This window comes from Trichosurus vulpecula, chromosome 8 (assembly GCF_011100635.1).
Source record: "Trichosurus vulpecula isolate mTriVul1 chromosome 8, mTriVul1.pri, whole genome shotgun sequence".
Taxonomy (NCBI): Eukaryota; Metazoa; Chordata; class Mammalia; order Diprotodontia; family Phalangeridae; genus Trichosurus; species Trichosurus vulpecula.
The window spans coordinates 123,902,565-124,024,543 of NC_050580.1; the positions used below are offsets into that span (position 1 = coordinate 123,902,565).

The following is a 121,979-nucleotide window of genomic DNA, read 5'->3' on the forward strand; positions in this document are numbered from 1 at the left end:
TGGACCACCTGAAAGCCATAATCAAAATAAGGACCTGGACAGCATCTTTCAGGAAATTATCAGGGAAAACTGCCCTGATATCCTGGAACCAGAGGGCAAAATAGACATTGAAAGAATCCACCAAACACCTCAGGAAAGAGATCCCAAAATAAAGACTCCAGGGAAAATTATAGCCAAATTTCAAAACAATCAGATCAAGGGAAAAATACTGCAAGTGCCCAGAAAGAAACAATTTAAATATTGGGGAGCCACAGTCAGGATTACATGGAACTTAGCAGCTTCAACATTAAAAGATCAAAGGTTATAAAACATGATATTCTGGAAGGCAAAGGAGCTAAAACTACAATAAAGAATCACTTACCCATTGAAATTAAACATAGTGCATCAAGGAAAAATGGTCATTCAGTGAAATAGAAGGATTTCAAGTTGTCATAAGAAGACCTGAAGCAAACCAAAAATCTGTTCTCCAATATCAAGACCCAAAAGAAGCATAAACAGGTAAAAAGGGAAAAGAAAACATAAGGGATTCAATAGAGCTAAAATTTTGACCCATAATTTCCCATTACATGGGAAGATAATACTTGTAATTCTTAAAAATTGTATCACTAATAGTAAAGCTAGAAGAATATACACAGAGGGTACATGTATAAGGTGAATTTGAAGAAATGACAAAAAATAGTGAAAGGCTGAGAAAGAGGAGTACACTGAGTGCAGAAGGAAGGGAGAGGTAGAATGGGGTGAATTATTTCACATGAAGAGGTGCAAAATACCTATTACAGTGGAGGAGAAGATAAGAGGGTGGGCGATGGGCATTGCTTGAGCCTGACTCTCATCACTATTGACTCAAAAAGGGAACACTGTACACCATCAAGAGAATATAGAAATCTATCTTACCCAACAGGGAAGTAGGAGGGGAAGAGATTCAATAAAGAAGGAAGGGGAAACTGGTGGGAGGGCATTTTGGGGGAGGTTGTAGACAGAAGGGAAACACTGGTGAGGAGGGAAAGGGAGAAAGGACAAAAGAGGACAAACAGGAGGAAAAATAGATGGAGGGAAATACATGGTTAGTAATCATAACTGTGAATGTGAATGGGGTGAACTCTCCCATAAAATGGAAGCAAATAGTAGAGTGGATCAAAAACAAGATGCACGTGAAGCAGAGAGACACACACAGAGTAATGGTAAGGGGCTGGAGTAGAATTTATTATGCTTCAGCTGAAGTAAAAAAAAACAAAAACAAAAACCAGGGGTAGCAATCTTGATCTCAGACAAAGTAAAAGCAAAAATAGATCCAATTAAAAGAGATAAGGAAGGAAACTACAACTTGCTAAAAAATACCATAGACAATGAAGCAATATCATTGCTAAACATATATGTACCAAGTGGTATAACATCCAAATTCTTGAAGGAGAAGTTACAGGCATTATGAAATATAAAATAGATAATTTTGATGATTTAATTTTTTTTTTTTACAAACTAATGCAACCAAGATTAAAAGGAAAGCAGAAAGCTGGGAAACAATCTTTACAGTAAGTATCTCTGATAAAGGCCACATCTCTTAAATATATAGAGAACTGAGTCAAATTTACAAGAATATAAGCCATCCCGCAATTGATAAATGGTCAAAGGATATGAACAGGCAGTTTTCAGATGAAGAAATCAAAGCTGTCTATAGGCATATGAAGAAATGCTCCAAATCACTTTTGATTAGACAAATGCACATTAAAACAACTCTGAGATACCACCTCACACCCATCAAGTTGGCTAACATGACAAAGAAAGGAAAGTGATAAATGTGGGAGAGGATGTAGAAAAATTGGGACAATGATGGATTGTTGGTGGAGTTGTGAACTGATGCAACCATTCTGGAGAGCAATTTGGAACAATGCCCAAAAAGCAACTAAACTGTGCATACTCTCCGATCCAGCAATACCATTACCAAAGAGATCATAAAAAGAGGGAAAGGACCTATACGTGTAAAAAAAAAGCAGCCTTTTTTCTGTGGTGGCAACATATTGGAAATTGAGGGGATGCCCATGAGTTGGGGAATGGCTGAAGAAGCTGTGGTATATGAATATAATGGAATACTCTTGCACAATAAGAAATGATGAATAGGCAGATTTCAGAAAATCCTGGAAAGACTTGTATGAACTGATGCAAAGTGAAATGAGCAGAACCAGCAAAACATTGTACACAGTATAAGAAAAATTGATGCATTATGGGACACTGAGTTAAAAGTAGGGATTTAAAGACAAAATCCATTTTAGGTTGTCCTTAAGTTTTTCCTAGAATATTTCCTGCTGAGAAGTCTGTGAGTAAATATATCTCTGAATGGGACCTGGGTTCTGAGCTCTAGTTTGATTGGGCAGTCTTTTGGCTGATATGGGAGAAATGGTTTTTGTTTCTTTATTCTGAAAATAATGATATTTGAGGAAAAAATTAATATCTTAGTGGATTAAGGGTTGCCAGGTTTATATCCATAATGTACAATCCAGATCTCCATCAACATAAGTGAGGGCATGTTGCCTCTAATAGCTGGTTCTTGTTGCCCCAGAGAGCCAATGAAAGATTGATGATATGGTGATATTCCAGCAACTAGAGATCTCCATCCATAGATATCTGGAATGCTGACAATGATGAGACAGTTGGAAGTCTATATAAAATTGAATCAGAATTTTATAGTGTTTGTGAAAATGTCAGCATTTGGTCACTCCAGAAGCAGGAGATCGCTAGCCCAACAATATACGCTGGCATGAATTGTCTTAGAGGCAGAGAGGTTCCATCAATAGCAGAGCTTAGTAGAACATCTATCTGCTTACCTGATAATGGGTACTATAAGGATCAATAAAATAGATTCCATTCTTTTCAAGTTATCATCAGCACATGCCTTGTCACTGAAGCTGGACCAAATATGCAGTATAATTTGGTTGCCAAGACTACAGAGTATGAAGAACACCCAGCAGCTAGCTATGGGTGACCTGTTGCTCATTGTGTGAGCACTGCACATCCAACTCAGAGTGACAATTTTCAGCTAATGGCTAAAGATAGAGTTGTCTTGTGCGTGCCTCCTGGAGAGAAGGGGGTGTTGTGAGTTGTGAATAATAATAATAATATCTCATATTCTTATTAATAATACTTAGCACTTATACGATACTTTAAGGTTTGCAAAGCACTTTATAAATGTTATCTCATTTGACTGTCACAATAACCCTATAGGGTAGGTACTGTTATTAGCGAGACTGAGAAAAGTTAGTGACTTGCCAAGGGTCATTCAGTTAGTGAGTATCTGAGTCAGAATTTGAACTCAGTTTTTCCTCACTCCCAGTATAGTGTACTATCCATTCTGCTGAGATGCTTCTATTTCAATTCAAGCCAACAAGCATTTATTATGTGCTTACTAAATGGCAGGCATTGTGCTAATTGATGGGGATGCAAAGAAAGACAAAAACTCAAGAAACTCACAATCTAATGGGGCAGACAACATTCCATCAACTATATAAAAGCAAAATACGTACAGAATAATCACAGAGGGAAGGCACTAGTATTAATGGTAACTAGGAAAGGCTTCTTGCAGAAGGTGAAATGTTAGTTAAGACTTGAAGGAAGCTAGGAAGCCAGGAAGCAGAGAATGATAGGAAAGCATTCCAGCCACGGAGAAAACCAACAAAAATGCCTGGAGTCAGGAGATGGAGTGTCTTGTTCCTCAAACAGTAAGGAGACCAGTGTCACAAGACCATAGAATGTTTTGCATTCTAATCTGTTTTACAGGGTGCTGAATGGTTTATAATGTTTTTAAGTTTATTTTTTTATGTTTCACAAACCTTCTCATGACAACCTTGTATTACTGTCCCTATTTTACAGATGAGGAAACTGAGGTTCAAATCAACTAAATGATTTGCCTCATCAGTGAGATAGAAAATATCATAGAAATAGAAAATATCAGATGTTTACATGTAGGTCTTCCATCTCCGTATCCAGTGTTTCTTCTGCTATACTATAGTATATTTGTGAAAGTGTCAGGAATATTTTCCACCACTGAAACTAAAATCTGCTCTTTGAGAAGGTTATTTCCCTTCTCCTTTCCTATGGCTGCCAAGCACAACTTTATTTTTGAAGAAATTTGCTTGTTTGTTGTGAGTCTGAGTTGAATGCTGCTGATCCTTTCTCCCCTTAGTTCATCTGAATCAAGATTAGGGTTTAAAACACACACACACACACACACACACACACACACACACACACACTACTTTTACTGGTACATTAAAGGAAAAAAAAACACCAAAAAGAAGCAAAACAAATGACAAGAGTTTAGAATTTCCAAATTACAAAGATATACCGATATTTTTCAGTTTAATCTGTCTCTAGGGTTCTGTTCTTCTGCTGATGTGCCTCTCGGTGTAGGCCAGCACTCTCTCAGAGTAGATAAGGAGCATTCTTCCCCATAAGATGAGGCTCAGCTCTGCAGCTTTTTAAATGGCATCTTAATGTAATCTAGGCCTACTTTTTTGCGTGTCTAAATGGCTGTGCCATCTTTAAGGTCCTTTTAGGGGCCTGTTTCCTTTTTTAAAATGGGTGTTCCTCTATTACCTCCTACCAAGTGACAGCTGTAGGGAGCTTCTGGTAGAACTTTGTGCTGATAAGACTGACACCAAATGAATCCAATTAAGATTTCAGGTCTGTCTTTGGTATAGTTGCTAGCACGCCATCTATTTCATTATGCTATCAGTTGATAATTCATTTTTGAGTTGGCTCTTAAACCCTCTCCACAAGTGAACCAAACCATCCGAGAATTTCATTTTACTTTGTTATACTCATCCAATACTTTACGTAGCTGTTAGCCTGGAGCCCCATATTCTGAGTTTACTCAGACCTGGTTCAACCTTGGGCGCCTTCTTCACTTCCAGTTACCTTGTTGATTTGTTTCTCTATCATTCAAAGTTTCCTCTGGCAACTTCAAATTATGCATCTTGTATAGGTCTATACTCATGTGAGTAAAAGGGTCCCAGCTCCCATGTAAGTAAACACCCACGGGAGCAGTATATCTATAAGATACGGGGCAGCTTTTATTTCACTCCACTGATGTAATGCATAAAGGACTTACAATAGCCCCTAAATAATTGATACAATTCTCCCCTTTCCAGTGAGTCCTATTTTGATCCCCAGGACGTACAGACCTCTCCCTAATCTTACAATGCTACTCTAAGGGATTGGACTCCCCCAAGAAAGTAAATGAACATGGAGTTGCTAGAAACAGCCAGGCAACCTGAGAGAGAGAGACAGAAAGTGGCATGCAAAACCATGCCACCATCTCAACCAATATCTCTCCTAAGATCCCAGCGGAGAGCACAAAGTCCTTGGGAATGGCAGTTCTGTCCTCCTGCCCCAGGACACCAACTCTGCTTCCAGCTTAGTTCCCAAAGCCATCACTGAGGAGATCAATCCGTGTTGTGAAGCCCCCGGGTCTGCCTTCTTTGTCATCCTTACCACCAATCACTGACCACCTGCTACCTTAGGCAAGTAAGCCCCAAAGCCCCAGGAATACCAGTGCTTTCCCCTCTTCCACCCTGCTGGACACTGGTTCTGCTTTCAGCCCGGCCCCCAAACCCATCATCTTGGGAAGCAGCCCCGATGGAGATCTGACCCGGCAGCTGTTTTCTACAGGTACTGAAGCCTTCACCTCCTTAACAATCATAGCTACTGGAAACCCAGGAGAGAAAGTCATTGGCAAAATCAAATAGTTCAAAACTAGAAACAGACATTATTTTATTAGTGGAAACAACATTAAAGAAGATGCATTACCAAGTGACTCGCTGCTGCACCCTGAGAAGCATAAGACCTTTTAATCTGACTTGCGGCTGAAACTTCCTATATGTTTTGTCTTGTTGGTTAGAATGTGAGCACCTTAAGAAGAGACTGTCTCTGCTTTTCTACTCTCTCCAACACTTAGTAAGGTACTTTACACATAGTGAATGCTTAATAAATGCTTTTTCATTCATTTATTTAATGGGCCTGTACCATATAACTAATGGGAGTAGTAGAAGGCAAAACCTATGTTTTTTGCTCCTCCATGTTGTGGCTCCATTATCTTGTGGCTCCAGAGCCACATACTGGTCCCTCATTCTAGGAACTTTTGGCGTTCCTTCAGAAGGCTGGGATTTAGCTTCCATCACTCAGAACATGATTCCATTCCTTAGAGGGTGGTAGGTGGCACAGTGGGTAGAGCACTAGGCCCAGAGTCAGCAAGACCTGTGCTCTGTTAATACGGTCTCCGCAGTGACTACTATATGTTAGATCTCCTCTCCTTCACAGGGGAGCAGGACAATGGAATTACACAACAACCAGCCAATTAGAAGGACTTCTGAGGCTCAGAACTGCTTGACATACCAATGATCCTTTGCAAGTGAATTCTAGTCCAATTTTGATGCCTGTAGCTGCCAACAACCACAGAACCAGGCTTGATCAGTTCAAGGGCAATCTTGAGCAGAAGCTGCAGACTGAGGACTTTGCTCAGAACTTTCTAGACATTCTGCTACCTGACTTATTGTGTCTACAGATGTCCTCTCTCAACCCCAAAACCTCTAGAAACTCTAATATCTCCCCCTTTCCCCATGCTTCTTTGGGCAGCTGAGAACTCTCTCCCCTCTGCTCTCTCATAGGATTCTCTCTCCTTTACAAGCCTCTTCTTAGACAATAAATACTTTTAATTGGCATGTTGGACTCTGTTTCACTTCCACTCCTTTTGTAGGCCTGGGGAGTCTTTAGTTAACAGTTCAGTTTCAGCCCCCAATACTTACCAGCTGTGTGATGTAGGCAAGTAACTTAACCTCCATCTGACTCAGTTATTTCAACTGTAAAATAGTCATAATAATGCACCTACCTCCCTGAGTTGCTGTGAAGATTAAATGAGATATGTATGAAGTACTTAGCACAGTGCCTGGCACATAGTAGGTGCTTAATAAATGCTTGTTTCCTTCCTTCCTATTCCTCCTTCTCCATGGCAGCCTCTCAGAGTGAAAAGTTACATAATTTCTGGGTATTCTTCACACCTGGGTCTAAGAACTTGGAGTCCACAAACATAGCCTCCTCTATGCAGGAGGCTGAATCATGTGCCTTCACCCTTTCCTGGAACCATGTTGCTAAGAGACTCTACCACTACCTCTCATTGCCCCTACTCTGACTCTGTGGGTAAAGACACATGCCACAGCTCTGACATGACTTTCTAAGGAGGGCATTAGTGACCCCAAAGGGAGGCTGTGCGGATGCGTAGTCTCCCTCTTTATCTCCTGGGATTCAGGTCTGCTCTTAGTTGTGCTGTAATTGTCCTTTCTGTGCTCAGCTCTTCGAGAACCTCACCAAGGCTAATTCTTCTCCCAAGACTCCCGTTTATAAGCCCAGTACAAAGGGGGTGGTGCCAGTCCATAATAGATGAAATTATCCACAATCACTGAGACTTACTTAATCACTCATCCTTAATGAGTTATGAATAGGTTGACAAGCACCCAAGCCCAGGAGATGTCTTCAACCATCTCAACAAGGTTTTAATGGGCATGCCCACACTCTTCATAGGGAAATGCAATCAACGTCCCAAACAAAGGCTCACCCCCAGGAAACCACATCAAGTTGATGAGTATCCCCTGCTCAAACCCCTACAATTATGCATGCTGCAGTAACACAGACAATTTACATTTCAACCAGAAAAGGACTGCTTCATCACATGGTGTCTTGTGGGTCCACCTGTGCTGTCAGGGGTAAGCATTTCCAGAGCAGAGATGAGATATAGCAATTTGTGCTTCTTAGACAGGGTTTTTTTCCCCTTTCTTTTAAAAATGTTTAATTTCTTTTTACAAGCATTTATTTTCTCTCTCTCTCCTACTGCCCCACCCCCAACAAAAATTTTATAAAATAAAATCCTCATAACAAACATGCCTAGTCCAGAAAAATCACCACATTGGCCATGTGCAAAAATGTTTGCCTCATTCTGCCTTTTAAATTCACTACCTCTTCGGCAGGAGGTGGGTGGCATATTTCATTTTCAGTCCTATGAACATTGCAGTGTTCAAAGCTCTAAAGTCTTTCAAAGTTGTTGTTTTTTATGATATTGTTGTCATTGTATAAATTATTGTCCTACTTCTGATCACTTCACTCTATATCACTTCATAGAGGTTTTCCCATTTTCCTCTGAAAATATTCATTTCATCATTTCTTATGGCATAATTATTATCCATAGGAAATATTTTAATAACTTTGTTCTAGTCAATCAGAGCTTTTGATCTTTTTATTGTAAGAAGTACAATTTTACTTAGTGCAAAATAAATACCAATAAATGAATGAAAAAATAATTTATTAAGCTATAGCTATGTGCCCAGCACTGTGCTGACTGCGAGGGATATAAACGCAAAAATGAAGCAGCCTCTTTTCTCAAGAAACTTACTTTCTAATAGGTGAAGAAAATAAATATAGGGAAGTGGTAGCCAGCAATTGGAGTTTAGTCTGGGAAGTCATGTCTTGTGCTTCTCCATTGCTCTTTGTGTGATCCTCAAATTCAGTTCTTTGGAGACTATGGCATTGTGTGACTTGGAGTCATTCAACATCATATGAAGAATATTGGCATAAAAAAAGATGAATCTCTGTTTTGGGAAGAAATTATTTGGTTGTTATTTAGTCATGTCTAATTCTTCATGATCCAATTCGAGGTTTTCCACTCCATTGAGTGGTTTTCCATTTTCTTCTCCAGCTCATTTTACAGATGAGAAACTGAGGCAAATGGGGTTAAGTGACTTGCCCAGGGTCACATAGCTAGTAAGTGTCTGAGGCCAGATTTGAACTGGGGGGAACTGTTCTTCCTGACTCCAGGTGCAGCACTCTATCAACTGTGTTACATAACCTCCCAGAAGAAACTTAGGGGTCATCAAAAGAAGTGGGCAATTTTCCAAAGGTAATCTGACCTGTTGTCCTCTCCCCTATCAAGCCTAGGTCTAATTCATCTTGTATTTGCACAGTGTCTGTACCAAGTGAGGGCACTCTATAGGTTGTACATCCAAATGCAAAATCATTATCTGGACAACAATTATTCATCCACTTGATTTTTCTGGTGTGTATAGTTAGGCAGAATTCTTTTGAGCATCTCTGGATCTCATTTAGGAAATTCTGAACGTCTCTAAGACTTGGTCAGCACAAGATTATTCATAAACAGGAGGACCTACAGGGACCTCACTAAGCAAAGGGATTTTTCAGTTTGGATTCTACTCTGAACCTCCTCCATGATGATGGAGAATATTTTTGGCAAGCATACTTCTCTCTGCTTTATGCCTTGATTGATATTAAATATCGAAATGTTGAACCAGATTATCTTTGTTGTTACAATTTAAAAATGAAATCAATTTATCCTTTGTATTATACCTGATGAATTCAATGCAAAAGGAGAGGGCAACAAAAAAGTATTTTGGAAATATGCTTCAGGAGCAAGGAATAAAAGAAACCAAAGGCTTATAGAATACATAGAAGCCTTATACCTATAAAGCATGATTACTTTCTTTAGAAAACTCAATCAGTCAGCATGTAGTTCTTAAGTGTTGGGTGCTGGGGAAACAAAAACAAAAATGAAGCACTTTCTGCCCTCCAGGAGCTAACATTCTCTCCAGGGGAAACCATATACATATATATGTGTGTATACATATATATGTGTATATATATGTATATGTATATACATGTGTGTGTATTTAAGTATATACACACATACACACATAATGCATATATACACATATACACATATGTATATACATACACATACATACATAGATATATAGCTATATATTTATATATTATACATATAGTTATATGTATGTATACATGTAGTTATATAGAGAATTATATAGGTATGTATATGTATACTTATATATAGTTACATATGTGTCTATATGTATAGTTATATATGTGTATATATACATATATATAAACTAGATGCAAATTGACACAAGATAATTTAGAGGAAGGAAGGCACAGCTAGAGAGAATCAGTACAGACCTCATGTAGGAGGTTGCCTTTAAGCTGAACTTTGATGCAGGACATGCAAAGGATACTGAGAAGGAGCTATCAGAGAGATAGGAGGAAACCAAGAGAGAGTACAGTTATCTTTCCACATCTCAGGGGTCAGGGGTGAGGGAAATCTGCATAAAATTTTTTGGCCCTCCCTTACCAGAGAAGAAGTCTAAATTATTATGGTATTAAAAGATAAAATATGTTGAAATTATGCAATACTATATATATATATATTTTATACATTTCTGAGTTTCTAAACCTTTTTCTGTGTTGTCCGCTAGCCTTTGAGTGTCGTCTGTGGCTTCTGCAAAACTCCCAAACAATTTCTATTTAATTTCTTTTGTTGACCGGTGAAACCTTGATGGGGAAGTTGTAATGTGGAAGGCATAACTGTTGTATCATGAAAACCCAGAAAGGAGACAGTGTTGAACAATGTAAAATGCTACAGAGAAGTCAAGAAGAATCAGGAATGAGAAGACCATAGGATTCGACGATTAAGAGATCACTGGCAACTTTGGAGAGAACAGTTTCAGTTGAGTGATGAGGTTAGAAGGCAGGCAACAAACATTTAAGAAGTAAACAAAAGAAGAGGGATTGGAGGCATTGAGGTTTTTTTCCCCTTAAGGATGATAGAGATGTGGATACGTTTATAGGCAGCAAGGAAGAAGTCAAAGATAGGGAAAGACTGAAGATTAGAAAAAAAGGGATAATTAAGGGAGCAATCTACTTGGGAAGCTAGAATGGGATGGGATCAAGGGTGAAAGTAGAGGGACTGGATTTGACAAAGGTAAAAGTCACTTCTTTATCAGGAGAGAATAAGTGATAATGTTAAAGGGTTTTGAGATTAATAAAAAGGAAAAAGAACTCACTATTTGACAAAAACTGCTGGGAAAACTGGAAAACAATAAGACACAAACTAGGTATAGACCAACACCTCACTCTGTATAATAAGATAAGGTCAAAATGGGTGCATGATTTAGACATAAAGGGTGACACCATAAGCAATTAGAAGAGCAAGGAATAGTCTACTTGTCAGATTTATGGGGAGGGGAAGGAATCATGACCAAATAAGAGATAGCATTACAAAATGTAATAGATAATTTTGGTTATATTAAATTAAAAAGCTTTTATACAAACAAAACTAATGCAACCAAGATTAAAAGGAAAACAGAAAGCTAGGAAACAATCTTTACAGCAAGTATCTCTGAAAAGGCCTCATTTCTCAAATATATAGAGAACTGAGTCAAATTTATAAGAATACACGCCATTGATAAATTGATAAATTTGATTGATAAATGGTGGAAGGATATGAATAGGTAGTTTTCAAATGAAGAAATCAAAGCTGTCTATAGGCATATGAAGAAATGCTCCAAATTACTTTTGATTAGACAAATGCACATTAAAACAACTCTGAAATACCACCTCACACATATCAAATTGGCTAATATGACAAAAAAGGGAAATGATAAATGTTGGAGAGAATGTGGGAAAGTTAGGACACTGCTGCATTGTTGGTAGAATTGTGGATTGATGCAACCATTCTGGAGAGCAGTTTGGAACTATACCCAAAGGACAACCAAATTGTGCATACCCTCTGATCCAGCACTGCCACTACTAGGTCTCCATCCCAAAGAAATCACAAAAAGGGGGAAAGTACCTACATGTACAAAAAATATTTATAGCATCCCTTTCCATGGTGGCAACATATTGGAAACTGAGGGGATGCCCATGAGTTGGGGAATGGCTGAAGAAGCTGTGGTATATAAATATAATGGATCACTCTTGTGCAATAAGAAATGATGAACAGGCAGATTTCAGAAAATCCTGGAAAGACTTGTATGAACTGATGCAAAGTGAAATGAGCAGAACCAAGAAAACACTATTTGATGATCAACTGTGAATGACTCAACTCTTCTCAACAACACAATGATCCAAGATAAGTTCAAAGGACTCATGAAGGAAAATGCTAACCATATCCAGATAAAGAATTGATGGACTCTGAATGCAGATCAAAGCATGTTTTTTCACTTACCTTATTCTTTCTCATGTTTTTTCCCTTTTGATCTGTTTCTTCTTTCATGACTGTGACTAATATGGAAATATTTTTTACATGATAGCATATGTATAAACTATATCAAACTGCGTACCATTTTCAGAAGAGGAGAGGGGAAGGAGGGAGGGAGAAAAATTTGCAACACAAAATCTTGTAAAAATGAATGCTAAAAATTTTCTGGACAAGTAATTGGAGGGGGGAAATAAAATACTATTAAACTTTTAAAAATAATGTTAAAAATAAAAAGGGAAAAGAAGGCATTTATGGTAAATAACTGCTATTTTCTCAGCAAAGCATGTAAGCATGAAGCCTTATACTGAAAGGAAGGAGTATGCATTCATATCCTAGATTGGGAATCCCTGGTATAGGTCATAGAAAGTGAGGAGGCCTATAAGCTGGGAGGTCCCAGGGCATTTGAGATGTAAATGGGGTAGAGGAGGCTAATTAATACAACTGTTCACATGGAAAAGTTTTGGGGAACCTGCTTCTGGAAAGGTATGATGCTGTCATGGAAGTGCTTTGCTTCTCTAGTTGAAGAATGTACAGACGTTCTGTAAAATGTTCCAGACCATTCACCACATGGTAAAAAAAAAAAATGCCATTTTTAATGGCTGTAGAGCTGGACCTAGGGTGCATGCAAAAGGCTTTAGCTAGCGAGAGCCAATCACTTGGTCTGACCCCTCCTGACTGTTATGCTGAAAGAAGAGAAAAAAAACACTGTAAAGGGAGAGTCCTCATGCTCTCTCCATCCAAGGCTGACATGTGGCTTTGTTCTTTGCCTCTGAATTTACTTCCTGTTTTAGGTGAAGGAAAGTGGAAATTACTATGACCCTGTGACCTTAGCAACGTTAGGAGAGTAAGCCTTCAGGAGGTCTTCATGCCAGGTTTAGTGGCAAAGCAGTTTAGCACCAATAGCCCGAAGAATGACTTTTGGGATCAAGGCCCAGACATAGCTGAGAAGTGAACCTTCCTAGCAGTGATGCTGCATTTGGAAATGAACTTTGTGGGACCAATTCCATTTAGTAACTGTTCAACTCTAGCCTACTATCTCCAAAGAAGGAAGTCATGGAGAGGACAGTATGCCTCTCAGGTTTTACGCCTGGAAATGTTTGTAGTTCTGTTCTTTCTTTATTGCAAATTAAACATCCCTTTCTAAAAGCTAATCAGGATAATTGGTGGGTGGAGCCAAGATGGCAGCCGGAAAGCAGGGACTTGCATGAGCTCCCTGCCAGGTCTCTCCAAAAACCTATAAAAAATGGCTCTGAACAAATTCTAGAACTGCAGAACCCACAAAATAGCAGAGGGAAGCAGGAATACAGCCCAGGACAGCCTGGATGGTTGCTGGGTGAGGTCTATTGCACACAGAGCGGAGGGGAGTGGAGCTCAGCATGGGCAGCAGCAGGACCACCAGACCAGGAGCTGGGCGGAACAGGCCCTAGTGCCCTGAATCAGTGAGCTGTGGCAGTTACCAGACTTCTCAACCCACAAACACCAAAGACAACAGAAAAGGTTAATGGGAAAAGCTGCAGGGGACAGAGTGAAAAGAGTTCTTGGTTCGGCCACCTCCCCCGGGGGCAGTGGGGGTGGTGCAGCTTCAGACCTACAGCTGCAGTTGCTTCTGGCCCAAGGCCCACCTGGTGGGAGGAATTAAGTGGCGGATCAGAGCAGGAGTGCAGAGCTTGCTTAAGATTTGTGTCAGGTCTGAGTTGTCGGTTCTTGGGAAAGGAGGAGTGCTGGTGTGGCAGAGCTGACTGTATAGAAATAGCTCTGAAATCAACAGTGCATCCCCTCAAGCTTGGAACAAAGTACTCTTTACTCTACAAGCAGTCATACTCCGCTGAAAAACTCAAGGGTCAAGTAAGTCGGCTGGGAACATGGCCAGGAGTGAAAATGCACCCACATTCAGTCTCAGACTTTGGAATCTTTCTTTGGTGACAAGACCAAAACATACAGCCAGAAGAAGTCAACAAAGTCAAAGAGCCTACATCAAAAGCCTCCAAGAAAAACATGAACTGGTCTCAGGCCATGGAAGAGCTCAAAAAGGATTTGGAAAAGCAAGTTAGAGAAGTAGAGGAAAAACTGGGAAGAGAAATGAGAATGATGTGAGAAAACCATGAAAAACAAGTCAATGACTTGCTAAAGGAGACCCAAAAAAATACTGAAAAAAATATCGAAGAAAACAACTCCTTAAAAAATAGACTAACTCAAAAGGCAAAAGACCTCCAAAAAGCCAATGAGGAGAAGAATGCCTTGAAAGGCAGAATTACCCAAATGGAAAAGGAGGTTCAAAAGACCACTGAAGAAAATACTACCTTAAAAATTAGATTGGAGCAAGTGGAAGCTAGTGACTTTATGAGAAATCAAGATATTATAAAACAGAACCAAAGGAATGAAAAAGTGGAAGACAATGTGAAATATCTCATTGGAAAAACCACTGACCTGGAAAATAGATCCAGGAGAGATAATTTAAAAATTATTGGACTACCTGAAAGCCGTGATCCAAAAAAGAGCCTAGATATCATCTTTCAAGAAATTATCAAGGAGAACTGCCCTGATAGTCTAGAGCCAGAGGGTAAAATAGAAATTGAAGAAATCTACAGATCGCCTACTGAAAAAGATCCCAAAAAGAAAACTCCCAGGAATATTGTTGCCAAATTCCAGAGCTCCCAGGTCAAGGAGAAAATACTGCAAGCAGCCAGAAAGAAACAGTTTGAGTATTGTGGAAAAACAATCAGGATAATACAGGATCTAGCAGCTTCCACATTAAGGGACTGAAGGGCTTGGAATACGATATTCCGGAGGTCAATGGAGCTAGGATTAAAACCAAGAATCACCTACCCAGCAAAACTGAGTATCATGCTCCAAGGCAAAGTATGGATTTTCAATAAAATAGAGGACTTTCAAGCTTTCTCAGTGAAAAGACCAGAGCTGAATAGAAAATTTGACTTTCAAACACAAGAATCAAGAGAAGCATGAAAAGGTAAACAAGAAAGAGAAATCATAAGGGACTTACTAAAGTTGAACTGTTTTGTTTACATTCCTACATGGAAAGATGATGTGTATGATTCATGAGTCCTCAGTATCATTGTAGCTGAAAGGAATATGCATATATATATATATATATATATGTGTGTGTGTGTGTGTATGTGTGTATATATATGTGTGATATACATATGTGTGTGTCTATGTGTTTATATATGTGTTTATGTATATATGTGTATGTATGTATATATATGTATGTGTATATATATGTGTGTGTGTATATATATGTGTGTATATATATGTGTGTGTGTATATATATATATATATATATATATATGGAGAGAGAGAGAGAGAGAGAGAGCGCACAGGGTGAGTTGAAGATGAAGGGAAGATATCTAAAAGAAATAAAATCAAATTAAGGGATGAGAGAGGAATATATTGAGAGAGAGAGATACGGAGAGATAGAATGGGGTAAATTATCTTGCATAAAAGTGGCAAGAAAAAGCAGTTCTGTAGGAAGGGAAGAGAAGGCAGGTGAGGGGGAATGAGTGAATCTTGCTCTCATCAGATTTGACCTGAGGAGGGAATACCATACACACTCAATTGGGTATCTTACCCCACAGGAAAGAAGAAGGAAGAAGATAAAAAAGGGGGGATGATAGAAGGGAGGGCAGACAGGGGGAGGAGGTAATAAAAAACAAACAACTTTCGAAAAGGGACAGGGTCAAGGGAGAAAATTCAATAAAGGGGGATAGGTTAGGAAGGAGCAAAACATAGTTTACCTTTCACAACATGAGTATTGTGGAAGGGTTTTACATAATGATATTCACGTGGCCTATGTTGAATTGCTTGCTTTCTTAGGGAGGGTGGGCAGGGAGGGAAGAGGGGAGAGAATTTGGAACTCAAAGTTTTAAAAACAGATGTTCAAAAATAAAAAAAAATGTTTTTGTATGCAACTAGGAAATAAGATACACAGGCAATGGGGCGTAGAAATTCATCTTGCCCTACAAGAGAAGAAGGGAAAGGGGGATGGGAGGGGAGTGGGGTGACAAAAGGGAGGGTTGACTGGGGAATGGGGCAACCAGAATATATGCCATCTTGGAGTGGGCAGGAGGGCAGAAATAGGGAGAAAATTCATAATTCAAACTCTTATGAAAATCAATGCTGAAAACTAAATGTATTAAATAAATTAAATTAAATGAAAAAAAAGATAATTGGCGAGTGGGCCAAGAGGTACTCAGTAAGCTAGATAAGCTTTTTGTTTTCATGATGGCCTCTTATTGAGACCCAGTCTTCCTTGGACTTCCAGCGAGGAGGGAAGGGATTTCTCTTCTTTAGTGGTAGGTAGGTTTTGCAGTGGTTAGAGTGCTGGACCTGAAGCCAGGAAGATCTGAGTTCTAATCCTGCTTCAAACACTAGCTATCTGGATGCCTACCTGCCTCAGTTTCCTCATCTGTAGAATAGGGATAATAATAGCACCTATCTCCCAAGGACGATGAAATAATGTAATATTTATAATGTATTTTGCAAACCTTTAAGCACTATATAAATGCTGACTTCTGTTCTTATCATTAAATTGTTATTGTTGGTAATGGTATTCTTTCCGTCCCTCTCCACAAGCAGCTATGGAAGTTAACACATATGTGTGCCACATGAGATTGAAGCTGGATCTGAAGTCCTCAGCTGCCTCCTCTGCTTTGTGTTTCTTTTCCTGAGAGCAGGAATCTTGAAAGATGAATGTTTACTTCATGAGGCTGAGAGGTTGGGGTCACTGAATGGGGTGCTAGCTACCCAAGGGGAGATGCTTCTTACAACTACACCCTTCCCAGAGAAGTAGTTGACTGCTGCCAGGAGAATGAGTAATGCATGCCTGACTGGCCAGATGGTACAGACTTTGAGCTGCTGCTCAGACAGTACATATCTGGGGTGAACATAAAATATCTCTCAGAATTACCCCAAGTCTCCTAAGTTCATCCTTTCCAGAAGAGTATAATAGGAGTGATAGGCTACTGTTTCTTATTTTAAGAATCCGTCGAATAATGTTTATGAGTCATGTGTTTTAAGGATTATTTTGTGATGGAGGAAATAAATAGTTTTCCTATGCCTGAAAAAAAAAGCTAATCAGGGCAGCTTGGTAGTACAGTGGATAGACTGTCTGGCCTAGAGTGCTAATCACTGAAGATTAACAGGGACATACTGGAATGAGGATTTGGGAAGATAGCATTAGAGAAAGCCATCTCATAATCCCACCAAGAAGATGCCCCGAGAACTCTGTGAGACCAGAGAGCTACAGAAGGAACATCAACATGTAAGTTGAAGGCCACTAGTATTAGGGCAGAAGATGAGTTAGAGAAGATTGTGAACCAGGTTCTCTTTGTGAAAGGAGGGAGCATGACCTGGTCACTGATAAATAACTGTCATGAGGTTCTGGATAGAGTGAAATATCTGAATAGAGCGAATCTTAGGAGAGGTTCTTGAGTGATGGCAGCATGTAGAAGGTCTGGAAGAGGCTATGGGGAACAAGGATTATGCCCCCTCTCCTCCTGGTCCGGTGTGCCAAGGAGCATGAAAATAGATGCATTCAGTACTAAAAAGATGGATAATGATGCAGTACCTTCAAAGGGAAAGTCAGGTTTCCATGACTGCAGACATATGGATGGAATATGAAGAAAGAGATTTAAGCCAAAGGAAAGTTCGTTAATAGAATGGCCATCTCAAAAGATACAACAGAAGACACAGTCTCAGTTGGATTGGGACTTGGAATGCGTAGAGATGAATTGGATGGACGTGAAAAAATAGAGGTGGTGGCTAGAGATAAGATGGCTCGTGCTTGGGAAACACTGGTGTTTCCCAAGCAACACTGTAATTGTGAGAGTATGAGGTAGGTATGCTAGCCATAGGAGAGGTATAGTGTGCTTTTTATTTTTTCTTGGAGGGAACTGGGGTCAAGTGACTTGCCCAGGGTCACACAGCTAGTAAGTATCTGAAGTTGGATTTGAACTCAGTTCTTCCTGACTCCATGCCCCATGGATATTGAACTTTTTAAATGTAACATTTACCCTCAAAGACCCTCTGAAAGACAGAGGCCAGCATAAATTGTCTTTCATGCACCAAGAAAGAAGAAAGATTGGGTATGATATTAATGGTCCTTTCTGTAGATGAGGTCCTGGCAACAAGAGGTCTGGTACTTGAATCTGTTATTTATCTAGAACTAGGCTTATAAAGCTTAGTATTGAAAGCTCTGGAACTAGGAGAGGAAATGGGAGACATCAGACATGGCAAGTATCAAAATAACACCACAAAAAATAACACCATGTACATTTTTTCAAAAAGGAAATGACTGATTACTGATTTGGGAATCATTCCTGAATCAGGTATCTGTAGAGTCAAATTGTTGACTTGTTAGAGCAAAAAATAAAATCGGGGCAGCTAGGTGTTGAAGTGAGTAGAGCACCGGCCCTGGAGTGCGGAGGACCTGAGTTCAAATCCGGCCTCAGACACTTGACACACTTATTAGCTGTGTGACTTTGGGCAAGTCATTTAACCCCAATTGCCCTGCCTTCCCCCCTCAAAAAAAATTAAATCAATACAAAACTAGAGGAATGAAAACAAGAAAAGAGATATGGAATGAAATTTTAAATAACTTCTACCCCTTTTTATTAATACAATTATTGACACTAAGGAAAGGGAAATGGATAAAGGGAAGGGATCACAACATTGATTATAACCACTTCCTCAAGCAGTTTAACCAATATAAATCAATTGTCAAAATTATTGTCAAAAGAGCCTAGAAACTACCATGGTCAATAAATACATACTCTGTTTCATTGCCAAACACAGAGTCGGGACAGCCAGAGATAATACTGGTTTAGAATATAAACTTTTTTTAAAAAAAACAGGAATGGTAGAAGCTTATAGGAAGCATCATCTCATAAAACAAGACGCAGAGGCAGAGGGGGGAAAAACCAAATTAAAAAAAAGCTTGGCAAGATACCCTACTAAGAGCATACAAGAGAAAACTAAGGATGAACTTGACTGGAGGACAACAAATAGATGAAAAATGGTAAATACCTGTCAAGATTTTTACATAACAAATGACTTTTCGCCATCAATGACAATGAAGCCACCCCATTTGGTGGTTTCCACAGGCTATACAAGACACACCAAAGAAAACAAAGGTGGGAAATGCACCCATACTGGAAGAGTGGGTGAAGACACAGGGGCTGACCTCTTTAAAATATTGCTCTGCCTGCCATATGTTTTGATAATAAACAGCTGCAGAGAGACCAGGAACTGTGCTCACTGAAATAGAAATATGTCCACATTCCAGTGACTCTGACATCTAGCTGTGGCAGAAATTCTTGGGACCGATAACCTAATTCACAGCTTTCTCAGGGAGATCTGATACATATTACAAAGATCTGATGAGGCAGTTAATGCTTTGGTTAAAAAACACACTATACCACTCATTACTATATCTTCCTGCCTTGTTTTCCCTGGGATCCCACTGGGAAAAGAAGGAATAAGAAGTCTCTTGAAAGATGTTCTTAATAACTTTTGACAGTTGTTGGGCAGTATAACTATGACATTAGAAGTCATACCACTAAGCAATTCCATCCCTTACCCCACCCCACCTTACCCTGCCCCCACCCCAAACAGTATTTCAAGCAAGCAGGTGTTCATTTAAATCCCAATTCAGAGGGTAATTGGAGACAGATCTTTGATATAACCATTTAATTCAATGCAACAAGTACTTACTAAGCATCTACCTTGTGCAATGTTGGTCACTGAAGGAGATATAAAGATGAGATGATACGTAGTTTCTGCTTCAAGGAGCTTATAATCCAATAGCAGAGCTAATACAAGCATGTGTATAACAATGGCACAAGTTCTAATATGATATATGCATAGAACATGTCTAAACATTGTGGAATGAGGGGTTTGAGGAGGGAGCAATCATTTGGTTCTTTTAAATTAAATTATTAATTTTTAAAATTCTGAATTTAACAAATACCAAAGTGAGCCTTTCCATATACAAAGTAAAACACAAAAGAGGATGATATGTGAAACCATGAATTTCTATTCCATGAGATTTGCTTTTTTTTTTTAAACAAAAGCATACAATAAATTCAAAATGTTACTTTGAAAGCTGTTGGTGTTTCCTTCTGACCTTCCCTTCTATTCTCTTCTGTGAAAAATATTTCAATAGCCCCTCTTTCTTTCTTTTTTTCTTTTGACACCACTACTGTGAACTCCACTGTCACTCTCCCTAAGTCCACCCTCCCTCATTAAAAACAGAATAAAAAAACCCTAGTTACAAAATAAACGTAGTCAAGCAAAACATAACAATCATTTTTTCCTTTTTTTAACGTTCTTTTAAAAACTTGTAGTTCTAAATTCTTTTCTTCCCTCCAGCACCTCCCTCACTCATTAAGAAGCAAGTAATATGATACTTGTTATACATATGGAGTCTTGCAAAATATATTTCCATATTAGCAATGTTGCAAAAAAGCAAGAAACAATTTTTAAAATATGCTTCAATCTGTATTCAGAGTTCACCAGTTCTCTCTTGGAGGTGGATGGTATTTTTTTTTACCTTTAGTCCTTTGGAATTGTCCTAGATCATTGATCGGAAAAAAATAAGCCATTGACGATCATTATTACAATGTTGCTGTTATTGTACACAATGTTCTTCTGGTTATGCTCACTTCACTGTGCATTAATTCATATAAGTCTTCCCAGGTTTTTCTGACACAGTGATCATTCCTGAAAATATACCTTTCTGCACCTTGAATCTATCACCTCTGTTGGGAGATGGGTGACTTCATTGCTGGTTCCCTGGAAATGGCTTTGGTTATTGCTTTGATCAGAGTTCTTAAATCTCTCAAAGTTGTTTTTCTTTACAATGTTTGTTAATGTTATATAAATTATTCTTCTGGTTCTTTTCCTTTTATTCTGTATCAGTTCATAGAATTCTTGGGATTTTTTGAAGTCACCTCTTTTATCATTTTTTATGCTGTAATAATATTACATTATATTCATGTACTGTTACACAATTTGTTCAGCCATTTCCCACTTGATGGACACTCCCTTAGTTGATTGTTTAGGTTTGAAGATTCTTTTCTAAGATATTTATTCTTTTTTAATTCTTTCCTCTGGAACTTTTATTCCATCTTAAAATCTCTTTCTTCATTTTTTTTAGGTCTTCATATGATCCTTGTCAGAAAAAGTCATTTTTTTGTGTGTGTCTTTTTACAGTTGTCATGGAATTGCTCTCTTCTTTTAGCATAGATTTTGAGGTATCTTTGGATCTATAATTGTTACGGGCTGAGTTAGAGCTGAGCCCTGTCCTCCTTGGACCTCCAGGCCCAGGGGCCCGCTGAGATAGACTCAGGGCTTTGGGATGTGGGTGGAGCCAGGAGGAGGGGTCTCGCCTTTGTTGCCTCCCTGGCAATTCCAGGTCGGACCTGCCTGACCACGTGGAACTTCCGGCTCTCTGGCAGAGCATGTGGAACTTGGACCACGTGGAGTTTCCGGTCTTTGCCTGGACTGCCTGCCCACAGGGAGCTTTGGGTAGTGTGGGAGGAGAGTAGGCGGAGTCAGGGCGGTCCTAGGACCCAGGTGTATTAGCTTTACCTGTCTTTCACCCACGTAACCAAAGAGTGTACCTACGTCACTAAAGGTATAAATGTGCTGCTTGCTGAAATAATAAACGGAGTCATTCACCATCTTGTTCGGCTCCCGCCCCGTACATTGTCCGCGAGATCAGGCCCTTTGCTTAGGCAGAGGCCTGGGGCTTGGGGGGAACCCCGAGCGTAGTCACGAGGCTTTGGAAGTCCGTGACAAGTGGCGCCCAAACGCGGGGCGGAGATACAGATTTGGCCACGTCTGTATGTTCCCGCGGCAACCAAGGTGCATCCTTCGGGGAACAAGAAGGAGACGATCAGGAGGGAAGACTACGCGTGCACGCACAGCCTTGGTCCAGGTTCAACTCAGCGAGAAATGCTTTATCTTCTCGTCTCCGCGGACAACTCAGCTTCAACAAAGCTGATGAGGTAGGAGGTCTATCTTCTTATCATGGGGCAGTGTGCATCCTTTACAGACTCTAAGGACTTAGAGACATTCCATAGAATACTTCACAAGCTTAGCAAGAAGCAAGGATGCATGATTTATTTGAGAAAAGTTAGGGGCATCACCACAGCAGCAGCTGCAGACACTGAAGTTCCTCAAAACAAAAGTTTTACAGACTTTTGGGGCTATTGGAACAGAGCAAGAGGAGGGACTTGCAAACTTGGCAGATTTAAAGGACAAGATACCAGAAAAAGGCAACTTAGACTGTGATCCGGAGGAAAGAATGAAGTCTCCTTCGGCCCCTCCCCCAACTCCTCTACACATATTCAATCAGCGCATTTGGGAACTTAAAATACATTACAGGAAAGTTCGGAAGAAGCTAGCAAAGGAAAAATATCTCCTAAACAACTTGAAGAGACCAAGGGGCGATTTGCCCCAGATTATCTTAACAGCAGGGTCTCCATGACCCCAATGAAGTATGGCACCTGGCCTCTGTTACATCAGAGGGCCAAGCACTTTTGTGTATAGGATTCAAAAAATCCTCTGTGTCTCTGTCTCTGTGTCTCTGTCTGCGTCTCTGTGTGAGTGTAATCAGCCACCCTGTAATCTTCCTTATCTCTTTCTCTCCCTTCCTGACCCCAGGCTCTTCGGAGGAGCGGGAGGGGCGGGGGAGAGAGAAAGAGAGAGAAAAAAGTAGTTTTGGAAAAGTGCTGGAAAATAATGCTCTTTCTTTTTCACTTCATTCCTTCAAATGTGGCCAGTTTGAAGGATCTGAAGAGAGAAAAGAAAGAAAGCAGGAACTTTTCCCTTAAAATTTAAGTGCAAATGTGTTCTAATTTGGCTTAAGATAAAATCAGAATTTCTTATACCATTTGGCACTAAGGAAAATTCGAAAAATGCTTGAATCTCTAATAAAGAGACACTCTGAGTCTTCCAGTAAAAGGAGAGGGGACAAGGTACCACTGGATTCTCTTTTTTCCAGAGTCCTACTCACCTTTGACTGGCAAATTCCAAGTTCTCTCTTTCAAAAAGTTTTAAGCTGTTGCTCATTTTAATCTTTAAGTTTTAAGGTGAAAAGTAAGCCAGCTGGGGAAAGGGAAAGCTGGGTGAGTGTGTAATTTATTTGCTTGAAATGTTCAAGGTAGTTTGGAAAGAAAGATTGTAATTGGAGATACAGAGGGTAAAAAGCAAAAAGAAAACAAAAAAAAAAGGTAAAAGTTTGGGAAGGTGAGAGAGACTGGTATGGAGTTTGATTGTGGGGGTAGAAGCTGTAGTTCAGTCCACGTGGCCTCAGGGTCCATGTGGCTTGGGGGCCATCCCCTCCCCCCACTCCACCTTAGGAGTTGAAACTAAAAGAAACTTGTAACCTGTAATTAATGATGAAAGGTTTTATTGTATCTCTGGGTATTTACTATCAGAAAGATTTTGATTCATTAAGCTCTATGTAAGGTATGACTGTGTTAAAAATGTTAAAAATTTTACTGTTTGTCAAGGAAGCTCCCGCCTGGGAAATTAACATAAGCAGGCTCTTTTCTTTTCCAATGGGACTTCCTGGCCCAAGGTAATTTACCTGTGGCTGAGATTTTTATCATGGTTTATCATGAGTTCTTTTTTAACTCACCTTTGTCAGTTCTGCTCAGAAACTTAAATTGTTTTAGCTTGCTCCTTTTGCTTAAAAGGAAGTGGCTCACCTCTTTCAAATTCCTTAGGTTTTTTGTTAATTCAAACCCTTTTTTGTAAAAGCGGAAGAATTAGAGTCAGGGATTGGAATGCATAAGATGAAGCTTGGAGAAAGCTAGGTGCAAATAAAGTTTTTTCTTTTTCTCTTATAAGTTCATTCGTGGCCAGGCAAATATTCCTAATAATGTGTATTTAAGATATTAATGTATTAATATATGTTATGCATGTATTTATATATTAATATCGAAATACCAGAAGTCACAGGATCAACAATTCAAGCCTTTATCATCATCTAAAGCTGTATTTATGTTAATCTGGAGGTTTATGGTCTAATTTGTGAATGAATCCAAATGTTTAAAGGTTATTTTGCTTTAAGTAGGGGACACATCTCATTTTAAAGCTCTCCAAATAATTTTTCTTCATGAAAGTTTAGTGACCATCCCTGTTTATATCACGATAAATTTTAAATTGTTTTTAAAATGCTCTGTAAACTCTTTTTGTATGATTTTCAGAAGGCCTGCTGAATTTCCACCTGTAAGCTAATTGGTTGCAGTTTTCTGTGAGTTATCCAAGTCCTGGGTGAGATGATATGATGCTTTTTAGTGACAAAAGAGAAGTTGTAGAATATTTCTGTATTAATGGGAAAAAGTTAAATGTGGATTTGAATTCATTCCATCATCTAAAACATAAAGATAAAATTATATGACTCAGTTCTTTCAGATCAGGCATAATTAGAGAAGAATAGGAAGATTGAAGAGAAACTGATGCAAATGTGTTACAGCAGTAATTCATGATCTTTAGGGGAACATTTTATGAACAAGGGAGAAAATGCATACAAGCTATTTAGAGTTAGTTTTAAGGATGTTCCTGAAGCAATGTGAGATTATATTCATTCAATCTTGCCATTCACAGACTTTATGGGACTGTTAACTGACTGTCTTTCTGAGTCTAACTCCAGGTGTGAGTATCAAGGAAGGCTGACCCAAGATGCCAGCACCCCTGTGAGAGGGCAAGCACGAGCTGCAGGTATGATTTCTTGGCAGGGTTGAGAGGGCAACTGTTCAGCATGTGCTGAGGTGGGACCGTTTTGACCTGATGCCTTAATTGAAGCCTGGCAGATTAGGCCTGGCTCAATGCAGCTTGTAGTTTAACATGGCCTCTGCCTGGAGTTGACAGGAAGCTGGGGAAAATATGGTCCCCTTAATTTAAGCCCCTACTCTCTTGGTGGCAAAAATTTCTATTAATCAGAAGGTTTTGTAAGCACAGGAAAATCTATTAATATTAACTGTGGAACATCTCAGATTACTATAGGATTGGGTTCAGTGTTTTTGTGTAGGCATAAGTTAGGTTTTCTCTCAGTAATGGTATAGAGACAATTAGGTCAAGGGCTTGTGAGAATATTATTTTGCTATTTGGTTAATATCAAGCTTGTCTAACGCTTTGTTACAATTAGTAATGTTAAAAGAAGAAAGGTTTGTGTATTATCCTGTAAAGGCCATCAAAGAAATATGGCATGACAAAAGTTTATGACATTATATGTACTGTGTTGAAAAATGGGTTATTTAATGTATTTATGCATGTACTGGTGTCTCATCCCTCTGGTGAGGAAAATTAATGATGAGTAATGCAAAGTATAAGAATTTGGGTTCTGATGTGAATTTCTTAAATAGAACAATTGGTCAAGGTTCCAATTTTGAATTTGTAAAATGATCAGGGTTATAAGGATTAGAAATGGTAACTTAAAATTCTGCTAAGATTACTCTTGTAGGGGAATGGACAGAAAGCTGGTTCCTGCAAGAAGAGAAGAAGAAGAAGCCTCTGCTGGAGATGTCTGCAGCAGATGCCAAGGATCAGAAGACTTGATGCTTCCTGCTTGCTGGACAGCTATACAGGAAAAGACTCTTTGAATCTTAAAGGGACAATTACATCATTGCTTTTCCTTTTGGGTCTATGTATTTGTATTTACAAAGGGGACTGCCCCCTTTGATTTATCAATGTGTCATTCAATCTTTCCAATGTTTATTAGGGGATAGTTAAAGGAAAAAATTGGGATGTACCTGTAGTGGTGAGGTGTCAGCAAAGACAAAAAAGGGGAGTACAAGTAATTGAGTGGAATATTGAAATAGCAGAACAATAGTTTCAAAAAATTATTAGTATTTTCAAAACATTTACCCATTTTCTAATGTATTCTTGACTATTTTCCATACAGTACCTTATATTTTTTTTTTGTTAGGTCAAAATAAGTTTTTGTCTACCTTGTGTCCTTAGGATAATGAATGTTATGTTTAAGCCTTATTTCATAGAACATTACAGCAGAAATTACCCAGGTGTTACAATTGGCCACTGAGGAAGGAGGGGTAGTACTTGAGAATTTACAACCTGACAGTGTTATAGACAACTTTGAGTCATATTAAGATCTTTTTAACCCTCAATTGGCTTAATCATGTCTTAGAGATTGTGGCCATTGTGGGGGCTTTGCCTTTTTTGCTATGTTGTACTGATTTAGTGACAAATATGTTTTTTGGGGGCCCTGTATACAGCCATTGAGTCAGTACCCCTTGACTCTTGTTGCTAAACAGAAAAGGGGGAGATGTTACGGGCTGAGTTAGAGCTGAGCCCTGTCCTCCTTGGACCTCCAGGCCCAGGGGCCCGCTGAGATAGACTCAGGGCTTTGGGATGTGGGTGGAGCCAGGAGGAGGGGTCTCGCCTTTGTTGCCTCCCTGGCAATTCCAGGTCGGACCTGCCTGACCACGTGGAACTTCCGGCTCTCTGGCAGAGCATGTGGAACTTGGACCACGTGGAGTTTCCGGTCTTTGCCTGGACTGCCTGCCCACAGGGAGCTTTGGGTAGTGTGGGAGGAGAGTAGGCGGAGTCAGGGCGGTCCTAGGACCCAGGTGTATTAGCTTTACCTGTCTTTCACCCACGTAACCAAAGAGTGTACCTACGTCACTAAAGGTATAAATGTGCTGCTTGCTGAAATAATAAACGGAGTCATTCACCATCTTGTTCGGCTCCCGCCCCGTACATTGTCCGCGAGATCAGGTCCTTTGCTTAGGCAGAGGCCTGGGGCTTGGGGGGAACCCCGAGCGTAGTCACGAGGCTTCGGAAGTCCGTGACATATAATAATTCCATATAGCGGCCACCATCTTCTTTTTGCTTCTATCTCTAGCTTTAGTTCCTGAATTGGGTCTTTGTGCCACGACCAGGCTCCACCTTTTGCTTCACTTTTGAGTGGAGTGGTTGTCCCAGCTAATTCTTGACCTTCTGACCTCAACCTCCAAGGGCACTGGTAGGATTTAGGCCCCCTTAGATCTTTGAGGTTCAATGGGCTGGATCTTTAGGACCTCCTATGGCATCTCAAGATAGAGTTCTAGGACCATTAGAGGCCCTAGGCTTAGGGTCTCCTGGTTGGAGTGCTATTACACCTAATCACTCCCAGTTTCTTCTAAGGTCCATGCTATTCATTTTTTACTACCCTGGGACTTTCTTGTAGGAATTCTCTCCTCTTGCTGACTTTAGATTAGCCTTGAAGGCTATAGGTATATATAGGTCCATTTTAATCATATTAGGAGGCCTTCATCTTTCAGTTGGGACCACTTTCCTATTGTTTGTGGGCTTCTGTCTGATTTTGTATAGCTCTGGGGTTGGATTAAGTTACATGCTATAGTTTCTTATTGTGTTATTTGGTCATCATTAAGTTTGGTGTTATTTTTAGGTTTTTTGCTGAAGTAGGCATGTGAGACCCGGGCTGCCTGTCTTTGTTCAAGTGCTTATCTTGGCCAGAGGTTTCTGGGAGCAATCACTTGTAGGTAGGGACAAGCAGGGCACTGAAAAAGGAATCAGGAAAGACTTTGTGGAGGAAGTAGTACTTGAGTTCAGATTTGAAGGAAGGGAAACATTTTAGTACTCACATTCCTACCTCTAAGGGTTAGTTTGTGGGGATGTCACTAGGAAATTATACATTGAAATGGAAAAAAAAGAGCTTAAGTATTTTCCCCCATAATGGAAAACACTCCACAAAAATCCTCCTTTGATGTCCACTGTGGAATAAAGGTAACTCTGAGTTGTCTAAGGCTATGCCAACAGAACCTAAACTTAGGAAGGTTTATCAAGCTAGAAAGGCGACACACTGTCCAAAGACCAGCCTAGCTTAGTACAAAGCAATTCATCACCTGCAGGTTGTACACAAGGTGATGAACTCTTTGGTCCTGGCAACCCATGAAATAGAGAAAAATGCAAATGGCTCTCACTCCTGCGTTACCCATCCCTACCCTTTGCTTCAGCAGTGATGGTAGTAGACTGGCAGAATAGGTGGGAAGAAGGTGCTAAGTAAGAATTACACAATTTCAAGAGTATATATAAACAATTAGATTGACTGCTGGTATTTTAAATGAGTTGCTTGTCTACGAGCAAAGTTCCCAATATTCTACTGGAGGAAATGAACCAAATCCATATGGACATTCTTATTATAAATGATGGTTCACAGGTGTTCCTCAAAGAGATAAATACAGTGCTCTGGATGAGCATAAGGAAAAAAAAGATCACTAAGAAGATAATTGCAGATTATGTAAAAAATATCTCCTGTAAAACATTAAGAGGAGAGTAATTCCCCCAAGAATTTGGTGAGATTCTCCAAACCAAGTCAGTATTGTCTCTCTTGTCAAGGTTTTTACTGGTTTCTATTTCAGCAACATTTCTCTTTGTGGGTTAGAATAAGATGAAGATTTTCAGTTTTCTTCATCATTTCATTTTTCTTTGGAAAGATAAAATTATCAGTAAAATGAGGTGTGAAAGTATTAATTTTCTGTTTTGGGGAGAGAGACAGAGAAAGAGAACTCCTATAGATGCCAGATAATTTAAATCCTCTCAACCTCAAATCTCCAGGTTTGTGATCTGTTTCCTAAATTCTTCCTCTATTTTCTCCTTCTATCCATAGGTCTATATAATCCACTCCCATGACAATATCAGTTCTCCTTCTGTTAATCTTCATCCAATGTTCCCCATCATGTTTCCTTCCTCTGGCACCTAGATTTCTTCGCACGAGTATGTATTCTTAATATACAGTGGTCCTCCAGTATTCCCTTCCTCTCCCTTTATATAGTCTAGTGTTTTTAATAGCATATATACCCTTCTAGAATCATACACTAATTATGGTTCCCATCCCAATAAGATATACCTGTAAAGTCAAAGTTAATTTTTAGTGTTAGGGTCTTTATTTCACCTTGCATGTGAAAATCGGCTATTCATATCCTTTGACAAGTTATCAATTGGGGAATGACTCATTCTTATAAATTTGGCTCAGTTCACTATACATTTGAGAAATGAGGCCTTTATATAAAAAAAACCACTTGATATAAACATTTTTTCTCAGTTTCCTGTTTTCCTTCTAATCTTTGCTACATTGGTTTTGTCTGTACAAAACCTCTTTAATTTAATGCAATCAAAATTATCCATTTTATATCCCATAATGCTCTATCTCTTGTTTGGTCATAAATTTATCTTCTGTTATCCATAGTTCTGATAGGCAAAATTTCCATGGCCCCCTAATTTGCATATGATGATGATATTTTTCTTCTTTACCATACTGTGGTAGAAGCAATGGCTGCCATGTAGGGTAGGCAAGTTTTTTCTTAACAAGTATCAAAACAACTTTTAATTGACTTGGGGGATTAGGGCTCAGGTCACTGACATGGCTTCTTGGTGGCCTAAATACAAAAGCTAGCCCATAAGAAGGCAGAAGTTGCTCTTTTCTCTCAGGTTTCTGACCAGTGGACCATCATTGCCAATCCAAAGGCAAAGAAGCTGTGCCCAACTGAATGGATACTGTATCTTTATTGAACATCCTCTGCTGGCTATGGCTAAGTAAAACTCCTTTTGTTAATGGTTAGATAGCTTATGAGTGTCTTTTTTTGTACCAACTAGAAACTTCAAGCATCAGACATGCATGAATCAGGTCTCACCAATAATATATAGTACTTCCTCTAGTCTATCACAATAACTTATATATGACAGGTGCTTAATAAAAGAATAAGTTCTGATAATTAGCAACCTTAATAGCTCAGTTAACCTTACTGAAAGGCCTTTACATGGGATGATCACAAGGCATAGTGCCAATGCAGTAATCAATAAGTCAACACATTTATTAGGCATCTACATCAGGTTTAAACACTATGGTAGGTTCTGGAAGGATACCACAGAGATAAACGTGTGGTATAGAAAAACAAAATCATAGAAGAATTTCATAACTTAAAGGAACCATAGACATTATTTAGGCTTAACTCTTAAGGATAATTAACATGGCTAAGGTTACAGACAATGCTTATAAAAATTCAGGGAAGGCAAAGATTGTTGTGAGCTGGGAAAGTCAGAGAAGGCATGATGGAGGAAATTGGTTTTGAATTGGACCTTGAAGGAAAAATAGAGCTTGATTTGGTGGAGAGGAGAAGGTCATTTTTTTAATTATGAGGGAATGCATCTGGCAGGATATATGGGAGAGGGCAGTGAGGAGATTAGCCTAATTGGAAAAGGTTGTATTTGGGGGTGGGAAGCACTAGGGAATAGTGGGATATTAATGGATTCTTTCCAAAAATATTTATTGAGTGCCTATTGTGCCTCAGGCTGAGATAGAAGGATAAAGTAAGGTAAGTAAAGAGGTCCAGTTGATAGAAATCATTGAACTCTTGGCAGTTTCTAGGGGTTTGCAGAATGCCATCCCACGTGCTGGCTATAGGATACTCTCACTACCCAAAGGAGCAAAAAGTCTGGGCTGTTCACTAGATTACTATAGAATCACAGAACCTTTGGGTTGGAAGGGACCTTTGATACCACTTACCAATAAGGCAAGTGCCTGATTGATACTCTTCAGCCATGGAAGCTAGACTTTTCCCCATCCTCAAACTCCTTAGCTCTCTTCTTTTGAATAATTTAAAAGTTTCTTCCCAGCCTTATTTTAACACTGCTGGCCTTGTAGCTTCCTTTGATCTATTCTGTGCTCTGTCAGAAGCTTCCGGGTGAAAGTTTTTCTACCCTAAGATCCCATTCTTCTTTCCCCCTTCCATAATTATGCTTAATACTCTTCCCTTTACCTGGAAGAACTATACTCAGAAAATGGCCTGATTAATTTATTTACTCTTTTTGTGTCAATAATAATAGATGACACTTATATGCTACTTTGCTTAATGTGCTCTCCTTACATTATCTCATTTGATCTTCACTCTCTACTTCAGCCCTTTAAGATTTACAAAGTGCAAGCATTATTATCCTCATTTTAAACATGGAAAAACTGAGGCACAACTGCATTATAATTATATAAGTCAATCAACAAACAATTCATTTCCTACCTGGCTGTTCTCCTGGACTTAACAATCTATAGAAACTCTTCTTTCTGCAAGATGAAATCAGCTCTGAAATTCATACCTCCTCAGTACCCCATACCTCTGGGCTCCTTCCTTCTTTTGATTGGAGAGGGGGGAGAATGGACATTGGAAAGCTCTTCCTAGGCCCTCTCCTATTTAATCAGGGCTTTCAGGGAATTCTGCTCATCATTTCCCATCGGTCTTCTCTCTTGGACTTCCTGATCTACAGATAGTTATTCTGCAACATGATTTTCATTCTGTAACTCAGCCCTCCTCAGATCATTTCCCACCCTGGTTATAGGTCTTCATCTTGTCCTTCCCCACAAATTTCCTCCCCGCAACTTTCTTCTTGTTATGTATTGTTTTCCTCCATTACATTGGGAGCTCCTTGAGAGCAGGGACTATCTTATGTCTTCTTTGTATCTCTGGTATCTAGTATAGTGCCTGACACATAATAGATTCTTAAGAAACCTTTATTGACTTTGATTCTGACATTTATTAAGCACCTATTATGTGGCAGGCGCTAAAGAATGACAAATGATAAATGTATCAGAATGGTATAAGTGAAGTGCTATGTGGGGTTAGAGGCCATTGATCACTAAGGAATCTGGGAAGGTTTCCTGAGATAACATTTGATTTGGACTTTAAATGATGGTAGGATAAAAACAACAATAACATTGAATTAACAAATAAAACCAGGAGTTGGTTTGTAAAAAAGCCAATAAAAACCATTGGCTAATACGACTTTTTAAAAGAGAGAAGAAAACCAGATCACTAGTACTAAAAATGAAAAAGGAATATCCATTAATTAAGATGAAATCAAAATAAGGAGCTATTTTGCCCAATTATATGCCAATAAATTTAAAATTTAAGTGAAATGGAAGATTACTTACAAAAATATAAACTGCCTAGATTAACAGAAGAAGAAATAGAATATCTAAATAAACTATTTAGACAAATAAATTGAATAGGCTATAAATGAGTTCCCTAAGAAAAAGCATCAAGACCAGATGGATTTACAAGTGAATTCTACCAGACAGTTAAAGATCAACTAATTCCAATATTAGATAAATTATTTGGAATAATAGACAAAGAAAGAGTCCTACCAAACTCCTTTTATGAAACAAAATGGTGCTGATACCTAAACCAGAGAAAACAAAAACAGAAAAAGAACATTATAAACCAATTTCACTACTGAATTTGGATGCAAAAATCCCAAATAAAATAATAACTAGGAAACTACAACAATATATCACAAAGATTATCCATTGTGACCAAGTGGAATTTATACTAGGAATGCAGGGATGATTTAACATAAGGAAAACTATTAACATAATTGATTATATCAATAAAAAAGTGACAGAGTCATGTGATTATACCACTAGATACAGAAAAAGTTTTTGACAACACCTGACACTCCTTCTTTTAAAAAAAATACTTGAAAGCATAGGTACAAATGGATTTTTCCTTAAAATGATAAGAAGCATCTATCTAAAACCATCAGCAAAAATTCTTTGTAATGGGGATAAGCTGGAAGCCTTCCCAATAAAATCAGGAGTAAAACAAAGATGCCTATTATCACCAGTGTGAGCAATAGCAATAAGAGAAGAAAAAGAAATTGAAGGAATAAGAATGGGCAATGAGGTAACAAAACTATCTCTTTTTACAGATGATAAGATGATATATCAGGAAAATCCTAGAGATTCAGCTGAAAAGCTGGTTGAAACAATAACTTTAGCAAAGTAGCAGGATATAAAATAAACCAACTTAAATCATTAGCATTTTTATATGTCACTAACAAAGCCCTGCAAGAAGAGATACTAAGAGATACCTCATTTAAAATAACCACAAACAGCATAAAATACCTGGGAGTATACCTGTCAAGACAAACCCAGGTACTAAATGAACATAATTATAAAGTACTTTTTATGCAAATAAAGTAAGATATAAGTAATTGGAGAAACATTGCTTGTTCATGGGTGGGCAGAGCCAATATAATAAAAAGGACAATTCTACCTAAACTAATCTACTTATTCAATGCCATCCCAATTAAATTACAAAAATTATTTTATTGAGCTAGACAATATAATAACAAAACTCATTTGGAATTACAAAAGGTCAAGAATATCAAAGGAATTAATGAAAAATGTAAAGGAAGAAGGTTTAGCAGTACCAGATCTTAAACTATATTTTAATATAGGCAATAATTACCAAAACTATCTAGTACTGACCAGGAAATAGAAAGGTGGATCAGTGGAACAGAGTAGACATACTATACACAGTAGTAAATGATTATAATAACTTTGTGTTTAACAAACCCAAAGATTTGAGCTTTTGGAATAAAAATTTATTATTTGGTAAAAAAATTGTTGGGAAAACTGGAAAGCAAGTGGGTGAAAATTGGGTATAGACCAATATCTTACACCATTTACCAAGATTAGGTCAAAATGGATACATGATCTAGATATAAAGGGAGACATAATAAGTAAACTAGAAGAGCATGGAATATATTACCTATCATACTTATAGATAGGAAAAGAATTTGTGAATAAACAAGAGATAGAGAGCATTGTGAGCTATAAAATGGTTAATCTTGATTACATTAAATTAAAAGGGTTTTGTACAAAGAAAACCAATGTAGCCAAGATTAGAAGGAAAACAGAAAATTGGGAAAAAAGTTTTATAGACAGTTTCTTGGATAAAGGTCTCCTATCTCAAATATACAGAAAACAGTGTCAAATTTGTAAGAATATCAGTCATTTCCCAATTAATAAGTGGCCAAAGGATATGAACAGGCAATTTTTTGATGAAGAAATCAAAGCTATATATTGTCATATAAAATGCTCTAAATCATTATTGATCAGATAAATACAAATTCATGATTCTACTAAGTCTTAAATTTTGTAATTTTTTTTTATCTACGAGGTCCTTAAAAAAGTTTTAATTAAAAAAAGAATTTAGGGTCATGTACTCTAAAGAATACTAAATAGGGGTCAGAGGACCTGGGTTCTAGGATCTTGCTACTTCTTTGATCCTAGGGAAGTCAATTTCTCTGTGCCTCAGTTTCCTCATTTGTAAATTTAGAGAATTGGGCTATGATCTTCTGAGGTTTCTTCTAGTTATATTTCCTATGAAGGGTTGATCAAGAGTATATTTTTAGAAGGGGAAGAGAAGGAGCATGAAGGCAGTAGCCACCTGGGAGTGGAGGAAGTGAAACAAGGTGGGAAGAAGTGACAATAAGACTGGAGGCATAGGAGGACCAGATTATTGAATGTCAAGAAACTTAATTTGAATTTAGTTGGCAATAGGGAACCACTGAATGTCGTTGAACCAAGGAATGATATGACCAGATCTATCCATAAAGAAGATAGATCGGGCCACAGTATGAAGGACAGGTTTTTGGGGGGTTGGGAAATGGCAAAGGGATAGAAGATGTATGAAAGAAGGATATTCCAGCTGCCTAGGCTAGTGGTCATAAGAGCCTGTACAAATAAAAGTTGAGATTTATGTACCATTTTACATACCTCATCTCATTTAATCCTCACAACTCTTTGAAATAGATACTGCAATTATTACTAGTCTCATGAAAGAGACGAGGAAACTCAATCTTAGAGAGGTTAAGTAACTCATTCCTGGTCCCACAGCCACTAAATGACAGAGACTGTATTTGAACCCAAGTCTATCTTGATTCCAAGTCCACTATGCTTCGGATGACACTACGCTATCCCACTCCATTATTCCTAACATGTTGACAATAAAAAGGATTAGATACAATGACTATCATGGACTAGAATTAAGAATTTATAGCCAATTAAATATGAGAAGTAAGGTAGAAGGAAAAGCCAAAGATAAGACTAAGGTGTCAAACATGGGAGAGTATATGAATTCTATTTTTTCACTATCAGAATTGGGAGAATCAAAAAATATATTTACTTTTGAATGAGTTCAGTTCAAGGTGTTGACGAAATATTTCATTTAGAAAGTTGAAAATTCATGTTTTGAGCTCAGAACAGAGGTTAGAGCTAGAAAGAAAAATATGAGAATCATCTGATATGCCTAGCAATAGGAATTGAAGATATGGGAGTGGATAAGATTGTGAAAGGAAAGATCACAGAGTAAGAAGAGAAGGACATAACCCTTGGGAATACTTCCTTTAAAGAGTTGGGAAGAACAACCAACAAAGATGGCAGAGCAGGAGTATTTAGAGAATATGGTATCCCAGAAATCAAAGGAAGAGCTTCCTCAAGAAAGTGGAAGTGATCAAAGAGGTGTGAGAAGAAAATAGGTTATGAGGAAGCAGACACATGAGATTTGGACTTTTTTCAAGATTTGTCATTGAAAGAGAAGAGAGAAATATGTTGTTAGTAGTGTGGGGCAAGACTTTCTGGATGAAACAGGACACCTCCAAACATTCTTTTCAGATGGGCATCACTTCCCACCCCAGCAACACTGCCTAGGTGGGGAATGTGAATTTTTCGTGAGATGAGTTACGGTGTAGAGAAGTCAAGAACCACTGACTTCAAGGTGGCAAGTAGGGTTACACTGCCACCTGGTGTCCAGTCACATGAGGCGGCATGAGTAATGATCTATATAACCAAAGGTGTATAGGAAGCAGCTAGATTTATCTCTGTAAATGGACAAACTCAGGAGGACTCTCATTCACTACACAACCAAATCATGTAGATCTCTATGATACCAGAAAGGTCTCGTATACATTATCTATTCTACTCCCTCTGAATCCCCATGAAGCAGCAGAAATAGAAGAAAAAGCACTAGATGGCAATCACATGGCTTGAGTATAGATCCTAACTTTGCTAATAACTTACTATGTGATCAGAGCAAGTCAGTTAACCTCCCTGGGTCTTGACTTCCTTGTCTATAAAATGTTGGACCTCTAAGTTTTGTGTAGCTTAAAATCTGATGATCATTGGAATCGAATCTATGATCTCTAAAATTCATTCTAGTTCTAAAGTCCATGATTCTATTCTATAATTTTTCCTACCCCACCCTCTTTCCAGCTGGGTAAGCTGAATCACCAAGAGTTGAAGTTATTTATTCAAAGTCTTATAGGGTCCTTTGGTTATGCAGGGCCTGCCCCTGATAAAATTATGATTGACAGATTTGACCATCCTTATTGTCACTTCTTTCCACCTTGTTTCACTTCCTTCCTCTACTCCCAGGTGGCTACTGCCTTCATGCTCCTCCTCTTCCTTTTCTAAAAATATACCTTGATCAACCCTTCATAGGAAATATAACTGGAAGAGACCTCAGAGGATCATAGCCCAATACTCTAAATTTACAAATGAGGAAACTGAGGCACAGAGATATTGACTTGCCTAGGATCAAAGAAGTAGCAAGATCCTAGAACCCAGGTCCTCTGACCCCTATGTAGTGTTCTTTAGAGTACATGACCCTAAATTCTTTTTTTAAATTGAAACTTTTTAAAGGAACTCATAGATAACAAAAAATATAAAATTGAAGATTTAGTAGAATCATGAATGGGGAATGATAACAGAAAAAGATACCTAAAATCATACTACAGGAAATATGTAGTACAATTCATTGAGAAGAACACAATTATTATATTATAAATTCTTATAGAATTTCAGAGACTCCCAATTTCCTACCATCCAAACATCAAATGGCTAAAGCATGTATTCAGTGACCTACAAGAAATCCAACTTTCCCATCACATCAAAAATTCAGCCCAAAGGAGCTACTTGCCTTATAAATGAGACCACATTCCTCTTGTTCTCATTAGGATACAAATTACCAATATGAATCTATGGGACCCTTCCCTGGGGAATTTTTATTTAACTAACTTCACTAATTAGGGAATTTGGGGCATAGGCAAGAAAGGGGAAGTATTGTCCTGGGGAAGGTAATCTCACTGTTCTCTGAAATTACTCCCAGGCAGGCAGTAATCAGCCCTTGGGAAGATATGTCGTTACCAAAACTCCTACTTGAGAAGTTAAAAAAAAAACAAAAAAACCCCCAAAACTCAACATTTCCTTTCTTTCCAAAGTCAGTTGCTATGGAAATACTCTGATGCTCTGACTTTACCCCTTACTATTCTCCCCAAGGTAATACCTACCCTCTGTTGGGTGAGAGAAGCTCAGTATGAATAAAAATTCTTCCCATTTCTGCCCCAAGTACCAACCATTCCCACCTTGTGCCACTTTCATTCTATACTTTCAGAGAAAGAAGATTCATGTTTTCAGTGCAGGGACAAGATATTTGTGTAACCCCACTAATATTTGAAAGTTGTCTCCCTTTTCAATTTTCCTGGTGCCATTCCCTCCCAACACCTGTTACAAGTATACTGGAGACTTTGAATTTTGAGTCTTTGCTAACAAATATTTTAGCAAAAATAATTATAGCACCTTTGTGCTATCAAGAGTGAAGTTTTCTGGTATTAAAAGTGTGTGCAATTGTTTGGCAACATGGCTAATATGGAAATATGATTTGCATGACTTCACATGTACAATTGATATATTGTTTGCCTTCTCAGTGAGTGGGAGAAGGGAAGGAGGGAGGGAGAAAATTTGGAACTCAAAATTTTAAAAAATGAATGCTAAAAATAAACAAACAACTTTTTAAAGTGTGTGCATTTAGAGGAGAAAAAATAGTATCAAGGAGCATCTCCACAGTGTATTGATTGTACTAAGTTGCAGCCTGCCTTGCCTTTGCCTAGTTCTGGTTCTGCATGCCCCATACAGGTAATTCATATCTAGCAAGTACATTATTCAGTGTTACCCTTATAGGATAGACATCTAATTTTTCTGCAGTTGGTTCAAATGTTTTATAGATAGGGGTAGTACAGGCAGGCCAGAAAGTCAGGGATGAGGGCTTTTGGCATTATGGGGTGAGAGGAAATGGGAAACACAGCCTGCCTCAGCATAGGCAAGATGGACTAATTTTTTAAAAACCAGAGTGTTCTGATTCAAATGACTTCCAGAAGTTTTCTCTTTCTTCCTTTACCCTTACAATCCCCTTTCCCTCAACGTCTCATGGTCCAAAGGGTGAATGAGTTGAAAGAGGCAGGGGGTGTACTAGCAAGAGGGTTTGACTTGGAATCAAGAGACCTAGGCTCAAATCTTAGATTCCATGATAGCTGTGTGACCATGGCTATTATGTAGCCTCTTTGAATCTCTGTTTCCTTATCTTCAAACCCAGGGTAATAATATTCGCATAATCTAATTCATGAAAATATTATGGGGAAACGATATACAAATGTGGGTTGTCATTATATATGAAATTCCATTATTAGAGACTCATTCCTTTGGCTCATTTGTCTTTAAAGTTTCCCTATCATTCATTTATTCAGTCAACAAACATTCTTTGAATGACTACAAAGAGGTGTGCTGGATCTGGATAGCTCATGAGGGCTCTCAGTAGAAGATTATTAAATTTCCAGCGTGGGTATTTACATCCAGGAAATTGGCAAATGCTACAAATCAGGGCTTGATGTATTGTTTTGTTGATTGTCTAGACTTAAAGTGATAGAGAAAAAGTTAACAATGCAGATTGAACTTTAAAATGTGCTATGAATACATTTCCCCCCAGAGAGTTGGTCATTAAACATTTACCAACATACCCCTGCCTACAAATGTGCAAGGGACTATGCTACCAGCTGAGGATAAAAAAATAAAAGAAGAGAAGATTCTATCCTTAATTAGCTTATAATCTAGTAGCACAAATGAGGCACGTTAACATAATACTATGAAGACTTAGAACTCCATCATTAACTAGCTATGTTATAATCTCTTTATGTCTTTATACCTCAGTTTTCTCATTTGTGAAATGATCATGTAGGACTAGATGATTTCTAGAGTCCCTTCTAGTGACGGACTGGAGCTGGCTCATGCAGACTCAGAAGAACAGATTGTTAAATTTTCAGTGTGAGCATTTAAAACTTGGAAATGAGAAAGTACCATAAATCAGAGCCTGATTTATCATTCTCTTGATTATCCAGATTTAAGAAATGGAGACATTAATAACGTAAATTAAACTTAGAAGTGTGTTGAATGTACATTTTTTTCAAGAGAGTCACTCCTAAATATTTACCGGTATATACCTGCCTCCAGCCATATGATTCTAACATGTATATATGTATATACATATATGCATATATGTATGTATAGGTAGGCAAATGTTTGTATATACATGCAGGTGTGAACACACATATATTAATATACGTATATACAATTAATATATACATGCATGCATACATACACACGCATGTATACACACATGTGTATATGCAGGCAAATGTTTAAGGAATAAATTATAGGTGTACTGAGTAGAAAGAGACTATTTTCTGTTGGTACTATCTTATCAATAAACTCCAATGTCTCTCTATTACCTCTGGAATCAAATACAAATTCCTCTGTTTGACATTTGAAGCCCTTTCCAACCTGGCTCCAATCTACCCTTTGTAGTAGCAATTTGGATTTGAAGATCTTTCCCACCCATTAATAGGTCACGTGACCTGCTTACATCACAGGAAGCCTAAGACATATATGGTGGCAGGAGCTTCCTGACAGGAAAAGGAAGTTATGTCACAGGAAATGCTGAGAGAGACAGAGAGAGCAGGTATGGCTGCTAATGGCCGCCTTGGCGATTGTTAGAACTGAACAGGCTGACTTAGCCATACTGTGAGTTTGTCTTTGGGAAGACCCCAGCAGGGGGTCGGAGAGATTTTGGGATGGCGAGGCTCCAGGCTGTTATACGGTATTTTAAGTTCCTTGCTGTTATGATAAAGTGGGCTGACTGGCTGTGGGAGCTGAACATTTGGTTATGTGATATGATTTTCTGGTGTCTGAATAAATGTTACACTTCTTTTACCTTTTTTATGGAGAGTCTTTCATACCTTGAGATACAGAACTACATAGCTATATTCATGATTATCATTGATGTTGTGTTTATTGCCTTACTGTTACACCCTTCCAGCCTTATTTTACATTCTTAGCCCTTTATTCACTCTGTGGTCCAATCAAACTGGTCTTCTTGCTAATATTCACATATGACATTACATGTCCTGCAATAGCTATTGCCCACGTCTGGAATGCACTCACTCCCTCTCTCTGCCTCTCAAAATTCCTAGTTTCCTTCAAATCTCAGTTCCCTTCTACATGAAGTAGAAGGTGGTACTTGTAACACCTTCTACATGAAGATGTTACTTATCTCCCCAGCTGCCAGTGCTTCCCCCCTAAAATTACCCTGTACTTATTTTGTATTTAGTATATATATGCATATGGCATTATATATGGCATAAGATATATGTATATACTACATACATATATACATACATACACACTTACATACTTACACACATACACATATACCTCACCTTCCCCAATAAAATGTAAACTCCTTGAGGGCAGGGACTGTTTAATTTTTGCCTTTGTATCCCTAGAACTTAGCAAAGTGCCTAGAACATAATAGAAGCTTAATAAATATTTGTTGAATGATTGATCTCATAACAACCCTGTGAGGTAGGTACTATTGTTATCCCTGTTTTACAAATGAGGAAACTGAGGCAGACAGGTTAAGTGACTTGCCCAGGGTCATACAGCTAGTAAGAATCTGGGGACTCTTATCTACTGAGCCAGTATATACATGTTGCTGCCAAGCCAGATACCATTGAGAAAAGTGAGTACAACATGTGGAGAATATTAGTAAGGGAGGGCCAGTAATTCAGAGATAACACTCAAGAAGAGAGCCAGGAGTAAAGTTAATGGCCTCTGATGTTTATTATAAATGCACAAACTACAGGTAATAAGCAAGGTGGATTTAGAACTCTAAATGCATGTGGGCAAATTCAGTCTCATCAGAAGCACAAAGACTTGGTGGGATGGAACTCATGTGTGGAATATGGCTACTATGCTATGCAAAATGAAAAATATAACAAAAAGGAATAGCAGAGCTGCGTACATAGTATTTTAAGAAGATATACTCCTGAGAGGAAATCAAGGAATCAGAAAGGGGACTAGCTTGACGTCTTTATTTTACAGTGTTAGGCGGGCTCTGAGAGGCAGCCTGGCATAGTGGAGAGAGGGCTGTGCTCAAAGCCAGGAAGAGCTGGATTCAACTGAAACCTACTGGCTGTATGACCCTGGGCAAGTCTCTCAACCTATCAGTTCTCTAGGCAACTCTGTAAGACTACAAATTGCAAAGGAAGGGCCAATCTGCATGGGGAAAAGGTGTTTCTTTACCTGAGAGTTTCTCTATGCTAATACAATCTCAGATCCAGTTCCCATCCCTGTAAGTAGGATCGACTGAGAAGCTAGGCCAGAAAAGATTAGAAGCTCTCAAAAAACCAAAATCTGAGAAGGAAACAAGAGTGCCATTTAAAGGGTCCAGTGTGGACTAACATAGTAAAAGTTTTTTAAAAACCTGCAGAAGAGGAAATACAGGTAAGATAATAGGAGGTGGATACAAAAGAATGGCATGGGTCTGTAATTTCAAGAATATTAATGCAAAGAATGAGCTGAAGCTGATGAGGAAAGTTAGGAATAACAAAAAGTAGGGTTTGTTTTAGTTATATCAGGGGAAAGGAATGAGAGTTTATTAAGTGCCTATAGTGTATTGTGCTACAAGCTTTACAAATATTATCTCATTGTATCTTCATAACAACCCTGTGAGGTAGGTGCTCTTATGATCCTTACTTTACAGCTGAGGAAACTGAGGCAGAGAACACTTAAGTGATTTGTCCAGAGTCACACAAACTAGTAAGTGTCTGATGCCAGATTTGAGCTTAGGCCTTCCCAACTCCAGGTTCAGCACTCTATCCATGGAGCTTCCCAGCTGCCTCAAAGAAAGAGAAGACAAAGAAAGGATAGAACCAAGAAGAAAGAAAGAAATGGGGGAGGGGGGGAAGCTAGAAACACTGCTTGGGGCAGATGAGTTAATAGTTGACATCAAAGAGACGACATAACTAGCCAATTTTTTCTTTGTTTTTGTTTCTTCTAAGGAACATGTTCTTAGGACTGGAAAGGACAGAATAAAAATGGCTAATAGGGAGTTGGCCCTGATGAGAGTAATGGAGCATCCGGCTGACTGAGCATTTCAAGTTATCTGGCCTTGGGTACTGAAGAAACATATATTTGTGGTTGCTGAGCCACCGATAGTGATACTTGAATGAGTGAAGAAATTGGGACTGTTGAACTGGAAAAAAGGAAAAGGGTTCAATCTTCCAAAAAGGGAAGAGAATGAAGTCTGCCAAGTATCAGCCAGTGAACTTGACTTTGACTCTGGGCTAAATTCTAGAATCAATTATTAAAGGGATGGTTAATAACCATCTAGAAAAGGAGGCAGTGATGGCCAAGAGCCAGGATGACCATATCAAAAAACAATCATTCCAGATTAACCTATTTCCTTCTTTGGAAAGAGTTCCTAAACTGGTAGATTAAAGGGATACTATAGATATAGTTTATCCAGATTTTAATGAAGCACTTGATAAAGTCTCTCAGAGTATCCTGGGGGGGGGAGGGGCACGGTGAGGAATGTGTTCATTCTGGGCATCACATCCTAGAAAGGATGCTGATAAGGTGGAGAGCCAAAGAGAAGGCATAACTGCCCATTTTAAATTTTGCTTGTTTCCTCTGCTAAAGAATATGTTCTTTGGGCAGTGAGGGCCTGAAGTTCGTGCATCATGAAGATAGGTTGAGGGAGTTAGTGGTGGACTATGATCAATCAATCTACAAACATTTATGTATTAAACACCCACAGCATATAGAGAGAATGGTGGCTAGGAAAGAGAGTCTAGCCAGTCATAGGCATTGTAAATGAATGGAACCATAGAGGTAGGCAGGAGCTTACATTCTTTTGGAGGGAGAAAACATATACACAGATAAGTAAATAGAAAGAAAACTAATAAAAGGGAAAAACAAACGACAAAAAACCAAAAGGATCAGGAAGGCCTCCCAGAAAGGGTGTTTCAGCTGAACTTCCAGGGAGGCAGGATTAGGCAAGCTCTGCTTGGCCCCTGGGCAGAACGAAGGGCAGTGAGTAGGGAGAAGTTACCAAGCAGCAAATTTATACTTGATATAAGGAAAAACTTCTAAACAATCAGGCATATACAAAAGTTGGAAAGGAAGCCTCCTGGGTTCCCCCTCATTAACTTTACATAGTATTGCAGAGCTGAAAGGGATTTCAGAAGCCACCTAAATCCTACTCTCTCATTTGTAAGTCAGACCCAAAGATATTAAGTGACTTAAGGTCTCCGGGGCATCATGGACAGGACATGGAATTTGAACTCACAACACAGGACTTTAGAAGCAGTTTTTTCTACTGTATTATATTCCTGTCTCTAAGCAATGAATGAAAGATCACTCAGCCGTCATGGATAAATGTAGAGGACCTACTTGGTCAGGTACGGGTTGTACTAGATGGCCTCTGAAACCCTTTCCAGTCAATAAAGAGGCGACCGTTTATTAAGCAACTGTTAGGTGCCGGTCACCGCGTTAGGCACCAGGGATGCAGGAACAACAGTGGGACAGTCCCTGCCTTCAGAGAGCTTATATTCTACTGGGAAGGGCAGAGTGCATATGCATAGATAAGTCAATGCAAGTTACGTAGAAATAAGTCGAAAGCGATGTGGCTGGAACATTAACCACGAAGAGGCCTCCAGAAACAGAAGGCATTTGGGCTGAGCTTTGCAGGGAGGTGGGAGTTCTCTGGAGGTGAGAAGGGAGGGCATCCCAAGCGTGGACTGGGAACTGCAAATAGGCCAATTGGTCTGGGGCGAGTGCAATGGAGCCAGCCTGGGAAGGTGGACTGAAGCCGGCTGGTGAAAGGGCTTTGAAGGCTGGTATTTTAACCTGGCCGCGATGGGGCCGTCCTAAGCCAGGCGACTGGCCTGTCCCTGCTTGTTACTGGAATAACTCTGCAGGGCCCGGTCTGCTAAAAGCGCTTTCTGGGGCGGGAAGGACGTGGTGAGCAAGTGATCGTATTGTTTTTCTGGCTTCCAAAGCCAGCGCTTCTTTCCACCGGTAGAAGTGGTTCCATGAGGTTGTGACCGTAGCCTTTAAGATGTTAAAAATTGTCACTAATTTCTGTAATTAAAAGCAATTAGTGCATAGCAATTGGTGATATTGCCCTATTTTATAAAATTGGAGGTCGGTCCCGTTGCAGGTATCCAAAATTTTCTCGTTTATATTATTTGATAAAGATTCACAGGGGTGAAAAAAAGCCCTCTCCGAAGGCTCTGAACGACCGCGGCAGGACTCGAACCTGCAATCTTCTGATCCGAAGTCAGACGCCTTATCCATTAGGCCACGCGGCCTCACGTAAGCCAGGCCTTTCGAGCTGATTTAGAAAGACGCGTCACCGCCTGGTGCTTCGTTCTAGACCAATCTCCGGGTCTAGAGGAGGAAGGGGGCGGGACGTAAACAGGTTCCTGAGGCTGCGCGCTGTGCGGGGAGGGTCCGGCCGGGCGCGGGTGGGCTTGTCTTCTTGCCTTTGCTTTTCTTCCCTTCCTTTGCTGCCTCGTCCCTTCCTAACCGCTGCCGGCCCGGCCATTGCGCTCTCCCTCATTTCCCCCCTCCTCCGTCGCCTCGGCCCGAGGAAGCGGCGGGAGCTCGAACTCCGCGGGGCTGCCGGGCCCGAGGCGGCGGCGGCGGCGCGGGCGGGGCCGGGCGGGGCCGGCCCGGGCCGGCGGAAGGTACTGCACTTTAGTCCGAGGCTGTGCAGGCCGCCCGCTTTTCGGGGTTCGCGAGGTCCAACGAGTGGAGGAGGAGCAGAAGAGGTGAGAATCCGGCATTCCGGTCATGCTCCCGAGGGAGGGGGGAGGGGTGGGGCCGGGGGCAGTGTGGGGGAGGGGTGGGGCCTGAGCGAGGGTGTTCCCCCGCCCCCCGGCAGGTGGTGGTCGCGACCAATCTGGGAGACTCGCCCTTTGCCCGCCCCCTGCCAGCTGTGCCCCCTTTTGTGGGGATGCCAGGGCCGGCCGCATGCCACCCCCGCGGGGCGGTTGGGGAGCGCCCAGGAAGAAGGCCTCTGCGGATGGATGGGTGGATGGTACCCCGGGGGGGCTGGTTCGAGGCTTCTCCGTCGCTTTTCCCTGCTCCTGCAGCCGAGTTCAGAACCGTTTTGTAAAATGCCACGCCAAAAAAAAAAAAACCGAAACCAAACCCAATTAATTAAAAAAAAAAAACCAGCCCCTACTCCCAAGGAGCTCCCAGTGTGATGGGAGAGACAGCGCACACACAGCCGCGTACGAACGAGAGGGGGACGGTTACGTTAGAGACAGTGACAGAAGCGAGGGCTGAGATGAGGGGGAACCAGGGGAGGCTTCGTGTACAAGGTGGAAGGAAGGAAGCAAGCCAGGGGGCAAAGAGAGAAAGAGCATTCCAGGCCTCAGGGGCAGCCTGTGGAAGGCCCAGCCAGGAGTCCAGTGTCACTCCAATGGAAGGGGCCAGGCTGTGCAATAATCAGTTACACTCATATATCGCCTTGTAAGAAGTGGACAAGGTGAGGGATCAGTTTATTCCTGTAAGGGCCTTTACACTTATCACAGTCTACAATTATTACATCTCCATTTTACGAATGAGGAAACAGGGTCAGAAAGATTTAGCTGGTAAGTGGGGGAGCTGTGACGTGAACCCAGGGTTTTAGACTTTTAGTCAAGAACTCTTTTCTGCTGAAAATGGAAAGAAGTCTCTTACAGACTGTAGGAAGTGGCCAGGGTGGGGGACAGAAATAAATTTGCTCTTTGAAGGGTCTCTGTGGTTCTCACAGTCTACAATTCTTCTCTCTGTTTTACAGATGAGGAAACAGTATTAGAGAGGTTAAAAGAGTAACCCAAAGATACAGAGCTGGTAAGTGGGGGAGCTGGGACTTGAACCCAGGGCTTTAGACTCCTAGTCCAGAGCTCTTTTCCACTACAGATGAGTCGCCTGGTATGGAGAACGGTAGCAGCCCGTGGGGTCCGGCCTTGGTGTTTTCGTTGTTGGGCTTCTGGCTCCTCTGTTAGCCAACAATCCTGTGAAAAGGAGGCATCTTCGGCGGGAGTTGGAGAGGAGAGTCAGAGGAGACAGAATGCATTGCATATTCAGATGCTGTCCCGAGGGCTTCATGAACAGATCTTTGGGAAGCTAGAAGTGCAGTCTTCTAAGGAAGCCGTAAGGCAGAGTGTGGAACATCTGCAGAAGCATGGGCTGTGGGGCCAGGAGACTTCTGCTCTTCCTGATGTGGAGCTGCAGTTGCCTCATCTTTATGGGGAAGACTTGGACCAGCACTTCCGGATCCTAGCCCAGAAGCAGAACCTGCCCTACCTGGAAGCAGCTTATGAGCTGCTCCAGGCGGAATTGCCTCCTCTACCTAAGCGGTGGGCCTGGAAGGAAGGCTGGACCAGATACGAGCCTGATGGGAAGGAACAGCAGGTGGAGTTCCCTGAGGATCGTGCCCTGGTATTTGATGTGGAGGTCTGCATGACAGAGGGCAATTGCCCCACCTTGGCTGTGGCCGTATCACCAAATTCTTGGTAAGTTAAAACCGTGCTACCTTAGCGTTTATGCGAGTTACCCGTTTCATGGTAGAGTTGTCACCAGGGATGAATGAGGTAGCTGTTAATGGCTTTCTTCTACAACTCAACCCTGTATCTTTCTCACATCTTCCTTTCCTTTCCTTTTAGTCTCTCTCTCCTTGCCCAGTTCTTGATTCCTTTTTTTCATTTCCAACTTGTTAGTTTTAGTTTGGCTGATAGCACCCAGAACATAGGACTTTGTTGACTGCTGACCTCACTTCAGATCCATGACTTGTATATTCAGTTCAGTGGTTTATATTAAGCACCGTGTGTGTGTATATACAGCCTTGTGCTAGACAGAGCTTCTGCTGTCGTGGATTAGATTCCTTCTTGGGATCTGCAGGTTATTCCAGGAAACTTATCGTGACTATGGATACTGGTATATCAAGGATATTTTAGCTTACCTTGTCATTTCTTTGCCTTTCGGCTTGTATCTGACCTCTTTGTAAAATGGTCCTGTATCTTTTTCCTCAGCCTCTCTAGACTCTTCTCTACTCAAGCACACCAGTTTCTACCTTACGTTCAGTCATTCTTGGTAACAATAATATTGGTAGAGAATTGGGCGTTGGCTCCCAAACCCTAAGCCAAGGAATTTGGGCTGCCACTTATTCAATGCCAGTGTCAGGAATTACATGCACAGCTGTCTGTGGTTTTTTTATTTCTCTTTGTGACACCAGCTCCATTTTTGCACTGCCTCTAGGTATTCATGGTGTAGCCGAAGGCTTTTAGAGGAACGCTACTCTTGGGCTAGACAGCTGTGTCTATCTGACCTCATTCCTCTGGAAACTCCTACCAATGTTAGTGGTCCGGTCAAGCAGGATGGGTTGGAGCGTTTGATCATAGGGCACAATGTTTGCTTTGATCGGGCCTACATAAAGGAGCAGTACTTGATTCAGGTGGGGACTCTACATCTATCACTTTCCTTCCGCATAGGGTCCTTGGCTTCCCATTTACTTGCTCTCTGCTTAGGATTCTGTTTTGACGTATTTTCTAGCCTTATGTGGGTAAAGAACTCATTGCTTCTGTTTGCCCAGGGTTCTGGTGCTTGTATAGTCAAGGATCTGACATGTTAAATAATTCTGGAGCTGGGGAAAGTAAAGAATTGCATGGGACTTACGTGACTTTCTTTGTAAAATTTAGTTGGAGGTCCCTATCCTTGATTCCCACAACTAAGTTCAAGACACTGTTCCAGGCTAGTCGTGCCAAGGGGTTATCATTGCCCCCCCAAAGGTCAAGGAGCTTGTGGTCTGGTTGGAGGAGAGAAGACATTAAATGTTAAATAACAGATAATACAACAAGTAACAGGTCAAGGTAACAGTAAGAGATGTTAGGGCATTTGTGATATGTTGCCAAATGAGTGGTATAGACAATACTGTGAGAACTCAGAGGAGGTAGAGATTCCTCTGACTGGGGTAGTGGGAGAAGACTGCAAAGGAGGTGAAATTGGAACTGAGCCTAAAATATTAGTGGTACTTGGATAATCAGATAAGGGTAGGTGGGTCATTGCAGGGTTTATGCTGCTTGGCATGAACAGAAATAGGACAGTAGGTGTGTGTGCTAAGTGTTCAGGTGACAATGAGTAGACCAATTGGACTGAAGTTGAGCATTTGAAATAGAGTGTCTTTGTCACCCAGTAGTCGTGTATTTTCCAGGGCTCTCGGATGCGCTTCTTGGACACCTTGAGTATGCACATGGCTATCTCTGGCTTGAGTAGCTTCCAGCGAAGCCTTTGGATGGCAGCCAAGCAGGGGAAACAGAAAGGCCATCAGCAGGTCCAGAAACATATCAAGAAAACCCAAAGTAATGCCAGGGGCCCACTGGTGAGTGAGGAAACTACAGGTGCCCACCTTGTCATTCCTAACACCAATAGTCAGAGATAGAGCTCTTCTGGATCTCTGACTTCATCTTACGTAGGGTTCCCAGTCTTTTCTCTCCTTTAGAGCTGGCTAGCAAAGGGTACAGAGTAGGATAGGTTAGAGGAAAGGAGCATAGCTAATCACTTGTTCTCTCATCCTCCTAGATCTCTGCCTGGGCTTGGTTGGACATCAGCAGCATCAACAACCTAGCAGATGTGCACAGTCTATATGTTGGGGGACCACCTCTGGAGAAGGAAGCCAGGGAACTGTTTGTCAAGGGAACCATGAAGGACATCAGGGAAAACTTCCAGGTATATTAATCAAGCAGCGCATTGGCTAATGCTAGAGAAGACTCAAACCTTTTTAATCTAGAGAAAAATTGAAGATATGTGTGGCCTTTGGACTTTTTTGTAAGTGGTTACCAGGATTCTATTTTTTCTCTCTCTAGTGTGGTGGATTTCTTGGGAGTGTAAGATTGGCTTATATTGAACTGAAGTTTTTTCTGCAGGTAGCAGAATCTGCTCTTACCTTGAGTGAGAGGAGAAGAGTTGTGATTCTGCAAGGTACCACTTTGTACCACTTGTGATTCTTTATTATAGGATCTGATGCAGTATTGTGCTTTGGATGTGCAGGCCACCTATGAGGTTTTTCAGGAACAACTGCCACTCTTCATGGAGAGGTGAGAGGACCCTAAGGGCAGAAGGACCTAGAGTATGCATGCAGGGTTCCTTCATCAGGAGCTTCTTGGCTATCAGGGTCCCTCTTCTTGGTGGGAGTGGCCTAGTAGAGCTGCTGTTTTTTCCAAGGACAGTTCATGAAGAGATTTGGTTATTCAGCTAGTGTCTCTAGTCCCTGATTGTTTCCACAGAAACCTTGTAGGAAAAGCATAGGAAAGGAAAATGGAAGAGGAAACCATTTTTTCAGATCTATTGCTCTTGGAGAGGTGGGTTGGTTGGGTCTTGACTCCACTTGTGAAGTGGAAGGTGATGATTTTAACAGCTCCTATTTATATAATGCTAGCCTATGAAGTAAATAGTGCAAGTATCATTACATGTCTAGTAAGTTTTAAAGCCAATGCTTTGACCCAAGTCTTTTGATGCCTGGTTTTGTGCTCTTTCTACTACACGCCCCTTCTTCTTCCCATCTCTTTTCTGTGGCTTATGTTGACCTATCTTCATCCATGAAGGTGCCCTCACCCTGTAACACTAGCTGGGATGCTGGAGATGGGGGTGTCTTATCTTCCTGTCAACCAGAACTGGGATCGCTACCTAGTGGAGGCTCAGACTACTTACGAGGAGCTGCAGAAGGAGATGAAGAAGTCTCTGATGGACCTTGCCAACGATGCCTGTCAGCTAGTGTCTGGGGAAAGGTAGTCCTGGGAGTGAGGGCCTTGGGGTGGCTCCTAGTGGACCCTTGGAGGCCCAAAGTGGGTGAAAGTAAACCTAAATATTGAGATATGTTAGTTGAGTATGAGTGTTGAGTAGTTTTGTTCCTCAGGTACAGAGACAACCCCTGGCTTTGGGACCTGGAGTGGGACCTACAGGAGTTTAAGCTGAAGAAGAAAAAGATTGGGAAGAAGGATCAAAGTATATCCTGCAGGTCCACTGAGGCTGGAAAATCCTCAGAGATGGAAGGGGAAGAAGGTAGGACTGGAACAGGGGAGGTTAAGAGGTGTGGGAAGTAGAGTTTAAGGATGGACATAGCTGAGCTGTTGGGACATAACATGTTATAGGGAAACTCATAGGATGGTTTTGAAATCCATTTTGGCAAAATAGTCACAGGACCCAGTAGGAGCTGCTTTGTTGGGTGGAATGTGGAAATGCAGAATAGGTCCCTTTTGGGGGTATCCTTTTGTGTTTTGAGCTGATCATCTCCTGGGGCAGATTCTGGCCCTCCTAGTGAAGAGGAAGAGCTGCACAGTGATTCTGCCATCAGAACTCGAATGGAGGAGTTGAAAGACACAGTATCATTGTTACCTAAGAGGACTCAACACTTGCCAGGACATCCAGGGTGAGTTTCTGGGCCAAGGGGAGGAGGGCCACTTTTTAAAATAAGTTTACTTTTAGTTTTCAACATTTACTTCCATAAGTTTTAAATTTTCTCCACCCCACCCCCCCACCTCCCCAAGACAGCGTGCCGTCTGATACAGGCTCTACGTATACATTCCTATGAAACATATTTTCACATTGGTCAAGTTGTATAGAAGAATTAGAATGAATGAGAGTAACCATGAGAAAGAAAAACAAAAAAAGAAAACAGTCTGCATTCAGATTCCGTATTTCTTTTTCTGGATGTGGATGGCATTTTCCATCATGAGTCCTTTGGAATTGTTTTAGATCCTTGCATTGCTGAGAAGAGCTAAGTCCCTCAAAGTCAATCATTGCACACTGTGTCTGTAACTGTGTAGTGTTCTCCTGGTTGTGCTCACTTCACTCAGCATCAGTTCATATAAGTCTTTCCAGGTTTTTCTGAAGTCCTCCTGCTCATCATTTCTTATAGCGCAATAGTATTCCATTACATTCATATACCACAACTTGTTCAGGCATTCTCCAGTTGATGGGCATCCCTCAATTTCCAGTTCTTGGCCACCACAAAAAGAGCTGTTATAAATATTTTTATACATGTGGATCTTTTTCCCATTTTTATGATCTCTTTGGGAGATAGCCCTAGAAGTGGTATTGCTGGGTCAAGTGGTATGCACATTTTTATAGCCCTTTGGACATAATTCCAAATTACTCTCCAGAATGATTGGATCAGTTCACAACTCCACCAACAGTGAATTAGTGTTCCAATTTTTCCCACATCTTCCCTAACATTTATAATTTTCCTGTTTTGTCATGTTAACCAATCTTATAGGTGTGATATGGTACCTCAGAGTTGTTTTGACTTGCACTTCTTTAGTCAACAGTGATTTAGAGCATTTTTTTCATATGACTATAGATAGCTTTAATTTCTTCCTCTGAAAGCTGCCTATTCATATCCTTTTACTATTTATCAATTGGGGAATGACTTGCGTTCTTGTAAATTTGTCTCAGTTCTCTATATATTTTAAAAATGAGACATTTATCAGAGATACCAGTTGTAAAAATTCTTTCTCAGTTTTCTGCTTCCCTCCTAATCTTGGTTGCCTTGGCTTTATTTATGCAAAAACTTCTCAATTTAATGTTATCAAAATTATCCATTTTGCATTTCATAATGTTCTCTGTCTCTTGTTTGGTTATAAATTCCTCCATTCTCCATAAATCTGACAGATAAACTATTCCTTGCTCCTTCAGTATGTTTATAGTATTAGCTTTTATATCTAAATCATATTTTGATTTGGACTTTATTTTGGTATACATTGTCAGATGTTGGTCTGTGCCCAGTTTCTGGAATACTGTTTTCCAGTTTTCCCAGCAGTTTTTGTCAAATAGTGAGTTCTTATCCCAGCTTTGGGTTTATCAAGAGGAGGGACACTTTGGGCACCACTCCCTTCATAGGCTAAATTGTCTCAGGCCTTCATCTTCTTCCCTTGCCTCACTCCTACCTCTGTCCCTTTTCCCCAGCAGAAGATAGATTTGGCAGTAGAGAAATCATGTTTCAGAGGTCAGGCTATTAAAGTGAGTTGTGCAGTTTTTAGATCTTATCCTTGCCATTTCCCCCTAAGGAGCCCTGCAGTTTCCCAGAGTTTGTTCAAAGAAGTTCAGGAGTAAGGTTGGAATAACATGAGCTCTCAGCCTCAATATGTGTGTGTGCATAGGTGTTTGCTCTCATTTTGGGCTTATCTGAAGAGGGTGACTGTGCAGTTCTTACTGCTGTTATCTTTGGAATCTCACATCATCTTAAAGAGTTAACCCACAGTTTATTTAGCCAGTGATATATACCCAACACTTCTGGAGACACAAATGTGTTTAAAGTTAAGGGTTCCTTGCATTCTTAAGGAACTGTCATTCTTATTAGAGAGAGAATGTTAACACGATTGAAATAATTTAAGAACAAGTAGGAATGAAGAGAAAGGATAATTTAGGCTTAAATAGTTTGGGAAAAGCTTTAAAGAGAAGAGCTGGACCTTGAAGGATTTGTAGGATTTGGGTACTTAGGGTCATGAGAAAGAAAGAATGTCTGTAATTGGGAAATGCTGATCTGCTGTAATCTCTATGTTTGTACTACAGGTGGTATCGGAAACTCTGTCTTCGACTGAATGACCCTTCCTGGGTGCCAGGCCCCAGCCTCATCAGCTTGCAGATGCGAGTGACTCCAAAGCTCATGATGTTAACGTGGGATGGATTCCCTGTACACTATTCAGAGCAGCATGGCTGGGGTTACTTAGTACCTGGGCGGCAGGATAACCTGTTAGCAGGTTCCTCAAAGACAGATGTTGCTAGCTGTCCCTACAGGTAGGAGCCTAGGCTGGATTCCTTTTAGAGATCTTATGTTATGAGCACACAACTTGGGGAAGTTAGGCTCCAATTTCAGTGGATAGGGAGAAGGGATCCAGACATTTATAGTATGATAAGGAAGGTTTTTGGTAGGGCCGCTCTGCAAAAAGTCATCACAGTTGGCACCATAGCCCACATGGTCATATTCCCACAGCCAGCAAAGTGCCTCTGTGTATCTTCTGATTCTTCTCTCATCCTGGGGATCAGGTTAAAATTTGCGCTCCTTAACTGCCTTTTAGAAGAGTCTCTACCCTTTTTCCTTCTTCCTTCCTTACCTTGTGGACATAAGGCAGGGGTCTTTAGGGTAACTAGGATTATCAGAGGTGCTTGAAGGGGTTTTGAGAGATTACATTTGTAGTCCAGTAAATCAGATTTATATGTCTATAGTTCCAGAACCTCTCACCTTCCCAACATTCCACTGAAACATAATGTGCCGTAAGTTGAGGTTTGTTTAGAGTGGTGCTAGATTTGGTGCAAGAATGATGCCTAGACCTCTCTGAATCAGTGTCTGGAAGCTAGATAGTGAAAAAACCAGAACTCTAGGGTTAATTGTAATTACAAAGAACGAGACAGTCCCTACTCTCAAATTCTGTCTTAGAGGGTAACAGTGAAAATCCAAAGTTTCTGGGGTAGTTGGGTCCTGGCTCTAGGATAGGGCCCAATATTTCTTAGTTTTGCTTCTCCTCTGCCAGTTTGGCCCCCAGAGAGTAATTTGGACTATAGCAATGGATAAGTAGTATTTTGATATGATTGTCACATCATTAGCTGCATTTAAAGTTGAGAAGAGCATTCACTAATACATTAGAGATGGGGACAGGAGAGATTAGTATGTCCCAAGTCCTATCATAAATCAGCACTTTCACTTGGAAAGGGGAGCTCTTAGGGAACTACGTGTTCCCTGGGCAGAGCTTGGGCTAGGAAAAAAATCAAATGCCATATAGCCCCATTGTGAAGTGAAAAATCATCTCCCCACTCACCATCCATTTTACCATGTCCTATGGATGTCTTCTCCTTCGTGGATATTGGACATGGGCGATGCCATGGCCTGAGCTGGGGCTTGCAGTACTCAGAAGAAATTTCACTTCTACACTTTATCACTTCCGTCTGATGAAACAGATGTCCAAATACTCAAGATGGAGAGAGAAATCAGAAAAAGAAAATGATTGCTCAATATCACTAACATATACTTATGCAACCATATTGAATAAAAGATTATCAAAGAGGCTGCAGCAATATTATGGCTGAACCAAGTCAAAATGTAATTGGAAAATGTTTAACAAAATAAATTAAGGTACAGTAGAACATAAATAATGTTGATCTGTGGTTTTCTAAGTCAGTGTGCAGCCCCTAAGTATGACTTGGTGGCCCTCTTTCTATATGAGTTTGATATCACTGCCCTTCTTGATCTGCCTTTACAGAGCCATTGAAGCCCTCTATCAGAAATACTGCATGGACAGGGGGAAGGAGCAACCTGCGCTGATGGCCCAGGCCTTGCCAGAGGAATTCATGCTCACTGACAACACAGTGTGGCAAACGGTAAGGGCAGCTTTAGCCACAGGAAGTAATGGGGACATCTGAGCCTCCCCATTAGCAACAGGGAAGAATTTTTGACTAGCTGTGGAGTCTGAGTTCTGTCCCTGACCCTAATCCAAAGCAGTTCCCTGGGAAAAATTGGACAGGATACACAGGCCTTCCTCTTTTCTTTCTGTCACAGATGGGGAGGGTGAGGTGATTTCCTGAATATAGGTGACAAGGGTAAGTATAAGTCTGTAAGCTCAGATTGAGACCCCAGGTTCCAGTGGTGGTGTTTTTGCTATCCTCTTAAGGCTGCCTTTTCAGGTTTTCTTCCCTAACTTCTTAGTGGTTGGATTGATGTAGCTGAGATAGCCGATGAGAATGAAGTATTAAAGAGGCACGTGTAAATGGAAACTTTGTTCTTTGTTTTTCCTAGTGACCCCTCTTCTCATTTAAGTTTTTTTCTTTTGCCTTTTTTTTTTTTTGGAGGGGGGATGGCAGGGCAGTTGGAGTTAAGTGACTTGCCCAGGGTTACACATGTAGTAAGTGTGTCAAATATCTGAGGTCCTCTTGACTCCAGGCCCGGTGCTGTACTCACTGCACCACCTAGCTGCCTCAGGACCCCTCTTCTCAGGACACTGATGTGTCCATGATTCCTTTGGAGGAGAAGAGGCTCTGTGTAGACATCCAGTACATGGTTTAGGGGAGAAGGGGTGCTCTGGCCAGACAAGGAGTCAAGGAAAGGGCAGTTTACTTGTCTTTTTTTGTTAGTCTTAGTCTTTTTTCAGAGAAAGGCATTATGGTAAAGTAAAAAGAGCTTGGGTCTTGGAGTCAAAAGAACTGGGTTCAAAGTCTCACTCTTGACACACGCTTTGTAATTTTGGCCAAGTCATCTAAAACCTATCTGGACCTCAATGTCCTTATGTGTAAAATGGGGATAACAGTATTTATACTGCCAGGTGGTTGTGAGGAACGTGCTTTGTAAAGTTCTAAGCATTCTCTAAATGACATCATTTAACATTGTAATTGTTGTTACTTACCCCTCTCCTTGCCTCATTCAGGTAGAGGAGTTGAGCCACTTGGAACCTGATGCTGATTTTGAAAATGGTAGAACAACACAGGTAATTGGTTGAAATCTTGGAGGGCTCCCAATTTGGGATGTGAGACTTAACAGCAGGCACACTGGTCCTGTTTTCTGGTTTCTTTTTTCTCAGTGAATTTCTGTAGGTAACATTTGAGTTTAGAGTGCTGTAAGAATTAGGAGATAGGAAGAGAATTCTTTCTTGGAACAGCTTCTTCTTAAGACTATAATCTTGGCTCTAGGTGTCACTACAGGCCCACCTAGAGCACCATTGAGACTTGAAAGGGAGACAGGACCTGGTGTGTACCTCTATTCCTCAGTGCCGAGGATCTGGGGGCTTTATGGACAGCTTTACAGGATAAGGTCGCTTACCTTATTCCCTACTACCACTCTAATTGCTGCATATTCTTAGCGGGGAGGGTTAGGATAACATATGTCATATCCATAGGAGGAGACTAATGGTTTGAAGCTTAGTCAGCCAACCTGTCACCATGGCAATGGACCTTACAATGATGTGAACATTCCTGGCTGCTGGTTTTTCAAGCTGCCACACAAGGTAAGTGTGTGCCTGTTAACATAGTAGGTGCATAATAAATGTTTGTTGATTGATTAGCATGATTCTTCTCGTCTATCCTCTTAGAATGCTAATAACATGACCATATTTCCCCCCATGTCCCTTCCTCCAAAAATAAGACTTAGCCCTGAAAGAAACTAAGTTCAGGATGGGGTCTAATATCTGAATTTAGGGCTGGTCCTGCCATTAACATAGCAAGGCTACTTGGGTGGTGTTACACAGCCATTTTGTAGCTTTGTGACCTTGGCAAATCAGTTAATGCCTCGGAACATCACTTTCCTCATCTTCAGAACAAAAGGGTTGAACTGGAAGGTGTCTCAGATCTAGTCTAGCTCTGGGAGACCAAATAGAGGTGAGTAGAACATAAGGCATGGACTTTTCTAATGTTAAAGGAGAGGAACTGATAAAGGCAATCAGAGGAGCTCTGAACACTGCATAGGGAATTAGCTATTGGACTGTTTCTCCCCTCCCTCCAGTGTTTTGGGCTTGTTTTCAGCTTTTGGCCCTTCAGCTCCAATAGTCTGGCTTAACTGGCCCAGGCCAGTAGGGAAGGAGTTTTCCTGGTACTCAATGTGTGTTCCTGACCTATGGATCTTTTCTACCATGGGTCTTTTACCCCACCACCAAAGGATGGCAATAATTGTAACGTGGGGAGCCCCTTTGCCAAGGATTTCCTGCCAAAGATGGAAGATGGTACGCTGCAGGCTGGTCCAGGGGGTGCCAGCGGCCCGAGGGCTCTCGAAATCAACAAGATGGTCTCCTTCTGGAGAAATGCTCACAAGCGCATCAGGTAGCCTAGTGCAAACACCGGGGAAGGGCCCATTATGTGGATGGAAATAGCCTTTTTATGGTTCCTGGGGTTGAATGGAAATGGAGAGGAAAATGGTTTGGATTTCTTTTCCCTGCAGAGAGATTGAATTGAGTCACAAGCTACTGGCAGTTTATAACAACTCCCAGGATAGGCCTAAGGTGGCTCTTAAATTTCTTGACTAACCCAGATCCTTCTCTGAAAGAAGACCTAAACATTCAGAACCAACTAAACCCAGAATGATCTAAGGCTGGGCCAGACCTCACTAAGAAAACTGTTTGTGCCTCTTCTTCCTCAGCTGTCAAATGGGGATAATAATATTTTCAATAGCCTCTTTGTAGTTGTGAGGCTCAGATGAGACATTATGCAAGCTACTTTGCGTAATGCATACTTAAAGCTTTATATAAATGCAAATGATTTTTTAAAAATCTCTTCCTTATTCCACTTGAGAGCCCTTAGGGAAGAATGTATACCCTCAAAAGGGTGTTTTCCTCCCAGACCTAGGGAAACCCTAGCTTCACCAAACTTGTAGGTTATCTCCCAGAAATGTCTTTAAATTGTGAAGACATTCCCCACTTGCCCTTCTCAATCATCGGAGCCTGAGTTAATGACCATTGGCCTAGGACTTTGACCTGTGTTTTTATCCCAACTCTGCTATTAATGAGCTATAAGACCTTAGGGGAGTCACTTAACCTATGTAAGCCTTACTGACCTCATTTTTACAAATGATGGGGTAATGATAACCAGATTAGATGATCTCCAAGGTTCTAGCTCTAAAGAATATTGTCTCATTCTGTTCTTTGGTTCTTCTAGCTGAACCTTGAAGGTGTAGGTCTGGGGACCTGGATCATCCTAGTCTTGTATTGTAAATTCTGAGATGACCTGCATAAGGTCATTAGGAGGTCTTTGTTATGTGTCACACACAAAAGACACCTACTTGTCTTTGAATGGTATGTTGATGATGGAATATCCCCAGGATTGGTCAGTTTCGTGGCCAATACAGAGTTTGATTTCTGCTCCCTAAGAGATATAATCTTGGGAGTCCTAAACTGAACAGAATCCAAAGCTTGAACCAATACTCTGATGGGGACAAATTAAGGGCCAGGATCTGCACTCCAAATTGGGCTAAATTCCTGGGAATTAGGAGCTGGAAAGGATCCAGACCTGACTTCCAGCAAAGGCAGATTGTCACTTGCTTCCTTTTGGGTTTTGGGTAACCCTGTGCTTTATCTACTTCCCCACAGTTCCCAGGTGGTTGTGTGGCTGCAGAAAGGAGAGCTGCCACGAACAGTGATTAGGTAGGAGCTAAGTTGTTACCTGGGGTTTCCAAAGGAAACGTGGGCTGTCCCTTCCCTCTTCATGTACATAAGGCAGTTGAGCTCCTTTATAGAGTATGGACAGTATACCCCTTTCAGACCTATTACCTGGCAAAGTGAGGGTGTTCTGTGAGGCGGGGAGGGGGGGTGGTGGCAGCAAGGGGTGTGTATTTGCAGTACTGTAATTGGATGAAGTGCAGTGCAGTTTTTAGCATCCATACTACAACCTTTCCAGTTCAGGGTATCTCTAAACACTGACTCCAAGTTTCCCTTCCAGGCACTCAGATTATGATGAAGAGGGCTGCTATGGGGCCATTCTGCCACAGGTGGTGACAGCTGGCACCATCACTCGAAGAGCAGTGGAGCCCACCTGGCTCACAGCCAGCAATGCCAGGGTATGCTGATCTTTCAGGACTCCTGTTTTCCTATCTTGGGGATCAAGGGGAGATTTTTTTACCCTGAAGGGAAATTTATAATCTGTTCATTTCTTTTCCTCCCTACCCTCTCAAATCCTGTCTCTAAATCTTAAGAGCCCAAAGCACACCTTCTTTATTGCTGAGACTATCAGAGGTGCCTAAGACATAACCAAGGTTTTTAGGACTCATCACCCATTCCACCATTCCTTGGTGATCCTATGATTTCCTATTCAACTTTAGAGCTGGGGCTTGAGGTGGTTTAACCAGGATGGAGAGAGCATTTGTTTTTTCCTCCTCCCTCTCATCTGCTGTAAGTGCCTGAAGAACAGGACTGTGTGTGATACATAGGTGGACCGGGTAGGAAGTGAGCTGAAAGCCATGGTGCAGGCCCCACCTGGCTATGTTCTAGTTGGAGCTGATGTCGACTCCCAGGAACTGTGGATTGCTGCTGTGCTTGGAGATGCCCACTTTGCTGGAATTCATGGTGAGTGAAGGATTTGGGACAGGAGATCTTTAAGGGGAAGTGTAGGTTGATGAAGACATCTGATGTGTTACCCTTTTGAGGCTCTGGGCCACCTAGGTGAAAGCTTCCAAGCCTTTTTCTTTCTCTAGGCTGTACTGCCTTTGGTTGGATGACCCTTCAGGGAAAGAAGAGCAGTGGGACTGACTTGCACAGTAAGACGGCATCCACAGTGGGCATTAGTCGAGAGCATGCCAAGATTTTCAACTATGGCCGTATTTATGGGGCTGGTCAGCCCTTTGCTGAGCGTTTGCTGATGCAGTTCAACCACCGCCTGACACCACAGCAAGCCAAAGAAAAGGCTCAGCAGATGTATGCTGTTACCAAAGGTCTCCGCCGGTAAGGAGTTCTGCCTTATTTTGACCTCTATCTGCTTTTCACCCATTCCGCAGCTTATCTCCCTGAATCCTGGGAATTGGTAGGCCTCTGACTTAGAGTGCTATATTCATTCTCTCCCTGGTACAGTAACTAATAACTCTTATCTTATTATCCTGGATCCCTTCTTTTTCAGGCCCACAGAAAGCTTGGATTGGAAACCTGGGGCTGGTTTGCCTTTCGAAGGTGTGACATTTTCTGTGACTTTGTGTCTTTAGTTCTGCAGATTCTACCTTCTAAGGTTATTTATTTAAAAAAAAAAACCTGAACCTGAAATTTAGTTATTTTGTTACCGGGTAACAGTGATGTGCATAGATATAGCCACATGGTCTGAACAGTAAGGCTCAAATAAAAGTATGTTTTCTCTTATTATCTGGATGGCGACTTTTTGCTCTGGTCCTCCTAATTTAACCATAAACTTTACTTAAAAAAATAAAAAGCTTTTGATTAAAACATCTGATCTTAAATATTAAACCATCATTGTCTCTTAAACAAGATATATTAAAACAACTTATAAAAACATAAATATCTGTGTTGTAATTCAATATTTTTCTCATCAGTTCTAAGCTTTTATCAGCTCACCATGAATATTGGCTTGGAGTCAAGAGCCATTCAGGGAGGCATATCTTCAACTTTTCAATATTCCCTGGTTTAGGATTAAAGCTGAACTTAATTTACTTAATTTAACTCTCTGTGGCCAAGTATCTTAACCATAGCTTATCTGTGCACCTAGGCTAAATTTTTAGAGCTAGTTATAGGAAAGACCTTAGTTTATGACTTTAACTTGTGATTTTTTTTTTAAGCAGAGGAAAATTTTCCACTTTAAGTTTTCTCCGTTCTAGGCCTCTTCTCCGTTCCCTAAATCATTTAGTGTCAGATAAATCACTAAATTAGTAGATTTGAAGAGATGAATTAAAGGTTTATGCAATCAGGTGGATTCAGAAGTGGTCGGATGTTGTTGTTAATGGTTCAGTTGTCACATGGCAGGAAGTCTGCAGTGGAGTACTTGTGTTTGGCCATGTGTCTTTTAACATTTTTGATGATGACTTGAAAACTGCCTGTTCATATTCTCTGACCATTTATCAGTTTCGGATAATGGCTTTTATTATTTGGGCAGCTAGGTGGTGCAGTGGATAGACACTGGGCTTGAAGTCAGGAATGTCTAAGTTCAAATCCAGCCTTAGACACTTCCTGTAGCTGCGTAATCCTGGGAAATCACTTAACTGCTTTTTTTTTTGCCTCAGTTTCCTCATCTGTGAAATGAGGATGATAATAATATCTATTTTAGAGTTGTGAAGATCAAATGAGATGATATTTGCAAAGTGCTTAACACAGTGTCTGGCACCCACCTTCCTGTCATCATGCTTTTGTTCATGCTGTTCCTCCTTTGTGAAATGTCTTTTTCTTACCACCTGCCCCTTAAATTTCAACTTTCATGCTACTTCCTCTCGGAAGCTTTCTCTGATCCTCTTAGTTGGTAATGACCCCCTGTCTCCCAGCTTACTTGGCAGTTCTATTATATGTCTATGTATTATTTGTATTAGATACTGTGCCTGTCTTATAACCCCATACTACCCTGAAAGTTCCTTGATGGCAGGAAGCCTATGTATTTCTTACAGCATTAGCCAACCACAGAAGAGGCACTCAGTAAACTTTTGTGGACTGATTCTCATTCTTTTTTGTTAGGTATCAACTTTCAAAGGATGGTGAATGGTTGGTGAAGGAACTGGGGATTCAGCTGGACAGGACAGAAGATGGTTGGGTTTCTCTTCAGGACCTACGGAAGATCCAGAAAGAAGCTTCCAAGATGTAAGAGAAATGATTTTGCTTCATGAGAATGGCTGACATGGAGCTAGTGGTTTCAAGGTCTTGGGTTGGTCTTGCTTGCAGGTAATAGAGTACCATGGTGGGTTTTTGAGCAGGGAAGTAGCAACAGAATGGAAGTATCATTTTAGGAAGTTTAATTTGATATATAGGATGGGTTGAAAGGGCGTAGATAGGAATCTGAGTAAACTTCTAGGAGTAGGGGACCACAGATGAGGTATCATTTTGAAGGCATCACAAAGCTCCCATCAATCCTTGGACTTAAATTAACATCAATTAATATGTTAAAGATACTGTGCTAGGTGTTGCAGGGACACAAAGCTAGATGTGCTCTAGACCTAAGCAATTCACAATCTGGTCGGGGGGAGGGGGGATTGGGGAGACGTACACCAATAACTGTAATACAAAAAGCATAACTTAAGTGCAAGGAAGAGAGCCAGGCAAAGTGCTCTGAAAAATTTGAGTGAGGGGAGAACATTTTCATTTGGGAGGGGATCAAGGAAGTCTTTTATGGAAGAAACTTCAGACAGATAGCAGGGAGACCTCTTGATCTTATACTATGCCTAAAATTTCACTTGTCAGAGAGGGTGTGACTAAGTTGGCATTGCAGTGTTAAGGGCTGGGAGGCCAGGAGACTTCAGCAAGTCATTTAACTTCACTATGTCTCAGTTTCCTCATCTGTAAAATGGAGTGGTATTTCTGTTATCTATCTCACATGATTATTATGAGGAGTAAATGAGATTATATATCTGCAAGTTATTTGTAACTGAAAAGAGCTAGCTCAGTGTGAGTCAGGTTGAGGCACCATAAAATTTGCCTTCCTTGGGATTTTGGTCTTTCCCAGGATCCTTTAATAAATAACCCTATTTTATGCCTCCATTTATAAATTTCCTAACAATTCCTTTGTCTTATTGATTCCCCGGGGAGTAGGAATACTCTTTTTTCTTCAGCTGTGCCTGTTTCCAAGTGGTGGTGGGATCCCTGTTCTGGCTGGAAAACAAATCTGAGAACTTGTTTTCTTGTGGCCTTTTAGGTCTCATAGAAGAAAGTGGGATTTGGTAGCTGACCGAGCCTGGGCAGGAGGGACAGAGTCAGAGATGTTCAACAAATTGGAGAGCATTGCCATGTCAGATGCCCCTAGAACCCCTGTACTGGGCTGCCAAATTTCCCGTGCCTTGGAGCCTTCAGTTGTCAAAGGGGAGGTAAGTCAGCTTTAGTATGCCTGGGTGAAGTCACTGTGACTCCCTCATACGCATAAATGTCCTAGAGACAGAACTGCCATATGGGTATCTCTAGCTTTCTTCAGGGTTCCTGCCATAACAGCTTTAGAAGTATGTCATTCTCCTTTTGGGGTCAGAGGAGTTCAACAGAATGTGATCTAGGATCTTGAGTCTTGGCATTCTCTGTAGTTTCCTTCACCTCATTTGTTACTCATCATCCCTCTTTCTTCAGTTTGTGACTAGCCGAGTGAACTGGGTGGTACAGAGCTCAGCCGTGGATTATCTGCATCTGATGCTTGTGGCCATGAAATGGCTGTTTGAAGAATTCGACATCAGTGGCCGTTTCTGTATCAGCATTCATGATGAGGTCCGCTACCTGGTTCAAGAGAAAGATCGCTACCGTGCAGCCCTCGCCTTGCAGATCACAAACCTTCTGACAAGGTAAGGTTCCAGGAGCCATGGAGTTCCATCCATTTATGTAATAATTTACTTTTAAGTTTATTGGTGCCCTCTTGTTTTCATATTACAATCATTTCTTTTTTATGTAAATAGTATTTTATTTTTTCTAATCTTTGTAAAGATAGTTTTCAACATTGATTTTTTTTATAAGATTCTGAGTTCCAAATATTTCTCCTTCCCTCCCCTCACCCCTCCCCAAGATGGCAAGCAATCTGCTGTAGGTTATACATGTGCAGTCATATTAAACATATTTCCACATTAGTCATGTTGTGAAAGAAGAAACAGAACAAAAGGAAAAAAGCATGAGAAAACCCCAAAGAAAGTGAAAATAGTCTGCTTCAATCTGCATTCAGATTCCATCAGTTCTTTCTCTGGAGGTGGATAGCATTTTCCATCACAAGTCCTTTGGAATTGTCTTGGATCATTGTATTGCTGAGAAGAGCTAAGTCCGTCATAGTAGATCATTGCACAGTGTTGTTACTGTGTTCAGTGTTCTTTTGGTTCTGCTCTCTTTACTCAGCATCAGTTCATGTAAGTCCAGGTTTTTCTGAAACTTGCCTGCTCATCATTTGTTATAGCACAGTAATATTCCATTGCACTCATATACTACAACTTGCTCAGCCATTCCCCAGTTGATGGGCATTCCCTCAGTTTCCAACTCCTTGGCACCACAAAAAGAGCTGTTATAAATATTTTTGTACACGTAGGTCCTTTTTTTTATGACCTCTTTGGGATACAGCCCTAGAAGTGGTATTGCTGGGTCAAAGGATATGCACATTTTTATAGCCTTTTGGGCATAGTTCCAAATTGCTCTCCAGAACGGTTGGATCAATTTACAACTCCAGCAACAATGCATTAGTGTCCCAATTTTCCCACATCTTCTCCAGTGTTTTATCATTTTCCTTTTTGGTTGCACTGGTTTTGTTTGTATAAAACCTTTTTAATTTTATATGATCAAAATTATCCATTTCACATTTCACAATGCTCTGTATGTCTTGTTTGGTCCTAAGTTCTTCCTTTATCCATAGATCTGAGAGGTAAAATATTCCGTGCTCTCATAATTTGCTTATGGTATAACCCTTTATGTCAGATCACATACCATTTTGACCTGTCTTGGTATACATTGTAAACTTTTGTTCTAGACCCAATTTCTGCCATACTGTTTTCCAGTTTTCCCAGCAGTTTTTTGTCAAATAATGAGTTTTTGTCCTAAAAGTTTGGATCTTTGGGTTTATCAAGCACTAAATTACTGTGTTTATTAACCACAATGTGTTGTGTACCTTATCTGTTCCACTGATCCACTGCTCTGTTTCTTAGCCAGTACCAGATTGTTTTGATGATTGCTGCTGTGTAATACAGTTTGACGTCTGGTATGGCTAGGCCGCCTTTCTTCACATTTTTAAATGATTTCCTGGATATTTTTGACGTCTTGTTCTTACAGATGAATTTTGTTATTATTTTTTCTAGCTCTATAAAATAATGTTTTGGTAGTTTGGTGTGGCACTGAATAAGTAGATTAATTTAAGTAGAATTGTCATTTTTATTGTATTAGCTTGGCCAACCCATAAGCAATTAATATTTTTCCAGTTGGCTAGATCTGACTTTATTTGTGTGACAAGTGTTTTGTAATTGTGTTCATATAGTTCCTAGGTTTGTTTTGGCAGGTGGATTCCCAAGTATTTGTACTGGTTACGGTTATTTAAAATGGAAACCAGCCATCATAGTGACTGAGTCTGGCATTGTTATGCAGTATTCCACACCTGTGGTACCTCACCTTTCCAACAAATTTTATTATCAATTTAACAGTCATCCCAAGCTTTGATTGGTTTTGGAGGAGTAGAATTGTGTAACCAGAACACTTTTGCAGGTGCTTCTTAGGTAAATTAGTTTATATTCTGAGGAAAACAGACTTAGAGACAACTTGTGATAATTTTTTTCTTCATTCAGCATCTGGTGCGTTGACCGCTGTCATATAGTGGTGTACAGCATGATGGGAGTGTTGATGATCTCCGCCATTTTTGTTTGGCTTTACCACATACAGCTATGTATGTGAACATAACAACAGAGCCTGCAGAATATAGGCCAGTGGAAAATTCCAGAAAGGATCATTAAAGAGCTGGTTGGCAAGAAAGAGAAAAACACCAGCATAGCTTTATCAAGACTAGGTCATGCCAGATTAACTTCATTTCCCTTTTTGACAGGAATGTTACACTAGTAGATGATTAGAATGGTGTGAATATAGTTTACCTAGATTTTAGCAGAGCTTTTGGTAAAATGTCCCATACTCTTCTTGTGGAGAAGTTGGGGATGAGACAGTAATACCATCAACTAGATTGAGAGCTAGTTAGATGGCCAAACTCAGAGTAATTGTTATGTTCTGTATCACCATGGCAGGAGGGCTCCAGAGCAGTAACCTTGAGACCTTCTGTGCTTTTAAACATTTTTATTCATGACTGATAAAGGGACAGATAATATGCTGATCAGATTTGCAAAGCTGGGAGGGATGACTGTCAGGATCTAAAATGAACTTGACAGTCTAGAGCAGGTATCCCCAAACTGGGGTCTGTGAACTTATTTTAAAAAAATATTTTGATAACTGTATTTCAATATAATTGGTTTCCTTTGCAGTCCTATGTATTATAATCCTGTGTTTCCTGTCTATTTTATGCATTTGAAAACATTCTGAACCTCATAGTCTTCACCAGAATGTCTTCACCAGAACCTCAAACATTCTTAACTCCATAGTCTTCACCAGAATGTCAGAGGGGTCCATGACATGAAAAGGGTTAAGAACCCTTGGGCCTAGAGCATTGAGCTCAATCAGACAAAATTCAGTGGAGATAAGTGTAAAGCCTTGTACTTGGGTACATACAGTCAACCTCACAGATCCAAGATGGGAGAGACATGGATAGACAGCAGTTATTCTGAAAGTAATCTGAGTTTTAGGGATCTTTTAGCTTAGTATGAATCAGAAGTGCAATGTGGCAGCCAAAAAACCCAGTGCAAGCTTAAATTAGGAAGATCGTGGCTTCCAACTGTATGAGCATGATGATCCTACTGTCCCTAGTCAGACCCCATGTGGAGTTTTGTGTTTGGTTCTGAGCACGACAGTTAATAAGGACATTGATAAGCTGGAGAGTTTCCAGAGAAGAGGAAACAGGACGTTTGAGTCCACGTCGTTTGAGAATTGGCTGAAGGAACGAAAATGTTTAGCCTGGAGAAAGGAAGACCCAAAAGGGATATGACAAGTGTCTTTAAGTATTTGAGGAACTATTACAAGGAAAAAGGATTAAATTGATTCTGCGTGGCCCCGGAGGGCAGAACCAGGAACAATGGGTGGGAGTTGTAAGGAGGCCCATTTAGGCTTCATGTCCGGAAAAACTCCTTAACAGAGCTATCCAAAAGTGGCACAGGCTGCCTTGAGAGAAGTAGTGGGTTCCATCTCTGTGGCAGCCTTTGAGCAAACTGAATGACCAGTTGTTGGGTATGTTATAGTGGGGATTCCTTTGGTATGTGGGTTGGACTAGATGGCCATTGAGGCCCCCTCTGACTCTCAGATTCTGGGATTATGTAATTCTCTGATACTTGGTCAAGACTCTTCAATTGGTTTTATAATGGCCCTCAATGGACAGTTTTGTTATTAAATCAGAAATGCTAAGCTCCCAAGTTCCATTTTCCAAAGAAATTCAATTTCTTAAGCGTTTATTAAGTGCCTGTCTTGTAAAAGACATTGTCTTGGGCACTAGGAATGCCAAGATAGGTCTGATGGTACTCTTGTTCCCAAGGAAGTCAAGTGAGGGAAAGGACAAGTGTACAAGTTACTAATATAAGAGAAAGTGGGGTAAATGTAAAAGAGAAACGCAGGTGAAGTGTTTTGAGAAACTTGAAGAGGTAAAAAAACTAGTAATTTTTAAAAAGAAAGAAATTTGAGATAGAAGGTATTTTTCCTCTACCAAGATGGGAGCCAGGAGAGGCTTCAGAGCAGCATCTTAGTTCAGTCTTGAGGAAAAGGAAGGATGTTAGGGACAGAGATAGGGGAGGGGAATCAATTTCGGGCATGGGATATAGAAGTGGGAGAGGGCAAGATGGCTATGACCAGTGAAGAACAGTGCAGTTTGTCTAACATAAAATAGGTAAAGGTAGTAGGAAGAGGTGGAGCCAGGTTGTAATGATTCTCAAATGCGAGGACCAAACAGTGGGGAGCCTTGAAGGTTTTTGAGTAGGGGACTAAAATGATGATAGCAGTGCATTAGTAAGATTACTTGGGCAGCTATATACAAGATGGACTAGAGAGAGGGAAGACTAGAGCAGGGGCTCTTAACCTTTTTTGTGTCATGGACCCTCTTTGGCAGTATCTGGCGAAGCCTATGAACTCTTTCTCAGACTAATGCTATTAAATGCACAAAATAAAATACATAGGATTACAAAAATGAGTTGTATTGAACTTGTTTTCCAAGTTAAATTCATAGACCCCAGGTTAATAACCTTTTGACTAGAGGTAGGAAGGCCAATTTATTAGGTTTTATAGGAGTTTAAAGTTAGAAAGGAATAGGGCCCAGATTAGTATGGTTGCAATGGAAGGAACAGAAATAAGAAACAGTGGAGGTAGAAACTAGAAGAGTTGCTAACTAATTGAATGTGTGGGGCAAGGTAGAAGGACCAACAGAGGATGACCGGGAGAACAATGTCATTAGCAGAAATGGGGGTAATATTATCCTCCCTCCTCTTTCCTTCCTCCCTCCCTCTCTTTCTGTCATCTGTCTTCTCTGTCTCAGTCAGACTGGAAGTGAAGTAGCCACTTGATGGCCCAACCACATAGCTGATTGGCCTAGAAGTTTTGACTTCATCTGTTTTCTAGCCTGGGCTGGACCACTCCACCTTAGGCAGCCTGCCAGCTCTTTTCCCCCTAGGGGTTCATCACCTGCTACATTTGGTGCCTATATGCTTAGTGCTTAACTTTAGCCCTTCTGTAGCTCAGAACTCTTGAATTCAAGGGATCCACCAACCTCAGCCTCCATAGTAGCAGGAACTACAGGAGTGCACTACCATTCCTGGCAAGAATTCGGTTTTCAAGATGAGTTTAAGGTGCCAGAGGCACTTGGAAATGGAGCTGTCTAGTTAGATTTAGAAATAATTGGCCTAGAGCCCCTGGGAGAGATGGAGTATAGCAATAAAGATTTGGAGTCATCTGTGTAGATAATAATTGAAGCCATGAGAGTGGATGAGATACTTATGTGAGATATTTTATTATATAGAAGAAAACTTAGGATAGAACCTTGAAGTACAGCCATGTTAAGAGGTCTTGAGGAGGATGAAGAGACAGGGATAGCTAGAGAAGTAGGAGAACTATGAATGTGCAGTTTTGTGGAAGCCAGGGGTGGAGAAGGATCTTAAGGAGAGAGGCCTCCAGTGTTTTATGTTGCAGAGAGATCACAGACAATGTTGTTGGGGATTTAGTGGTAAGAAGGTCATTACCTTGACTCTGGAGAGGAATAAGTGGTATGGACTGAAGCCAGATAGGGAAGACTTGAACATGTTTATAAGATGACTGGAAGGAGCAAGAAAAGAATTTGGAAATACATGAGGAGGTGATTTATGGAGGACATCTAAGAGATGGGAAGGAAGGATCAAGCATAGAGGTAGAAGGGTACTTTTTCCTCTGAGACTAGAGAAACTTAAAGAAGTGGAGGAGGGAAGTAGAAGGAGGTGACTTGTCGAATGGCTTCAATTTCAGCAAAATTGGAGTTGAAGGTATTTGTTAAGAGGGGAAGGTTGAAATTGGAGGCTCAAGGAGAAGATATCAGGAACAGCTCATTTCTACCCATTTGTGGTAGACCTAGTCAGCATGATTTTATCTTTTGTAGATTTTTCAATTCAACTGAGCATTTTTTTTAGCAAGATGTACTCAGTACTTCAGAAAGGACCAATTTCCCCTTCTTTGCGTGATGCCTCTTTGAAAAGTTCCTCAGTTTAATCCAACCAGTCTAAAATTTGTTAGAATAAGACAAATATAGAGGTTCTGAAAAGGAAATTAAAGAACAGAACTTGAAAAGTTAACAGAGGCACGGATGATTTAGACAACTGAGATGTTAGGATTAAGGAGATAACAAATGATTAATCTTTCATAGGGGATTTGATTGCAGGATAAAAATTCTTGAAGTGAACAGACCAAATTAGACTGTGATAGTGATGGGCATATTTAAACAGTTTAGTGATTTATTTTCTATCCAGCCCTGTCATTGCTCTATTTCTGCTGCTCCAAACCCTCTTCATTTTGCCATTATAACTTCAGTACTCTGAGGGATCTGAGATTTTATCAAAGTGGGTGTTCCCTCCAACAGTGTAGATTTCTTAAGTAATATAATTTTTTTTACATCATTTCTCCTGTGTTCTCCTGTTCTTCATGCGCATCTGCACTTCTCCATTTCCTTCTCATTTTTCAGACATAGCATTCCATGACTTAGAGCCATAGCGTGACTTTGATTTTAGGTCCTCTGGACTCTGAAGCCAGGACTTTTCCACTGTATGAGATTTAGTTTATCAAAAAGTATAGGTTGATTGTATTTAGAAGTTTTAATCAGGCTCATCATAGAATCTCACCTTCCTTTTTTAACAAATATTAGCACATGAGTTTTAATTATCTTCATGTCAGTTTTTTTTTTCTTTTTTTTTTTTTTTTGGCAAATGCTTATGTGTGTGTGCCCCATGAAATGTTCTTTGTTGCCTTCAGGTAACATAATGAAACCCCCTCTGTCAATTCTTTTATTTGCCCATTCAAGGATATCTTTTGTCATCCTGTTTACCTTAAAATTTTATCATCTGGTTTTATTTGTAGCAGGAGTTCTTAACCTATTTGTGTGTCATGGACTCCTTACAATGATGTTTCTAAAAGCATAAAAATAAACACATAGAATTATAAAAGAAGCCAATTTATATTAAAAGAAAGAGGTATTTTTCCCACCCAAATTTGTGAACCTCTTGATTCATAATGAAGTCAAGATTGATATCATTCAGTTCAAATAGCCTTCCGCTTACTTGGTCACTGAACAATGAACATTGAAGGACTAACCCTAAATTTTATCGATAAAAACTGTCATTCTTGCACTGTTCTGCCCATTCCCTCACCCAGCTTGTTTTATGCCATTCCACTAGTCACTGCAGAAAGAGGGCTGTGAGGCCATTTTGTGGTTTTTTTTGGCTATGACAACCTATGAAACAAAGAATTTATCATGAAGTGGTCAGCCTACTGGTGATGGATTTTTCTTCAAGCCTTTCAAGCATGGTTGAACCTTCTAGACAGAACCTGGAAGAACCCAGGGTCACCTGCATTGCATAAGGTGTCACTGGGTAGGACAACATTTAAACTGTTTCAATTTTCTTGCCAATTAAATCCTGGTTGAAAGAATCTTAGAAAAAGCCTTCATCATTCTAATCCAAGAATAGTAGTTGAATTGGTACATGATTTATAAACAAGAACACCAGTCTGAACAAATTAGTTTATTTACATAATGGTACATACTTTGGGGATTTGCTGGTCTCAGCTGATGACTGATTTTTTTTTAAAAAATTGTTCTTCCAAGTGAATTTTTGATATTGATGTCATGATTGATTGCATTTTCTACCAAGGTTAAAATAGAGGGATGACATTTATTAAACAAGGATCAACATCGGCCACCACCATTTAGGTACTTACTTTTCACCCTTTTGTAAAAGGAAACTTTGGTCATATAAGGCTCCTATAAGTGTTCATGGGAGATGGGTTTCGGCCTAGCAGCTAAATGGGGTTCAGGTTTAGGGAAACCCATTGCCCTTGGGATGGTTGGTATTAGGATTCTGTGGAAAACCATAAATTTAACCTAATGGCTTGAAAACAAAACAGATGGGTGTGACTCTGTCAGTCTTTGACTTTGGGGCCTGTCCACATAACAAAATGGTGTTTGGTCTATTTCAGATGCATGTTTGCCCATAAACTAGGTCTTAATGACCTGCCCCAGTCTGTGGCCTTTTTCAGTGCAGTTGATATTGACCAGTGCTTAAGGAAGGAAGTGACAATGGATTGTAAAACACCTTCTAACCCAACTGGACTAGAAAGGAGATATGGGATCCCCCCAGGTGAGTATATAGTATTCTTCCATTTATACCCATAGAGTGAAGATGTTGGAATTACAGCTGAATTAAGAGTTTTTTCATTAAAGAAGAATTTTAAAAAATGAAATATAGTCCACTATGCCAAAGGAAACCGGGAACCATACCCAGTTGGATAGAATGACCCTGTTTCAGGGAATTAACATTCCCAACCCAACCACTACCCTATCTTCCTTTAGAGTATATCATTCCAGAATCACAAGACAAGTCCCTCTAACTAAATTTAATTGTCTTTTAGGTGAAGCACTGGATATTTATCAAATAATTAAACTCACCAAAGGCTCCTTGGAGAAAAGAAGCTAAGCCTGGAACATGGCATGGTCAAAGGCATCCCATTTGCTCCCATGGAGCATTAACACTGATGAAGGCGCCTATCCCACAGCGTTTTTGGTTTATCCTTTTCTGGACAAGGTTCACATAGGGAAAGTCATTTATCCAGAAAAAGGACATTCTTACAGAGTTTATGTGCTGCTGTTTGGTAAGGCATTCCACTGCCATGCCAAGAATCATGGAGTTCATTTCAGTGGGTTCAAAACTAAGGTGCTATGGCTACAGTATGAAGGCCAAAAAGGTCCTGAAGTAGTCAGGAGTCATGCTGTATGTGGCAGCTTAGGGATTTCATTTTTTTTTCCTTTTCTTCTTGGGTGGTTCTTGACTATCTTTTCTTTGCTCAGATGTTGCAGTCTGGAAGGAAAGAGAAATGTTCAATAAAAGTTATTTTATGAAAGCTCATGTCATTCCTGCTTTTTGTAGGAAAGGTTCTCCTCCTTTCCTTTTAGGGTATCTAATTTAGGGAAAAAGCAATTTATAGGTGTGTAGGTAGGGCATATATAATAAATATATTCCCATCTGCTGTTAACTACATTTATGTTTTTTAATGACCTGATCACACTTGGTAATCAGAATGAGAATAGTATAGATAACTGGAATTACTAAATCTCAATTTTATTTCATCTAAATATGTCAACCTCTTGCTTTTTATAAGACAGCCAGGTGGAGAACCAATAGCTACCTACCTTAATATTCTCCCAGATCTGTTGGCAGTTCCTATCATATTCTCAATAGGCCCCCTTCTTTTTTCTACAGCTAGCCTTATTTCTTTTCTTTCAGTCCACCTCAACCTAAGCCCATGTGGATGCCCATATTATCAACCTATAAAAAGCAGAGGTAATGGTGGAAAGAGCACTTGACTCGGGTCAGCAAACACAGATCTCTCCGAGGTCCAGTTTTCTCATCTGCAAATGATGCCTGTACTGCCTGCCTCAGAAGGACTGTTGTGAGGAAAACATTTTGTAAACTGTAGTGTCCCACCAGTGTGAGCTGTCCCCTTTCAGAGCTATACTCTGATCTGATTACACATTCTTTGAAACCAAGAAAAAAGGGAGCTGACCTGATCTGCCCCTGTCTCATTCTCTTCATCTGTTTCTTGCTCCTGAAGAGCTGTGTCCAAGATGTCCCCGTTAATTCTGAAGTCTCTGGAGGTGCTGAGCTTCATGTACTGCATTAGGTTTACCTATGACAGTAGTAGATAGAAGAATTTTTTCATTAGGTATGTGATCTCTCCTCTGAAGCATCTTAAATCATGTTCTATGTATAGCATTATTGATCTTTCACTTCCTTCTTGTGAAGGATGGAGTCTTGGACCTAGATTCAAGAAGACCTGAGTTCAAATACAGCTTCAGACACTAATAGTTTGTGACTATGGGTGAGTGTGCACCTCTGCCTCAGTTCACTTATCTGTAAAATGGGTATAATACCTCCCAGGATTGTTGTGAGGATAAAATAATATTTGTCAAGCACTTTGCAAACCTTGAAAGGATTATATAAATGCTATAATCATCTGCCCAGTTTGTTTTAAATGTTGTTTTGTTTGAAATAAACACTCAGATTGTGAATTACCTTGGACTTCTTAGAAAGGTGGATGAGAAATTTCTCATATTGTTCAATGGCAAAGATCAGGTTAGGAATTGGTTTGGTCTCCCGAAGGACTCTCGCCTATAAGGGAAAGAGAAAACAAATATTAAAACCACATTTTCATGGCTTATGAGTCCTGTAGCCCATTATGAGTCTGTTATCATACAGGAATAGTGGGAGTTGATACTACCTCAGATACCAACTAAGCTTCTTTAACCAAGCGGAATTGTAAACCTTGTAGATGAGTTCAGGGTTCACCAAGCCATCCTAGGCCTAACATGTATCAAAGCGAATTTTTCAAAATACTACTCCAAAAGTGATTTGCTCTTGAAGAATGGGTTGTAGTAGGTGCACTTTATCATTTGAAAATGTCTCTGGTTATTTCCTATGGCTGTTAGAATTAAAGCTTCTTCAGTACTGGTGCTACCTTTTCCAGTTCCACAGATACATTTGCTTTACAGGGATTCCATATTCTTTAGGCTTCATGTGTAGTAGCAAATTATTGCATTTCTCCCTGACCAGCCTTCCCCAATGGTACAGGGCAAAGAGCCCTAGATTTGAAGTAAGGAGGCCTGTATTCAAATTGAACCTCTGATCTGAGGGCATATTATTTCTCTGTGTTTCCTCATCTAGATAATGCGAATGTTGGGAGAGAAGGCTGGAAGAGAGGATCTTTGATGGCCATTTTACACAGACCCACATATAGAGCTCATACCCCTTTGCCCTTTCTGCACAAAAATTAACACCTAAGTTTTTTGGCAAAAATTTTTAACCCCAAATTAAGATATTTCAATTGAACAAAAAGTCTCAATACAAGTTAGGTCTTTGCAAAATGCTTGAGTACTGAATGAACCAATGAATTGTGTCACACAGATTTAAAACTCATGGTATAAGCTCACCATGGCTGTGGTGACTGCAGCAGCTTTCTCCTTTTTCTTCTCTCCTGCAAAGCTTAGGCTTTCATTCTGGATGTTCTAAAGGAATTGAAAGCAAGAGGCCCATTAGGTTGTCCCTACAGGCCTCACCCCATGAGAATTCAGAGGTTGCAGAGAAAGGGCTCTCTATTCAACTGAACTGAGGAAAAAAGCCCACGTCTATTTGTTAGATCCATTTCATTAGCAGTGATGCTGTCCTCTGACAGGTAGTTCTGCCACCATATTTCTGTCCTCACTGCTCCTTTGTTCATATTCCCAATAGGCTTCTCATAGCAGTCTCAGGATTACCAAGTCCCCAATCCCAAGTGCATATTCATTTCCTGCCCCAAATACTAGACAGGAAATGCCTGGGTAAAAATTGTATGAATGCAGAGAAATGTCTATTTTCTTCAAAAGCTTCTAACCTAGAGTCTGTCTCTTCTGGGAGCTACTAGAATGCTCAGCAGTAGAATAGAGACTGTTTGCTGCAAACCTGGTAAAACATTTGGCTTCTATCAGTAGTAGCCTCTAACTTTCCTTCTGTGCACAGGGAAGAAATCCTTTTTGGATACTTCATACATTGTAGATCTCAACTCCATAGTCCCTACTCTGCTCTAGTACCTAGGAATCGATTAATTACTCAAAATTAATTTTTGTTCCTCTTACCTGCACATAAGAGATAAAGGCATAGCACTGGGGTGTCAGATGGGAGCCTGAGAGTTTAACCTGCAAAGCAGAAATATAATGATTGCATTACAAATAAAACCTCTCCTTTCCCTCCCTCCAGAAAGGCAAACATACCAGTTTTTCCATCCGGGTAGGAATTCCTCCTGAGCTACGGCAAACCTGGAGATACTGACAGAAAAGAAAATCTTGTTTCAGCTTTCCTTACCTAAGAGTAAAAGTCATTGTGGTGGAAGGAGGGTATGGGTTGAATCCTGACTATAGGCAAGTCACCAAGTCAGAAAACATTTATTAAGCACATACAGCCTGCTAGGCACTGCATTAAGTGCTGAGAATATAAACAAAAGCAAGATAAAAATGTTGCCCCTGCTCTGAATTAGCCTACATTCTAAATGTTCCCTGTCCCACTCCCTACCCCCACCCCAAACAAAGCCTAGGCCAGTACCTCCCAAATTGACCATAGATAGAACACCTGTAGTCTGCAAGGCTGTGTCCAGAGGCAAGAGCAGAGGGGGCCCCTAAGAAAATGCCAGGGGAGAGACCTTGAAAATCCCAGTAATGGTGTGGTAGCACTTGAACTGAGACAGTTCAGGCCCAGCAGCTCTGAGGTCCCTAACACTGTCCTGATATAGCAGAGAGGGCCCTAAATATATGGCACTCTGAACGTCAACGATTCAGAAGGGTGCTGAACATCAGGAGGTGGAGGTCAGCATGGAAACCCAGAGTGAGACCAAGCAGAGCCAAATAGTCTACCGAAAAGTGGGGTAGGGAGACAATCTTACCCCAATTCAAGAACTAAAGCTAGAAGAGAGATCAGTAATCAAAGAAAACATCAACCAGCATCAAACATTATTGCAAATTGATTCCCTAAAATTGCAATGAGAAACTCAAAGGAAAAAAAAACAGATTTTACCCAAGAAATCCACAAATACTTAGAAGGAACAAAGCAAGAGATAAATGAAATAAAAGCACTTCAGATAAAAAGTGGAAGAATAAGTTGCCTGGAAAAAAATTGGTAAGTAGTAAAAAGTTCTTATCTAAGAAATGGAATCCCTAAAAACCAGAACAGACCAAATACAGCATGAAACAGTAAAAATGAAAAAGAAAACTGGAGAAGATACAAGATATCTGATATCAAAAACAAATGACCTGGAAAACGAGTCAAGGATAGAAAATTTGAGTTGCTGGACTGCCTGAAAACCATGTTTACAAAACAAAAGCCTGGACACTATATTTAAAATAATCATAAATTGAAACTGCCAAGATCTACTAGAACCAGAGGGCAAAGTAAAGCTAGAAATAATTCACGGATCACCTCTTGAAAATAACCACCAAAGAAAATGTTCTAGCAATGTCACAGCCAATATCCAGAGCCTTCCACATCAAAGAAAAAATACTGGAAACATAAAGAAGCAGTTCAATTACAGTAAAGGTCACATGAAACACTGAAGCTTCTACTAAAATCCAGGGGAGCTCTTGGAATACAATATTTCAAAAAGCAAAACAGAAAGGCTTACAACCAAAAATATTTTACCTGGCAAAACTGAATATAATCCTAAAGGGAAAAAATGTACCTCAAGGGAATAGAGGACTTTCACACATCTCTGAATCAAAAACCAGAGCTGAGTGGGAATTCTGAAATACAAATACAAGAGTCAAGAGAAACCTAGAAAGGAAAATTTATCTGAGTAATTGGAAGAAGTTGTACAATGATGTATTTCTAACATGGTAATATGAGGAGAAGAAATAAGTATCCCTCCAGAACCTTATTATCTTTCAAGGATATCTTAAACAAGAAAAAGAGGTCCTGGGGGTAAATTGGTTCTCTTCCAAGAATCTGAAGAGGGGAAAGGGAAAGGAAGTTAAAAAAGTGGAAGGGAGGAAGAGGTGAGTAGAATTTGTTATTTCTCATAAGTGGAGTGCATAAGAATATACAAACGGAGGAAGAGATGAGGGGGAATGGGAATCAGAGGAACTCCCCTCTTATCTGAAACAGAGAATTGGACACATTTTGCAGTAGAAATACATCAAACTCAACAAGGACATAAGTAGGGATGAGGAAGGAAAGGTCACAAGTAACATTTAACTCAACAGGGAAACAGAAGGGAGAGGGGAGAAGGAGGAATTAAAGGAAGGGTAGATGAAGAAATTATTCCAAAATTAACGGAGAATGTACAAAAATATTTATCGCTTTTTGAAGTAGCAAAGAACGTAATATTTGAGAGTATACCCATAAAGTTGGAAATATTTTAACTTGTTAAGTGAACAAGTTATGGTATATGAATGGAATGGAACACTACTGTGCTTTAAGAAATGATGGAATGGGTGGTTTCAGAAAAATCTGGGAAGACTTAAATTAACTGATAGTGAACAGAACTCGGAGAACAATTTATACAATGACAACAATATGATAAAGACAAACAACTTTGAAAGAATTAAGGTATCTGATCAGCATAGTGATCAACCATGAAACTAGAGGACTAATGATGAACTATGCCACCCACCTTATGAAAAAAAAGGTGAAAGACACAGTGCTGGGTGAGATACATTTATTTTGGACATTAAAGTTGGTTTTGTTTGACTAATACATTTGTAAGCAGAGGTTTTGTTGCTTTTTCATTTTTAATGGGAGGAGTAGTTTGGGAGGTGGGAGAGAAGAGGGATTTTTGCTGATTGAAAAAAATGCACAGAGGCAAACAAAAAATTCAGAAAGAAGCACAGACAAGCAGTACAGTTTTGAAAGTAATGTGTAAAGTTTATACTTTTTTTTAAAAAAGCAAGTAGTGTGAAATAGAAATAGATTCATAGTTATAGATATGTCTTCTTTTTGTATTCTGCTGTGTTTGGAAATGCTTCTTTTTTGGTGTTTAAATTGAGAAGAAAAAAGATTCTCCATTTAGTATTTAAAGCCCGTCAGAATCTGGCTCTAACCCATCCTTTCAGGCTGATTACACATTATTCCCTTTCACACACTATATGCTCCAGCCAAACTGGCCTACTTGCTGTTTCACCTACATGACCTGTCATCTCCCAACTCTGTGCATTTGAACTCAAGTCCTTCTGCCTCTGCAGAAGTCAGGAGACTTGGGTTCTAATGCTAGAATCATTACTCACTAGTGGCATGACCTTGGGCAAGTCACTTAACCACTCCAAGCTTCCGTTTCCTCATCTGAAAACATGGGGATATATCTGCTTATCTAACTGGGCTGGGCTGTTAGGTAATGCTGGAGAGCCCTGTCCCAAGTAAGACCAAACCAATGACTACTGTAAGACCTTGGAACAAGGCCAACCTGGTTTGTTGAAGTTTTATCATGTGAATTTGGAAGTGGACTCTATTGTTCTGGGCTGGTAGCCATGGTAGAACAAACTTAGCATAACTTCTCTATTAATTACTCACATATTTAACAAGGGCTGTAAGTATGGTGTAGATTTTGCTGAGGTTCCTTAGCAGGCTGTCCACACAGCTGCCTGATGGGAGTGCTGTCTGCACCAGCTCATGGAAAGCTGTGAGCAGAGTCCCAAGCTGCAGGATAGCTGCCTTCTCGAGGGCCTGGTTTAGTGAGACTTCCTGAGAAGCCTCCTCTGAAAGGAGAAAACATCAGCAAATGTAAACGCAACATAGCTTTAGTAGAGTTAAAAATTAAGAGCGATGTACTCAAAGCCCTTCTACTTTAGCATGAGTCTAGTGAAAATAAGTTTGTAGTTTACCAGCAATAAATACCACACCGACATAAAGTTATACTAATTCTACTTCAAAAATTCCCCTTCTAGTCTCAGTTCCAAACTATTTTCACGTACCTTCATGTGAATGAGCCCTTACCTGACGGTGTCTCATGGCCAAGATATCCCTTAAGCTTGGTGATCAGCCAGTCTACGTCTTCTAAGACCTTTTCAGCCTGACTGAGAACCTGTAACTACAAAAGAAAAAGTGACTTGGTGATGTGGTGTGTAGTCCGCAGCTGAGACAGGGAACTTGGAGGCATGGGAGCCAGGCCCATGGGTTTCAACTACTCTAATTTGTTCTTGGTTACTTCTAGTATGCAGTGAATGATAATCCACATAACTGTGGTAGCAACGCTTACACAAACGGTGGGAGCTGCGGTTCTTAGGTTCACCATTGCGAAGTGGTTTGGTTTTTCTACCTCTATATCCTGGGGAAGAGGAAAGAGTAAGAGTCATCAGCACAGAGGATATCTTTTTAGATCAGAAAAGACTCTTGGCTCCCAGGCTTCCAACCTCAGGCCTGGAGCATTCAGAACACTCTGTAGTACCTGGTCTAGATCTCCAAGCTGCCCATGGATATCTTGGGACAGGTCACGTAGTAGGCTAACAGGACTCTTGCACAGAACATGGAGGCTGAAGAGCAGGTTCATCAGGCCCTTGCAAAATGAGGCATCCTCTAAGAAATGAAAGGAAATAGGAATCAATGATCAAGTTACAGGCCAGTAAGCCCATTTTGGCCTATTCCAAGAAAAGTAGGGAAACAACTAAACAGAGCTGGTCAGATCACACTGGTCCAGGGGTGGGGAACCTACGGTGAGGCCACATGTGGCCCTCTAGGTCCTCAAGTGCAGCCCTTTGACTGAATCCAAACTTCACAGAATAAATCCCCTTAATAAAAGGATTTGTTCTGTAAACCTGTCCAAAGGCCACACCCAATGACCTAGACAGCTACAGGTGGCCTTGCTGCAGGTTCCCTACCCCAGTTGTAGTCTGTCCTACCATACTCTAGCCCAAAACAAACTTGTTTTAACTATCTGTACATCTCTCTTAAGCCAGATAAGAGAAGGCAGTTATCTACTATAATGATAGAACAAAGTCACCAAACCAACAGAGGACTAGTATAGTCCTAGCATCAAAGAATATTTGTTTTACTAAATGCTATTTGATGACAATGGCTTATATATGGCATAAAGAGAAAAGCACATACCCAGACTGTTTTCCTTGCACATCTTGACTGTCCAGGAGAGCATCTGAATAAGCTGTACCAAAGTAGAAGGATCATCACTCATATGTTAGTGACACAAAAAAATGGGTTCCAAGTACTGTCAAAAATAAACGGCCACTGGGCATTTATTTCCAACTCTAAGCAAATGATTTGCCAATAACTTGGGTACAAATCCATTACAATTTTGCTCTAGTATCCCCATGAAATTAATTCAAAAGTCTGCAATCAAGGACTTCTTTCAGAATGATTTTGTGCTTGACTTAGATTCAAGACCTGCCATCCTGTCAGGGATTAAAATTTACTGATCTTCCTGCCGTCTCCTAATAGGAGTTATTAAATTTACATATGTGATGAATGCTAGTACCAGGTTCTGTGGGGAATAGTTTCCCATTGTACCCTAGCTGCACTGATTTTGTTCATGGAAAATATTTTCCATTTCATGTAATCAAAACTATCTGGGGGGGAGGGGGCAGAAAGGGAAAGGATATGAAACAGCAACAACAAAAATCTGTTAAGCACATTTAAAAAAAAAGTAATTACCAAATTCATCACAGTATTTCCAAAACTGTTGTGCGTGTCTGTCTGCCTCTGAGCTCGTAGATGAATTTTTAAATAATGCATTGATTTCCCCCCAGCATTCTTATTATCCCCCGTCTCCATTCCACAGTTCCCCCTCCAAAGCCTTCTCTTCTAACAAGTAAAACTGGTTAACAACAACAACAAAACAGAATCCATACACTGGCCGTGTCTGAAAATCTGTGTCTCCTTCTGCAGCTCTAGTTTATCGCCTTTGGCAAGAGGTCTTCTTGAATCGTGGTTGGTCGTTACGTTGATCAAAGTTTAGTCTTCTAAAGTTTTTTTTCCTTTAAATGTTATAGTCATTGTATAAATTGTTCTTCTTGCATCGTTTCATAGAAGTCTTCCTAGATATCTCCGAATCCATCCTTTGTTGTCATTTCTTCTGACATAATATTCCACTACATTTATAATTTTTTTCAGCTCTTCTCAAGTAGCTTAGCAACCCTTTAGTTTCTAGTTCTTTGCCACAAAATGTAGTATTGCTATAAATATTTTTGTACGTATGGGTCCTCTCCCTCTATGATCTTTTTGGGGTACAGGCCTAGTATTGGCATCAGTGGGTCAAAAAATACAGAAAGTTTAATGTCTTTTTTTGGATAGCTCCAAAGTGTTTTCTATGAGAATGGCTACAACAATTTATGTACATTAGGATACTTGTTCTCCCACATTCCCTCCAACAACTGTCATTTTTCTTTTTTGTCATCTTTGCCAATATGATGGGTGTGAGGTAGAACTTCACCATTTTAATTTACATTTCCCTTAATATTAGTGATTTAGAACATTTTAAAATATGATTTTTGATAGCTTGTACTGCTTCTTTTGAGAAATACTGGTCCATATTCTCTGAAAACTTATCTATTGGGGAATGGCTCTCGTTTTCGTGTGTGTGTGTGTGTGTGTGTGTGTGTGTGTGTGTGTGTGTGTAAAATTTCCCCATGTCTTAGATATTAGACCTTCTACTGCAAAGATTTTTTTCTCAGTGAACTCCCTTCTAATTCTTATGTCTTGAGCGATGTAAGAACAGAAGAGAACTTTGTTCAGTGATCTTCTGATTGTTAATCTCAAGTGGTCCATAAAACGGGGAGAAGTATACTTGCCAAAAGTGTCTGCCACTGTCATGGAGGATATCCATCAAAAGCCCAAAAGAAAGGGATTCTCTACAGCTAAATTCTTGTAAAATCCTCTCTGGATCCTACTACGCCTTCAACCTATCATCCTTTATCTCCACTCCATTTCTCAGTCAAACTCTTAGAAGAAACCAGCCACCACAAGAGTTGGTTCTTAACTTTTAGGTGTGGGAAACCTATGGACCCCTTCTCTGAATGAGCTTTTAAAATGTACAAAATGAAACATCTAGGATTAGAAATGAAACCAGTTACCTTGAAATGCAGTTATCAAAATGTTAAAAACAATTTTTTTGGAGGGAGGAGGGCAGAGCAATTGCCCAAGGTCACACAGCTAGTAAGTGTGTCAAATGTCTGAGGCTGAATTTGAACTCAGGTCCTCCTGACTCCAGGGCCGGTGCTCTACTCACTGTGCCACCTAGCTGCCCTAAAATGTTAAACTTTTTTTAAAGGTCACAGATCCCAAGTTAAGAACCACTGTTTTATACTCATTGCCATGACTACTTCTTCTCTGCCCCTTCTCAGTCCTTTGCTGTCTGGCTTCCATCATCCATATCACAGTCTCTAACTCTGAGTGTACCCCAGGGCTCTGTCTGGGGCCCTCTTTTCTTCTCTGTCTCTGCCTCCCTATTTCTGGAAGCTGTGCCCCTATTCATGCAGCCCAAGATTGTATTAGTTTTGGCTGCTATTCCATGCTGCTGACATGTAGTGACCTTGTAGTCACAAAATTTTTTCCATAACAAGTGCTATCTAACCATGCCTTCCCTATCTTATATTTGATTTTTTTGTACCCAAGTACAAGTCTTTACATTTATCCTTACTGAATCTTGTCTTACTGGATTCAGCCCAATACTCTAGGTAGGAAACCTGCGGCCTCAAGGCCACAGGTTCGCCACTCCTGCCTGAGCCTGTCGAGATCCTTTTGGATCCTGACTCTCATCCCGTGGATTGGTTACTCCTCTCAGCTTTGTGTCATCTGAAAATGTGAGCAAAGTCAAGGAGAAGAAGAGAAGCAGCATTTCTTAAGCACCTATGTGCAGGCACTATGTAAAGTACTTTACAAATATTATTTAATTTGATGAGCATAGTATCTACGCCTTTATCCAAGTTAGTGATAAAAATGTTAAAAAGCACAAGGCCAAATACAGATCACTAGGATACTCCACTGATGATACCAGGCAAATACATGCTTATCAGTGTTTGTTAGGTATGCTCCAGCTCTGGCTTGGGGGCCTGTCATTCTATATTTTAAGCCAGGGTCCAGAAATCCAAATCCCATTCTCAAATTTTTTTTTTAGTTCCAAGTATATAATGGTTCTTTTTCTTTTCCTATGTGACACTCTTCCATTTTCCATCTTCCTGACACAGATCAGATTTCCTCTTTGCTTCTTCAGATCTTTTCTCATGGAGAGATGGTCCTCTCGTATATTCACCTTCTCTTTTAGGAAGGAGACTAGCCTGCACTTTGAACACAGATAGCAGTTATTTGGCCATGGCAGAAATACGAACATCACACCTTTCATGCAAGTCACGACAAAATTCACCCTGCTTTCTTGACAGAGCCTCGGGTTCCCAAACTGCTTATAGGTTTTAAATAGCTTATATCCTTAGCATTTCATTAACATATTTACACCCTTTAAAAAAATTATCTTTTGTAAAAGATAATTTGCTCTTTTATCAGCTTTTAACAACTTAGTCTGGTCTTCTTTTAACAATATTTTTACATGCCTTTCTTACCTGACCAATCACCTTATTTACGAGTCCCTTTTCCTCAGATCCCTCTCCTCCATACTTCCTTCAGCTACAGTTGTTGGTATTCAACAATTCTCCAAGTTCTACATTCTTCCTTCCCCAAATTCAATCTCTAACCTTCTTCCTAAGTGCAAAGCCCTCTAAATTGCCCCAAAATTCCTTCTCTTTCACATTCAAGTCCTTTTCCTCCTTCAGTCCTTTTTACCTCATGAGCATTTCTTTCAGAAGCCAGAAATCACTACACAGTCTTTCTACAAGGCCCAGGCTGACCTGAAGTGCCTCCAACTCCCTGTTATCGTCAAGTGAAGGAAAGTCCCTGAAGGACACAGCATCCTCGGATCTGGTAAGAACCTCCTCCCTCCTCATTTCTGTGTTTTCCAAGTAGAATGTCCCTCAATGAAAGAGGCCAAGAAAACAAAGACATTTCTGGTTCTCTCAGCTGCAGCAACATACAGATCCGTCTTTGCCAGCACCCGCTTCTCCTCTATGGCTCCGAGCACTCCTGCTTGATGCTGCTCCTCTCTCAGCCTGGTGGCAAAGACTCCTGTAGAATGCTCTGGTCATCTTCCTGCCAGTCTGTAATATTATTCACACTGACTCCAGGAGGAGGGCCATGGTAAAGAAGAGCCCAGTTGACCATGGAGTATCAGAAACCTTTGTAAGTCTAGAGTTGGAAGAGACTTTACAAAATCATCTAGTTAAACTCCACTATTTTATAGAAGAGGAAACAGACCAGTCATACTAGTTCAAGGTCACAGAGGTATTAAGTAGCAAAGCCAGAACGCTTTCACATACACAGCTTGGCAGGACAACTGGTTGAGACAGCATGCAGCTTATATTAATGGAAGTTAACTCTAAGGCAGAAGCAAATATAGGTAGTTTACAATATGCTAAAACAGGATATCTGATTATTTTCATGATGAAAAATTATCTTTTCTGAGGAAAGCAAACCTGAGAATTCAAAGTTTAGTGCCAGTACCTGAGGGGAGGAGGGATCCAGCAGCTTGGACAAACTGGAAAGAATAGTAACTAACAGGAGGGCCTCTTTGCCATTGAAGTCATCATCTTGGCTGCTGAGCAAATTCACTAGAGATCTCTGTGCGAACAAAGTTCACAGGATTATTAACAAATATGTCTATCTTGTAGAGACAGAGAGAGAGCAATCCTAGAGCTTTGATTTCACTGGTACAAGCTCCTGGAGGAGGAAACAGCCACCTCTCCCAATGCAGACAGGCCCTTTCTCTCCAACTCGGTCTCAGAATACTGCTTAGAATGATGAGAGGTTAATGATTTGCCCAGGTTCATACAACCAATGTGTGTCAAAGGTAGGACTTGAACCCAGGCCTTCCTGGTTCCAAAGCCAAGTCTATCTACTGTGCCACAGTGTCCTTCCTACCTGGTACAAGGGAGAAATAATTTAGTCAGAGATTTCTGTGGCAGGGTGAGAAATGATTAAAAGCAAATGAAGTTTTGATAAGTTTCAACATCCCAGAAATATAATGCTTATGTGAGGTATAAACAACAAAATGTTTTAGGAAATTCTAGTCTGGGACTAAGACATAGTTTTCCACACCTAAGCGGTAACCGATGTGATAGAGATACTTTAACCATCCTATGGATTCAAAGGAAAGGGACACTACTCAGATCCTAATAGGTAAATAATTTTAGTTTAAAGAAAGAATGATAGTCCCTATACTTCTTCTTTGTGTGATTGAAGCTTCCAGGCAGTCAGGCGACACAGCGCACAAGGTACTAGGCTTGGAGCTAGGAAGCCTTCAGTTCGAGTCTGTCTCAGACTTGTGTGACCTTGGAAAAGTCACTTACCTTCTCTGTAGTTCACTTTCTTCATCTATAAAATAAAGAAGCTGGACCTGATGTCCTACTATGTGGCAGGCACTGTGTTAATGTGCTGGGCACACAAAATGAGGCAAAAAGTCCCTGCCCTCAAGGAGCTCACAATCTAATGGGGGAAGACAAGACAGAATGAAGCTGAAAAAGGAGGGGTGGAGGTTATCCTGTCCTGTATGATGACCGGGAGAGAAATGATCTGGAAAGAGATTCAGACTGGGGTAGGAGGGGGCTAGGTTATAAAGGGCTTTGAATGTCAAATAGAGAATTGTGTATCTGCTCCTGCAGGCAATAGGAAGCCGCTGGAATTTACTGAGTGGGGGGTGGGAGATGGGTTGACATGATCAGACTTACACTTTAGGAAAACCACGTTAGTAAAATGGCTGAACGGAGAATGGATTGGAGTGAGGACAGACCTGAAGCAAGCAGGCCCACCAGCAGGCTACTGCAGTAACCAAGGCATGAGGACGTGATGAGGGCCTGCACCCTGGGCACTGCAGTGTCAGAGGAGAGAAGGGTATTTAGGAAATGTTTCAAAGGTGAAATTGACCGGACTTGGTAACAGCTGGGACATGGGGTGAGGGACAGTGAGGGATAACTCCAAGGGTGTGAATCTGAGGTTCCAGAAGGATGGTGTTGCCCTCTATTGTAATAGGGAACATAAATAGGTGGAGGTTGGAGGTGAAAGTTTTGGGGAAAAGATAATGCATTGTTGTGGACAAACTGACTTTAAGAGGTCTATTAGACATCTAGTTCGAGAGGTCTGAAAGGCATGTGGGGATGCAAGATAAGAGATCATCAGAGAAAGTGGGGCAGGAGAGGTAGATTTAAGAATCTTCTGCGTAAAGAAGGTAATTAAATCCATGGGAGGTGATGAGATTACTGAGTGAAGTAGTACAGAAGGTGAAGAGGGAGGGCTCAGGACAGAACCCTGAGGGACACCAAGACACTCAGTATAATTGCATTTCCTGTCTTAAGAGATGTGTTCTGTTGCTCATTCTGTGATGTAGAGAAAAAAAATTCTGGCCTTTTTCGTCAAGAAAAGAAAACACATACCACGGTTCCCCTTCTTGTCAGCTGCTTCTGCTGTGGACTCCCATCTCTCCTCCCAAGAACCACTTTCAGTGCTTGAGCCAAATCAATTCACTAACATTACTGCAGCAACTGATCATTTTTTAACCAAACTGAAGATGACCTACCCAAAGCTGCTCACCTGAAACTGCCTAATCTGGAAAGTTGCTCTCTGGGTGATAGTAACATCTCCTCCTCCTTCATCTTCATTGGTGATATCTAGGAAAGGAAACTAAATGTTTTGATATGGATTCACTTTTTTTTTCCTATTAGACAAAATAGGTCTACTTTTGACATCAAGCAGGGTTCACTGGCAGATTTAAAAGATTAATTTCCACCACCTCTACCCCTCAACCCACAGCACCTCCAGACTTCAAGCTATATTGTAAAGCAGTAATCATCCAAACCATTGAGTAGTAGTTAAAAAACAGAAATGTAGATTAGTGGAGCAGACTAAACAAAAAGGAATCAAAAATTACTAGCTCAATAACCCTGGGCGAAACAAATCTGAAAATACAAATTACCCAGGCCAGGGTCCTGTATGTAGAGAACTGCTTGGAAATCTGGAAAGCAGGCCAGCAAAAATTAAGTTATGTCTTTCACCAATAAGCATAAAATGGATGTACTGCTTTAAATATTAATGGTCATACCATTAAAAACTAGGAGAGAGAATAAGAGCAGGTACGGGATGAATACTTAACTAAAAAGGTGATTACAAAAGTGATTTTAAAAAATCATTTCAATTACACAAAATTCAAAAGTTTTTCCATAAACAAAATTAATGCAATGAAGATAAGAAGGAAAATAGCTGACCAGGGGAAAATCTTTATATCAGATATATCTGATAAGGGTCTGATATGTAAGATACTTTAAGACCAAATGCCATTAGCTTTCAGATGAAGAAATCAAAGCTTTCTATAGTCATATGAAAAAATGCTCTAAATCCCTATTGATTAGAAAAATGCAAATCGAAATAACTCTGAGGTACCACCTCATACCTATAAGACCCCCAAATGGGGTCACGAAGAGTTGGGCATGACTGAAAAAAGAGATAGAAGGAGGTACCTCCCCACCTTCTTTGCAAGGGTTGGGGTGGGGGGCCACTATGGTTATAGAACACTGGACATGTCAGGTTTTTTCAATGTTAGGTAGTATGTTTTTCTCTTTTTCATTCTGTGAGATGTCTTTCTAAGAATGGGAGGGATGTAGGTGATAAAAAAAAACAGCTATCAGTAACAATTTTACAAAAATTATCTCATACATCCTGCAGGCTTTTAAAAAAACCATACTAAATTTTTCTATGACTGTTCCTAATTATATGCAGCTTAGTTAATGCAGCTTAACAACCACTAGATGTCACTCCTTAGCAAATCAGAACCATCCTCAGCAGCTCAAGATGTTGTTTTCTAAGGTTGCAAGCAAAAGGCCAGCAGTAAAGAGAAGTTGGGTCCAAGCCTATTTCTTCACATTTCAAGTACCTACCAAGAGCCTTAAGGAACTGATGGGTCTTGGAAGGAAAGAACTGTTGCACTGTGTGGAAGATCCTCTGCAAGGCCTCTAAGCACAGGAGGGAGATGGTCTTGCCCTTCTCCTTCTTTCCTGACTCCTCCACAGCAGTGGGAATTGAAGTATACCTCCACAGCAGGACCCTGCAGAGAAGATTATGTGCACGTATGCCCGCTGATACAGATGACAGTGGCACAGGCATAAAGGCTTCTCCTATCACAGCCAGGTTCTATGTTCACATTCTCTTCTCCCTTCTCCCCTCCTGTGCCCTAGCCCCAGTAAAAAAAAATATCAACCTCTTGAGAGCAGGCATTGTTTCTTTCTGGTTTTTGTGTCCCTAGCACAGGGCCCTACTCATAGCAGGTACTTATTGAATGCTTTTTGAACTGAATCAAAACCTTTTTAGTCTCAGGCCCTTTTCCATAAAAGATTGAAAGCAAGGGTTCAGAGGGATCAGTGACTCACCGAGTGATTTCACAGAGGTTCTGGAAAATCCTGTCCAGATTCTGACCATCAGGACCGTCCACTTGTCCTGTCTCCTCTAGCTGCTGCACTTTCTGGAGGGCAACACTCACAGCATATCGCATGAACTCATTGCTGGACCGCAGGACAGATAAACTTTCTTCGTGGCCTTGGGAACTATCTCTAAAGTAGAAAAAAAGAAGCATCTTGTTGACATTTAAAACATTTCTCTAGCACTGGGATCACCTAGATTCTTAACTTTAAAAACCATTGGGAAAAAAGAAAAGAAAAATAATTGGGCTGATGATTGGGGAGTTGCCAGATTGTGATACACAAATGTAATGAATATTATTGCTAAAGAACAGATATTTCTTGAATATGAGTAATTCTAAGAAATAAGGGAACATTTCTATGAAGTGAAGAAAAAAGAACTAAAACAACGTACACAAGGACAGCTATACAAATGACAATTTTTAATGCCAACAAAACTCAGATTGAATACAATTGACACTAGTATTAATTTATTAAAATTAAACACGCACTATTTTAACCAAAGGGAAACTTTTTAAAAAAGGTGTAAAGTTATTAATTAGGAAAACTACTTCAGTGTAGGGTTACATGTACTATTAATTACAACCATTCTTTCATGATGTTTTGCAGATTTATTTGCTTAACTTTGGGGGACTGTGCTTTGTTGCGCGTTAGCTCTGAGTTTGTTGAAGTTCATGTGCCATATCAAAGCAAAATTAATCAATTAAAGAAAAAAAAATAGTTGGACTGTCAGGAAGATCTGGACATTGTTGAGGATGGCCTGTGAGATCAGTGCTCCATCTTGTAGCTCAGGATCTATGATTTCTCAAGTCACCTCCACTCTCTTGTACTAACAGCCTTACCTTCCCTATACTCCTCACTTTGCCCTTTTAATTCATTTGCTCTTTAAATTTAGTCTTGATCTGCTTTCTGGTGCTTTTATCTGCTATGCATTTTGTCATACTTTTCTTTCTTCTCTTGTTATAAACTCATATCACTTGAGTTGTTTTTCCAATAGCATTTGCATTATAGAATGTCAGTAGCAGATGGGTTTTTAGAAGTCATTTGGTGAAACACCTTTATTTTATAGGTGAGAAGGAACTGAGGACCTTAGAGGATTAAAGGCAAAGATGAGATCTGAACTTGGGTCTCTTGACTCTTAGAGACTAAAATTTTTTTTCCGCTTAACCAGTTCTTTTTCTATTATATAACTTCTTCTGACTATGGTGTTGGCTGGAATTCATCCCTACATCATCCCTCATATGTTTTTATCTTCCTGAGATATCTCAATTCAACAGCTATTATTTCATTAGGGTTTATTTGGTATTGTCTTCCACAAAGTAAATGGTTTTGTGACCGAGTTGCACACACAATGAATAAGAAATGTGGGAAATTGACAGAGACATTGGTGTTGATTTGGGTCATATTAGTGAATCTAAGCATGAGCAGGAGAGCTCCTCCTCCACAGAGCTATGAGCTTATTAAGAAATCCTGTTGCTTCATACAAGCTGACATACTCGCAAAAATTACACTGCTCTTCTGGGGGATTTCAGGCAAATTCACAGAATTTAGAACCTATCGGAAAACAAATTAACACCCAACAACTTTCCCAGACGATAACGTTGAGAGACCTTTACCTGAATAGAGCCACAAGCAGAGTAGACACAAATTTCATGGACAGGAAACTACGAACTGTTTTATTCGCCATTGTAGACTTGCCTTTCCCAGCTTTCTCCTTGAGGATATCAGAGAGTCTGCTGTAACACTTAAATAGGCTCAGAACCTCCTCAAACTTATTTTTACTGTGGGAAGGGAAAAAGCAGTAATGGTAATCATTAAACTACTGTGTCTGTACTCATATGATCATAGGATAAGACCAATGATACTAGTTTTCATCTTCATTAGACAGCATAATCACCCACAAGTCATACAAATCTGTCTGGAACACTATCAATATAAACTAAAATGTCTCCATTAAAATCAAAGGAAGCTCTTGAATTCAGGGCTTGTTACCAGGTTACAAGGGGAAAACTACATTTACGTACCCATTCGGCACACTCCATAACTCTATGATATAAAGAACTAAAGTGAAAATTTTTAGATTGTGAACCTATCAAAAAAGGATACATTCTGTGGTCTACAGAGTGAGTGCTGTTGATAAGAGTTCAACTGAAACCAAAAATTAAGATCCTTATTTACCAACATACCCTATTAACAATAAATGGATAAGCATAGTTGTTCTTTACCTGAAATTGCCTATATTGAAATTATATTCGATCAGGACCTCACACACTCCCATTACTAGGAGAGCATAGATATTATTCTTGATGCCAACACTAGTGGCCTGAGAAAAATCTGCTGATTTATCCTGAAAGACAAAATTGAACAAATTAATAAATTGTTAAATATTTCCATTACCCAAGTCATAGCACTCCTGAAGAAACATCAATTACCAACTCAAAGTCTTCTAGCTCACTCTTGATCATACGACTGGTAATTGACTCCAACATATCTTCTAAGTCTTGCTGGAATCCTTCTTCCTCCTCTTCCTCTTCCTCTGAGGGCATCACTTTATTCCTGTACCATGCCAAACAATGCTGGATACAGCACAACAGGTGAGCCTGAAGGAGAAGAAAAAAAACCATTCAGTCTGATTTCTTGGTGTTACTTAATTAGGTTTATGTCTACAAAGCAAATTATTTATTAGCATCCACACCTAAAAGGGTGTCAAAATAATGTGAATTATTGTAATTTTAAACAAACATATTTAAATAGACAGCAGCATGGTGTTTCTATTCTATCCAGTGTTAGAATCCAAAGCCTATGATTTCAGTCATTATATGAGTACAAGGAAACCACGGTACAACATTAAATGTCCTTTGTGGCTTCCTACAAATATCACTGGTACATGACCTCTCCCTTAGTCCCCAGAGGTATAGGTTTCATTCTATGGACACAGATTTAGGCCAAGATATATCTTGAAAAGATCAATACTAGGAAGCTGGTTCCAGATTCAGGACAACTTGTGGTGCATTGGAAAAGGTTGTCAATATGCAGTAAGATGACAAGTAGATATGTCTTTTGGTGGGCTCTAGAAAACTTCTGGAGGGTTTATTTCAATTTTCATCTTGACTTCTCATTTCTATGGACAGGATTAGCACCTGGGAAAGCTAGGATAAGAGTACATACGTAAAACCAACCTTTGGAGGCAGGAAGAACACCAGAAGCAAGAACAAATATGACCTAGGAGTGCTAGAGTGAGACTTTGGTAGGAAAATGAGTCCTTGGTGGATGGACGAGCCTAGGCTCAATAATGAAAACAATGGTGGCAAAAAGTAATAAAGAAGAATGTTAAGACAAACAATCAATGCAATAACTGTGATTCCAGAGGGCTGGTGAGGAAGTATGTTACCCACCTCCTGACAGAAAAGTGAGGGATTCAAAATGCAGAATGAGACATATTTTAAGACAGGACCAATGCAGGAATCTGTCACTGTCACTGCATATTTTTTTTAACCAGGGTTTTATTTTGCTTTTTAATTTGGAGGGGAGACATAAAAGGGAGAAAAAAATTCATATTTGTTAATTGAAAAAAAAAGTCATAAAGATCTTACCAGAGGTTCCTGAAGAAAGATCTGATCTCCCTGGGCCAGAATACATGCTTCTAGTTTCAACGGAGGTAGTAGGTCTTGTTTTGGTTCATAATATTGTTTTAACTGCGTAGCAGAAATACAAAGATATTGTGACTTACATCTGTTCATTAAATTTATGATGGTCAAGCTAATGGTAATACGGGTGTTTAACATCATCTAATGACAATGATATTAAGAAACACTGTTAAATTTTCAGATATATATGGAATCAGGTTGGTTGTTATATAAAATCAATTTAAAAAGCTCTGGTTCTTTTAGAGGATTAAGATCTTTAACAAGTGAGACAGAAAATATATGGGTATCCAAAGGCATTCTAATATTTTGATTTTTTTTGCCAATTTCTAGCTATCACAGATCTTTTTTTTTAAATAAGCTTTTACGGATATTTTTTTTATTTTTACATCATTATAATTTTTCCCAGTATTGTTCCCCCTCCCCAAGAACTATCTCATATAACATAATATTTTTTATTTTTTTAATTTTTTTTTAATTTTTTAAATTTTTTTTAAATTTATTTAACATATTTAGTTTTCAGCATTGATTTTCACAAGAGTTTGGATTACAAATTTTCTCCCCATTTCTACCCTCCCCTCCACTCCAAGATGGCGTATATTCTGGTTGCCCTGTTCCCCAGTCAGCGCTCCCCTCTGTCACCCCACTCCCCTCCCATCCCCTTTTCTCTTCCTTTCTTGTAGGGCAAGATAAATTTTTACACCCCATTGCCTGTGTATCTTATTTTCTTGTTGCATGCAAAAACATTTTTGTTTGTTTTTGAACATCTGTTTTTAAAACTTTGAGTTCCAAATTCTCTCCCCTCTTCCCTTCCCACCCACCCTCCCTAAGAAGTCAAGCAATTCAACATATGCCACATGTGTATCATTATGTATAACCCTTCCACAATACTCATGTTGTGAAAGACTAATTAACATAATATTTTTAAGAAAAAAAAGGAAAAAGAAATAACATTAGCACAACTGATATGTGTATACACACACACACACACACACACACACACACACAAAATCTGAACCTCCCATCTCCTCAAAAGAATAGGTTGGGACTGTCCTCTCATATCTCACAGAACTTATTTTCAATGTAGCTTCCTCATATGATTTTCCTTGGTGTCTACTGGAAAACGAAGTAGTAAAGTCCGTATCCTAAAGCAGTTCTTAGCCTTTTTGGTATTCTGAACCCTTTTGGCAGACTGGCAAAGCTAAGAACCTCTTCTCAGAATTATGCTTTTAAATGTATAAAATTACATAGGATCATAAAGGAAACCAATTATTTGAAATAGTTAAAGGTAGATGGAGATTTTCCCTCAATACAGCAGATTTAGAGCCTGGACCTCAGAGATCATCTAGCCTAAACCCCTCACTTTACAAGAAAGAAACCTGAGGTTCAAAATGTAAGTTTACCAAAATATTTAAGACAAAAAGAGGCTGACCAACCACTTTGTCATATAGGAGTCATGGTTTAGATAAGGTAAAAATGACCTCTATGGTCCAGGCCAACTTGAAGAGTCTGTTTACTCTGAGAACCTACATGCTAACTCTATCACACTTATAAGCTATCACTGTTTTGCTGGTCAGTATCTACAAAACTCAGGAACTCTGCTATAAACAAAGTAATAAGTTCAAAAATAAATTAAGTTTTCAAAGCAAATTTTGTTTTCCAAATTCACAGTCCATTTCAGAAAATTCTTAAGACTCTGGAAACTCAGTCATAACCTAAAAATGAGGTCAAATGATTTCTCCCAGGTCACACAGGGACTAGATGGCAGAGATAGGACCAAAACTGTGTTTCCTGACTCTCAGGCCAGCTCTTTTCCCACATCATTTTGCTACTTCTATTGTTAAATGAAATGTTTTTTCTTACCCAAGTAGTTTTTCACTTAATCCTGATGATACCACTTACTTATAAGAGGGACTTCAGAGCTTTTGGATTTAAGATAATTTGAGATCTATGGGCAATGATTGTTAGATGCTTGCAATATGGTAGACAATGCCACACTCCAATAGTTGGTGGTGGAAGGAAACTCAGGACATTATTACACCTCTGAGGTACAAGATAGCATGGGGCTGAGGTGCACTGATTGGAAGTTGATGTTTTGGACTTTGAAAAGCCTAAAAAAAAGCCTACGTTTTATCCCAATGAAGTCAATGGTGGACGAAACAAATCAACTTTGCAAATTTCCTGAAAGAGAAAAGTCTTAGCTTCACCACGAAATGAAGAAAGCTCCAGACTCTACAAATAGCAATGCATTGAATCTAAGGAAACCAAGCAGGTAATGAGCAAATCCCATCTCTGGTCAATCCACTTGAATAATTTCCTTTAAGCATCTGCTTTTGATTTACCAAACATACTTTACCTGAATGAGTAGCGTGTGCATTATTGAATTAGCCAGCTGAGAGTTCCTTCGAAGGACATCATAAAAACCCTGAAGGAAGTCAAACAGGGAACACATGAACCTCCATCACAAAGCTAACTGATGACTAAGAGGATAAGTTTAACCTAACATTGCTTCTCTCTGAGAAGTTTGAAGTATGGCAGGTATATTCTCTCCTGTACCCCCATGTTATCCTTTGGAGGAAGTTAGAGATGTCCGTTTGCCCAATGTTGAACGCTACTGCACTGATGCTGTTTGTCCTTCTTTTGAAGAGGACCAACAACATAACAGTGTTTTAACTTGGAGATAAATTGGATTTAAGTGAGGCAGAGTTGCACAAAGTTGTCAGCCTCACTCTCTCTTCCAGAGTCACAGAAGTATAGTGGCGAGAAAAAATCAGGATGACTGATGATGGCTTGGGATTCAGCGGATGACCTTGGCAGCTTCAATGTCTGACCAAGCTCTAAACACTCCATATTGCCTGCTTTAACCACCTTCATCAGCCATTGGACCAAACTGTTCTCATCCACCCGCTGCACTGGGAGAAGTGTTCACGTGCTTGGACTAGACATCCCCTGACTCAATGACGGGTTTGAGTCCGTCAGTTACCTTCAATCAGGTTTAGCCTATCTGCCAAGATGATTTATCAGGGAGTGGCTGCTGTGCATGCTACAGCTTCTTGGAGCCACAAGTGAGAGTTGGGTGCCAGGCAGACCCCAAAGGTGGAAGAATAGGTCTGAAAAGGCTCAGCAAGCCATCACACCAGAGGTGCTAATCCTTCCTGAACACCCCATACACCCCAGTACACAGATAGTGAATATACAAAGAGACAAGCAAAATGGCTTCAAAAACAAAGCTCTATTTCACTAAAACAGCAGTTTCCAAATTTCAGCTTAAGTAAAGGAACACTTCTGGCATTGGAGCGTATTTCCATATCAAGGTTGGCACTTCTTTAACATTCACAATAAATATCCCTTGGCCTTCAGTCTCTGCCTCCCATCTCCTCCACTAGTAACTAGGGATTCCTGTAACTTTCCCTTTGGTACTTCTTACTTCATCCCAAGTAGGCCCTAAGCACCCATTCTGGAGTACCTAATTATGAATGTCAATGATCTATCAACCCTTCTGAAATTCCCTGGGGTAGATTAGAACTGGATTTAACTTAGCTAAATAAGTTTATCAGGCAAGGGAAAAATTTGAGCCCCATCATTAAATCTATTTACCTCATAAAGCATGAGACGTACATCAGCCTGTTGACCTAAGCATCTCCTCAAGCTATCTAAGATTTCAAGACAAAAAGCCTCATTGGCAACAGAGTTGTAACGGCTGTGAACATCCACGTGGACCTAAAAAGGAATGAGATTGATTCAGGTCCATCCTATTTTATCAAGGTAGTAGTCAACAAGAAGGAAAATATGTATATGTTCCTATGCCAAGAAATTCAAACCTAGCTCTCCTTGCCTGCCAAATGTAATCATTCTAACAATAAATTATAGACAGTACTAAGTGAAGTAGTGGATGTGTCAGGGCTGAGCTGCTATGCTTCTCAAACTCTGCTTAGAAGCCAGGATCTATAAACTAAATCTTTCATCGAGGATTTGGAGCATTTTTTACCGAAATTAACTCAACGAACACTGTTCTCAGTACCCAGCTACTCCTTGGCAGGAAGTAATGTATTTAGGAAGACACATTAACCACTGCATGCCACAAAAGGCTGTAATAATAAAACACTAAATGGTCCTTTGATGATCTGAAAGAACGAACATGACTCCTAAAGTATGTTGCTCATTACCAAGAAGTCTCTTAGAAAGTAAGAATGTCTCTTTCACTGATCTCTTCCTTTTCATGATCACTTAATATTGGAGCTGTCTTTAGCTCTCTTCTTCTTTTATATTCTCTCCTCCTTAGTACGTTCAGTCACTTGGATGGTTTCAAATATAATTTCCACACAATTTCCAAATGACCCAGACCAGCCCCCGCTTCTATTCTGAGCACCAGATCTTCAAGTCTAATCATTCACAGGATATTTTCACTTGTTTGTCTCATGGGTACTTCAAACTCATTATATCTAAAATGGAACTTTACTCCTCAAATTTGCTTCCCTTTCTGACTTCCCTGTTTCTAACAATGGTACCATCCATCTTCTAGTCAACTATGTCAGAAACCCTCTTTGATTTTTCCTAGTTCCTCAATCCCCATATTTAATCAAGTCTCAAGATGTATCATTTACATCTCTACAACTTCTGTCACTGATATCCTTTTCTTCTCTATTCTCACAATCATCACCCTGATCGAGGACCTTACTACTACCTTCCTTGTCTATCTAATAGCCTCATAACAGATCTTCCCATTTCCAATTTCTTCCCCTCCAATCTATTCTTGACATGGAGCCTATTTCAGGGCTAGTCCATTAGATCGTCTAGGCTTCAAAATCTGGATTAAAAAGGAAAGCTGCTGAAATATCCTTTCTGCTAATTACTGTGAGTTATCCTTACCTGAGTGGCACCAATACTCTGACTGCACTGAGATGAAGACAAGCTGCCCAGAATCTTAAAATTCTTCAATAAGAGCAAAAACCCAGCAACAGCAGATTTTCGGGCATCAAGCTGACTAACTCAAGGAATTAAAAAAAAAAAGAAAATCAACAAATGGTACCAACTTTATCACAAATCAATTTCTGGGAAAAATCTAAATCTATTCTGTATAAACAGGGAATCTATATAAGCAAACAAGCATAGAAGAATACAAATTGAATTTAGATACCTAAAGTTGCCCAAAATAATCAATGGTTCCAAATAGAGCTAATTTTAAAAATTGGTTATTTAAACTCATGACAACATGTGTACTTCCTTCTATCTTTTCTGACAAAATGATACAAAGTATAAGAATATGATTGTTCAAGGATCATACAAGGAAATTACTGGAGTATCTGTAAGGAATATGTTTGTACATATACACGTATACATGTGCATAGATAAATAGGTCGAGCTTATCTTTTGGGTTATAAATCTGTCAGAGATCACTGTACATAGGCTGAAGTGGGGAATGCTAAGAGATGAATTTCAGGCTTATTCTAATAATGGAAAGTTTTTCTCCCTAGAATCCCAAAGGTTACTACTCACTTGGCAAACATGGCTTTTCGGAGTACAAGTATTAGGGAATCTCTCATCGACATGCTGACTTTTAAAAGGGGCTAAAAGGGAAGAAAGAATCAGAGGGTGAAGAGTTATTGAGCATATGTGGAGCTTAGCTTGATTTTTGCTGGACATAGTTACCAATCTACATGAAGTTTCAGTCCCTACATCTAGGTTATGCTTATATTATTATTTTATGATCAGTGTTTTCTTTGACTAAGACTAAAAAAAAGTCACATCAGGTGTCTAAATAAGGAAATAGGATCTTTTGAAATGCTGTCCAAAAATTAGCTTTGAAGCCTATGGTGAATATATGGCCTATAGTCAATAATCTTCCAAGACGCTCAGTGTTTTATAGATATTATATCACTGATTTTAAAATATGCTGAAGGAAAGGAAGTAGAAGTTTGGTGAGAAGACAGAAAAATAGACTGTAGTTCCTCCTAATTCAAAATTTTAGGTTTTTAGAACAGAGCAGATAGATTATGACTAAATAGATAAACTATGCCAGATTCCCCCCAGATTGAGGGAGGCCTCACCTGCACTGCCTTGAGCAGGCCTTGCACAGTGTGAAGGGGCAGAAAGGACAAATAGTCGAAGGCTTCAGTGACTTTTGAAGAACAACTCTGAAGAACCAAAGGTGCATATGTGATGATATTCGAGAGCAGATCTGAAAAAGAGAATCTCTTATCAGTCGCCTAAGACAACTGAAGATCAAAAACATTGCAGTTTGACTAGGACTAAAAGGAAAATGAATACAGAGGAAAGAGAAAAGTCTATTTTGCCTTTTCCTTTACTGTCACCACTACTTGGGAAGGGGCCTACTTCAATGTATGAACAAATAAATGAAAGAAAGAAAACTTGTTTGTTAAGCACTTACCATGTACTGAGCACTATGCAAAGTGCTGGTGATCAAGACAGAAAAGCAAAACAGTTCCTGTTCTCAAGAAGCTCCCATTCAGAGAGAAAGAATGTATGTATAGAAAGAAAAGTATGTATAGAAGGGCTCAGCTGTAGAGCAGATGGAAAAGCCCATTTGTGCAGTAGTAAGCAGAAAGTAATGTATCATCTTTAGTGCCATTTTCATTAATACAACTATGTCTCTTTCTGATAGTGAGCCATTTGACAATGCCAAGGACTCTTTTCCTAGCCTTCAGTAGCCAGTGGATGTGGAGGAGGCAGGGCTACAGTAACCTGCAGATGCAGCTGCCAGGTCACCTATAGCACACGTCTCTACTGAAGCCTCATTCTGATGCCTTCATGGATTCTAGAAGGCTATGCTGGTGGACTACATGAGTAAAGTAAACAAATGATGCAGAAAATAGATACTGGATTTGGAATTTAAATAACTGCATTTAGATCTCTCATTTGCCACTCTTTACATGGATGACCATAAGCAAAACATTTCACTTCTCAGAATCTCAGTTTCTTTTTCTGTAAAATGAGGGACTAGATGACCTCTAAAGTTCCTCCTACTTCTACATCTGTGACCTACATAAAGGATAAAGTCTGGTGATTCCTGCCAAACTGAGAAGACTTTAAGTACCAGGCCAGACAAAAACTGTATGTCTGTTTTCAAAAGCCCTGTAAAGGCCATCACCAGATGGTTAGTTATTGGATGATCAACTGTTTCAGCAATAACAACTCAAAAGTGTAATCTACTAAGATATAGAGGGGTGTGCTTTGCATCAAAGAAGGGAACACAAATATCAATGAAGTCACAAGCCTTTAAGTTCACCTAAGAGTGAACAAGAATAAGATACTCAAGGATGGAACAAAGGCTGAAGACAAAAGGCAATGTGTCCAAGTTGAAAGGAATTCCAACTAGATTACCTTAACAAAATGTACACATTCTATTTCAAACTTTCAATCAAGCAACAAATATTTGTCAACTGCTTACTATATACATGGTCCTATGTATTCATTGTTGTATCTCCTAGGTAACACAGGGGATAAGGACAAATAAAGCTTGGTTATCATCTTCGAGGAGCTTACAGAATTAAACTGGGAATGTAAGACAGAGACCTGAAAAGTTAATTCAATACAGGAAATGTCACAAGATAGTAGTGGATGGGGTGCTGGACTCAAGACACTAATGGATGGAGATCTGGACCTCGAATAAAGGAGACTTGAGTTTAAATTCTGTTGTCAATAATTGCTTGCTATGTATGTGACCATGGCTATATCATGGGTAACTCACCCCCTCTGTAGAGTGGAGATAATACCTACTTACTTATCTCATAGTGTTGCTGAGGTTCAAATAAGATAATAGATGTAAAGTGCTTTTACAAACCAAATGCTTTTAAAATTATTATTGTTGTCAAATAAAAGGAAAGCCATATTAAATTGGGAAAGATCACTGAGGAATGGGGTGATTTGGAAAGGTTTCAGAGAGGATAAAGAATATGAGCTGGTCTTGAAAAATGAGTAAGCATTAGAGAAGGGCATTCTTTGCAGGTACTATGCTGTTCAGTCACTTCCTGACTTCAGGCCCAGCACTCTATCCACTGTGCCATCTGACTAGAGCACGACTAAAATCATGAATGAATAAATTGGTTAAGGGGATAGAAAGTAGAAGAGTTTTGAGAATTTAAGAAAGTGAATTAAGTAAACTTTGAAAGGTAGATTAGTTGGTTTGTCTGAAAAGGCAAGTCTGAATCAATGGCGACATTGCAGCCAAGAAAGCTAATGTAATTTAAGGCTACCCTAAGAAGGTCTCATTTCCAGGACCAGGGAAGTGAGTCTCATACTTTCATGCCCTGCTCAGACCCTTCTGCAGTAATGTCTTCACTTTAGGGAGCTACCTCTTAGGAAAAACAGTGATGAGCTGGAATAATATATAGAGAAGGGGCAACTAGATGTTGAAGGCTCTTAAATCCATGACATCTGAAGATCAACTGAAAGAACTGGGGAAGGCTTTTAATTCCAGGCTAAAAAGTTTGAGTTTTATCCTGTAGGCAACAGGAGGCGACTGAAGGTTTTTTTTTTTTTGGAGTGGGGAAGGCAGGGCAATTGGGGTTAAGTGACTTGCCCAAGGTCACACAGCCAGTAAGTGTGTCAAGTGTTTGAGGCTGGATTTGGGATTTGAACTCAGGTCCTCCTGACTCCAGGGCGCCACCTGGCTGCCCCTGAAGGTTTTTAAAAAGAGAAAAAACATAATGAAAATGAAGCTTTCCAAAATTAGAGTGCCAAATGAACTGGAGTAGACAGGAGACTGAAGGGAGATTCATTTGTTGTTGTCGTTCGGTCATTTCAGTCATGTCTGACTCTTCGTGAACCCACTTGGGGTTTTCTTGGCAAAGATGCTGGAATGGTTTGCCATTTCCTTCTCTTGCTCATTTTACAGATGGGGAAACTAAGGCAAACAGGGTTAAGTGACCTGTCCAGGGTTGGTGGCTAAGACTACATTTGAACTCAGGTCTTCCTGACTCCACGCCCAGTGCTTCTTTCCACTGTGCCATCTAGCCACCCCTAATGAAAATTAAAATAACACTAAAAACCTTAAGAATTCAGATTATTTGTAATGCATAATCTGATTTCTGGAAGGCTGATGAATTTGACCTGGTGAGAAATTTTATAGTGAAAGGAAGGGAAAAAATACAACAGGTTTTCAAACAAAGAGAAGGCCATGCATCAAATGTGTCATTTTAGCTCTTGGTAAAACTTTCACAAATATAGTCAAACTAGCATAATACACAAAAATGTAACATATGTACTTGTTTCTTTTGAACTTTGCAGATATAATACTTAAACCAAGAGTTCCATTTTACTGGCTGCCCAAGTTTTCCAGAAAGTTGCTCCAATATTTTCTGACCCATTACCTAAGAAATGACTGATGGGAGAGGATGTCTTGGAAACAACCCTGTTGAGGACTTGCTCGACAATCTCTTTTCTGATCATCTCATGGATCTGGAAAAAACAGAAGAACTAAATGGAGATTTCCCCTAGGTATTGAAACCTCTTCAAGGTGACAATGACACATTTTCACAGCACAGACACTTACCATTTTTCACCAAAGGGCTAACAGAATATTCCTGGTCCATGTACATACCATCGCTGCACCAGAATGTTTGAAAGACTAGAGCAGTTAAAGTTATAGAAGCAGCAATATGATAGAGTATAAAAAGTACTAGATTTGGAATCTGAAGATCTGTCACTTACTGGCTGTGTGACATGGGGCCAGTCACTCTCCCTAAGCCTGATCTTTAATTGTAAAGGAAGCATAGTAACAGTTGTGCTATCCACACCTCACAGGGCTGCTTTGAGACTCAAATGTAGGTAAAGTGGTTTTCAAGGCTATAAAATGCCACACAGATATATTTTGTTATTTATTATGTAGGTAGAATTTGACCACTGACATGAAAGACAAATCAGGATAAAGTCTAGATCATCCTAAAACACAAAATTACTCAACTCTGCCCAGTATAAACAGGTGACAGACTCACCAACTAGAGAAAGAGAGGCACAATTTTTTTAATCTAAGTATAAAAATAATAAAGAGAATAATGCCGCCAAAGGTCCTAAACCAGATATCAGTAATCCTTAGTGGTACTTAGCTACCAATACCCAATACTGACTCCTGTACTTCTTTCAGACTATATTAAACACACCCCTCCCCCCAACAGATATTATATAAGCCTATGACAATTTTTTCAATCATGAATATCATTAGCTTTCTTCAATTCCTAGGAGGCAGCAACGTCACATCTAGATGGTAGTGGCTTATTAGAGTAGTTCCTAAAAGTCCAGCTTCATTTGGTAAAGATTCCTTTGTGATATGCCTACCTTATCTCAGTCCTTAAACTGGTGAAAATGTGGCTAATTTATATGAATAAGCTAGTAGCAAATAGGGCTAAGCAAACATCTGTGTAAAAATGAATTAGTGGGATCACTAGTAAGATAAAATAACAGGCTTCAAACATGATATACCTTAATTTATGGTTTCAAATTTTAAAGAAAATAAGTTTTTAATGTTTTAAATCTTACATAGTCTTTTAAAAGATTCAATTGTTGTTTATCAGTTGTTTGTGATGTTTAAAAGTTCAAATTGTACACTTCGGGCCTTCAAAAACAGCAATTAACTATAATTCCTAGAACTAATGTTTCTACTAACCCAAAATAACAGTTTAATGCAAAAGGAATAGTATAAAAGAGTCCAGAAATGGATGACCATTTGAGGGAAGAGTACAAAAGTAGGATGAAAGATTTTAGTTCAAACTTTTGAAGAAAGGCTAGAAATAGTGGAAATCAGAGGAATAAGCTAAAGACATGGTAAATCAAAGTTTGTGAGGCTTTGGGGTTTTTTTTGGAGGGGGGAGGCAAGGCAATTAAGGCTAAGTGACTTGCCCAAGGTCACACAGCTAGTGTCAAGAGTCTGAGGCTGGATTTGAACCCAGGTCCTCTTGACTCCAGGGCCAGTGCTCTATTCACTGTACCACCCAGCTGCCCCTTTGCTTCCTTTTAAGTTTCTTTTGTTCTCTGCTGTGCACTTCTTTACTTTGTTTCCCCCTCCCTCCAGGCTACAATTAAGTTTGGATGTTTCTCTATAGCTACAGATATATACATACTTATATACATATACTTTCCCTAACGAATTCTCCTCCTGATCTTTGTTTTTATATTTGTGCATATCTCATTTCCTATCCCTCCTGCCTCCTCTACTTTATTTCTACCCACTACCTTTCCCTCCTCTTACCTACCCTGCTCCGAGTATCCCTCCCCTCCCCTCCCATTCCCATAACTGTAAACATCCTTCTATACCCCCCTTTTACCTATTCCCTCATCCTCCCCTCTAAAGATCCCTCCCTTGTCCTCTCCCCACTCCCTATGCCCCTACCGTTTTATTTCTTCTGAATTTAGAAGACTTTTATACTCTTCTAAATATACATGTATTGTTTCATCTTAAACCCATTCCTGATGAAAGTAGGTTACCAGAACTACCAGCCCTCCTTGCTCATCTAATTCTTCTGTATCAATTCTTCCTCTTGCACCTCATTTGTATAAAATCATTACTCTTTTCAGCTGTTCCTAAATGGTTTTACTTTTTAAATTCATATCATACTCAGGTTTTCCCCAATCTTTATTATGAGCTACCCAATTAATAATAATCTTAGACATACATTTTCCATATGTAAAAAGGTCTATCCTTAAATGGTCTCTTATTGAATCCCTTATAATCAGTCTTTGGTATGTATCTTATATTTCTCTTGACTCTTGTATGTCAAATCTTCTATTAATAAGTTCAGGTTTGTTTTTTTTTAACAAAGTCTTTAAAGTCTGACAGTTGATCAAATGTCCATTTTTTTTTTCCGTTCATGATTATGCTTAACTTTGCTGGGTATGATATTTTTGGCTGGAGCCGCAGTTCTTTCACTCTTCCATATATAGTGTTCCAAGACCTATGGTCCTTTAATGTCTCTTGCTGCTAGGTCTTACATGATTCTAATTGTGGCACCATCATATTTAAATTGTTTTATTTTTGTTGCTTTTTATATTTTATCCTTGAGCTCAGGGTGTGTTGTTTTTTTTTTTTTTAAAGAAAACCTCACTATATTGAATTTCTAGATACTAAGGATCTATCAGGTTGCTATTGAAAGATTGGCAGCATTCTAAAACAATCCCATTTTCTATCCTCTTAAGGCTGGAACCACATCTTTATACATTTTTTACGTCAACTTCCAAAGCACAGGTATTCCTTGTTCAGAACATTTCATTTTATTATTACTAAGAAATGTGTCAAAATGAGATAACAATATTTTCCACCAACTGAAACTGAGGCTAATCTGCAGTCTCACCTTAAAAGTTTCCAGGAGAATGTTAGCTCCCAGTCTGCATGCTTGTTGAGATGGTGTTTTGGAAGGAACTAAGCTGGCTTCAGTAGTTTTTCCTCCAAGTATCTTCTTTGGTCCATATGAGTCCATCAGAATGAAACCAAGTTCTACCAGGCCCTGAGTGACATGATCCCAGCTGTGGACACTAATGGAACAAATCTTAGCTTAAAAGGGCAGTGTTATTAATTCAATTCAACAAATATGTATTAAATATCATTGTGTACAGAATATTATGCTAGGCATTGGAGAGATATAAACTTTAGATAGAAATAGAATTAAAGTTCACAAAATGCTCCCTGCTCCCATAGAAGTTTGTAGTCTTGTAAAGGGATAATCCACACACATAAGTACAGTAAATAATACTACTTGTTAAATGAACTATAGATAAAAATGCTACAAGAAGTCCAAGGGAAAGGTTAATGCTACCCAGGAATCAGCAAAGAAAGATGGCACTGGAGTTGAGATTTAAAGGACGGAGAGTAATTCAATTAGCAAGGACTCTATGCATGAAGAACAGTAACACTAGACTCATGAAGGTGTGAAAATCTAAGACATGGTCACTGGTCAGAGTGGTCCAGTTTCACTGAAGCACAGAGTGCCTAGAACATAATCGTATGAGACAGAATGCTAGGCAAAGCAATCTTTGACTACAGAAAATTGAAAAACATTTTGTACAAGCAAAATCAATGCAGTTAGAATGAGAAGAAAAACAATTAATTTAGAAAAAAAACTGCAGTAAATTTCTTTGATAATGGTCTGATATCTGAAACATATAAGGAATTGATAAAATATAAAACAAGAATAATTTCCCAATAGATAAATGGTAAAAAGATATGAATAGGCAGTTTTCAAAAGAACTGCAAATGATCAAAAATCAAATGAAAAAATTCTCCAAAACATTAATTAGAAAAATGCAAATTAAAACAACTCTGGGGTTGTACTTCACATTCATCAAAATGGCAAAGATGGTAGAAGAGGAAAATGGTGATTGTTGGAGGAACTATGGGAGTGCAGGAATACTTATACCCTATCGGTCAAGCTATGAATTGTTCTGACCATTCTGAAAAGCAATTTGGAATTATCCCCAAAAAGTCACTAAACGAAAGTCACTAAAAGTCACTAAATTGCATACCCTTTGATGGCATCAATACCACTAGTAGGCATATACCTTAAAGAAATCTAAGAAAAAATCTCAAATTCTGTGGGAAAAGGTTGTAAGAAGAGCAAGAAAAGACAGAAGCCTTTGAGATGAATTAGGAGAAGAAAATCACGTGAGTGACTTAGGGAAATTTGGACAAGTGAAGAAAGAAGTTGAATTTGGTGAGGAAAAATCTGGCAAAACTGTATAGTAATTGAAGAAAATTTGAAGAACAATTTTTTAAGCCCAGATCCAGATTCTACCACATTGTAAGAGAAACAGGATCCAGTATAATTAAGAAAGCTATAAAAGGATTAAAGAGGATAATAGAGAATTAGGGACTGGAACCTGGAGAGACTCAAGAAGCCCCAGCAAGATCAAGACAAGACAGATCAGACAAGACAAAGTAAGAAAAGTTAAGGGAAACAGTTAATTAAGCTGATAGTGTGGATTAGTTAGTGGGGGTAAATTAGTTATAAAAAGCTAGCTTTTAAAACTATAAAAAAAGTTTTAATTAGGTGCTTAAGTTTGAGATAGAAATACTCATGAGTAGTTTTAAGGCCAGGGGAGGCGCCAAGATGGCAGAAAGAAGCCAGAAAGTTGCCTTAACTTTCACTGGTTTCCCTTGGAAACAACATTAAATTGAGCCTCTAAAAGAATTCTGGAGTGACAGAATCCACAAAAAGATGGAATGAAACAATTTTCCAGCCCAAGATAACTTAGAAGGACTTCAGGAAAGATGTCTCACTTGGGTAAAAGGGGAGTGGAGCCCAGAGCAGATGATGTCCAGGCAAGTCAGCAGGAGGCTCTTAGCTACAGCACAGATCAGCAACCAAGGCCCCATGTCCCCAGCTCAACAGGCCTGTGGCACAGCAGGCAAGCTGTGAGGCCTCAAGCCCCAGAGCAGCAGGCAAACTGCCAGCTCCAGAACCAAGGGCACAACAGATGCAAGTAGGCCAGGCCACCCTAGCACAGTGGGCAAGGTGTCAGCCCTAGAGGCCTCAGTACAGAAAGCCAGTGATCAGACCCCTGGCCCCCAGTGCAAGGAGCTTGGGACAGTGTCGCCTACACCCCAAGAGCAGAGCTCAACTTTAAAAATTAGCTTGTCTATGGACACATTTCCCCAGATACTAGCAGGTACATATATGTGGCCTAAAATCATATTTTCCAAAACAATAAAGGCAAATGAGAAGCACTGTTCTCTAACTCACCTATTCTTAACCACTTCTAGGATCATGGTGGAGATACAGGATTTTTGAGGGACAAGGTTCTGCAGAAACTTTGAGCTGTGGAGGAGCTGAAGGTCCCTGAAGCTTTTGAGAATTGATGTTTTCAGAAGGTCAAATACCTAATACAATTAGAGGAAAAAGAAATCAAACAAAAAAAAACAGCAGCTCTCACTATCATCTTCTTATGTTAATATTGTTAAATGTTTATCAGAACACAGTCAAATGATCAGGGGGACTCTTGATTTTGTTCCTTGTCAACCAACAGTTTTATTCTCGGTATAAGTTTTGAAAGAGATACTTGCATATATCAAGTTCAACCTCCAAATTGTTTTCTTGCTTTGGATTTGATTGGGAACAGGGCTAAAAGTTCTGATTCACAGAGATGAGTTGTTATAAACAGAATTAAAGCTTAATGAGTATGTTTAATAAGAATGAGATATGCTTCTCCAAGGGGACATCAAAAATTTTATAACTTAATTGACTAGAAATCAATTCAAAGTTTTTGGTTACTGTGGAGACCAAGTAGCTGATCTTAACTTGTTTCAAATCCAAACCTCATTCATTTGGTTTTGTGGTCAGCAAGAATCAAATTTTTCAGATGCATTATAATAACACTCCTTCCCTTTCTCATCTGACCCTCCTTCTTGAATATCCTCTTTTAAATCTATAAATGTTTTCACTAACATTCTACTTTTCAAATATTTTAATAGGCTAATGTAGTTATTTACCAAATGTTCTCTGTATCCTTTTGACAAGCATCATGTACCCCAGGTTGGAAACTCCTGACCTAAAAACCTTCCCCTTGGGAGAACAGATTACAAATCATTAATTTTAACTTTTCGCTGCTTGGGAGACAAGAATTCTGAAGAGAAAAGACACGAGGCTGCTCCCATATGCTTCTGACCAATCTATCCTCTTGAACTAATTTTTATTCAACTAGAAGCAATTTCTTAAAAATCAATGCATAATAAAAATATTCAAAGTTCTTATCCTTTTTGGCTTCTCTTTCTTATTTCTATTTTTACTTCTCCCTCCATCCCCTAATTCTTCTACGAGAAAACAAAGACATGAGAAGGTATATGGCCCCCAAAGAATGGCTACAAACCATATAACCAATGGCAGAGACTAGTGCCTCCAAGCACTCTTCCCCCAAAGAAATGGGGGAAACGCTCACTAACTACATGCTAAGGACTGAAGAATCCCACCTTTCCACATAAATACCTGCTCCTCAAATCTTTGTATTCTTGCTACCGAGAGTAGGAGTGCAATGCTGAAGGGACATATAGTCTTGTTGGCATCTCCTTGCTGCCCTGCCTAGGATAAACAGATCAGAAAAAAATTATTATTTATAACTTGAAAGCACAGAATAGCAATTAATACAATAAAACAAATCTTTGAGTTTTTATGGTTCCTTTCTCTGTAAGGGTTCAAAGCATCTAATGTATTATTTGATTGTGCTAACCAGTAGCTATTCAACAGGCATTAATTGATAGCAATCCTATGAAGCTGGTGGTCTGCCCTTTTTCCGGAGCAGCTAGGTTAGTGACATTTATTTGACCCAGTACCTGCCTTGTTAGGAAACCTAGTCCTTTTCCTGTTAAGTACTCCTCCTCTGCTCTCAAAACAATGTAGAACAGCCAGAGACTGAGTTTAAAAAGCACCCAGCTTGCTAATAGCAGCATCCCTACAGAGCTTCAAAGCTTATAAAGTACTTTGCATGGCTTATCTCATTTGATTCCCCAAATAAGCTGATGAGGGGGAAACTATGGGTTTAAGCCTTTCCTAGGGGAGGACGCTGAAGCTAAAACAAGTTCAGAGATAACGCTAGTTAAGGACAGGTGTTGGATTGAGGCCTCTCTGACTCTGTGGCCAGCCCTCTATCCACTATATGAGGTTGCCTATCACAGAGCATTGGTAAGAGATGGCAACTTGAATAATCTGTTACAAACTATTAGTTGCTAAAAATCTAAATACTTTAATATTTAGAGGTTCTAAACTCATTACATTGCTCAATAAGAGATGATTGGATGATTATGAAAGGCTCTGTTAAGAAAAAAATAATATCAGCATTTAAGCCAAGGTTTAAGGTCATGTAAGATAATAATTGAGAAAGGACTATTTACTGACAAATATATCAGGCCTTTTTTCATTAAAACATTACGGTAAAGCTTTAAATAGAACCTGTTGGCTTGCTTAATAATATGCTGAAAATCATTTGATCTCACTTTTCCATGTGTAAAAGGATGATCTACTTTTTAGGTAATTTCATGCTATAATATTCTCACTTGATTCCTGGTATCATTGACCAATGTAAAATGATTTCTAGTTTAAATCTCTCCCCATTTCACCAGGAGACACTGAATCACATTCAGGTTTTGCTCTACCTTTAAGTGTTTCATGAGTTCTCTGCCTAGGTCCCGGTCCAACTTGATGGCAAACACAATGTGCAGGATAATGGTGCCTTCCACATGACGTAGTTCACCAGATGGCACTGTGACAAGGTCCAACAGACTAAAAGAACAGAAAGAAGGGCCTGGGCTACAAGTCACTGAGCCTGAGCAACTGGTTGAGGCATTCAGCGGTGCCACTGGACCTAATCACACTGGACTCAAATAAAATAGAAATTGATTCATTCAATAAATATTTTTGAGTGTCTATAATGAGCAAGGCAGTATAGGACAAGGTGCTGTCCTTGTTTTCCAGGAACTTAAAATCGAGCAGGGGAAGTAAGAGATTTACCCAGCCAAAGTATGAGGTAGACACTAAGTATTCAAGGAATTCTGAGGAAGGAGAAATCACTGGCCATGGCAACCTTCGTTAAGACATGGCACTTAAGCTTGGCCTTGAAAAATGGGTAGGATTGGAAAGGGAGAGGGCAATGCTGGTAGAAGAAGTGGCATAAGCAAAGGTGACATCTGTGCAAAAAGCTAAAGAAGTAAAGAGGGGTATATATGAAAATATTTATAGCAGGATTTATAGTAGCACAGAGCTTGAACCAAATGAGGGGCCTGACTATTTAGAAACAACCAAACACAGTGTAGTGCATGATTGTAATGGAATATTACTGTGCATGAGAAACAATGAACATGAAGAATGCAGAGAAGCACAGGGAGACTTAGAGGAACTAATAAAGTAAAACAGAACCAAAGAAGCAATATATACAATGACCACAACAATGTAAATAGAAAGAACAGACACAAAAGAAAAAGGCCAGATGTTTTAAAATAATAATAACCAAGCTTGTTGTTAAAGAAGAGTGAAGTTAACACATCCTTTCCTTTATTGGAAAGGTGGAAGACTAGATGTATGGAACATTGCATATATAGTCAATGTTGAAGTGATGGTTAGTTTTGCTAAACCTATCTTTTTTTTCCTTACTTTTTCATTTTTTTGTAACAAGGGATGGCTCACTGGGTATTTGAGAAAGGAGATATATATTTGGAAACTAAGACAAAAATTTAAATTGTTTTTAAAAAGAAAGAAATGTTTTATTAAAAACAGAAATTCCAGGTCTATTGTAAGAACTATTACAATACGACATGAGTAGAACCAGGAAAATAATTTATACAGTAACAATATCATTGTTTAAAAAAATACCTACTTTGAAAGGCTTAAGAACTCTCATCGATGAAACTATGAGGGAGAATGCTATCTACATCCTGACAGAGGGGTATGGACTCAAGGTACCAAATAAGACATACATTTTTGTATGTGGCAAATGTATGGATTTGTTTTGCTTGACCATTACTATTTGTTACAAGGAATGTGCTTTCTTATTTTCAGTTGAAGGGTGGGATTTTGGGAAGGGAGAGAAGACAGATAGAGTTGACCAAAAAAAAGGAGACCAAAAGAAAGTCACTGAAGCATTTTAAAAATCACAAAGAACAAAAGGAAGTTCAGAAGACACACATAAGTAGGATAACTTTATACTTTTAAAAAAAGTAACCTGTACCTAAGAGGTTTGTGGTTTCACATATAACCCCTTTTTTGTTGCTTAAATTTGTACATAGAATTGTTTATTAGGAGGCTGGTTTTCAAGTTCATAATAAAAAAAAAAAGAAATTAAAGGTCCTTCAGTCAGTACTGATGACTACAAATTAGGCCTTGTTGCCTGGACAACCTATAGCTGAGCAGGAACACAATTCCTTTGCAGTGCCTTTCAATACAGACAGTTCTCATTTGAGGTAAATTTGTACTGTGCAGATTGCACGGGCTCCTGCTGGTGCAGCTCTGTGCCAAGGATGCTCAGCTTTGGTTAGGGAAGGGAGAGGTCTGTGGAAGAATCCACGTACTACAAGAACTGTCTGTACTTGAAACTAGAAAGTGGTGTACTTTCAGTGCAACAATGCAGGAAATAACTCAGTCTCAGTTATTTAATGCAGGTTATAGCAAGAATAAGTAACCACTAGTATTTTTACATAAACTACCCAGACCCTGTAGCTAACCACTGAACTTACAGGAGAATGACAGAAAAGTGAGAGGGTAAATGTTCTCAAACTCTACAGCTTCACTGCAGAGTAAATACAGACTGGCAAGGTTCTGGGTAGAAGTCAAAAGAGCAGACAGAAAAAAAAATGTAATTATGTACAACTAAAAACTTTTGTTTTACAGGAGAATGAATTTTTAAAAACAACTATTTCAAACCCTACTGTATACTACTCACTCATGGCCACTCTGCTCCTCACTGTGTGATTCATCCAGCTGCCTGAAGAAGGCTATAATTCCTTCCAGAACTTTCGTCCTACTTCCCTGGAAGTTATGAAAATCAAAACAAAAACAAAAAGATGAGCTAAATCACCCAAGTTTAACAGTGCCTTTAAATCTAAAGGATTCTTAAAGCATAAAGCTAAATGGACCCAAACTATATCCTAAGATCACATACTGGATACAGGATACTTTTGTGTGGGTCTGAAGGGGCTCTGAGAAACCAGACAATGGAAAATACTACGTTGTGACCTATGTGCCACAGCCACTAACTTTGCTGCTGCATACAAAATGTGGCCTGCCCCATGTGAATGTTTTTCTCAGTATGAAAGTGTGAGATGCAGTCAAATGTACCCATATAGCTGAAATGCATAATCTATGCCCTAGAATATGTCTGGAGTTATCTCTAAACTCCAATCTGAGAGAATAATAGGTTGGATCACTCTGAATGGCCCATTTCAATTTTGGAATTTAAAAGCAAAAATCTTTTTCATTCCTACCTTAGAGGAAAGCAACAGAAGCTGGTAGACCAAAGGAGGTATCTCTTGGAGGTCCAACTTGGGGAGCAACCTCAGGACCTTTTCTATCACAAACTCCAACTCCTCTATGCTTAGAGGGACATCCCTGTGGATCAAATATTTTTACATCTTGTGGACATACCCTAGATGCCCAAATGCTATTTATTTCCAACTTAATGCTTTATAGCACTTACAGTTCTGAAAACAAAATCCCAAGGGATTATTGAACTAATCTACCTTTTGATTTCTGACTAGAGTCCTTTAGAAGAACCAATAAACTCACCCAAGCAAAAACCAAAGACTATGAAAAAACCTGTAAGAACATAAGATGCAGAGATGGTTCAAGCCACTCATTTCACAGATGATGAAAGTAAAGCCTACAGAGATAAATGACTTGCCCAAAGTTAAACACAGGTTTGATGCCAAGTCTTCTGATTCTTCTGGCTTTTTTTCACTAGACCATATTCCTCCTATAGGCTCATACTTTGATTTAAATAGGTGTGCTTGATGCCAAAGAGAAAAGGAGCTTTTAATACAAAATATAATAGTAGTGTGCTACTACTAGCCCAGACATTTCATAGAAGAGCCAATGACATTTGTGAGAGTTTCATGAAACAAGTTTCTAAAAGGACAAGACAGGAAAAGAAAGAGAGAAGACTAGAATTTTACCTGAACACAGAAGTAAGTTGGATTATAAATTTCTGGTCCCATCTGATTAAACAAAATGCCACAAGAAAAAAAGTTACTTATTTTAATTTACAAAAATTAGCCAAGAGAAAACAATTTTAATTGATCCAAGCTTGGTTTGACCCTATTAGAAAGCAGCATAATCTAGATGAGAAATGATAAGCTTTTGCAACCCTCAGTTCTGCCTTTCTGGATATTTGTCTATACATACACCAAGTAGGATGCAATTCTGCAGTTGAGTAAGAGGGCTCTGGTTTATAGGGAATTTTATTTAACTTTTTATTTCTATCTTTACTACTACAAAGCAATGCTTATTATAGTAGATACAAAGAAGTAAGTAAAATTGTTCCACTGTTTAAAGCGGGCACCAGGCAATGTAAGTGACTCAGGATTTTAAAAATCAAATAAACAAGGCAACATCTGATGGTACTTCCATGAGCTTCAAATCATCTACTCAGCGGCTTTTGAGTTTGGCGTATTACAATGTGCAGAATACAACTAAAAACAAAAAACCCAGGATTTAAACAAAGGCAAAACCAAGAGACTAAGACTACACAGAAGAGAACAAAGAAGTAACGTTTTTGTTGTTCTTGCTTCAGGAGATTTGCACCATTCAATGATTTTTAAAAATTGGCTCATATAACCTCCACTGTCCATGACAATCTGTAGCTTGATAGAGACTCCTGAGTAATTTTTAGCCTCTTAATAACAAAAGGTTTCTCACCTTTGACTCAGAGTCTGAAAACTATTAGGAAGCAGGAATTCAATTCTTTTCTTGACAAACTATGACTGTGAGACACAGAAGTAATTGCCATTTTTTCTTCTCCACAAAGTATCACCCACCACCTTTTCAACCTATTGATGCACACAATGTTAGAGGTGGAAAAGGCTTTCAAAATCATCTGGCCCAACACCATCATTTTGAGGTATGAGAGGCCCAAGGTCATTTAGCTCTTAAGTGGAAGAGTTGGGACTCAAACCCAGATTAGGTCTCCTGATTCCAATCTCAGTGTCCTTTCCCTTATATAATAAAAACACTTCTACAGCTCAGAGTAGAAAACTCTAGATAATCATACAGATAAGTACTTTTAAAATAAACCTACAGGAATTATCCACATTCTTCTGTTGTATTAGAGTTTTATTATATTAAAGACTACTTAATACTACTTACTATTAAATACTACTTCAGAAAACTTACCATTTAATGCTTGGAACTCTTTTTGCCTTAATATTTTAATTGTAAAATACTTGTTGTGATCAGATTTTACCTCTTAAAATACCTATTTTTCCATTCCTTTTCCACGGGTTCAAATTTCACTTGAAAACAACTTTTAATTCTCATAACACAACAGAAAAAACTCAAGGTTATGCTAGGACAAAGAAAATAAAGCCCAAGTATCTGGACTCCACAGGTTGCAGTGATTCTTTACTGTGTCAGATCAGTACTGTCCTTTTTTCTACAATGGGTGCCACAACCTCTAAGTGCCAGGCAGCTAAGATCTCTTCATTTTCTTAATAAGTCATGCCAACAGGCAAAGACAGGAAGAAAGTGGATAGACTATGCCATAATGAAATCCAAAGAGGCTAAGGGTATGCCTCTTTTCTTTTCCTAAAGAGACTGATCATCAGAAAAGGGGTGGACTATATAAAATGGAATAACTATATTATACAGGGTGTCCGTAAAGTCTGTGTGCAATTTAAAATAATTGTAACTTTGTAACTATGTGACAGAAAGTATCTGTAACAAGGATTAAAAAGCTTAATGTGTCTAGTTTGTTTTTGTCTTCAGAAATTTTATGTTTATTTTATTTTTATAAATTAAACTTTTAAAAAAGCATACAAAATTCAAGTGCATCAAATGTTGTTAGAAGAGGATTATCATGCACAACATTAACATGTCACCAGTTCAATGACAAACTTAGCAACAATGATGCATTTTTGAGTAATTTAATATTCTCCAATGAAGCAACATTCCACATCAGTGGCAAGATCAACAGGCATAACTGCTGTATTACCTCAATCTGAAGAAGACTTGTAAGCTAGGATAACTGATGTGATTGCTGGTATTACTGAAAATCAGCTTGAAAATGTTTTCCACGAACTACAGAATCTTATTACCCTTTGTTTTAGTAATGATGGTGGACATGTTGAAAATTAACAAGAATAATAAAAATTAAGTGTTTCTTCTTTCCTTTGCTTTTTACAGATTCTTTCTATCACATATAGTTACAAAGTCACAACTATTTTAAATACACACGGACTTTATGGACACCCTGTATATTAACTTGAGAAGTTGAGAACACCTGAAGCTCCAAGAAGATGCTCCTGAAATGGTACCTAGTGAGCAAAATCCCCACCCTAAAAGGGAGATATTCAAGTAACTAGAAAATGCTTCGCTGAGAACGTGAATGGGGCATTTAAAATCTTTTGTTCCTTATGGACTAAAATAATTCAATACAAATTAAATGATTCCATAATAGTACAACATATGACACGCATGCAAATGGAAAGGTTTATGGTGAAAGACAAAATTTGTTGTTCTTTGTGGGCTATGGATAGCTCCAGGAAAAAAAAAAACTGTGAGATGACTGACACTCACCTGCTAGAACACAAAGTGTTAATCAGCTGCTTCTTATATTCTTCTCCATTCAGCTCACCTGAAAAATATAAACTGCTTAACAACCGTTCCACTTTCCTTTATTGATTTTGTATCTCATTCCTCACAGGAGCTGTTCCAAACAATTCCCTTCTCAATCTCTCAACCCTCACAATCACAGTGCTTAATTCAGCCTCCTATACTTCACTGAGAGAAGACTGAAGACATCCAACAGGACCAACTTCGGCCCCCACCTCTGCTCCTCAGAGTGTCCAACAATCATTAGCCACTTTATTTTCCTTTCCTCTGGCCTGTGACTCTTCACTATGACAGCCAGTCCTTCTACCCACACATTTGATCCCAGACCTTCTTGCTTCCTCCAGGAGCTGCCCTTTCTCTCTCATGCTTCTTTAATTTCTCCCTCCCCACTGATTTCTTCCCATCTTCCTATAAACATATTCAGATTTTACCCAATCCTAAAAAGCTTTTCCTTAGTCCTATACAGCAACCATTTCTTTCTTCTCCCTCACTATCAAAATTTTATGAAAGTTATTTATGCCTGGCATCTCCTCCTCAATACCAACTCTCTCTTCAACTCCTTGTAATAAGGCTTTTTGATTCACCAAACAGAATTTTATTAACACTGATTATCAATGTGCCCTAGAGAAAATATCATCCCCAAACCAATTACTGTATCTTTCACCACTCCCTCCAAGAGTTTATTTCCCTTTCAATCTGAGCAAAGACTGTTCTTAAATTGGATTAAACAAAGACATTTCCCTGCCTGGTTTGGTTAGCACAAACAATACTAAGTCTCTCAGGAACAGGAAATCAAGATCCATTCCTGGATTGTTTGTCTTCTATTCAAGGAAGACGAATTAGACCTTTCATTAATGTGAGACCATGACACTGTTGTATTATTCTTTAATACTGCCTAAAGCAAAAAGAGGTCTTCGTGCTATGGGCTTCCATACTTCCCTCGGGACTTCACAGACCACTTTGTTATGGACCTCTCTTACGCACCGATCCCCCTCAATACTGTGTATTAAAGTTGTCGGTATTTATGTCTTATCCCTTGACAGGACTGCAAGCTTCCTCAGTGCTTACCTAAACTTCTTATTTCCCTCAGTACCTAACATAATGCTCTGTACACAGCAGGCACTCATAATTCTTTGCTGAGTTGAATTATTTAAAAGTGGAAAGAAATTACCTTTTCCATAAGCCAGGTTTTCCTTTTTGGTAGCTAGAGCGGTAAGGATAATGGGTAATAACTCCAAAGACTTCCCATTCACCAAGTTGGCTTCCCTAACAACATCAACAAATCCATTGGCTAGCTCGACCAACAAGGAGCCAGGCAAACTGTGAACCTAAAAGTTCAAAGGTCAAAGAAATCAAATAAGGGCCGGAAGATGAAAAAGTACTTTTTGTTGAATTAACAGAAGTATTACCTAGATGTGAACTACTCCCAAAAGGCACAGGCAATAACCTGAAAGGATCACTGCCTTTGTGCTAAAAACTAGAACTGGACAAATAAGGGACATAACATTTCCCACTAATTACCCTGTTTTTTCACCACAAACATGTCCAGTTTTCAAAAGCATGTGACACCAGAGCAGGCCTACACAACCTGCAGCTGCTTATGGTCCTCGGGCCCCTTGCTGCATGCCAAAGGATTTCCTCTACATACAAAGGATGTTTTCCTCTACATTTTTTGAGAGCCACCCGAAATCCTTTGGCTTATTGCAAGAGACCCTCGGGCTGCAGGTTGTGCAGGCCTGCACTAGAGACTCAATGTAATTAATTAGATACTGTATGCTCCAAAAGCCAGACTTAAAAATGCTGTTCATAATAAAAGATGGCATTGTACTAAGCTTAATATACTGAAATTTCCCTAACTCTCCTTTTTACAAACTGCAAATCCAAGAGAGCCACACCAAAGAATCCTTAGCTTTCAACCTACCTCAAGCATCAGTAGTCCTGTGATCTCAGATGCTACTTCTCTATGCAGATCTCCTGATTCCACCAACTGGATACAACATTTGTATACTTTGAGTCTCCTAAGGGCTCCAGCCTCCTCAGAACATGGGGAACCTTGTTTTAGAAGAAGGGGTGGAAAAACAAAGCAGAAAAGAAGAAATAATAATTACTATCATATAGACTACATAGAGAAGGCAGATTACAAAGACAAAAGATTAATAAATCATGGATCTCTCTAATACTAATCATAGTAGTGCCTAAGAGTTGTGGTCAAAAGGCAAATTCATAGTACTTTATATACCAAATCACTAGCTCACTACAACAAAGGCACAGAAAATTTTCTTTTCTATGCATAATTAGATACTGCAAAGAAAAAAAGTCTCTTTGAGAGGATATTTCTCACTGATTGTGACAACAGCAGTTGTCAGATAACTGAAGGCCATCTCAAAATACTGTATTTGTCACAGGCACACAGGATTTGAAAAACTGGACTCTCTCATAAACACTTATTGACTTGAATTACAGAAAAACCATCCTTTTCAGTAAGCTAAAAATAAGTTGAGCTCAGCAGAGGAGGTATATGTTAGAAAAAATATCTTCAACAAGATCGAGGAATATCCAGCAGCAGTAGTGGTGAACTTTAGTTGCTGACAGCTCTTCTTTTATTCTTCTTTTACTTGTGAAGCCCACCTAAGACAGGTGATCTTCCTTCTCTTTCAGCCCTTCAAACAACCATTAAATGCTTATGTTATGTCTATCACTGAGCTAGGTGCTGAAATGCAAAAGAGAAAACAAAACTGTCCCTGCCCTCAAGGAGCTTATAATCTATTGACAGAAAAAGGTGGGCAGATGTAAATATACAACATACACAAAGTAAATGCAGATAAATGTTTTTGAGGGGGTGAAGGGATCAAAATAAGAAAAGGCCTCATGTAGTATTTGACCTAAGTTTTGATGGGAAGTAGAGATTTCCAAAAGGCAGAAGTAGAAAAGAAATGTATTCTAGACCCGAGGGACAACCTGTTCAAAGGGATGAAGATGAAAGATAGAGTGTTGTATAGAAGGGACAAATAGGCCAGTTTGGCAGGAAGGTAGATCATCTGAAGGGAGAGTTACATGTAATCAGTTTGGAAAAGAAGGCTGAAACCAGATTTCCAAGAGCTTTAAATACCAAAGAGAACACTTTGTATTTTACTCTAGAAGCAACAGAGAGCCACTGGTACCTTTTGAATAGGGGAATGACACAGTCAGACAAATGCTCTAGGAATATCATTTTGGTAACTGGGTGGAGGGCAAATTGTAAAGGGAGAGCCTTGAGGTAGGGATATCAATTATGAGGCTTATTACATAGTCTACGTGAGAGGAGATGAGAACCTCAACTAGAGTGATGGTCATATAAGTGAAGAGAAGTGAATGGATGGGAGAGATGTTACGGAGGTATATTTGACAAGTCTTGGCAACTGATTGGATATGGAAGGAAAGGGAAAATGAAAAACTGAGAATGACTCCAAGACTGTAAACCTGCATGGCTAGAAGGATGATGTTATGCTAACTTTGACAGAAATAGGTAGAAAGAGAGATATGGTATGGAGATAAAGAGGCACTGGTTTAATCACAATGAGTGTGAATTACCATAGGACAACCAATGGAAAATGTCCAATAAGCAGCTACATATGCAGAACCTCAGGAGAAAAGAGAGTTTTGGGAGTGACCTGCCCAGAGATGATAAATGAACCCATCGGAGCCAACAAGATAGCTGACAAGGAGAATGCAGAAATAGAATAAGGTACAGGAAAGAACCCTGGCCTATACCCATAACTAGGAGACATGATATGGAGAAATCAAAAAAGGAAACAGAGGAGTAACCAGACATGTACAAGGAAAATGTCATGAAAGAAGGCAATGTCATGAAAACCCAGAGGAGAGACTATGCAGGAGGACAAGGTGATCAATGGTCAAATACTGCATGGCTCAAGAAAAACAAGAACTGAGAAAAGACCACTGGATTTGGCAATTAAGAAATCACAGGTAATGTTGGAAAGATCAGTTTCACTTAAATGCTGGGATCAGAAGTCAGACTGCAAGGGGCTGAGAAGTGAGGATAACAAGTAGAGACAGCTTTTCCTAAGGGTTTGGATGTGAAAGGTAGATGTTTACGATGATAACTTGACGGGTCAAGTAAAGTTTTTCGTTGTCTGTTTGTTTTTAAAGAATAGGAAAAACCTGGGCATGAGAGAGCAGGAGGGAGCCAGAGATAGAAATTTAAGATTAGGGAGAAAGAGAAAATAGTTGCACAGGCAATCTGCTTGAATAGAGGGAATGAGAGCCAGGGTATGAGTATTTAGTTAGTCTTTGAGAGAAGGACCATATCTACTGGAGGAGAGAATGGGGGTTTTGTTATGGGGTTTTAAGACGCAGAGGAAAAAGAGTTCACAGAAAATAGCCTGTAATTTCTCAGTATTTTTTAAGGTTTGCATCTGAGAGGAAGTGGACAAAAAGATTGTGTAGAAGGTCTAAGAAAAGAAGAAATGTTTGAAACAAACCCTGTAAATAGTGCACCAGAGTGTGCATTAAGGAAAAGCAAACTTATTGCTCTGCAGTAATGAGTCCAGTTGAGCAATGAAAACACAAATTTGTAAAGGACCTAGTCAGTATGGTTGTGTGATTTCCTTGGCAGTACAAGAGAAGACACACAGAAGGCAGATAGTGGGGGTACTCTTGGGTGGGGTTTAGCATGGGATGAACAGTAATAGAAGAAGAGATTAAGGATAGTTCAAGTTTCCATGAATGCGGACTCAAAACAGTTTAAAAATTACTCTAATGGAAAGTGGGAGACTGTTGCCCTGCAGCAAAAAATGGTTTTACTGAAAAAAGAAAACAAAAATTACTTGCCCAGAGCCCAAAACCATATTTCACTTTCACTGTTATATCTCATACCAATGTGCCATTTTCCAGTACACATGCCCACCTCTAAGAGTATGAGACAGACTTTTGCCATTGTAAAACTGGAACCTGTTCAAGAGACAGAAATAAAAGAGCACTACCTACTTTTAAGAAAAAAACTGAATTAAGTATTTTATTAAACCCTAAGGATCCTTGGCCTCAAACTAGGTATAGGTCAGGTAGCAATTACTGTTATGGCCTTAAACACACTTCCAAAAACACCAAATCAAGGGAGATGACAGGTAAAAAGCTTCCTCTGATTACCAATAAATCAACACCATATGAATCTTATCCAATGAAATTTTTTTAAACCAACAACAATAACAATTCCAACTGTCCTTTCATTTTGTTCTCTGGTCCTAGTTGATTTTACAAAACCACCCCTGGGTGCACAAAATGCCCTTTGGGTGTGAATAGGAGAGTGGAGAGAGGACAAGCAGGCAAGAAAATAGTAACGTTTATGTATTTTCACAGTAAACAAATCCAACAACTAACAACTAACTAGAGAACTATGGCAATTATTTAAGCCACTTTTAGGAAATGGCAATATCATCATCATCATCACCCTTGAAGATGCCTTTCAGCAGTGCTCCAGAGGATTTTCCTTTCACTGCATGCTTCTGAAGGAGACCAGTCAGCTGTAACCAAAGAAAAAATGGTTTCAAATTTTAGGTAATGGTAAGACACAACATTCTCTAGTAAAAATTATATGAAAGATATACCTGGTTAGGCACAGATCTCTAACTGACACCAAGAACTACAAGTACCCTCATTTTTTAAAAAATAGGGCAGTGGTGGTAATTTTAATAAAATGCTATTGTTAACCCAACCTTTTTTTAATCTCTGCAAAATAAAGTAATCATAATTCATGCAAATAAACAGTATCATGCTACAAAATCAGTTTAGCATGTTTCAAAGAATAATTAAGAGTGCTTCAGTAAGTGTTCAGTAAGTGCTGCCATAATGCAGTAAATAAGATAGTCCTATGTCATTTTCAATTACTGTAGCATCAATGCATTAAAAACTCTCAGCTTCATTCACCATGTACTTAACCATGATTGCAATAGTGGCAGAATGGCAGGGGAGACAGAAGGCACTAAGAATCAGTTTTCAAACTATCTCTACACAGCTTAATCGTTAGTACTCAGAATATGAGACACTTGGCTGGTGAACAAGCATCAGACTCAATATTGGAGAAACTGAATCTTATCCATCTTGATGGTCTTATTACAAAAATAAACAAGTTAAGAAATGGCATGAAACACTTCATCCAAGAAATCTATGATGTGGGGACAAGAGGTGGACCACTCAGGAAGCAAGAGCGAGGGATCCCAAGTAGATGGCTATGTGCTCTACTAGGCTGACCCTGATCGCATTAAAGGTTCAGAGGAAACCCCTGGTCTACTGAGGGTGACCTAGGGAAGGGTCCATGGGAAGTCATGAACAGGAGGGGTTAAGGAGGAAAAGGCATCACTCCAGCAAATATCCACATTGATGATATCATAGAATTTTTCATTCATGTATAAATTACTTATATTCTTGTCCTCCCTTCTCATATTTCAGGAAAACCGAAGCTTGTTGATGAAAGATTAGTTGTCCTTTCACTGTCATTATTTTGCATTTACATAATATAGCATTTTAGTACCTACTGAAAACTTTTAATAGGATTTTCCCATCAGTAATAAATAAGTTGGAATCTTCATATTCACCTCATCATCTTTCAGGCACTGCAGAAATTCTTGCAGTTTATTTGCTGTTTTTTCTGCTGCCAGAGAGATAATTTTCTGGTCCATTGTAGCTCATCTCAGGGAACTGCAGAGAAAGTATAGTAAACGAGGGCTTAATTTTCACAGATTGCCAGAGTCGAAAGAGATGTCGGCAGGTTGCCGAGTCTCTTTCTCTTTCCTCACCTCCAGAAAAAAGAAATATTCTGATTTTTAATCCATTGAAAACAGTCTCTAGATTTCCCCCAACACCTTCCCTTTCTCAGGAATCTCTATTGTACTCAAGCGACTTTCATGGCTCTTATTCAGGATAAAGATCTGTTAGAAACAAATGATCAACTGGTCACAATTGCACAGTAGAGACTGTGTTGGACCTGGAGTCAGGAAGACCTAAGT

The 121,979-nt window shown here is 39.6% G+C and overlaps 2 protein-coding genes and 1 non-coding gene across 4 annotated transcripts; 1 reads left to right on the forward strand and 2 right to left on the reverse strand.

Annotated features, from left to right (window-relative positions):
• Positions 1-44,394: 44,394 nt before the first annotated feature.
• On the reverse strand, positions 44,395-44,467 carry TRNAR-UCG. Its single transcript has one exon. It is a non-coding gene; the product is annotated as a tRNA-Arg (tRNA).
• A 359-nt stretch (positions 44,468-44,826) lies between these two features.
• On the forward strand, positions 44,827-72,644 carry POLG (DNA polymerase gamma, catalytic subunit). The gene is made up of 24 exons (XM_036734816.1): positions 44,827-44,929; positions 45,946-45,998; positions 46,068-46,663; positions 47,406-47,601; positions 48,358-48,525; positions 48,726-48,872; positions 49,161-49,240; positions 49,748-49,930; positions 50,059-50,204; positions 50,445-50,571; positions 52,713-52,937; positions 54,398-54,515; positions 55,556-55,615; positions 56,024-56,131; positions 56,779-56,939; positions 58,202-58,255; positions 58,551-58,668; positions 59,038-59,173; positions 59,302-59,548; positions 61,271-61,393; positions 62,442-62,610; positions 62,861-63,069; positions 71,039-71,199; positions 71,471-72,644. Exons 3-24 carry the CDS (start codon positions 46,068-46,070, stop codon positions 71,533-71,535), a joined length of 3,597 nt encoding a protein of 1,198 aa, XP_036590711.1. The 5' UTR covers positions 44,827-44,929; positions 45,946-45,998; the 3' UTR covers positions 71,536-72,644.
• On the reverse strand, positions 71,851-121,652 carry FANCI (FA complementation group I). 2 transcript variants are annotated; one of them, XM_036734814.1, is made up of 37 exons: positions 121,569-121,652; positions 120,425-120,497; positions 116,900-117,030; positions 116,150-116,306; positions 114,943-115,000; positions 112,326-112,367; positions 111,639-111,762; positions 111,098-111,183; positions 108,819-108,945; positions 107,656-107,748; positions 106,417-106,553; positions 104,032-104,212; positions 101,059-101,146; positions 97,777-97,907; positions 97,226-97,296; positions 96,599-96,713; positions 95,327-95,449; positions 94,086-94,154; positions 91,679-91,780; positions 90,518-90,685; positions 90,311-90,432; positions 89,702-89,866; positions 88,038-88,217; positions 87,549-87,715; positions 86,209-86,285; positions 84,127-84,243; positions 79,675-79,726; positions 79,016-79,143; positions 78,827-78,895; positions 78,565-78,658; positions 78,142-78,326; positions 74,862-74,915; positions 74,727-74,786; positions 74,046-74,120; positions 73,132-73,227; positions 72,632-72,745; positions 71,851-71,916 (listed from the first exon to the last, which is right to left on the reverse strand). In XM_036734814.1, the coding sequence occupies exons 1-37, from the start codon at positions 121,650-121,652 to the stop codon at positions 71,851-71,853; spliced, it is 3,981 nt and encodes a 1,326-aa protein (XP_036590709.1). The 2 variants fall into 2 exon arrangements, with proteins under 2 accessions (XP_036590709.1, XP_036590710.1); XM_036734815.1 differs by lacking the exon at positions 88,038-88,217.
• Between the last annotated feature and the right edge of the window lie 327 nt (positions 121,653-121,979).

Excerpts from the sequence above, each read along its gene's own strand:
- FANCI (XM_036734814.1), bottom strand. The coding sequence starts at position 121,652 with ATGGACCAGAAAATTATCTCTCTGGCAGCAGAAAAAACAGCAAATAAA. Across the intron at positions 116,307-116,899 it reads CAGGACTACTGATGCTTGAG|GTTCACAGTTTGCCTGGCTC; the intron begins GTAGGTTGAAAG and ends TTGAACTTTTAG. Across the intron at positions 84,244-86,208 it reads TCCAGATTAGGCAGTTTCAG|AGATCTCTAGTGAATTTGCT; the intron begins GTGAGCAGCTTT and ends TTGTTCGCACAG.
- POLG (XM_036734816.1), top strand. The coding sequence starts at position 46,068 with ATGAGTCGCCTGGTATGGAGAACGGTAGCAGCCCGTGGGGTCCGGCCT. Across the intron at positions 47,602-48,357 it reads AGGAGCAGTACTTGATTCAG|GGCTCTCGGATGCGCTTCTT; the intron begins GTGGGGACTCTA and ends TGTATTTTCCAG. Across the intron at positions 50,572-52,712 it reads CACTTGCCAGGACATCCAGG|GTGGTATCGGAAACTCTGTC; the intron begins GTGAGTTTCTGG and ends TTTGTACTACAG.